The sequence below is a fragment of the Nelumbo nucifera genome, chromosome 1 (genome assembly GCF_055504915.1).
Source record: "Nelumbo nucifera cultivar China Antique chromosome 1, China Antique-T2T, whole genome shotgun sequence".
NCBI classification, from domain to species: Eukaryota; Viridiplantae; Streptophyta; class Magnoliopsida; order Proteales; family Nelumbonaceae; genus Nelumbo; species Nelumbo nucifera.
In genome coordinates, this window is record NC_142649.1 from 3,335,520 (window position 1) to 3,460,225 (window position 124,706).

General features: G+C 38.2%; 1 protein-coding gene across 5 annotated transcripts; it reads right to left on the reverse strand.

The window, feature by feature from the left end:
• Positions 1 to 1,652: 1,652 nt before the first annotated feature.
• On the reverse strand, positions 1,653 to 114,153 carry LOC104605278 (uncharacterized). Of its 5 annotated transcripts, XM_010269978.2 has the most exons (11): positions 113,789 to 114,150; positions 113,580 to 113,628; positions 97,595 to 98,110; positions 83,150 to 83,300; positions 79,330 to 79,440; positions 65,170 to 65,491; positions 31,102 to 31,353; positions 30,654 to 30,723; positions 13,133 to 13,317; positions 2,739 to 2,805; positions 1,653 to 2,128 (listed from the first exon to the last, which is right to left on the reverse strand). In XM_010269978.2, the coding sequence occupies exons 1-11, from the start codon at positions 113,924 to 113,926 to the stop codon at positions 1,980 to 1,982; spliced, it is 2,010 nt and encodes a 669-aa protein (XP_010268280.1). In that variant the 5' UTR covers positions 113,927 to 114,150; the 3' UTR covers positions 1,653 to 1,979. The 5 variants fall into 5 exon arrangements, with proteins under 5 accessions (XP_010268280.1, XP_010268282.1, XP_010268283.1 ...); XM_010269980.3 differs by lacking the exon at positions 79,330 to 79,440 and having other exon boundaries at positions 113,789 to 114,153; XM_010269981.3 differs by lacking the exon at positions 2,739 to 2,805 and having other exon boundaries at positions 113,789 to 114,153.
• Between the last annotated feature and the right edge of the window lie 10,553 nt (positions 114,154 to 124,706).

Below are 124,706 nucleotides of genomic sequence, written 5' to 3' on the forward strand. Positions count from 1 at the left end.
ATCTGCAACTATTTCTACTTTTTTTATTGGTTGAGACTTGAATTTGGGTTTTAGAAGAGGGGTGAGGGAGTTAGAACTTTTAGATGCGATTAATTTGCTGAATGTTTTTGGTGGTTTTTTTGGACCCATCATCTCTTGACTGCCATCTTTGGATTCATAACCTCTTAGGTTTCTTCTCATATACATCCTTTTGTAGGGCTGTCAATGTTGGGTCTAGGTAGAACCAGTTCCAAACCGATTATTAATAGGGAGAAAATTGTAGACCTAGAACCACCCTAGTTAATAGTTGGGTCTATTGAATCCAGACTTGATAGACCTGATTATACTAAAAACTTTATTTTTTATTTAAATAATAATTTAAAATTTAAAATTTATAATATAACCTAATTGATAAAAATACTAAATTATTCATATGTTAATAAATTAAGCATTTTAAGTAATATTATCTTATACATTTTATCTATCAAATTTATCATTTTAAAATATGATAAAATTATAAGAAAATTAAGAAAATATTATATATTTAATAAAATAATTGGTTGTGGGTCTGAATCAATTTGGGACAGGAAAGAATTGGAACTAACCAATTTATTAATTGGGACAAAATCTTGGAACCAGAACCTTTATAATCAGTTCGGTTTGTTCGGGTCCATCAGGTAGACCCAACCCATTGACAGCCCTATTCTTTTGTAGATCTTTAACTCCACTTCCTCCTTTGTTCTCTTTCCTTGTTATGGAGATTTGGCACAAACTTGTTGCTCCAAAAGTTGAGACATTTTGCTAGGAAGTTTATCATGAAAAGATTAATACTTCGGATGTTTTACAAAAATGGAGGCACCCTTGGTGTCCATCTCCTAAAAGTGTATCCTATGCCAATCTAGCATGGGACTTGCCAATATTTACTCATCACCTTGTTCATTTGTCTCTCATGTTTGGTAGAGGTTTTTCTCCTTGTTTGGGTGCAATGAGCCAACAAATAGAGTTATTGATCCTATGAAATTTAGGAGTCCAAAGAAGAGAGGGAAGATGTTGTGGAGGATGACAAGAGCAATAGTTGTTGGGACCATGAGGGGAAAGAAATGCTAGAATTTTCAAAGAGATAGAAAGGTCTTTGAGGCTGTATTAGAGTGTGTTACTGTTAAAGTGGTGCATTGTGTAAAATCACATGACGTTTTCTCCCTCTATTCTTTGGTTGATATTGTTAAGAGGTTGAGGTAAGTTGCAGGTATAAGTATGTAACAACAAAAAGATTTTTTAGTGGGATCAGATGGATGAGTGATTCATCAAATTCAACTTTGATTGAAGTAGTATGGGGAATCCAGGTTCTTCAGGAGTAGGGGGAAGTGCTCAGTTCATATTATTTGGGATTGGACCATTGCTTGGTATAATTGTAAAATCTTGGACCGACAAGCCTGAGAATGTGGTTCATTTTGAGAGCAACCACTTTGTTAATAAAATACTAAAGGTTAGGCCCATATCTAATCAACCCCTCACATGACTCCAAATAGCTGGAACTAATATTGTCTAATGACCATTATTCAAAATTGTGAATTAATGCCCAAGATTAGGCAGGTACTGGTAGGCTCATCAATTAATAAACTTAGCAAATAATTAGAGATATCTACTTATAATTACGTTAATAATGTCTAATGTCTTTAAAGAGGACCTGCATGGTTGAAGCAATTTGGGTACCTCATAGTTCTATAATCCAAAGGGTTACAGGCCATGGACTACGCTCCCAAAACTTGTGGGACAATTCATAATACATTCTATCATTTTATTTTTGTCATTTATCCTCATAGGTTATTAGTAGGTATTTGAACCGCATATGGCTTCTAGGTGTGAATGGCTGGACAAGGTAGGTTAGAGTAATAGGAGTATATTTTTTCCAGGAGTCCTTTAACATGTGATTCTCCTGGATAGTAAGTATCAGGCAACTGTGAGAAGAATAATGCAGGCTGAGTTGTTAGTTGTTCCAACTATTTGGTGTTGCATGCCATAGTTCGCAATTTGTTCAATGCTTGTGCTGCAGCTGATTCCCTAGCTTCACGAGGATCAGCGCTTACATCCCCACCACTAGAGCACTCAAAGTCCATTCCTTGTACTGTTACATTGGCACAGAATCCTCCTACAGAAGGGATCAATATATTACATCAGTTTGATTCATTCAGTCTTTTTCACTATACTGAAAATTGAACACAGTTGATCAATTAAAAAAATCAAATGGTTATCAGTTACTGCTGAGTATAGTGCAAGTGAAAAGCAAATCTCAGACTGAATGCAATACAAAAGAGATGATTTAAGGAAATCCAGGATAGAAATGCTTGGTGTTTTAGTTGCCATTGGCACATTGAACTGACTACAGAAATTTTCAGGGCAGAGAAGGCCCTCGAAAGCAGTATTTTGATTGATATGAAGGGGCAAGGGATGGTGTTTTATTAATAATTGGAAAGCCAACTTTTACCTAAAGTTCCCCTTGTCAGAATTTGGTGCATCCAATGGTGGCACATTGAGCTCAATGTGGTTAGTACCAAGGCAGATCCAAACTCCATCAAAGGAAAATAGCAACGTGAATTGCCTCATAAAATAAAATATAGCAAGTTGTTGAGCAAAAGGTCATTGAATAAATGACAAAAGTCATCCTAGAAGAGACCATCTCTCTTAATATGAACCAATAGAATCTGTCTTGGGCTACCAAATAGGCTAATTGTTACCTTCTAAGGATGAACATATCTTACCGTTTGATGGAAATATATTAAATCTTGGTAATATCCAGTTGTTCTTGCAACATATATCATCCAATTCCTGTTCAATAAGGAACTATTCCTGTATGAGCAACCATAAAGTAATGGGTAACAAGAAATTATATCAATGGAACTACCAAATGAGTGCACAAGAGAAAAGGCTGATAACAGGGATACTATCACAAATGATGCGGATTTTGGACACACTCCATCGTCGTCATCATAATCAACATCAACATCAACATCATCATCATCACCATCATCATCATTATCACCATCATCATCCATGCCTTAATAACTATATGGAGTCAGCTACATGAATCCTGTTTTGCCAATCCGTTCTATTTAAAGCCATATTCACTGTTAAATTATTAGTGCTTAAATCATTTCTTACCACTTCTACATTTTGCACATACTCCGTGGTAAATGAAATCTGGAGGACAAAGAAAATGTGATCCACTTCTTCAAAATTATTAGATTTTGATGAGAAGTTCTGCAGATTGCATTCAGTCAAACAGCTCCAATTTGTTACCAGGATAAATCCAACTATCCATGGATCCTTTTTGGGGGACACTAATTTCATGTATTGAAACATAATTCAAACTGATATATAGAGATGGCACCTTAAATTTCAAATTCCATGGATACATATACTAAACAAAGTTCTCTTTTGTTTTCTACTGGGTAGATTTTCATCTTCTATTCCTTTACAGCTTAAAGGTTACTCATTATTTAATTTATTCCTAGACAGCAATATGATAGAATATCTGTTCTTTTGTGCCATCTTTCCCATTTTTAGGTTTAACATGTTTATTATTTGGGTAAAAACATAGAACTACTTTGTACTTTGGGATAGTGACATTAAGGTCCTAAAACTTCCATTTGCAACACAGAGCTACCCTGTACTTCCAGATTCCAACACTCTGCTCCCACCATTAGCATTCCATCAGTTTTGAAATTTTATGAGACCATGTTTTTCCTCACCTTTATTGCATCTCCAAAACCCATGTTTTGAACTTTATGATGGATGCACTACTTCTTTCAACTCTTTTTCGTCTCTCAAACAAATGAAATGAAAATAAGAAAGAAGATAGGAAAGGTTCAAGACTTGGGTTTTAGAGATACAATAAAGGAGAGGGCAAAATGTTCTCATAAAAGTTTAAAATTGACAAAATGCTAATGGTAGGAGTAGAGTGTTGGAATCTGAAAGTACACGGTAGCTCTTTGTTGGGGCCCAAGTGTCATTACCCCCAAAGTACAGGGTAGGTCTATATTTTTACCCTTATTTTTTATGATTTATATTTAACAAGCATTATGTCTTATATTTTCGTGCCTGAAACATTCGGAATAGAAAAGTATAGAGGAAAATTAAATGATGAAGATAAGGAGGAAGAAGATGAAATTGAAGAGATTTTTAAAGAGATATATAGGTTGAGAGTGTCCCAGGTCTATCCTTAGTGGCTTTACCTTAGGTTCAATAGATAGTTGTAAACTCATTAATTTATGAATAAAAGGATTCAATTCTAGGAAAACATGGTATCAGAGTGGAGTCTTTGGTATAAAAGCAGTTCGATCAAGAAATCCTTGCCTTTTGTCTATTCTTTTCCAGATTAAATAGAATCAACTGGTTCTGAGGGGATGGGAAGATTTTTTTCCCTTTTCTTTCTTGTTCGTGTGCCAAGATAGAGCCTGAGAAGTTGTGACAGCATACTGCGAAGGTGTTGGAAGTGTGTTTTTACCTTCTGTGTGGATCATGTGATCCTTGTGCATTCGGGTTGGTGCTTCTGTAGGTCTGGAATGGCCTGTACCAGCAGTAACAGGTAGTATATGTATTTTTTCTGCATTAGTTGTGATCGTATGTCCCAGAGGAAAAGTGTTTGATGATTGTAGGACCTTTCCAGACCCAACCTGATTTGTTTCGTAGTATGCTTTAACTTTCCATTTACTCCAGTAGTGTTCTAGTACTTGGAGTTATTTGTGGATTGCAGGGAATACCATATTGTGTTGTTTGTGTGATTAAGAAGTTTGATGCTTGCTACCTCTTTTGTTATTGGTTCCTATGTGGCTGAATAGTAACACTATGTCATCTGAGGATTCAGCCACTTCTGGTGTGTCTGCTACTCATGGTGGAATGAGCGGGGGGTTTGATCTGAATTTTCCTATGGCTGTTATCCTGCTAGATGGACCTAACTACCTAGAATGGTCCAAAGGGATTAAACTTTACATAACCACAAGAGGGAAGTTAGGATACATTAAATGGAGAAAAATAAGGAGCCAAGGACTGGTAGTAGAAAACATGATAAGAAAACAGTATGGTAATGTCATGGCTTTTAGTTTCTATGCTGCCATAAGTGAGGAAAAAAAATTGTGGCCAGAGACAACCTATGAAATCTGGGAGCAAGCTAAACCTATGTATTCTGAGCAAAGACACTATGCAAAAATCTATTAATTGCAAGCTGAATCCTCTACTTGTAGATAGGGGGAGAGGAATCTCCCAATCTATTACTCTGATTTGACTTCTATCTGGAGGGAGTTGGATCATTATCTAAATATGGACTGGAAGTGCGATGAGGATGCAAAAGCCTACAATTCTCTTGTTTCACAACAGCAAGTATTTGCCTTTCTTTTGAGGCTGAATCCTATTTATGAGTCTATCAAGGTGCAAATTTTGGGAAGCAAAGATCTTGCTTCAGTCCAGGAGGTATATGCCTAAGTATAGTCCGAAGAGAATAGGAGGAATGTGATGAACAGTTCAGAGGGGGAGCCAATTGCTTTGGCAATTAGGGGAGGTGCAAGTGCAAGTGGTGGAAGTTCCTTTAAGAAGGGTGATCCTTAGAAAAGGGTGGATGACAAAGATAAACTTTGGTGTACTCATTGCTAGCAGTCCAGGCATACTAGGGACACTTGTTGGGATCGCCATGGAAAACCTAAGTGGGCTCAAGAGTTCAGAAATTAGCTCAAGAACAAAACAAGAAGCCTAGTCAACAAGGTTAGAAGAAGTACTACTTAGCAAACATGGTCTCAGGAACATCAGACTTTAGGTTCTACTACGAATCAAGATCGTCCTTCTGGTTCTAATCCAAAGGAAGATATCATCAACTCATTCCTTGACCACCTTGAACTGTATGGTAGGACACCTCGTCAGATGGATTTTGGCACTACTCCCTTCAGCGCTTTTGTATCTACATCAGGTAACTTTGCCATAACCTTCCATGTATCTTCTCATGCTTTAGAGTATCCTTGGGTCATTGATTCTAGAGCCTTGAATCATATGACGGGTAAGTCCCATTTATTTCAGTCCTATAACTTGCTTTTTGGGAGAGATAAGGTGAGACTAGCTGATGATTCATTCTCCACCATAGATAGTTAAGGAACAATCCCCCCGATCCTCCTCCTCCTTCTCAGGGGGAGGGTAGGGTTGAGGAGAAACACATACAAGTTCAACTACCTCCTCTTCCTGATCCTCCATTTTGTGTGTTTCTTCGTTGGCGAAAGGGCCAACCAAGTTCAAAAGCCATAAAGCAACTTGAAGTTGTACCACTGACGTCATCGGAATTTTCGGGGGCAGATCCTTCCAGGTATCATTATCCCTATTGATATGCCTGGAATTGATATAGATACTTCTATTGCTTAAAGAAAGGGTGTCAGGTCTTGTTCTACCAAGTACTGCATTTCACATTTTGTTTCCTATGAGAACATCTCACCTCCCTTCCGTGCTTTCCTTTCCATTGATAGTGTTCCCATCCCTAAGAATGTGGTAGAGGCTTTGCTGGTCCCTGAATGGACAGATGCAATGAAAGAGGAAATAAATGCTCTACATAAAAATGGTACATGGGAGTTGGTGGACCTTCCTGATGGAAAAGAACCAGTAGGGTGCAAGTGGGTATTTATGGTGAAACATAGGGCTGATGGCACAGTGGAAAGATATAAGGTCAGGTTGGTAGCAAAGGGGTTCAACAAGTGTATGGAGTAGAATATGCCAAGACCTTTGCCTCGATTGCCAAGATGAACTCTATTAGAGTCCTCCACTCCTTGGTAGCAAATTTTGACTGGGATCTTCATCAACTAGGTATCAAGAATGCCTTCTTGAATGGTGATTTAGAAGAAGTATATATGATTCAACATAATAGTTTTTGCGCTAAAAGGCAATAAGCAGAATATGTACAAACTGAAGAGATCCTTGTATGGACTAAAACAATTACTGAAGGCTTGGTTTAGCAACAATAGTGTATATTGATGACATAGTTGTCACTAGGGATTGGACAAGTGATATTTTAAAGCTCAAGAAGTTTTCTTGGATTTGAAGTTGCTTGCTCAAAAAGAGGGGTTTCCATTTCTCAAAGGAAATGCATCCTAGATCTTTTACAAGACACAAGTAAACTGGGAGCAAAGCTAGCTGATTCTCCCATACCTTAATCACAAGTGGGGTGATTGTGATGGTGAGACAATTAAGGATGTGAAGTAGTTCCAGAAACTTGTGGGGGGCTTCTGTATCTATTTATGACTAGGCCCGACATTGCATATGCTGTGGGTGTCCTCAGTCAATTCATGCACACCCCTAAGACTACCCACATGGAGTCTATTGAGAGGATTCTTAAGTATCTCAAGAAAGTATCTGGAGGCTGGTTTGTTATTCCAGAAGCATGGGCATTTAAAGGTGGAAGTATATACAAATGATGAATGGGCTGGATTTGTAGACGATAGGAAATCTACTAGTGGATATTGCACTTTTGTGGGAGGAAATCTTGTCATTTGGAAGAGCAAGAAACAAAGTGTCGTGGCTAGGTCCAGTGCTGAGGCAGAATACAGAGCTATGTCCCAATGTGTTGCTGAAGTGTTGTGGATAAAAAAAAATTGTTAAGTGAGTTGGGATTCACTATTGATAGTCTTATGTCATTGTATTTTGACAACAAGGCAGCTATCAACATTGTTTCCAATCTAGTTCTTCATGATAGGACTAAACACATTGAAGTAGACAAACACTTTATTAGAGAAAAAATGTGAAGATATCTTCACAAAGGGCTTACATCACTTGTGGCACAATGACTTATGTGACAAGTTGGGGATGATTGACATCTATGTCCCAACTTGAGGGAGAGTGTTAATAGTTCTTGTACTTAAGCCGCAAGGGCTTTTTTGTCTTTGTATCTTCTATTTTTAAGTTGTTGGGGCGCTCTAATATAAATAGAAGTGCTAGCACCACCAGCCCATTCTTTTGACCCCAAACAATTGTTTTCTCTCATCCTCTCTTCTCTCTTCTTCCATTTCTCTAGGAAAACAATATCAAAGCAAGTCCTTGATCATGTGGAAGTTTAGGCCTTTGGTAAGATAGACACAACTCTTAGGTTCCTTATTGAATGTCTCACTCAATTGGATGCCTAGGAGTGCTAATGCTTTGGCCAATTCTCTAGCTAGGGCCGATGTTGAGAAACTTCACTTGGATTGGGGCTGTCTAGGACTGGGTGGTATCTTGTAATGTTGTAATTTTGTTTTCTTGCACTTATAGATTTAGGTAGGTCTATACTATTAAAGACTTACTAAATTGTTCTATTGAGAGGCTTAAGGGTTGCCTCACTATAAATGGGGTTTACACAAATCTACGGAGTTGATTTTACTATAAATTTTTCTACTACTGCAAAAATATCTACTATTAGAGTTATAATTTTTCTTACTACTTTCCACTGACCACTTTATCAATTGAATGTAAAGAATGCCTTTTTGCATGGTCATTTGATCAAGAGGTGTATATGCAGCAACCTCTTGGGTTTTTTGCTCAAGGGAAGTGCCGATTGGTATTTCACCTTAAGAAATCCTTGTACGGGCTTAATCAATTTCCTTGTGCTTGGTTTGGAAAGTTTAGTAAGGCTGTTCTAGAGTTTGGAATGCGACAATGCCAATCAGGTTACTTTGTTATTTGTCAAAAAATTGCATTTGGATATATCATTCTTGTTGTATATGTTAGACAATGTATGCCCTCAGGGTCCAATGCATGATATAGACTATCCTTATTATGAATAAAAGTTCAGTTTATTGGTTTATTAGATGTGTTATTGGGTATGCTTGAATGTAATAGCCCTTGTTCTACATAATAGAATCATGATTAGAGACATTCATAATTAGTATGTACACTAAAAGCTCTCTGTTAGTGGATAAACTTGGGCAGTTTATTCTAATAAGAATGAACTAATAACAATAAGAAATAAACTAAAACAGGCCCACAACTAAGGCCCATTCAGCCCACCTTCTCTAAAGAAATGGAAATGTAATTTTATCTCACTAAACATCAATTAATAAGCACCAAATTTTTGTTAATATACCAAAAAGATTGAGATACACGGAAATGCCAAAGACAAGATATTTCTTCTTGATTCTAGTAGAAATCTGCTGAACTTAAAAAATATGAACAGAAAAGTGGTTTCTTGAAGAGAGGAGGAGAGAAGGAGAAGAAGAGATCCTGAAAGAAAAGAGAGCAATAATGTGGCCACCCCCTTCACTTGGGTGGCGTTTGATAAATCTGAAATCTGAAAAGTTAAAAAGATATTAAAAGTGTCTGAAATCTGAAAAGAGCCATAGTTGCTTTTTGACTTTTTAGAGGCTCTGAATAAAGAAGGTTGTTTGTGTTGGATCAAACCTTTAGTATCTGAAATTCATTGATTTTACTATTTTACCCCCAAAATAGTAAATTTTGGTAGTTTTGAGTTCAATTTGCATGATTCCATAAAAATAATTTATTAAATTCAAAATAATAATGAAAAATATGAGTAAATTATAAAAAATAAAAAAATATTAAAATGAGAATAAAATTGAAAAATACATATCAATTTGTAAATTAAAAATAAATTATTAAGAGTTAAAACAATAATGAAAATAGTAGCGAAGACCATAAAGCAATAAAAAATTAATAATTATTAAATTAATATATTTTAATAAATTCAAGCTTCCAAAACCACATAAACAACCAAAATAAGAGAAGAGAAGATATATATCCCCATACTTGTGAACGATTTCCTTGCATTTCTCCCCTTCGAGGAACTAAAGTATCAGAAACACAAGTTCTTTGCTAAGAGAAGACATCTCTGCGTCCTCTGAGATCAACCGACACCGCCAGAAAGATCGAAACTCTCACAGATCGATCCACTTTGACTAAACACAAACTTGGACAACAATCCCTACCAAACCGGAAACAATCAAAATAGGGCTTCCCCTTTGAAAAATTCAGTCCTCCGAGACCAATCAATTGGCCAACTCTGCAACAGGTAGACCAGAGGCGAAAAGAAAACCAAATTAAATAAATAAAACAAAAAAGTTGATGAGAGAAGAGAACGTGATTTATATACTTCTCTTCAATTGACTGAGAGAGAGAGAGAGAGATAGAGACCAAATCAAAATAAGATTTGGAGAGCAGCACGGCGACGACGAACGGTCTCGTTTCGTGAGTCTTTTCTTTGCACTTTCTCTCTCCTCAAGACGAAAACAGATTTGAAGGGGGAAAGATTTGACAGGGAGAAGAGATATATACTACAAAGCAAACAAACAAAACTAATGTTGAGATGGAGGTTCTATCAAAGTATCCAATGGAGGTGAATCTGTCAAAGTCAGATTTTGTTTAATTTTAATATGTGTTTTAATGAGATGAATTTTTAGTCTCTGATAACTTCAATAACCTTCAATGGCTACAAATCTTTATATACAAGGGGAGTATAGGGAGGGGGATGATCCTGTGTTTTAATGAGTGGAATTTTTGGGCCTCTAAAGTATAAAAATTCAGGGATTCCCTGTTTTGATCTACCTATTCACATGTCAATCGATCTGCCTTCCTTTTCCCATTAGTTTGCAAAACCAATCTCGCTGGAATCTGACTTTGCCGATCCGCCCTCAACAGATTCACCTCTCATTAAAACCTACAGAGCCCCCCAGTCTCAGCAGCGGTAGTAGCGAGAAGGAAGAAGAAGAAGATCTGAAGACATTCTCTTTGGACAGATCTGTAGAAGCCTGCTTCGTGCTGCCAAGTGGAGAAGAAGATGAAGAAAGACGAAGGAGATGATGAACTTCCCAACGACAAATCTCCTTTCTCGAACGAGGGGAGGAGCCGAATGACCTAATTTTGGCTTATATGAAGGGCATTACGAACCATTTTAAAATTTTTATGGAGGCTCTTTTGTCTTTCGCCCACATCTGAAATACCTCTTAGTGCATTAAGCACCTAAGGAGGCTCTTTTCTATTTAGATATGAAATTGGGTTTCAGATCTGAAAATCAAACCCAACCAAACGAAACAAGCATCTGAAAAGCAACTATTTCAGACTTCAAATGCCTTAATTGTGCAACGCCACCTTATTATTTATACTAAAAATTAGAGCAATACAAAGACAACTATGCCCTTATAGGGCGACATAACATAAAACAACCTATATAAGACCCAAAAACATAATAAAATTTGGACTCACATAACTACTTTAGTCCCCACCTCCTATTTAACAACTAGCATAAAACATTTGCTCAGAAAAACAACATAAAACTGATTAATCTTCAACACTCACCCTCAAGTTGGGAGTAAATGTCACACATTCCCAACTTGCGTAGATCATGTTCAAGCTTGTTCTTTGCCACCCCTTTACTAAGAACATCAGTCAACTGCAACTCCGAAAAGACATAAGGCAAACAGACTTCTTCGGCTGTTACCCTCTCTTATAAAGTGTCTATCAACTTCAATGTTTTTGTCCTGTCATGCTGAATTGGATTGTGGGCAATGTTGATTGCAACCTAATTGTCATAGTACAACATCATAGGTTCCTCTGCTTTCACCCCAATCTCACTCAAAAGAGATCTAACCCAAAGAAGTTTTAAGACACCATGAGCCATGGATCTATATTCAGCCTCTACACTTGACCTTGCCACAACAGCTTGCTTCTTACTCTTCTAGGAGATCAAGTTTCCATCTACAAAGGTACACACTCCTGATGTAGACCTCCTGTCATCTAAGCATCCTGCACAGTTTGCATTTGTATAGGATTCTAGCTTCAGATTCTCATGATTTGAGAAAAGAATGCCTCTACCAAGGTGCTTTTTCAGATATGCAAGTATTCTCTCAATAGCTTCCCAATGCTGAACCGAGGTGCATGCATGTACTGACTCACAACAATGACAACATAAGAAATATTTGGTCGTGTCATACACAAATATAGCAGTCGGTTCACCATTCTTTGATATCTCCCCACATCTCTTACCAACTCACCATCCACAACATTAATTCTGTGATTTTGATCAATAGGAGTGTCTGCTGGTTTGGTCCCCAGCTTCCTAGTTTCCTACAGTAGGTCAAGTACATACTTTCTCTATGAGATAAAGATCCCATGCTTGGATGTTGCAACTTCAATCCCCAAGAAGTATTTGAGCTCACCAAGATTTTTAATCTCAAATTCTTGCTGCAATGATTTTTTGAGATCATCAATCTCCTCCAGATCATTTCCTGTAACCACTATATCATCAATCTCTTCTTTACAAAGAGGGTGTGATCAGATTGGGTTTGAGTGTATCCAAAACGGATAAGTGCCCCTCTAAACTTGTCGAACCAAGCCCTAGGTGACTATTTTAGGCCATATAGAGATTTCCTGAGTTTGCACACCTTTCCTTTACCAACATTTTCATAAATGCCTACTGGAATGTCCATATATACCTCTTCCTGTAAGTCACCATTGAGGAAAGCATTTTTGACATCAAACTGAAACAAGGGCCATGAATAGGTGGTTGTTAGAGATAAAAGGATACGAACTGAACTCATCTTAGATACCGGTGCAAAGGTTTTCAGATAATCAACACCATAAGTCTGAGTATACCCTTTTGCTACCAACCTTGCCTTGTACCTCTCTATCTTGCCATCGGCCCTATACTTCACTGTGAATACCCATCTACATCTGACTGTCTCCTTGTCTGGGGGGAGATCAACTATTTCCCAAGTTTGGTTTTTAACCAAGGCTTCCATCTCTTCTTGCATGGCTATTTTCCACTCGGGTTTGGAGAGAGCTACTTGAGAAGAAGGTGGATTCAAAAAAAGTAACATCCATAGTGACAAATCGGCTCCTCGACATTGGGTCATAATAGCAATACCCCTTTTGGTTCTGAGCACCCAAGAAAAACACAATTCTTAAATAACTCCAAAGTATAATAAATGCAAATTGATAAAAAAACTATCCTGTGAAATGAACTACATGCTTAGTAAATGCTAAATGAACACAATATTGATATTTTATACAATATATATTCATATATACAAATAAAATGAAGACTAGAGCATCATAAAATTATAAATCTTTGCTTAGATCCCATGAATTTCTGAAAATGTCACCAAATGGCATATACAATGCAAAACAACATGATGATGCAACTTGCCTGGCATGGATCTTGTACGCTGAGAGTGGCCTCTGATAATTTCTTCCTCTTAATAGATCGAGGTCTGCATTGTTCCTCTGAACATAGATGTGTCCAATGGTAAGTGTGGATAGCAGCACTTGAACATGCAACATTACAAGCTTCTAATATGGATTCTATCTTTAATAGTAAATCATCTTCACCACCTACAGAAAAAGAAATTAAAAAAAAAATGGAAAGAGTGAGAATCACTTGGGATAGAAGACACCAATTCGTAAACAATACCATGTTATATTAATATCAGAGGTCATGAATGGATGTCAATAATAAAAATCTCATTTTCAGCTTTTGACTTGGTCAAAAGTCAATAAAAAATTAATGAATTACCACATTTCAAATTATAGAGATATGATCTGCTAAAAAATATGGAGATGTAAATATATGAGAAAAGTAATTGTTACAATTAATAATAGAAATGATAAACTACATTCAAAGGAAAGAAAATACTGACAAATATGTTGATTCCACTTTCCATTACTTAAAGATTTTCCAATCTCTTCCCCTAGTTCACTTTGAAAACAAACAATTCTTTCATTATTTATTTCAATTTTGCCACTAAATTGTTCCTATTAACTAGCGTATATGCTTAACTTAAGTAGTCATTGCATAATATTACATTATTGCTTAAAATTAGTCATAGTTTGTGTTTAAAATTTCACTATTGGTTACATAGTTTATGAGTTGTTGGTTTTATTTGAATTGAAACATATGGCAGTGGCAATTCTATAATTTATATTTTTCTTATACCAGTAAAATAGGTCATCCCTATAGTGTCTATAGATGTGGTTATTGATTGCAATTCTGTCATAAAGGACATGTTAAAAAAGCATACAGTTCAGCACCCTTCCAAAAGCACAGATCATCAGGCTCACCATCAAGGATCACCAACTTGGATCTTGCTAAAGGGAGGTTTATTACTATAAAGCAGATTATGCATTAGTGATAGATTAAATCAGGGTAAATGCTGAAAACCAGGAGGTCTACAAAGCCATAACTGCCTCTATAGCACATATAAATTACAGGATTTTACAAAATAAGAACCAATGATATACACCCTATCATAACATTACACAAATAAATAACAATTTAGCTTTTCCCTTCCTGTTCCCCCTCAAAATGAAGTGATGACAATGTCGGCTTGCCAACTAAAAAAAATCATGAAAATATCTATCATGGCTTCGATAAAGATATTAACAATCCGTAGAAGAGAAGCAATGCGGAATAGTGTAGTAATTCCCCTACTGAATACTGATTTCGAATGAATTATGAACATAATTTTCAAGGAGGCAAGATGAGGCTAGACCACAAGGTGGCACTCTGTTGCCTACTTGCTTAGTTGAGCACCTAGATGTCGCCTAAGCAGTGTTTTTTTTTTTTAAATAAAAAACAGGAATCCTAGGGCAATTCCATTGGTTCTATAGAAGCTACCAATCAACTTTCATTAATAACTATCTAGAATCTTCATAAAAAAGTATAAACCTCATATTAAAATATAAAATATCAACATATTCATTAAAAGAAAAAGAAAGAAAAGATAATTCAGAAAATATAGTGGCTGAGCACCTGAGCCCTTGTTTTTGTCCAAGGAAAATAAGAAAAAGAATATGTTGATTGGATAAAATTTTAAATTCTTACTTGTTTATTGCTTCAGGTTTTAAAGGCTTCGAGGGTTCAAGACAGCATACACCAAAATGTGTGTTGATTGAACCCTAACAATTAAGAAAATAGTAAAAACAAACTAGCATATGGATGTAGAAAATAAACATTTACTTAATAATGTCTATTTTATCAATATAATAAAAAAATTAAATATAAAAGTATTTCATAGCACCATGTACAAATCAGCTTGGTATTTAAGCAAGGTGGCCCTCCATGGGCACCTAGCTATCAATCACCTTGACAACTATGTTCATGAAATGACAATCCAGTCCAATGCATTTGATATGTATCTTCATGGAAACGCCACACGGATCAAACTCATATTAGCAAAGAGGTGTAATGAAGAGAAAGATATACAAAAATCATTCAAGAGTCACCATTACCAAATAATTTCGTTATGATAAGAAGACAGATCTTGATATTTAGCATCGATAGAAGATTTAGAGACAATTGTTGTGTCTTGAACATTAATGACATTGTTAATGTCGAATATGTAGGGGTATTTTCGTCTTTATGCTTATGTTTAAGCTGCTGATGTGTAATGTTATGTTAGATCTTATGTCCCTCACTTAAGTAGGGGCACATGTGTCATTGCCAGATTAATAGTAATATAAAAACAAATCTGGCCGAATGGGAGAGATGACTTTTCTCTCTTGTTCAAACCAGAACTTTCTCTCCTTCTCTTCTCTTCTCTCTCTTTCTCTCTTTCTTTTACTTCAACTGTTATCAGTCTAACAGGATTCAAGGGCAGGCCGAATCCTAATAGACATAAACATAATGTTGCATAGACTCTATTACTCTTGCTCATGCTCTCATCTTGGCACCTCGGATCTCCAACGACTCCGACTTACTTAATTGTTGGAGTCTCTACCCCTGGGACCACACCCCAAGGCCTTTGACATCTATTTGTGCTTGCAGGTGCAACTCTCAACCAATTTCAATTCAGATTTCCTGGCTTACCCTTTCTACCAATTTCAATTCAGATTTCCTCCCCTAGACAACCTCATTTATTTGCTATCCACCAGATTATTAGGTACATTCAGGTCATTCCTTGTGGACTATTTTTTTCTCATCTTCCCTCCAACATCATCTTTTGGCATATGTTGATGCCAATTGGGCAGGATGTCCTGAAATCGGGTGGTTTATTAGTGGAGGGTGTATATTCCTCGGTGATTCACTTATTTCCACGTGTAAGTCAATGGACTTGGTGGAGGAGGTGCCCATGGCTCTCTAAAGGTCAAAGGGAAATGGACAAACCTGATGGTAGTAGAAGGGAGGTGGTCAAACCCCCCAAGGGATTACACTATGTACCCTCTGGAGAGGGATCAAGCCATCGTAGTTCTAGAAGGTTGATGGCCTGAGGGAGAGACTAACAGAGGGAAAGAGGAAGAAGTGATAGATTCTAAGTGAGAGAAGATGAGGAATTGGGTCATGGATGCCCCTGTCAAAATAGATACCCCATTTATATGATTTGTGCAGATTTGTTGGTTAATTTGGTTATTATTAGTTTAGTTAGGGAGTGGCCGAGTGGGGACCACAGCACACCTGTTGGGACCCTTTATAGTGGTGTTTTTAAGTCTTTTATTGAGCATTTTAGTGTTAGCCACCCTATAAGGGCATATTGGTCTTTGTACATATTAGTCTTTCTCTACAGTTTTTGTTTCTGCAGATTTCTACTAATAGCAATTATTCTAGAATCTTCCACCTGTTAAGTGATTATTTCCTTTTCTCTACAGTTTTTGTTTCTGCAGATTTCTACTAATAGCAATTATTCTAGAATCTTCCACCTGTTAAGTGATTATTTCCTGTTAACCTGAGTAGTTAGTTATCAACTACCAGCCTCTGTATGATTTGCCTTAATTAGCGAGTTTTTGACCTGAGCGGAACAAGACCAGCTCAAGATTGACTTATGTCATCCCGGACGAGTATGTGTTGTCATATTATATCATATTCAGAACTTAGCCCTTTGAGTAACTTGAACAATCTTTCTTTCAACAAGTTTCTTGAACAGTGCAACATCTTTAGGGCTCTCCAACTCCAAGTTCTCCAATAGCATTTCATGATGGAGGAATAAACTGCTAAAGGCATCTCCCAAGCTTTAAATTACTGATTTTTCTCTGTACTTCATAAGCTCTAGCAACATTCATAGATTGAGAATAGGTTTCAGGTATGCCTTCCCGTATCTCTCTTGCTGTTTTCAACCACACAAAGTTGTGACTGATCTGTGGGTGCATTGAATTCAATATAGATATGGATAGATTGAGACCATTCCATGTAGTTGTTTCCATCTAAGCTCACTGTGGTAACTGATACCAAAGACATGCTGCCACACCAGTAGAAGTGACCTACAGTTAATTTCTAGGGCTCTACAGAATAAACCTCACCTGAATCAAGGTTGGAGAAAAAGAAAAGTAGGATCCACAATCTGCAGGCACCCCAGAAAACAAAGCAGAACACTGCAGTCTTCACGATAAGAAAAGGTCACCACTGATGATCTGAGCAAAGTAAGGTCACTACTCTCAGTCCTCACGATCAGAAAATCTCTGGCTTTCTTGGTGTTTTGGGCAGAAAACCCTAGAGAATCTTCTGGGCTTCAAATTTGAATCTAAAGTTCTCCAAGCTATAAATATCAGAAAATAACAGCCCATACACCCTGATGATCTGAGAAATGTATGTGCAAAATGCGAGAAAGAAAGAGGAGAAAAATTCTCCTCTGAAACCAACAAGAAAACCTCAATCAGATAAGAATTTTAATATAAATAAAATCTGTATTCTGTAAATAATCGATGAACACTGGCAGCAAAAGGAAAAAAGAAAGAAGAGGAAGGAAAGAAAAAAGAATGAGAAGAAAATCTTCTTAGGGATGCATGTGCAGCCCTACTTTTTATTATTTATATCAAGTTTTAATGACAAAAATGCCCCTGCCTGAGAGCACAACTCATAAAATAACAAAGAAAACATAAGAATGATGACACATCAAAGAAAAGAATTATTATGATTTGTCCTGCCCTTGAGTTCTGTTAGTCTGATAACAGCCAAGAAGAGAGAAGAAGAAAGAAGAAAGAAAGAGAGAGAGAAAAGAGGAGAAAATGAGAGAAGAAAAGTCTGGTTCGAAAGAGAGAAAATTACCTCTCCCATTCGGCCAGACATGTTCTATATTACTAACATAATGGAAAAGACACATGTGCCCTTACTTAAGTAAGGGACACTAGTTCTAATATAATATTACAGATCAACAACCTCAACATAAGTATAAAGACAGAAATACCCCTACATACTCGACACTAACACTCCCCCTCAAGCTCGTGAGTATATATCATATAATCATAGCTTGTTACATATGTAGTCCACTCTTCCCCGACTCAACCCTTTAGTAAATAAGTTTGCCCACTGGTTCCCTCTCTCAAAATGTGACAGTCAACCTCTATGTGCTTGGTTCTTTCATGAAACACCGGATTAGAAGAAATATGAACTGCAGCCTAATTGTCACAGTAGAGCTTCATTGGAGTGTTAACATTGTATTCTATCTCCTGTAGACGGTACCTTAGCCACACTAATTTACAAGTAGTATGTGCCATAGCTCTATATTCTGCCTCTGCACTGCTTCCCACCACGACTATCTGCTTCTTACTTTTCCATGTCACCAGATTACCCCCAAGAAAAGTACAATAGCCTGTGGTAGACCTCCTATCAGACATAGAACCAGCCCAGTCAGCATCAGTATATCCTTCTATTTCAAGTTTTCCACCACTTTTGTATATCAAACCATGACCAAGAGCCCCTTTTAAATACCTCACAATTCTTAGAACCACATCCCAATGAGGAACCCGAGGTTTTTGCATGAACTGACTTACCACAATAACCACAAATGAAATATCTGGCTGAGTAATGGTTAGGTAGTTCAGTTTACCTACAAGTCGCCAGTATTTGCCAGGGTCTTCAAACACTTCACCCATATCACTACTCAACTTAGTATTTGTTTCCACAGGTGTTTCGGCTGGTTTAGCACCTAACAAACCTGTTTCCTCCAGCAAATCAAGCACATATTTCCTCTGACACAAATTAATACCATGCTTAGACCTTGCTACTTCTATCCCCAAGAAAAACTTTAATTTACCAAGGTCCTTAGTTTGAAAATGTTCCTGCAGAAAAGTCTTCAACCTGTCAATCAATGCCCATTTTATCATTCCCGGTAATAACAATATCATCTACATACACCACCAATAGGATTTTTCCTGCCTGAGAGTCACGACTGAAGACTGAATGGTCAACTTGGCACTGCTTCATACTAAACTTCTTTACCACCTCACTGAACCTACCTGTTAGAATGTTAGAGTGATGTTCGGCTGATAAGAGTTCTTATTAGCCCATTCTTATGTTTAACTTATCTTGTAACTGGGCTTGTGTTAATGGGCCTAATCCTGTTTAATGATTTAAGTCATCTGGGTGTCCCATCACTAATCAGGGGCATCCCAGTAATTTCTTGTACCTTGTACTATATTCATCTATAAATAAAGAACTGGTCGACTGGCTAGTACAGTTCGACATTTTCAGCATCTCTTCTTCTTCTCCTCTTCTCTGCTACTTCGACTACAGTGGTTCAGCTTTCATGGTATCAGAGCATTGAGCACTTTCCTGGTTACTGCCGACGCCATCTCATCTTTCTTGCTGTAGTTCACCTTTTTTTTTATCTGGGTTACTGCTGTGAAACCCTAGGGTTGCAGGAGAACAACACAAGGTTCGACCTAGGGTTTCCCTTGGTTGTAGGGCGCAAGGGAGGTAAGACCCTGAAGCTGGAGTCCTACTAGTTTCTAGTAGTTAGCAGCTATTCGGCTGCTAAGAAGAGGTCTGTATAGGACAGACCTAGTTGAGGACTGATTTCAGCAGTCCTAGTGTTGTCTGTAAGGAGGGGAACTCCCTTTACAGTAGCAGTACTCGAAGTGCAAAGTGGAGTCTACATAGCACAGGTCGGTTACCAGCCCAGAACACTTTTTGCTGCTGTAACAGAGCTGCTTCAGAACTGTGACAGTCTTGGCAAGTCTGAAACTGTGTTGCGAGCTGTCAGGACCTGCTGAGGTTACTTCAGCTAATCAGAACCTGCATCAGAACTGGTTCAGAAAAACCTTTACAAGACTGTGGCGACTTCAGTTACTGATCATTTCCAGGTCGGTTACCAGCCCTACTCCAGCTCTGTGAACTGGTTCAGTTACAGAATTTTTTTCTTGCTGCTGTACCCGAACTGGTTTAGTCCAAGTGAAGCCTATCCGGTGTGCTACCAGCACTGTGAACTCTGAGGTGAAGCCTATCTGTGTGCTATCAGCACTGTGAACTCTGTGACTACTTCGGCCAGCCCTAACCAGAACCACCAACAGTACTGTAAACAACTCCTTGACCGAAGTTAGGATGTCATCACTATCCAGTGAAGTTTCTTCTAAAGATAACAGACCTCTTATAAGGTCTTCAAACCTGGAGAACCCTAATCTGCATAGCTTGCAGATTACAAGTGTGCTATTGGATGAGTATAACTTTAGAGAGTGGTCTGTCTCAGCAAGACTGTTTATTACCTCTCGTGACCTCACTGGTTATTTGGATGGAGACAAGAAACAACCAGAAATTGGCAGTCCTGAATACACCGTGTGGCGTAAGGAAAATGCCACAGTCATGTCTTGGTTGCTGGCCTCTATGACTCCTAGGGTGGCCAGAACTGTTCATCACTTCCCCACAGCTGCTAAAATTTGGGAGAAAGTATCTAAGACATATGGCCAGAAAAAGAACAATGCTAGAATCTACAGGCTGAACCAAGACATTGCAGCCCTAAGGCAAGGAGACATGTCCGTGGCAACCTACTTTGCAACACTGGAAGGCCTCTGGGAAGAGCTTGACCACCATTTGATTTTGGATTGGGAAAATGCTAATGATAAGGGGAGGCATGATAAGCAGATTGAGGAGGGCAGAGCCTTCAAGTTTCTGGCGGGTCTTGACCCTGTATATGAAGGTATAAGGTCACAGATTCTAGGGAGAGATGAATTACCTGAGCTTCACCATGTCTACTACCTAGTGAGGAATGAAGAAGTAAGGAGAAAAGAGATGCAAGTTGACTCCCAGACACAGTCAACAGAACAACCTGGAGAGCATTCAGCCTTAGTCTCCACTAAGGGGAATAGATTTTCAGACAAGAAGTCCCTCAAGTGTACACATTGTGGTGGTGAGAAACACACAAAGGAGAAATGTTGGGTCCTGTACCCTCATCTGAAGCCAGCTGCTCTGAGAAAGGACAAAAGGCAACAGAAGGGCCACACAGCAAGTGGGAATCTTGCCACCAACAACAGTAGTGACAACTCACAGAGTATTCAGACAGTGTCATCTTCCACCGCAAGGCAGGCTGCCGACTCCTCAGGACCAAGTACTTTGGGCTTCACAGCTAGTGAGGTAGAGATTCTCAGTCGGGCATTAGCCCGTCTGAAGAACAATTCTTTAGCTTCCACCTCTCTTGCCAAATCAGGTACAGCCTCTGCATTTAGTGCATCTAGTTCCATTAATTCTACCTCTTGGGTGATTGATTCCGGAGCCACTGACCATATGACACATATGTCCTCCTTATTCTCCACATATCATTTGTTGTCTGGCCAGGATAAGATGAGAGTAGCTGATGGGTCCCTCTCCACCATCTCTGGAAAGGGGGTGGTTGACCTAAGCAGGATCTCTCTCTTAAATCAGTCCTACATGTTCCTAGTCTTACCTCAAATCTGTTGTCTGTTTCAAAGCTTACAAAAAACTTGAACTGCAGTATAACTTTCTTTCCTTCTCATTGTGTCTTCCAGGACAGATTGACGAGGAGAACGATTGGGAGTGGTCATGAGTATGGGGGCCTCTACTACTTTGATGAAGATGTCAGCTCAGCCATGCAAGCTTCTGCTACTAGTCCGGAGAGTGTGGAGTCAATAGCTAGGCTGCACTTGTGGCATGCTAGGCTAGGTCATTTGTCCTTTTCTTCCTTAGCAATGTTGTTTCCCGAATTATGTAAGGGCATTTCGAGTCAAAGTTTAATTTGTGATGTGTGTCAAATGTCAAAACAATGTAGATCAATGTATCCAATTTCTAGTAATGAAATTCAAGCCCCTTTTGACTTGGTTCATTCTGATGTTTGGGGTCCTTCACCCATTGTTTCCATTGATGGCTTCCGTTACTTCATCAGTTTTATTGACCATTATTCTCGGTGCACTTGGATTTATCTATTGAAAGGACGTGAAGAAGTTCCCCGGATAACTATGATGTTTTGCAAGATGGTTGAAACACAATTTGATAAAAAGATCAAGCAATTCCGTTCAGACAATGCAGCTAAATACTTTGAAAGATCCCTGAACTCATTCATGGAAGATGCAGGCATGTTACATCAATCATCGTGTGCTTACACCCCTCAGCAAAATGGGGTCGCTGAGCGGAAGAACAGACATCTATTGGAGACAGCTCGAGCCCTTCTTTTCCAGCACAATGTGCCCAAGCAATATTGGTCTCAAGCTGTTCTCACTGCATCATACCTGATAAATCGGATGCCATCTAAGGTACTGGGTATGAAGATCCCTTTCTTTGTTTTGTGTCCCACTCTTCCAGAATTTCCTCTTCCCCCGCGGGTTTTTGGTTGTACATGCTTCATACATGTGAAAGATCCAAAGAAGACCAAGCTGGATCCTAAGGCTACAAAGGGAATATTTTTGGGGTACTCTCCTACGCAGAAGGGGTATAAGTGTTATGATCCTGTCTCCAAGAAAAAATATGTCACCAGGGATGTAGTCTTTTTTGAGTTTCAACCCTATTTCGAGTCTTCTCAGAATCCTCTTCAGGGGGAGAGTAGTGGGTTGGAAAAGGATTCTCATTCTCCCTTCCTTTTTGTTCCCATTTCAGCACCTTCCACTACTACTAGCTATAACATTCCGGGTCAACCTAGTGAGACTTCCACTGTGCCAGTTGCTTCTCCAGATTCGGCTGATACTTCTGAAGGTTCCGATAAACAAGAGAAAGAGATACTTACATACAGTAGAAGGAAGAAGGCCCCTCAACCTCATGATTGCAACCAGTTGAACTCAGATCAATCTGTCTCTGCAATCCAAGGTAATTCTGATTCACTCAATTCAGATTTGGATCTTCCTATTGCTCTCCGTAAGCCTGTTCGTTCTTGTACCACTCGGCATCCCATAGCCGATTATGTTTTTTACTCACACTTATCCCCTGCCTATCATTCCTTTGTGTCTGCTCTTTCCTCTGTATGTGTCCCTTCCAGGTATTCAGAGGCGGCATCTGATCCAAGGTGGAAAGAAGCCATGAATGAGGAGATGAAAGCCCTAATGAAAGCAAGGACATGGGAATTGGTGGACCTGCCAGAAGGGAAACGCACTGTTGGGTGCAAGTGGGTATTCACAGTAAAGCACAGGGAAGATGGGTCAGTTGAGAGGTACAAGGCCAGACTCGTGGCAAAGGGGTTTACACAAAAGGAAGGAATTGACTACAAGGAAACCTTTGCCCTAGTAGCAAAGCTCAACACAATCAGGGTTCTACTGTCACTAGCAGCAAAATTCTCTTGGGAACTTCATCAGCTGGATGTGAAGAATGCCTTCCTAAATGGTGATCTTCATGAAGAGGTATTCATGGAACCCCCACCTGGATATGATGTTGGAAAGAAGGTATGTAAACTAAGGAAAGCATTATATGGTTTGAAGCAATCTCCCCGGGCATGGTTTGAGAGACTTTGTTTGGCCATGAAGAAAGTAGGGTACACTCAGAGCAGTGCAGATCATACATTGTTTACAAGGAGACAGGATGACAAACTTACAGCACTCATTGTGTATGTGGATGATATGGTGATTACTGGAAATGATGTGAGAGAGATGAAGAGGCTGAAGGAGTTCTTAGCTTCAGAGTTTGAGATCAAAGTCCTGGGAAATCTGAGATACTTTCTTGGAATTGAAGTTGCTAGATCAAGAGAAGGAATCTACATATGTCAAAGAAAGTATGTGCTAGATCTCCTAGAGGAAACAGGCATGATGGGGTGTAGGCCAGCAGACACTCCAATAGAACCAAGCCATGGATTACAAGAATCAATGGGTGAGGAATACTGTGACAAGGAAAGGTACCAAAAGTTGGTTGGAAAACTGATATACTTATCCCTTACTCGGCCAGACATTGCCTATGCAGTGCATGTTGTCAGTCAATTCATGCACTCACCAAAGACCCCTCATATGAGAGCAGTGGAAAGAATCCTCAGATACTTGAAGACTTGCCCAGGGAAAGGAATTTTATTCAGAAAAAACAGCAGACTTGAAATTGAAGCCTACACTGATGCTGATTGGGCTGGGTCTGTTGGAGACAGAAAATCAACCTCAGGTTACTGTACATTCTTGGGAGGAAACCTAGTCACATGGCGTAGTAAGAAGCAGAATGTTGTGGCTAGATCAAGTGCAGAAGCAGAATACCGGGCTATGGCACACGGGGTTGCTGAACTCTTATGGCTCAGGACTCTCCTTAATGAGCTTGGTATCAAGATAGAGGGTCCTCTCAAGCTGTATTGTGATAATAAAGCTGCTATCAACATTGCCAACAATCCTATGCAGCATGACAGGACAAAACATATTGAAATTGATCGACACTTTATCAGAGAGAGAATTATTTCAGAAGAACTCTGTGTGCCTTATACTCCATCAGAGATGCAGATTGCAGATGTATTAACTAAAGGGCTGACATCAACGAAGTTCAGGGACATACTTGGCAAGCTAAACATGATTGATATCTATGCTTAGCTTGAGGGGGAGTGTTAGAATGTTAGAGGGATGTTTGGCTGATAAGAGTTCTTATTAGCCCATTCTTATGTTTAACTTATCTTGTAACTGGGCTTGTGTTAATGGGCCTAATCCTGTTTATTGATTTAAGTCATCTGGGTGTCCCATCACTAATCAGGGGCATCCCAGTAATTTCTTGTACCTTGTACTATATTCATCTATAAATAAAGAACTGGTCGACTGGCTAGTACAGTTCGACATTTTCAGCATCTCTTCTTCTTCTCCTCTTCTCTGCTACTTCGACTACAGTGGTTCAGCTTTCACTACCAAACCATGATCGAGGAGACTGTTTAAGCCCATAAATGGCCTTCTTTAGTCGGCACACCTTGCCACCCTCTCCCTGAGCAACAAACCCCGTGATTGCTCCATATAGACCTCCTCAAGCAGGTCACCATGCAAGAAAGCATTCTTGATATCAAGTTGATAGAGGAGCCAATCATACATAGCAGCAAGGGAAATCACAACACGAATTGAACCAATCAAGTTGATAGAGGGGACAATCATACATGGCAATCAGTCTTGCTTTCAGTTGCTCCACACTACTATCAGGTAAGTACTTAATAGTATAAACCCACTTACAACCGACCGACAGCCTGCTTACCAGGAGGAAGAGTGGTGAGGTCCCAAGTATGATTATGAGTTAGAGCTGAGAGTTCTTCTTCCATTGCACGACACCACCCTGGGGAGGCAAGGGCTTCCTAGACATCCCTAGGGACAACAACTGAGGATAACAAAGAGATAAATTGGCGATGGGAAGCGGAAAGGTGAGTGAGTGAAACATAAATAGAAATAGGATGAAGGGTACAAGTGCATTTACCTTTATGCAAGGCAATGGGAAGATCAAGATCAGATACTGGGTTTGGGGCTGGTGTGGAGACAGCTGCCGGATCTATCGACGTTCATGGAGCTGGAGGAGTAGCAACCGGTACATGTGGGCGATGTGTATACACTTGACGGATAAGTGGCCGTTCAACAGGTGGTGGCACTGGAGGCAAGGACTTGGTCACAACTGGAACAAGGGGAACAAAATCCGCAACTGGAAGTGGAAGGGGAGGAGGAAGAAGCATCAATGAACCCCAAGAAAAACGGAGTAGACTCAAAGAAGGTAACATCAACACACACAAAGGAACGTCGAGAACTAGGATGATAACACTTATACCCTTTCTGGGTCCGGGAATAGCCAAGGAAGATGCACTTAATGGATCGTGCATCTAACTTGTCCTTCCCGGGGCCCAGATTATGGACGAAGCAGACACACCCAAAAATCCGAGGAGAAAGAGGAAACGGAGACAAGGTGGGAAACAAGGTAGTGAATGGGGAATGACCATTAAGGATAGACGTGGGCATCCGATTAATCAAGAAGCAAGAAGTAAGCACCGAATCACTCCAAAAGGGTTTGGGAACATTCTTGTGATGCATGAGGGATCGAGCTGTTTCCAAAAGATGACGATTCTTTCTCTCAGCCACCTCATTTTGTTGTCGGGTGTAGATACATGAGGTCTGATGTATAATGCCATGCTGGTCCAAGTATTCTTGAAATGATGAAGAGAAACATTCACGACCATTATCAGAACGAAAAATTTTAATGTGAACACAAAATTGGTTGCGAATCTCAGCATAAAATTTTTTGAAGATGGTAAGCAATTCACTCCTTTCATTAAATAGAATCACGTCATCCTTGAGTAATCATCAACAAAAATGACAAAACATCTATATCCATTGTATGACATCACTTTATAAGGATCCCAAACATCTGAATGAACCAAAGAAAAATGACCTGACACACGGTTATCAACCCTAGGACTAAAGGGAACACGATGATGTTTCCCCAACTGACACGACTCACAATCTAAAACAGAAAGTTGACTCAACGAAGGAACCAAAGACTTCAAAACTTTCAGCGAAGGATAATCAAATCGATAGTGCCACTGGAGAGGAGAGAGAGATGACTGGAGAGTTGTTGATGTTCTTCCACCACCGTCAAGATAATACAATCCACCAGCTTCATGCCCTCCACCAATCTTCATCCCCGTCTTGAGATCCTGAAAAACAAACGAAAAAGGGTAAAAAGTAATAGATCAATTGAGTAACTTGGTCAACTTACTAACAGACATAGGGTTAAACGGAAATTTAGGGACATACAAAACTGAGGATAAAGACAAGGGGGTCATGTTAACATTGCCAACACCACAAATGGAGGATGTGGAACCATTTGCAAGGGTAATAGATTGTGATGTTGAGCAATGAGAGAGGGAAAAAAACACACCTGGAGTTCCAATCATGTGATCGAAGGCTCCAGAGTCAATAATCCAAGGATTGGGTGTGGATGCCAAACAAGTCATACCTGAGTTTGTGAAAGTAGTTGTGTTCTGCTGAGATGTGGACCGGACAAACCTCTCATACTCATCACGTGGAACACTCACCATCTCCTTCCTGGGAACATCTGTAGATGTAGGAGGCATCTGATCAGCTGAACGACTCTCGTGTCTGAAACTGGTATCACTAGTCATGGCATGATTGGCCCAAGTTGAGGGTGGACCATGCAAGTTATAGCAATAATTAAAGGTATATCCGTCCATACCACAATGAGTACATCTCCTCGGACCCGAGCCACGGGCTCCCCCTGGATCTCTACCTCCAATACGACCACCACCACGGTTATATGTAGGTCCATCACCACCACTCTGACCATATACCGGGCCATTGCTACCACTACGGCCAGACTGAGCTCCCCGAGCTCCACCTCTAACACCACGGCCCCTTTATACTACAAAGGCTGATCTATTAGAAACATTAGAGTTCTCAGTACATCCATATGGAAGTCCTCCGAAGTCGAGCACATAAAGTTGTTCTCTGTTGTTGCTGAATTTTGACATCAGAAGTGAGGGGGTGATAAACATTCAACTCATTACGAATGTTTCTCATACTAGCATAGTACTCCTCTAGACTCTAATTGCCCTGTTGCAGATTAAAGTATTCCTGATACAGCTAATATACATTGGTTGTAGTGTTTTGACTAGAATACAACTTCTTAGCATGGTCCCACACATCTTTGGTAGTGTCAAGAAACAAGAAATTTACACTAATCTTGGGTTCCATACTGTTCCATAACCACGTGATAATCTGTGCATCCTCTTGTTCCTAGTCATCATACTCATGAGAATTAGTGGAGGGTTTCTCCTCCCTTGTGTGTTTCACCTTCTTCTTTGCCTTCAGAAAAACTTCTACAGATTTAGCCCAAGGTACATAATTCTCTCCATTCAGTTTAATGGAGGTCATTTGAACATTCAAGTAGTCAGTAGGTATCATCACATTAGATATGCTATCACTGCTATCTCCCATTGCTGAATTCTGTTATTACTGAATTCGGCACACTGCACACTACTTGACCACACTGGTTTCAACACTTGTTATTGCTGAAAATTGCACTCCTTACACCACAAACCCTACCCCACGACTACCTGAAATCTCACCACACTATATGAGGACCACTCCCCCTTCGAATCACACAAAACATAAACAGCATAAACCCTAGCACACTACAGTTTGAAATCCCACCATACGATCTAAAACATACTTCCTATTTGATTCATAACAAAAATATGCATAGAAATCTCTTACCTCATCACCCGAAAAACAAACCACACAAAAAGAAATCAGACCACACAAGACACCCACTGCACCACACGAATCAGCCCTCTTCTCTTCATTGATTAGGGAAGGACTACTTAGAAACCACAGCAACCGACCATGAACAACACAACTGGAAGCATAGAGACCTCCAAGGGAAGAGGGCGACCACTCCTTTTCAACCCTTTCCCTTATCTCCAATTGATGGTAGAAAAATCAAGAGAAAACCCTAGACAGAGTGCAGAGAAAACAGAAATCTAGGCAGATCCGAGTTGCTTAGTTGTGCTCTGATACCATATTATGATTCGGCCTGCCCTTGAGTTCTGTTAGTCTGATAACAGCCAAGAAGAGAGAAAAAGAAAGAAAAAAGAAAGAGAGAGAAAAGAGGAGAAAAGGAGAGAAGAAAAGTCTGGTTCGAATGAGAGAAAATTACCTCTCCCATTCGGCCAGACATGATTTTATATTACTAACATAATGGGAAAGACACATGTGCCCTTACTTAAGAAAGGGACACTAGTTCTAATATAATATTACAGATCAGCAACCTCAACATAAGTATAAAGACAGAAATACCCCTACATACTCGACACTAACAAGAATAAACAGATACAGGACTTTCAACAATAACCTAACTTGCCCCAACCTCCAATGGCCAATGGTTAACTGTTACCATTCCAAGAAGTTCCCAAACATGGTTAACTGTTACCATTCCAAGAAGTTGTTCCCATCAAGTTTAACAATTGTTATCTGAAGATTAGAGCTCTCACCACTCCTAATATAGTTTCCAAATGTACCTTTTTGATCTATAGATGACATTGGCAGTTTGACACCACTTCTTACAGTTCAAACTTCCCAAGATCAGTGCATGCTTCCCAAGGAAATAATTGACTCTTTTTAAAATTAGATAGACCAAACACACCACTTTAGATCTGATCATAGATCATTTTAGGTCATAGAAGAATCGAATCAAACTCTCACACAGCCCAAGAAAGATTCAAACATGGATTTAAGCAAACTAAAATTTCTATAGTTCACTGAAAGTCAAGTGATCCAACCTTAAAAAACTACATTCAGACAGACCATAAGTTCATTAAACACAGCAACAAAAAAAAAAGTTTCTGTATTTTTCCCATTTTTGTTCATAGAAAATAAATCCAGAAAATACAAAACAACATCAAACGTCCATAAGAATTGCACCAAAATTCTTCTAAAATGGATCTTGATGAAAATCTGGGATTTTCATAATTGGCTGACAAGACTGACTACATGACCTTCTGACATGAGCGTTGCTAGAGATGATGTAAGCAGTCAATCATCTTCCTGACAATCAGCAGATGATCACAGCAGTTCTCTGATATCAACTTGGGTGATTCATTGCTGGTTAGGGGGATTCAAAGAGGGAAGAAAAAAAAAAGAAGAGAAAAGAGTTGTGTGCAATGAAAAGGATGTGATTTGAAAACTGATCAGATTCCTACTTCAATGATCAATATACTAATAGAGTGCAAATTACAATGAATCCCTTCAGTACACAATATAAGTGAGAAGACCATAGTAGATAGTACATCAAAATACTCAACAGGCAACAACAACAATGATTGCCATAATTCATTACATCATCCACTAGCTACAAAATGAAAATGGATTTCTCCAACTGTTTTACTTCTGAGATACGCAATGTCAGATACTAATACAGGCACATATAACTGGTTACAGTATACAAATCTTATTTCTCAAGAGCCATGGCCATAGATTTATGCACGAGTATCTAATCATAATATGCTGTGACCAATCTTTTACTTCAAGTTTTTCTTTTGTCACCAATCATTTTCATCAATATTTGTATTCCACCAGATTTAATGAAATTTCTAATATTAATTTACCTTCTTATACAAAAGAAAAATATTATACCATCCTACATTTATATTCAAAAATTAACTCAGGTAATGGCGTGGAGTTAAGAGAATAATATTTCAGAATGGAAAGTATACTCTAGCAGTGTCCAAGAATTTTTATTTGATCAGCGCAGTATCCAAGAAATATTGATCTGAATTTCTTATCATGATACTGCCAAGAAGAATGCTTAATTGATGTGCTAGTTAGATTTATATTGTTTGCAGCATTGCATTATTGGAAAGAAAAGTTTAGACCATTGAGTAGAAATTATTTTAAACAGTGGAAATCCAAAGGAACTGGAAAATCAAAAGTAAATAGGTTCAAGTGAAAAACAATATTTTTCTGGTATACCACTAAAATGGATTCACCAAATAGCGATGACTCGTGTCATTGGAAATGACATTAAAATTAAAAAAAGACAAAAAACGAATACAGAGACAAGGATATATTATCAAGGAAATGAAACATACTTGTTGAGATTGTTTGAATATTTCTCTCACATCGAGCTATCTCTTCTTCTAGGATACGCAGCTGATGAGACTACAAAACAAACAAACAAACTGATATCATAAAAGAGACAAATTACCAAAGGTTAAATTTTAGACATCCAAACGAAGAAGGATCTACATATGGTTTGATATCAAAACAGAAAATAATGCAAAAGGAATTACTGATCATCCATTAGATGTATCTCATTTAGAAGATCTTTAATTCCAGAAGTGAGTAAATAAAAATGCAGTGATCTTATTTAGAATTTCTATTATTGTCAAAAGAGTGGAATGTTCTGATTAAATAATTGGTATATCTTGGACCATTAGATGAGCATCTTCTCCTGTATTGCAATTATAGAATGCAATGACCACAAGTGTATCAACTAAAGGTTCCTTTTCAAGTTTATATAGCCAGAAAAATACATACCAGATCCTCACGTTTCTTCTTAAGTACTTTCAGAGCAGTTTGTAACAGTTCATCCCCCTTTGATGCCATTATAACTTGTACTTTGTCAGAATTATGAAAATTCAGTGTTGAAGGGACAGGAGGAGGATGTTCTCCTATGGGTGTTTCATTTTGACTTGATGATCCAGTGTTCCAGATACCATTTGCAGCAGCATCTTTTATACATTTGGTTTCATTTTCCCATTGGTTGATTGGTGAAGCAACCATCCCTTCCTGTCAACGTATTAAAGGATTTAACATCACATTCTGTGGTAAGTTTGAAAACAGCAATTCAATGTCGAATTACACAATTTTCTTACCATATAGGGTAATTTGGAAGAAAAGAAATTAGTTGTTTTTAAGAAAACATTTAATCCATTACACAGAATTTGCATGGCTACTTACATGAAATAATACTAGAATCAGGATATTCCCCAATGAAAACTACCAGCACTATGTGGAGTACAAGCGGAAGCATTATAACATAAGTTGGCGACAATGTTTCAGATATGTGGAATAGCAATGTTATAGCATGCCTAATGGACAATATTACCACTTTGCACCGGCTCGAAATAATTTTCAAATATGAAGTTCAGTCTTACTTCTTATTGTATAATAAATTATTTGCTTGATCTATTAGAGCCATTTGCACTTTCCATGAGAATAAGTTTTAATCAAACTTACTCTACCATTTAAAAGGACAACATCACACCCTATTATTTTATGTATTGCCCTTAGCTTCTTAACATTGTTTAGTGATTTGGAACAAGATAATAATTTAAAAGGGTCTACTTATGCATCTTTTATCACCACATAAAATAACATTACATATTTTTGCATATTTCACAATATAATGTTTCTCACATTTTCAACATGTTTCCTATATTTGGATGACCATATTTTCACCCACATCGACATTTTAAACCTTGTCATAGACTGGGTTCTCATGTAGAAAGGCTTTAAAGGAAAAGAGAAGAATAACTTGAAAGCAAATGAAAGGAACTAGTGCAACATGGGTACATCAATTTTACTTTTCTGTGAGCTTATATAATGATGTGTTACAATCACATAAATACTCCTGACACTCCCATGTAATTACATAAATTTGAAATAAACTCAAATTACTCTAAGATATATCTAAACTCCCAATACTCCTCAAGTTGAGCAAAGATATCATACATGCCCAGCTCACTTAGGTTGTGTTCTAAGTTGGGTACAGGGACACCTATAGTCGAGTGTCGAATAGTTGGTATTCAGATCACACAAAGGGTACGCACACATCTCCGCTGACAAACACTCTCTAATAAAATGTTTGTCTACTTCTATGTGTTTTGCTTGGAAATTTTGAACTGGATCATGAGCTATGTTAATGGCAACTTGGTTGTCACAATATATATTTGGGAGCCTATTAAACAATAATGCCTATCTTTATCAACAAGCTTTTCAGCCATAGCAGTTCAGAAACACCATGGCCATAACCTTGAATTTAGCTTCAGCACTACATTGAGTTACTATAGACTGCTTCTTACTAGTCCATGACACAATATTTCCTCCAGAAATACAGTAATTGGAAGTAGAATGTCTGTCATCTATAGATCCATCCTAGTTGGCAATGGTATATGCTTCTACCTTAAGAAGTCCTTTTCTAGGATCAATATTCACGTAACATAAGATTCATCCCACTATTTTCAATTAAGAATATCTTGGCTGATGCATATATTGTCTGACCACATTAACAACATAAAAAATATTTATCCGAGTCAAGCAGAGACAATAGCAGCCTATCCACCAACCTCTAATACTGCTCCCTATCAAGAAACAATTGGTGATTATCATTCTAAGATTATGGTTGGGATCTATAGGAGTGTCCACTGGCTTTGCTACTAGTTTTCTTATCTCCATAAGTAGATCCATGACATACTTTATTTGAAAGATAAAATCCCCTTTACTAAGTACTAACCTAGCTACCTCAACTCTAAGAAAATACTTGAGAGGTCCAAGGTCCTTAATCTCAAAATCTGAAGCCATAAAAACCTAAATATAGCAATTTTAGAAGTATTACCACCACAAACTACAATATCATGAATGTATACAATCAAAATGGGTATAAAGTGTGGTTCTCTTAATGATAAGTGTGATTAGCATGAGATAGTGTACCCAATCTTCTGAACTACTCCCCTAAACCTATCAATCCAAGCCAAAGGCAACTATTTTAATCCACAAATTCACTACTGAAGTTTGCACAATGTTTGTTGACTATTTGAAAAACACACTCTTCATGGCAATTCCATATACACTTACTCTTGTGAATCACCATTGAGAAAGGCATATTTAACATCCACTTGACAAGATGACCATGAAAAATAAGATACAAGAGAAAGAATCACCTGAATAGAGTTCATCTTACCATAGGTGCAAAGATCACCTTATAGTCAACACCATAAATTTGGGTTTAGCTCTAAGAAACTAGAACCTTGCTTTTGGGAAGTTCATCTAATTCCAACGCATAGTTTTCAAGCCACCAAGGTGAGGCTAGGTGTGACGGCGGGGGTGAGGGGGGACCTTGTTGCCAAGCCACTTAGGCAGGCACCTAGGAAATGGGTATCCTCAAAAAAAAAAAAAAAAAAAAAAAAAAACATGAATCCTAGGGCAGTTCCCTAGGTTCGACAATAAACCTCATATTAGAATATAGAGAATCAACATATTCATGAGACGAAAAAGAGGAAAGAAAACAAAATTATATATATATATATAGGGGCTAAGACCCTGTTTTTGTCCTTGGAAAAGAAAAAAAAAAAGAAAAGGTGGAAGACGAAGAAGGTGTTGTTTGGACAAAATCTAAGAACCTTCCTTGCTTATTGGTTCAAACTTCAGGTTTTGAAGTATTTGAAGGTTCAAGACAGCATACACCAACATGTGTTGATTGAATCCTAACAAATAAGAAAAATAATAAAATGAAACTAGTATAAAAACCTAAAAAATGAATATTTCAGTTTAATGATGTCTATTTTATATTTATAAATCTAAAAAAGTAGAGAATATAAAAAAGTATTTCATAGCACCATGTACAAATAATCTTGATGGTTAGGTGAGTCGACTCTCCAAGGGCTCCGAGTCACCTAGGCATCACCTTGACAACTACGCTCCAATGCTTAATTCTTGATAACTGATAAGGCAAAGAATGGTCAGAAAAGATACAGAAGAGAGAGAAAAGACATAGTAGGAAAGTGATCGAGAATAAAAGCTAAGAAAAGCAACATAAGAAAAAGGAAAAGATATCGCAAGGAAAAAGGAAGCAAATCAACAAGGTTGGACTGATTACCTAAAAATAAGGACTTCAAATTGAAGTGGTTAATCATTCACCAATGTCACCTTTCTTTTAACTAAAGTATACATGCAAATCCAACATATCAATAAGTTAAGCAGTGGAAGTAGAATTAGGAGACAAACTCTGGCCCCGTTTGGCATCACTCCCCGAGAGCGATTCTATTGATTCAGGTGATTCTCTAGATGAGAATCACATTTGGTTCAGACTAGTTGGTGATTCTCATTCGAAACGGGATGAAAAAATCCCTCCAAAAACACGATTCCGTAGAGTGAAAAAAAAGGGACTTCTAAGAAACGCGATTCTTGCCTATACCAATTCTCGCCACGTTAAAATTGAAAATAGTGAACACGTGTGGCAAAGTCAAACCTGAAAATTGGGCATTAATGTAATTCCGGTTTCTATTCTAACACCTACCCGATAAACCCTACCCCATTCCCTTTGTTCTTTCTTCTTCCCCTTGGTTCGGTTATTCCTCAACGTCTCTGTAACGGTCCAAAGTCCTCCAGAACTATCTTTTTCTAGTTCTATTTTCTAATCTCCTTTCGTCCGATGTCTCTTTCTGTCCTCACTTGCATGCTTTCTTTTTTACTCTAGTTTTTATCCTCTCTCTCTCACTCTTGCTCCATTCCTTCTTGCTTGCTCCATCCGTGTGTCTCAGGCAAATCATACCATGTATTCCCATGCATCTTTGACGAGATCTAAACATTGAATCTGTCGAGTAGCCAGAACCCAACGGTTGAACTTCCATCCATTTTTCAACCAAGCAGGAGGTTCAGCTGCTACTACTACTTAATCTTCTTCTTCTTCTGTATCAGCAAGCTTGCTTACTAAGTCAACCAATAACAGTGATAAACAAAGGGACTTTGTTCTCAGTTTGTTCTTGAGGTCACTTTCAGGTATCATTGTGGGCTGGGGTCTAGGATTTTGGTTGTGGTCTTCTGCTGATGCTGCTGTTGGAAATTCGTCAGTCTCTTTAGCTGATTTTTCACCAACAATGGCTTTGGAGGACAAGCAGCACCCAGAGACTTTCCATGATGGGGGGAAGAGAAGAACCCCAAGTTTCTTTTTGGAGGTATTTTGTTTTCTTCTAAAATTTCCATTTCCGATTGTTTTGTTTTCTTTGAAGTTAGTAACTTCTGCATTTAATCAGTTCAGTAAATTAAGTGGGAAGTTTCAAAATCATAACTGTGATGGATTATTGAAAGCAGGAGTTCAATTGTTATGCCTATACTTGAATGATGCTTCTTGAAACTGTTGGAATCCAATTTCAGATAGCATCATCACCAACCTGACGCATGTATAAAGTCATCAGCATTTACATAAAGAATTTCATGAATTAATGCTGAGCTTTTTTTAATGATCAAAATTATGTTTTTCTTGCTCTGTACAGGACGGCTTCTGCGACTAATGTTAAACCAAGATCAGTTTATTTACTCTATTGTAAACTTTTATCTTACATTGTTTTCTTCATGCATGTGTATGTGGGAAAAGGATTTAAATCATTTAGGAAAAAGGTTTTTTAACCATGTCAACTAGAGTTTTTCCCTACATAGCATCCCTCATTTTCTGTTACAAGGATGAAATATGTGACAGATCTGAACAAACCATCAAATGGTGGATCAACTAGATTGGCCAGGTGTTAAATCATTCAGTCCACATCGGCACATCACCCCTATATCCTACATTGTATTCACATTGTCCTTTATTTAACAACTTTTTTTATATTGGCCAGCTAGAGAATTGATTCCAAGAAATGGGATGATGCCAAACGCGATTTTGCTTCTGATAAACAGAAATCAGATGATAGTGCCAAACATACCTACCAATTCTCCGAATGAAAATTCTTAGAATCCATCCTTTTCTAAAAGGATTCTAAGAATGAGAATGTTCAGAATTGAGGCCAAATGGGGCCTCTGTGATTTGAACAATAAGGCAAAAAAGACTAATCATTGGAATTCTCCCCAAAAGTGAGGTATGGGGAGAAAACAAAGAGACAAGCTTAAGAAAAGTGACATCTTTAGATACAATTCCTCCTTGACCAAGGATCAAATTGCCAACATCCATTTGCTGTAGGGGTATACCCAAGTAAAACACATTGAAGAGCTTTGAGACCAAACATCATTCAATCTGAATATTGAAGCTAATATGGGGCCTTAAGATATTGATCAAGTACATAATAGTCTATGTTGGTTTGGCTGTTTTTAGTGTTTATGTTAGTCGTATTTGTCTTAAGTTCTTAGTTATTGGGCCTAAACTTGTTTAATGTTTTATTTGTTTTGTTTGTTTTATTTGTCTAGGTGTCCAATCACTAATCAGGGGCATTCTAGTTCATTCATGTAACATTAATTTATAATCATCTATATAAGAGTGTAGGGTCGGCTGAAGAGAATAGCTGCCTTTCTCAAATCTTCTTCTTCTTCTTCTTCGGCTGCTGTATTCCAGCAAACATGGTATTAGAGCACTAATCCGTCTGTCTGGTTACAGCCGCCACTTTTTCTGCTCTTCTCTATTCCCTTTTTTTTCTATCTCTCTCTCATCTTGGCCGCTGTGAAGAAACCATAGTGACCGTAGAACACAGCAAGGTCTGTACTAGGGTTTCCCTTGTAGGGCCCAAGGGGAGTTTGTTCTAGAGATCGATGCCCTACTAGACACCTTGCAGCAGGTAGTAGACATTCGGTTGCTAAGAGAATCTGTGTGGAACAGATCTAGGTGGAAGGACTGACTTCGACAGTCCTAGTACAGATCGTACGGGTGATCACAGTCTACTACAGCAGAAGTCAAAGCCCAGTCTAGTCCAGAAGAGTTCAGCACAGTACAGAGGTGAATTGTTCTTAGTTTCAGACCCGGTACAAGGGGTTCTCAGACCTGCAACAGCTTCGGTAAGTCTGAAATAGTGTTCTTTGTACTGAGTGTCTTCTAGGGATAATAGAACTGGTGGGAGGTCTCATAATCTGGAAAATCCAAATCTGCACAGCTTGCAGATAACCAGTGTACTGTTGGATGAATATAATTTCAGAGAATGGTCTGTTTCAGCCATGCTCTTTATTACTTCCCGGGAACTTACGGGTTATCTAGATGGACAGAAGAAGGAACCTGTAGTGGGTAGTGCGGAGTATGCAGTATGGCGTAAGGAAAATGCTACTATTATGTACTGGTTGCTTGCTTCGATCACTTCAAGAGTGGCCAGGACTGTTCAACACTTTCCTACTACTGCTAAGATTTGGGAGAAAGTCTCTAAAACTTATGGACAGAGAAAAGAACAATGCCAAAATTTATAGGCTGAACCAAGACATTGCTGCATTGAGACAAGGAGATATGACAGTTGCAACGTATTTTGCAACCCTACAAGGACTATGGGAAGAACTTGATCATCATCTTATTCTTGATTGGGAGAATGCAAAAGACAAGGAGAGGCATGATAAACAAATTGAAGAGGGTAGAGCCTTTAAATTCTTGGCTGGTTTAGACCCAATGTATGAGAGCATAAGGTCTCAAATTTTGGGAAGGGATGAAATGCCAGATTTACATCATGTCTATTATCTAGTAAGGAATGAAGAGGTTAGGAGGAAAGAGATGCAAGTTGACACTCTAATACAGCCAGCCGAACAGCCCTGATTTACATCATGTCTATGACAGTTGCAACTTATATGGCCTTAAGCAGTCTCCTCGGGCTTGGTTTGAAAGACTTTGTGGGGCCATGAAGAGAGTGGGATACACTCAAAGTGGTGCAGATCATACCTTGTTCATAGGGAAACAAAATAGCCAACTTACGGTACTAATCGTCTATGTGGATGATATGGTGATTATAGGGGATGATCAGGAAGAGATAAAAAGATTAAAGGAGTTCTTGGCTTTTGAGTTTGAGATCAAAGACTTGGGTCATCTGAGATACTTCCTTGGAATTGAAGTTGCTAGGTCACAAGAGGGCATCTATATATGTCAGCGGAAGTATGTCCTTGACCTTCTAGGGGAAACAAGTATGATGGGGTGTAGACCAGCAGATACTCCAATAGAACAAAACCATGGTCTACAAGAATCAGTTGGAGAGGACTACCTTGATAAAGAAAGATAGCAAAAACTGGTAGGGAAGTTAATATATCTGTCTCTCACTCAACCAGATATTGTTTATGATGTACATGTTGTCAGCCAGTTCATGCACTCTCCAAAGATTCCTCATATGAGAGCAGTGGAAAGAATTCTTAGGTACTTGAAGACTTGCACAGGAAAAGGAATTATGTTCAAAAAACACAATAAAATTGAAATTGAAGCATATACTGATGCAGATTGGCTGGCTCTGTTGGGGATATGAAGTCTACTTCTGGGTATTGCACGTTTGTTGGAGGAAATCTGGTTACATGGCGAAGTAAAAAGCATAATATGGTTGCTAGATCAAGTGCAGAGGCTGAATATCGAGCTATGGCTCATGGTGTTGTAGAACTGTTGTGGCTTAGGACCCTTCTTGGTGAACTCGGGATAAAGGTCGAGTGTCCTCTTAGGCTGTACTGTGACAACAAGGCTGCCATCAACATTGCAAATAACCCAGTGCAACATGATAGGACGAAGCACATTGAGATTGACCGACACTTCGTTAGAGAAAGAATTGTCTCAAGAGAACTCTGCATTCCTTATACTCCTTCCGAGATGCAGATTGCAGATGTGTTAACTAAAGGACTAGCTTCAACGAAGTTCTCAAACTTACTTGGCAGGCTAAACATGACTGACATCCATGCTTAGCTTGAGGGGGAGTGTTGGTTCGGTTGTTTTTAGTGTTTATGTTAGTCATATTTGTGTCTTAAGTTCTTAGTTATTGGGCCTAAACTTATTTAATGTTTTATTTGTTTTATTTGTCTAGGTGTCCCATCACTAATCAAGGGCATTCTAGTCCGTTCATGTAACATTATTTTATAATCATCTATATAAGAGTGTAGGGCCGGCTGAAGAGAATAGCTGCCTTTCTCAAATCTCTTCTTCTTCTTCTTCTTGTTCTTCGGCTGCTGTATTCCAGCAAACAGTCTAAACTACTCCCAAAAACATACAAGAAAATGCATTTGGAAAAGTCTGCACCTATCAACCTCCAATATGTGTCTATTCTTTATCTTTGCAACTTCATTCTATTGAAGAGTATGAGCACAATAGAAAATAAAAAATCAAAGAAATTCTGCTAATAGGTTGAAAAACAAGTGTTCTTGTAAAAAAAAGAAGAAAGGAGAAAAGAGGAGAAAGAATGAGAGAAAAAGTGTGGAGAGAGGCAAGAAGTTAACTAGCCACCTCCCCTCATTATATTTATATTTAATTAATCCATAAGAAACCAAGACAAAACAGCTCTTCATAGGGTGTCTACAACTAATGGGACCACTCACAACAAAAAGAAATAACAGAACAACCTAGTAACGGGCTTAGGCCAAACAACTGAACAATAAAACATATCTAATAATAAGAAAGAAAGTAAACTAGGCCCATTAACTAAACCGTCAATACCCCCCCCCACCCCCTCAAGTTGGAAAAATCATCCCAACTTGGGTAGATCATGTTCTGGCATATTCTTTGCATCCCTTTAGTGAAGAAATCTGCCATATGCAACTTTGATGTGACATAAGGCAAACAATCCTCTCCTGACTCTAGAAGACACCATCTCCTTGATAAAGTGTCTGTCAACCTTGATGTGTTTCCTATCATGCTGAACCGGATTATGTGCAACGTTAATGGCAGCCTGGCTGTCATAGTATAGCAAGGGATGCTCTGCATTGACTCCAATCTCACTTAACAAAGATCTGTGCCAAAGAAGTAGGGGTGTAAACAGTTTTCGAAAATCCAAATTCGAATTCATGATTTAACATAATCAAATCAAATTCGGATGTCAAAAGCATATTGTTTAACTAAATGAATCGAATTCGAATATAGGTTGATTCAATTTATTAATTATCCGACCAACCGATTATAAATGTATTTTAAATATAAAAATTGTATATAATATATGTGATATCAAGAAAAAGCTCTCTGCAACCGGTTGTCAGCCTTTTGGACAAAAAGAGGGGTTTTCCCTCTGGACTCCTACCATTTTCCCTCAGTCAAAGATCCCACCCCTGTCTCTTCTTTTATGCTTTCTCACTCCTTTTATGCTTTGAAGTTTGAATGGAGGAATCACCGTTGCACATACATTACCGGCCACAACTATTTTGTGGAGGAGTTGCCGCTGTGAATAACATTACTGGTTGCTGCTATTTTATGGAGGAGTTCTCGCTGCACGTAACATTACTGGCTGCTGCAATTTTTTTCCCTTTTACATTTTTCATATTCCCGCATAACATTTTCCACTTAAATTCTCTCTAGTTTTATTTAACAAAGGAAGCAAAGAGTCAACGACAATAGGTACATTCTGGTTTGAATCCCAAACCCTACTCATTTTTGTTGAATTCGAATTGAAATTGGATATTCGACGGTTGAGACAAATTCAACTTGTCAATTTTAAGCTTCGTCGGATATCGAAATGAATTCAAATAGCCATATATTTAATCGGAATTGAATTCGAATATGGCCATATCCAATTCGAATGCGCTCCGTTTACACCCCCTACAAAGAAATTATGAAGGACGATGAGCCATGGATCTGTTTTCTACTTCTGCACTAGATATGGCCACCACAAATTGTTTCTTACTCTTCCATCAACTAGATTACCACCAACAAATGTGCAAAACCCTGGTGCAAATCTCTTACCATTCAAGCATCCTGCCCAATCTGCATTTGTATATGCCTTTAATTTCACATGTTTATGATTAGCAAATAACACACCTCCGGGTCTAAGAGAAACTTGAAAAGAAGCTATCAATCTCTCCTGAATCACCGAAAAAACAGTTCTGACTCAATCTCTCTCTCTCTCTCTCTCTAAAAATCACTAACAAGTTTACAAAAAAATCAATTGCCCAGCTTCCAATGCAAAACTGCAATTTCCTATATCAGTAGGGCCTTGCTTCCCTTCTCCAATCCTTCTTGTCTTTGCTCCTGTTCCCCAAGAAGTCTCCTTGGGCAAAAGATCCACCAAAAACTCCAAGAATTGGGCAATAACAAAAGCTGATCAGCCTCTTTTAGGTCTCCATGCAGTCAGTTGATCTCATGACTGCATGGATGACACTTCAAGAGAGTTTATACCTGCTCTGATACCAAGTAGAAAATTAAAACTCAAAGGAAATTCTGCCAAAAGATTGAAATAGCAAGTGTTCTTGCGAAAAAGAAGAAAGAAAGAGAAAAGAAGAGAAAGAATGAGAGAGAAGTGTACAGAGAGGCAAAAGGTTCACTAGCCACATCCCCTCTTAGATATTTATACTTAATCCATAAGAATCAAAGACAAAACAACCCTTAATAGGTTGGCTACAACTAACGGGACCACTGACAACTAAAAGGAATAACAGAACAATCTACTAGTAGAAGATCAAGACTGTAATCAGTCTTGAATCCTAATAGGTTTTAGGTTTGCAAAACAGAAGAAAAGTGAGAGAAAGGAGAGAGAATAGAAGAGAAACAAGAGAACACAAGTTGTTGAAAGGAGGGACAGATTCTAAAACTAATCTGCCGCCGCCACTCTCTTAATATTTATAGGTTATGTTTAGTACATAATGGAAAGGACACATCTGCCCTTAGTACTTACATAATAAATAAAGTAAATAAAAGCTGAAATAAATAACAACTGAATTAACAAACTGACTCAAACTGACACTACTATAACTGAAACAAATAACTACACTGCTGTCCTACGAACACAGTGGGGACCACTGCAGTGGGGCCCACATCAGTGTTCTCTACACTACTAATGGGCTTAGGCCTAACAATTGAACAACAAACCTTAACTAATAATAAGAAAAAAGAAAAGAAACTGGGCCCATAGAGCTCTCAGCCTATAAACTATTATTAATAGTTAAAGAAATTATTAATAATCTAAGGTACTCCTTCCCTTCTCTTCATCAAACATAAACATACATATATCTCGAGTAGTCATCCACAAATAAAATGAAATACCTATAACCACCCAAACAAGCAATGGAATACGGTCCCCAAGCATCAACATGCACAAGATCGAAAGAAACAGAACTGCTGTTACTTGAAATACAAGTTATTCTACAATGCTTGGATAAATGACAAACTTCACATTGACATATTGACTAGAAAGAAGCTGAAACAAACTAGGAAATAAAGACTCCAATGACACAAAAGTAGGGAAGATACAACAATTCTATAACTTTAATTTACTCAAGTAAATATCAGAAACAGAACTTTGAGATAAAAGCTGACATGCCAAGATATGTTGAGGATGGCTGGTTTAGAAAATAGACACCATTAACTTCAAATCACTTCAATCATCTTGCCCATGTTTAGGTCCTAAGAAACACAATGCTTTGAAAAAAAAAAAAAGATAATACAACCATTAAAGTTACTTGTAAGAGAACAAACAGACAAAAAATTAGTGTGAAATTAGGGAGAATGAAGAACAAAATTGAGTGAGACATTATCACTTAGTCTTGTCGAGACTCTGTAACTTGATGTACATTATTAGTATAGTCCCAGTTGTATATTACTTTTACATCTTATTCTTTGTTTCTCTTTCAGTCCTGTATGGGCACTCTTGTAATTGTACATATCTTTTAATATATAAGAGACTCTTTGAAGTAGGGGTCAATTTATTCTTGACACCTGTTTTGGAATGGTAGAATACTGATGTGTTTCATTCTATTGCCAATGGGCATATTTATATAGAAAGCTGCTGTAATAAATAGAAAGAAAGAAAAAAATAGAAAGAAGAAAAAATAGAAAGAAGAGAAAATAGAAAGAAAGAAATAGAAAGAAAAAACTTTCTAAATCAATCCTTCCACAATCCTAGGAATATATACAATTCTATTTTCAGGTCTGAACCAGTAACCCCACGTTTTCCAACACTCCCCCTCAAGCTGGTGAATAGAGATCCTCCATTCCCAACTTGGCTATAATTCTCCGAAAGTCTGTACTATTGAGCCCTTTAGTAAGTACATCGGCCAGTTGTCCTTTTGTAGACACATAGGGACTGCAAATCAACTTGCTGTCCAGTTTCTCTTTTATAAAGTGTCGGTCAATTTCGATGTGCTTCGTCCTGTCATGTTGAACAGGATTGTGAGCAATATTGATGGCTGACTTGTTGTCACAATATAGTTTCATAGGCTCTTCTCGTGGAATCTTCAGGTCTTCTAAAATTATCTTCAACCAGAGTAATTCACACACTCCTTGTGCCATAGCCCTGAATTCTGCCTCTGCACTTGACCGAGCCACTACATTTTGCTTCTTACTCCTCCAAGTGACTAAGTTTCCTCCTAAGAAGGTACAAAAACCAGAAGTGGACCGTCTATCTACTGGAGATCCTGCATAATCGGCATTTGTATATGCTTCAAGAGTCAGTCCTCCATTTCTTCTGAATAAAATTCCTTTTCCTGGATTGGCTTTCAAATAGTGCAGAATTCGATGAGCAGCCTGCAGATGAACTTCTTTAGGATTATGCATAAGCTGACTTATTACACTTACAACATATGCAATATCCGGTCGTGTATGTGCAAGATAAATGAGTTTTCCAACTAGTCTTTGGAACATCTCCTTGTCTACACTTGCATTCTCGTAGGCTTCTCCAAGTTTATGATTGGGATCTATAGGCGTGGAAGCTGGTTTACATGCCATATTTCCTGTTTCTCTCAAAGATAAATGAGTTTTCCAACTAGTCTTTGGAACATTTCCTTGTCTACACTTGCATTCTCGTTGGCTTCTCCAAGTTTATGATTGGGATCTATAGGCGTGGAAGCTGGTTTACATGCCATATTTCCTGTTTTTCTCAAAAGATCAACAACATACTTTTGTTGAGAGATAAAGATGCCTTGTTTAGATTGTGCAACTTCAATTCCGAGAAAATACTTTAGTCTCCCCAAGTCTTCTATCTCAAATTCTCTGGCAAGGCAGTTTTTCAATGCTTCCTTCTCCTTTTTATCTTTCCCAGTAACGATTATATCATCCACATAGACTAATAGTGCAGTAACTCCCCCTGAGGCTGTGTGTTTGATAAACAATGTGTGGTCACCTTGACTTTGCTTGTAACCTGTACTCAGCATTACCTTCGTAAACCTTCCAAACCATGCTCTCGGAGATTGTTTGAGACCGTATAGTGCTTTCTTCAACCGACAAACTTTGTTCCCTTTAATGCCTTGTCCAAAACCCGGTGGAATGTCCATGTATATTTCCTCTTCTAGATCACCAAGGAGAAACGCATTTTTTACATCAAACTATTGCAAATCCCAATTATAGTTAGTAGCCAACGATAGTAACACCCTTACTGTATTCATTTTAGCTACTGGGGCAAAAGTCTCCTAATAATCTACCCCATAAGTCTGTGTATATCCCTTGGCTACCAGGCGTGCTTTGTACCTTTCTAATGACCCATCAGATTTGTACTTAATTGTGAACACCCATTTGCAACCTACCGTCTTCTTGTTTCTTGGTAGATCCACAACTTCCCATGTGTTGTTTTTTTCTAATGCCTCCATTTCCACTCTCATGGCTTTTCTCCACTCCTTATTAGAAAGTGCCTCGGCTAGAGTATTAGGAATTGGAATGGTGTTAAGGCTGGCTAGAAAACTTTTATGGGATTTAGAGAATCTTTGGAATGAAACGTATTTGGCTAAAGGGTACAATGGGCGTTTAGTACATTCTCTGGTTCCTTTTCTCAGTGCAATAGGTAGGTCATACTCATACTTAGACTGTGAAGGTGTAGGTTCAGGATCTACGCATCCCTCAGTTCTAGGATTAGGAGTTGAATCTTGGACTTGCACAGGTTGAGGATCTGGATTTTTCCTCCTAGAGTAAACCTGCATATATCTCACATTATCATGCACATCATTCGTGGGGTTAACAATGTCCGAATTTGGTTCAATGGTCGGGTTGTTTGACTCTTGTTGAGACTCGGGAATGTGGGGCTCAGAGGAATGTGACTCAGAGGGATGTGATTCTTGACGATGTGAGGAGGGTAATACATCTAGGGAGAGTAGATCCGAGGCCTTATCTTCCATTAATGAGGGCTCCCCCTGAAGATAAGGTTGAGTGAAAAAAGATTTTCCTTCCTCAAATGTGACATCGATGGAGGTGTAGAATTATCTGGTGGCTGGATGATAACATTTATAACCTTTCTGAGTTGGGGAATATCCCAAGAAGACACACCTGATTCCTCGTGGGACAAATTTTCCCTTATTTTGGACATGAACAAAGGCAGTGCAACCAAAATTTCTTGGTGTGAGATTATTTGAGGCTCGAATATCAGGCTAAAATTGAGAAAGGACATGTATTGGGCTTCGGTTGTCAAGAACTTTAGATGGTAGTCTATTTATGGTGTAGCCAGCAGTAAGGACAGCTTCCCCCCAATATTGTTTTGGCACCTGAATTTGAAAGAGAAAGGCTTGGGTGGTTTGCAAAAGATGGCAATTTTTTCTCTCAGCTACCCCATTCTGTTGGGGAGTGTTAACACAAGAGGATTCATGCACAATGCCTTCTTTCTGAAAAAATGGGGACAAATTCTGATTAAAATAATCAGTAGCATTATCAGATCGAAACCTTTTAATTCTCACACCAAACAGAGTTTTGACCATGTTATGAAAGTTGGGAAGAATCGTACCCACATCAGATTTAGACTTAAGAAGAAAAATCCATGTGACCCTAGTGCAATCATCAATAAAGGTGACGAACCATCTGGAACCAGTAATGTTGGGAATTTGAGAAGGGCCCCATATATCCGAATGAATCAAATAAAAAGGAGTTGAAGATCTTTTATTGCTGATTGGGAAAGAAACCCTTTTGTGCTTAGCAAGTTCACAAACATCACAATGAAAGGTTTCAACATCAATTCCTTTAAACAAGGAAGGAAGCATTGTTTTTAAAATAGGAAATGAAGGATGACCAAAACGGAAATGATAACGCCAAATTAAATCTTTATTGGAGGTAGATAAGAATGACTCGTGTGTGACATGCATAACAGTGTGAGATGATTTGCTGGTTGCTTCAAGGTAGTAGAGTCCATCTCTTTCCTTAGCAAGTCCAATCTTCTTCCCCGAAACCTGGTCCTGAAATACACAGAAAGAAGGGAAGAACACAACATTGCAGTTCACATCCTGGGTGAGTTTATGTATAGAGATAAGGCTAGTGGATAACTTAGGAACATGAAGCACATTTTTAAGTAATAGGGATGGAGTAATTTGAATATTCCCAATCCCTGCCACTGTGGTGAAAGAACCATCAGCAACAAAAAATTTTCTATTACTAGGACAGGGTGTATAGGTGAGAAAATGTAGTGAAGAGGGTGTCATGTGGTCAATAGCTCTAGAATTAAGAATCCATGGAAAAACACTAGCCGAGGCATGTAATCCTAGAGATAAAGACTCACCTGAGAGAGCAAGAGAGGTAGAACCACTTCCTGGTTTCAAGGATTTCAAGAAGCACCTTAGCCTTTCAATTTCTTCATCATTAAATGGTCCCTGACTTGAGTGTTCTTGCTGCGGGGTTGTGGAGACATTACGGGCCTGTAGAACTCCTTTCGAAACTCCTCGATTTCCCCATTCCTTGCTGGATGTTGGAGGTTTCCCATGAAGTTTCCAGCACCATTCAGTCTATATGTTGCCTGAATATTCTACAAATCACCAGTGTGAGGATGAGAATTTGTTGCTCCTTCATCAGTTTGGACGGGAGCACTTGTTGCAGTCATGTCGGACATTTTTAATGGAGGAAAAATAAGGCTAGCAGGAAAGGAGAATAAAGGAACACTTCTGGTTACAGATCAACACTGAAGACCAGAAGAGAAAAACACAAAAAACTGGCAAAGAAGGCCGAAAAAAATCTCAAGGTTGACAAACCTAGAGCTCTGATACCATGTTTTGGAATGGTAGAATACTGATGTGTTTCATTCTATTGCCAATGGGCATATTTATACAGTAAGCTGCTGTAATAAATAGAAAGAAAGAAAAAAATAGAAAGAAAAGAAAATAGAAAGAAGAAAAAATAGAAAGAAGAGAAAATAGAAAGTACAAAAATAGAAAGAAAGAAATAGAAAGAAAAAACTTTCTAAATCAATCCTTCCACAATCCTAAGAATATATACAATTCTAGTTTCAGGTCTGAACCAGTAACCCCATGTTTTCCAACACCTCTAAGATTATTCTTGTTCTTTTCTCTATTCGGCCAAGAGTGTTGACAAGTCTAGCTTCACCCATGCTAGATATTGGAGTATGAGATACATCAACAATGGTGATTTTGTTCCTACCAAAGCATGACCAATAAGAAAGAAGATGGGGAAGTGTTAGGGAAGGGGCTTTGGAGAAAATGGAAAAGCATGACTTGTTGGAGGATGAGAATAACTTAAACAAGGAAGGTAGAAGTGACAGAGAATTTTAAAGATTGATTTGGAAAAGGTTAATTCATTGAGGTGGCATGGAGACCAAAATCTATAGTTTTGAGGTTGAAGGAGCACAATGAGAGAACTTCTTTCTTTCATGCAATGGTGAGGGGAAGGAGCAGCTACATCATTAGATTAGAAGTGGTGGACAGAATTGTGGATGATCAGAAGGAAATTGTTGACAAGATCCGAGGCTTCTATAAAAATTTATATAAAGCCTCTGAAAGAAGGATGAGCTTGTGAGGTGATAGGGAATTTAATAAGATTGAAAATATAAGGAATGGTTGGATAGAGAATTTTAGAAGTGTGGGGGGCTAATAAAAGCATTGAAGGGAGATACACTGGGCCCAAAAGGTTTTAATTCGTAAAAGAAGATATGATGAGGATGTTTAAGGAGCTATAGGAGGATAAATTGAAAGATAAGAATGTAATGTCACTTTTATTTCACTAATTCCCAAGAAGGACGGAGCTTGCATGGTGAAGGATTTTGACCAATTAGTTTAATTTCTAGCCCATGAAAAGTCATTGTGATAATTTTACTATGAAGGAAAATCTCAGTGTTACATGAGATTTTGTGTCCTACTTATATGGTGTTGGTGAAAGGGAGATATATTCTGAACAGGATGTTTGTAGCACGCAAGTATGTGGATTCAAAATTTTGGACATCCTGTAGAGCAGGCTTTCATAGAGAAGGTGGTGTCTAGGATGGGTTTCAGTGAGAAGTGGACAAGATGGAGTTTTGCTTGCATATCTTTGATTTCCCTTTTCAATCATAGTTAATGGATTGTCAATAGAGTTTTTTTTGGTCTTCTCATGGATTGAGGCAAGAGGATCCCATTTCTCATATGTTATTTGTGTTGGTGACTGGATTTTTTTTATCGATAACAGAAACTTTTATTAAGAGGAAAAGAAGAGAGAAATATTCAACAAGAAGGGAGGGGTAAAATCTACTAACCCTCCCTAAAAGTAGAAATCAGATTACACCAATGCTGAAAAGAGATTAGCTCTTCCTACCCCTTCTTTAGCCAAAGAGTCTGCCCGAGAATTAGCACTCCCCTTGGACCACTGAATCTGAATTTCCATGTTTTGAGTCAACTGGTTAATTTTCTTTTTCTCATTTAAAAACTTCCACAATCTGAAATCTTCCTTCTGCAGCCAACTAATAGCCAACCTAGAGTCACCTTCCACCAGCAGCTTTCTAATATTCAGCTGCTGGGCTCTTTTAATCCCTTCCAAAAGTTCCAAAATTTCATCTCTTGGAGAAACCCCCCAACCTATAGGACCTAAAAAATGGCAATAATTAGACCTTCATCATCCCTGAACACTCAACCTATACCTGAAGCGCCAGGATTTCCTCCACTGGTGCCATCAAAGTTCAATTTAGTGAACCCCATAGTTGCAGGAGTCCAGACTGGAATAGAGGAAGTATTCAAGGGAGCAGACCAAGCCACTTCTTCCCAATTTCTGATGATATCTCCTGCTGAATAACCTTCAAAGAGCTTCATAGTCTTGACCCAATGAACCACCCTAACAGAAATTAATTCAATGATGGCTTCCTTCTTTCTTTCTTTTCCATGGAAGGTTATTTGATTTCTTTCCTCCCACACTGTCCAGCATACAGCTGCTATTACACATACACAAGATTTTACCTCTCCTTTTTAAAACCCTCACTGAAATAGAGTTAAACAAGCTCTGCACATTTGGACGGGAGGTCCACTTGTAACCAAAAAGAGAGAAAAATCAACACCAGATTTCTAATACAAAAGGGCAGGACACTAATAATTGATAGCAGCTCTTGCCATTCTCCTTACATAGGATGCACTAGTGCGGGGTAAACACCAATTAGGCCTTTTCTTTGAAGTAAGTCACAATTGTTACACTTTTCTAGGACAGCTTCCTAGCAGAAAGCACCTACTCTGGGCAGTGTTTTAAAAGGCGTGGGAGGTGTGCCTCAAGGCGAGGTGCCCCCAAAACGCCCTGAAGGCGTATGGCAGAGGTGCTGACACCTCTGAGGTGTATGCCTCATACGCTTTTCTCATGAGGCGTGCTATAGGCGTATGCCTCATACGCTTTTTTCATGAGGTGTGCTAGAGGCATACACCTAATGCGCGTCATGCACACCCCATGTAAAAGATAGATAAAATCAAAGAAAAAAGAAAAAAAAAAAGGAATGGAAAGGAAAGGAAAGAAAGGGAAGGGAAAGAAAAAGAAAGAAAAGGAAAGGGAAGGAAAGAAAAGATAAGGGGAAAGAAAGTGGGCTAGGGACTAAGCCACCGAACCCCTTCGGCTGGGGGGCTTCGCCCCCCTTTTAACTAGTGATATGCATCTTCATTCTTCTTAATATAAAAGACTTTTGTTAAAAATAAAGAAAAATTAGATCCTCCATCCTCTTCTCCCTCCTTCCTCCTCATCCCCCCTCCTCTTAAGTAGGCATACGCCTCTTTGTGTTTGGGAGGCCACCTCTTACGTTTTGAACTATGCCTCACGCCTCTAGGTAGTGGAACGCCTCGCGTCACGCCTCCTCCGCATTTTAAAACATTGACTCTAGGAGGAATTGGTCTACCCAAAACTTCCAAGACTGGGAAAGGGTATCCAAGGTCCGGAGGGGATTAGGGTAATTCTTTGAAAAAAGAAGAACAAAAGAAGATACCCGAGGGAGAAGGAACCCAAATCCAACTATCCAAACTAGAGGGGTCAATAACCACCTCATCCAGGATCTTAAGCAAATTAGAAATGGAGTTCAACTCAAAATCTCTAAAAGCCCTTCTAAAGCCCAAATTCCAACAAAGAGCAAAATTAGAAAAGGTTAGAAAGCTGTTGACTCATTTTTAAACCTTGAGAGAGAAAACAAGGAAGGGAACTGCTTTTTCAAAGGTGTGTCTCCCACAGAAATATGTTCCCAAATTTTCACAATATTACCAGAGCAAAGGTCATACTTGATGAGAGGAAGGAAGGATAACATGGACAAACTTCCAAGGAAAAGCTCTTGTAGACCCAAATGAGACTCCAAGCCATCTGCCCATGATTTTGGGAGAAGTAGTATTGTGGCACAAAAGCGAGATGGAATCCGAAGGTTTCTCACAAGCTAGGAAGTGGAGGAATGTCTTGACAATAGAAAGGAAAGAACTATTGTTTGAAGATATCGTCTACTAGAAAGAGTTCTTGATAAAGGTAAGAGAAGCATGGAGAGGAACGATACTGCTTGTGGGCGAAGTTGTACCGTGGTTTCAAAGCTTTCTGGATGGAGCAATCCATGTAAGCTGGTCTGAAATATGGAACAACACTTTCAGACATCTAAGGAGGGAATATTTTGCTGAGAGAAGAAGAAATTCCAAAGGTTGGATTGTAACCCTGGAAGAAAGGATTGAAAAAGAGAAAAAACAAACAATTATCATTCCTGAAGACGACAAGCTGTAGTGTTGGACTATGTGATGGCTAACGTGCACCATTGGAGACTTGTCATAAGGGAGTCTGGGACGGTAAAGGCACAGGCAAATAGAATAGATGGTGGATTGGGCAAGGAGGAAATGATGGAAAAAGGAAGAGACTGGAAAGGTTGGGTCTAGAAGAACCTGTTGAAAGCCAAGATCAACCAACGATGTCTTTAATAGTATTAGAAGATAAAATTTTATTGGCAGGAAGAAAGGAAACTAGGAGCAGGGTTAGTCCTTTCTACGGAGAAAGAGGACTTGTTGGTGAATATATTCTTAAGTAAATTTGTTGAAGATTAATTAGTTTTATGATGTTTTTCTGAGTAGATGTTTTATGTTAGTTGTTAGATAGGAGGTGGGGACCACAGTAGTTATGTGAGTCCAAATTTTATTATGTTTTTTGAGTGTTATATATGTTGTTTTATGTATTGACACCGTATAAGGGCATAGTTGTCTTTGTATTGTTCTATTATTTTAGTATAAATAATAAGTGAAGGGGGCGGCCAGATTATTGCTCTCTTTTCTTTCTCCTTCCCTCTTCTCTCTTCATGAAGCTACTTTCTTTCATATTTTTTTAATTCAGCAGATTTCTACTAAATTATTTAAAAGAGGAGCGGAAGCAAGCCTTATAGAAGGATTCAAGGTTAGAATAGAGGGTTTAAACAATTGCCCATTTGTCGTATGTTGATAATTTCATAATACATTAGTTTTCTTGGATGCTTTGGTGATTCTGTCTTGAATCCTTGAGTTATTCTTAAATCTTTTGAGGTGTTGGGAGGTCAAAAGACAAATTTGAATAAATGTGTGATGCAAAGATACTGCAACATCTTTCTATTAAAAAATGAACATAGCATGATTCAAACCCAGGTCACCTAGAACCCAATGTCAAACACATAAATATAGCCTTAAACCACCAAGCTATCTTGCTTCTTATGATACTAAGTGAAATAAAATAACTTTTATTAACTTTAGTGTCCACATATTTATGTTTAACAGCTCCAACTAAAAATTAAATAAAATAATATTCAAAATTAATATATTATAAACTAATAGAATAATAATCTATCAAATCCACATTAAGATCAAAAGGTGATTTAAATCTCAAGAAATCTATACAAATAAAATATTAATGATAGAATAATTATTTCAGTACTTAAAAAACATATAAACTTCCACATGATATGTATCTTAAAATTTTTATACATTTTATATTATTAATTAATATTTTCATTTACATTAAATAAGAAAATAGCTATTATTACAAAAAAAAAATGTTTACAAAATATTCGGGAATATAATATTAAATTGAAGCTATCAAATATACAAATATACATTAATATAAGACAATAAACTTTAATAACAAAAAAAAATTAAAGAAACAAAAACATTAATAACGGAATAATTATTTAAGTAATTAAAAATCATGAATTTGCATATGGTATATATCTTAGAAATTTTAATAGATTTGATATATTTTAAGTTGAGATTATGTATTTTTAGAAATTGTTAATTGATGTTTTCATTTACATATGAGAATTTAATATTTGGTTGAGTTTTTTGCTTATGTAAAAAAGTAAAAATAGTATTAAATAGAAAATAATTGATATAAGAATTAAAATATAATAGGTGCATGTGTTTTGTGTCTTGGACTCTTGATTGATGCATTATCAATAAAATTGTATGATAACTATGCATCCTGCAATAATAATAGTAATATATTTTTTCATATACACCATTAACGTATTTATGGAATTTGTATGTATTTCCCTAGAGTATCCAAGTGCTTTCATATTTTCATCTGTATCGATGCATTTTGAAAGTGTATTTGCATTTGTATCCAAGTTCTCCAATATGAAACCCGATACTGACACATTGATCCTTGATTGGAAGAATGTGTAGAGGTTATGCATTTTTGGTAGGTGAATTTACTTTCACATATTTGGGACTTCCGATTGGTACAAAGGCCTCAACATCTTCAACATGGCAGGATAAAATTTATTAGAGGCTGGCTGGTTGCAAAGGGAAATTCCTTGCTTTTGGAGGAAGAACCACTCTTACTAAGAGTGTTCTCTCCAATCTACCTACTTACTATCTAACTTCGATGAAAATTCCAGCTTTAGAGGCAGAGTCACTTGAAAAGATGCAAAGTGAATTCCTTTGGAACATCAAAGTAATGGAGAAGAAATTCCATTTGATTAATGGATTAGGTGTGTAGGCAAAGAAAGAAGGGTGTTAGGGATTAGTAGTCGAACAAGACTACAATCTGTTCTAGTTTTAATGAGAAAAAGACAAACAAAGATTGAAAAGATATAGAGAAGAGAACAAGAGAAGAAGAGTAGAAGAGAAGAGGAGAAGAAGAACTCGAAGGGAGAATTCAGAAAAGAGAGAGAGAGAGAGAGTGACTTGTAATAGCCGGCGCACTCTTACAATTTATATTAATATTCAAATGACTGTAAATGGGCTGATTTACCCTTATTCCTTACATGGCAAAATACTGAAAGAAATAATAACAAAAAACCTGAAATAAACTACCAACTAACAAACTGAAACAACTAGCATAACTAACTGTCAACTATTGCCATACAAACACAGTGGGGTCCACATCAGTATTCTCTACACTCCCCCTCAAGTTGGGAATAGATGTCATTCCCAACTTGCATAGGTATGCCTCTAACTTCTTCCTTGAAATAGCTTTAGTGAGAAGATTTGAAAACTGCATGTCGGAGGTGATATTCAGAAGACACTTCTTGAGATGCAACCCTTTCTCTAATAAAATATCGGCCCACTTCAATATGCTTAATTCTGTCGTGTTGCACCAGATTATGGACTATATTTATAGCAGCTAGGTTATCACAATACAGCATTAAGGAATGTCTAGTGATGTGCCTCTTGTGCCCAATGAGGTTGCACAATCAGTATTAACAAATATATTAGCATTACCCTTTTTGTTCCTGAGTTTTGCTGGAACTAGATGAGGATGCAACTTCCAACAGGTGTCTTTAGTATGCTTAGGTTACTTGCAATGTTCGCATACTAGGTCCCTCTTGTCCTCATTCATATCCCTCTCCGTATCACCCCTAGACTTAGGTTTAACTGTTGTCAAGGCTGATTCGAAGGGCTGATGTTACAATATAACCTTTCTCCTAGTCTCTTCACCGTGCACCAAAGAATAGGCTTGAGATAGGGTCACACCGTCTCTTGTTAGCAGTTGTCTCAAAATTATCATATTCAGAATTCAGACCAGCTAGTAACTCAAAAACCCTACTAGTTTCAACCTTCTTTCTATAAGTCTATGCATCCTTCGGACTTTCCCACTCAATTGTTTCCAGGTGGTCAATTTGATGCCTTAAGGACTTCAAGGTTGAGAAGTAAATTGAGACTGGTTTCTCTCCTTGCTTAAAATTATTAACCTCACATTTCAGCTCATAAGCCCTAGCAACATTAAGGGGTTGGAAGTAGGTCACTTTCATGACATCCCAAATTTCTTTAGTTGTTTTTGCTCACAAATAGTTTTGGTTGATATGTGGCAGTGTAAGATTAATTGAATCTATGAACTGGACCAGATTTCCAGTATTGCCCTGGACCTTGGAGATTGATGGGCAAAACTGGAAAGTTACACCCGACCCCTAGACTCGATTATGATACTGCACTAGGTGTCGGATTGGGCTGTTTTTGATGCACCAATCAGTGAGATCCTTAGCGGGGGTCAAAACCTGGGTATGTTGAGATAGTCTGAGAATTCATCTGAGTGGGTGATCATAGTGACAGGATCAGCCCCTTTGTCGGACAAAGGTAATGATCGGGGATGCACTCTCACTGATGGAAACCAAAACGGCCGGAAGCCGATTTCAATCGTTGAATTTGTTTTGCAAAGTATATTTTATATGAGATATAAAAGTATATATATATATTATGGTTTCTAAAATGTTTGCAAAAGGTTTTAATTCCCGGGATCCATATAAGTAGAGAGTGCAACACTGTTCCTTGCAGCCGAGGGAGAGGTCCTCTCTTGTCGGGTAGTGTATGATCATTATGGGCTGAGAGGTTAAGTGTAAGACCATTGAGAATAATACATGATGGGCTAATCTTGCATTTGCACACAGTCCCTGGGTGTTACAAGGTGGCTTGGCCCAGAAACCACTTAGGGTAAGTGTTGGGCCCATAGAGCCCATTTGATGGGTTTCAGGGGGTGCACTGTCAATAATAGTGTATTCGGCCAGGCCTTGTAACAAAAGCTGGGCCGAACCCATGTGGCTGATGTGTAGATCAATGCTTGGGTCCCACGCCATACAAGGAAGCCCAACTGGGTAGCAGTTCGGAAGGTTAAGTGAGCACATACGCTTAATAGGCCTAAAGGCCATTTCGAACTGGACTTATTTAATAAGTTAAATATGGGCGAATTCTAAGATGGATCAGCAGATAGAATAGGGTCTTAACCCTATCCACTCAGAGAGTCCAGATCTAAATATGATTCAGATCTAGAAACCTCTTAATGAGATTAGGAGAAGGCTGATCTAATCTACAGATAAGATAAGGGTTTATCCGTATCACCTAAAGAGAGGTCTGATCCAAATATGATTTGGATAAGCAGCTCCTAATTGGATTAGGAGCTGATCCTTTGGGTTTACAAAAGGAGGGGGCGACAGCCTTTAGAGGAAGAAGATAATCGCATTCTCTTTAGAGCTGAAATCAGTGAAGAAAGATTTCTGCAATCCCTACAAAAGATCTTTCTTGCCGCCTCCTTCTTGCAGCCGCCAGACATCCTGTTCGATCTCCAGTTGTGGGAGAAGTCAAGATTCAATCTTGACATCAGTTCTTTGAGAAAGAATTGATAGGAAGCACTGCTCACGTGTCATCCTGCTGTTTCTTGCGAAAAACAGAGTTCTTGGAGAATACTGTTGATTCTGCTCCATCCTGCACTGCGCCATATTCAGTGGGAGCAGTCTTTGGATCCTTCCTTGGGCGTGAACACCTTCGTTGGGAGATACTTTTTCTCCGTATCAGGTATAATCCTCTCCTACTTCTTTTGGTTCAGATCTGGTTCAGTTTATGGTTCAAGATTGATCCTTGAAAATATGATTTTCTAAATAGGGAATGTGATTCCCAGTTGAAAGGGAGAGAAAAGTTTTTGAAATTCGCCCCTTTATTCCGCAAGTTTTGGGCGTCCATACGATGGATCTCTCCAAGGCTCTACAATCTCTTTAGTAGCAGCCACACACGGATAGTAACCTCCAAGAATCAGTCGATTCACCTTTTCTGCTGAAAAACTTCCAAACCTAGGAAGTTCTCATGTAGTCGGCCTAATTAGACTAGCATAAGAACTCCTAGGTTGGCTCTAATACCAAGTAGTCGAACAAAACTACAATCTGTTCTAGTTTTAACGAGAAAAAGACAAACAAAGATTGAAAAGAAGAAGAAGAGAAGAAAAGAAGAGAAGAGGAGAAGAAGAACTCGAAGGGAGAATTCAAAAAAGAGAGTGTGTGACTTGCAATAGCCGCCCCACTCTTATAATTTATATTAATATTCGAATGACTGTAAAAGGGCTGAATTACCCTTATTGCTTACATGGCAAAATAATAAAAGAAAACTAACAACAAAAAAGCTGAAAAAAACTACCAACTGACAAACTGAAATAACTAACATAACTAACCGTCAACTACTGCCACACGAACACACCGGGGACCACATCAGTGTTCTCTACAGGATTCAAAGGGTGACGTTGTTCAATAAAGCATTGTTGGGTAAGTGATTATGGAGGCTTGGATTTAAGAGGGGGTGACAGGAATTGATCAGCACCCTTGAAGACTTGTTCTAGAAAGAAGAAGGCCTTACAACAGGTCTGGATATGGCATAGTGATGGTACTTGGGATTTGGACTGAATTGAATACCAAGGGAATTTTTGTCATTTTCTGTGTGGTCCAATGGTAGGGTTAAAATTGTCTAGTTATTGCTTGTTTATGTTTAAAATTTCAGTCATTGCATAAGTAGGATTAGAGTTATTGAGTCTTGTTTGAATTGAAATAGGATACGACAGCTTAGTTTGAATCCTACTAGGATTATTGAGTCTAACAGTTTTACTCCTAAGACTATTATGAATCTAATGGTTTTACTCGTAAGACTATTATGAGTCTAACAGTTGGACTCCTAGGATTATTATGAGTTTAGAGTCTATAAATATGTATGGACCTTTTACACAAAGGCAATGAAATATATTGAATTTTCTTCAGCTTATGCTAGCTATGGTGAGTGATTCTAGACACCCTATGAGTGATTCCAGGTATTTTCTCTCTTCTTTCTTTCCCTATTTTCTCTTTTATTCCTTCAAGAAGCCATTACAGCCATCAACAGCCATAAAACATTGATCAAGAAGACCATTCAAAATTCTCTAAGGACTAGAACTGAGCTGGTCCTACGTCAGGGGTATTTGTGAAGAGTTATCCCTTGTATGTATGGTGCTTTAAATTATAAGTTTTGGGTGGGATTTGGAGGAGGTGCAATCATCTTTTGGGGTTTGTCTTTTGAAGGGGGATTATAACCTTTCACTCAACATTCTTAAATTGTGTTCTTATTGGGTTAGGGATGGGGCAAAAATAAAATTTTGGGAGGAGGATGATTGGACAAGGAATGGGAGGTCATGTGATATTTTTCCAAGGATGTATAGGCAGAGCAAGATTAATATTTTAATCACTAGCTAATCAAGGAGTTGTTGTTTGGTGTCCTATTTTCAGACGACCACTGCTAGACAGGGAGGTGGAGGGCTTAAGGCTGTTGTCTAAGTTACAAATAGTTGATAATACAGCTGGACAGAGCTGGGGGAATGAGTGTGAACCAGTACATTTATGGTAAAATCCTATCATAAATATTGACAAACAAGGTGGAAGGACACAAATAGGTGTTTGGGGAATACAATTCATCCTAGGGTTGAGGCATTTTCTTGGCTGGTTGTGCTGGATGGTATTCTTTTTGCTCAACCCATTCCCTTCACAGAAAATAACAATATCATCAACAAACTGAAAGTGAGTTACTAGAATGCCTCTGCTCCCAATTCTCCATCCCATTATTTGGCCCTCCTCATATGCTTTGGAGATCATCCTACTAAAGACATCAGCAACAAGTGTAAAGAGGAAAGGGAGAGTGGATCCCCTTGTCTTAAGCCTCTATTGGCTGGAACAAAGTCCTTAACCACCCCATTCACCAACACTGAATAACGACAAAAGTTTAAGTATCCTCTTATCCAATTACACCATTTATCCCCAAATCCACGTCTTCTTGACATCTCTAGCAAGAAACTCCAATCCACTAAGTCATAGGCTTTCTCCAAGTCCAGTTTGCAAACAAATCCTTTCCTGCCCGATCTCCTTATCTCTTCCACACTCTCGTTAGCAATAAGGATCTTATCTGTAATTAGTTTATCCGGTAAAAAAGGCTCCTTGTGCTTGGCTAACGACAAAGGGGAGAACTGCTTTGATCCTCCTAGAGAGCACTTTTGCCAGAATCTTATAGATGCTTGTCACCAGGCTAATTGGCCGAAAATCTTTGGGGTGTCTGGCCTCATTCTTTTTGGGAATTAGGCTATAAAGGTGGCATTGATTCTAGGACTCAAAATGTTTATCCACAAATTCTCGAAATATTCCAACTAAGTCTTCTTTGACTATGTCCGAACAGTCCTGATAAAATGCCATTGTAAATCCGTCAGGACCAGATGCCTTAGCCCTATCCATAGAAAAAACCACTTGTTTAATTTCCTCTTCCTCAATCATTCTTTCCAGTCATCCCTTATTTGTTTGGTTCAAAGTTGACCAATTCTCCTCCCCTACAATTAACCGATTCTCTAAGGGTCTTTGAAAGATGGATTTGAAGTGATCCACAATCCTACTGGCAATCTTCTCTTAAGAGGTTATCTCCACACCATCAACCTCAAGCTTTAGTATCAAATTTTTCCTCCTTCTCTCATTATCCAAAGCATGAAAGAATTTGGTATTCCCATCCCCTTCCTTGATCCACTTATGTATGGATTTTTGTCTCCAAGAGATCTCCCTCAACAAAGTCTCCTCTAACTCCTTTTTCAGTTTCCGCCTCATTTCTCTATCTTGCTAATCCACCATCCCTTGGGATTCTTTTGCATCTAACTCCTCAATCTGAACCAATAATCTAGTGTTTACCTCCTCCACTCTTCCAAATTGATCCTTATTCCATTCTTTTATTTTGCCTCTCAACCTTTTTAATTTTTTGTGGAATCTAACCCTATCCCATTTCACTTCTCTCGTCTCTTCACTCCACCATTCCTTAACCTTAGGCAAAAAGTTCGGGTGTATCAGCTACATATTTTCAAACCTGAATGGTCTGGGTAGGAATTATTTGGTACTTCTATAAGGTAGTGATCAGAGGTTATCCTAGGTAGGGCCTTAACCACCAAACCTATCCAGTGGCTCTCCCAACCCTCATTAAATAGGAATCTATCAAGCTATGAGCAGGTTGGGTTTTCTTGGAAGTTGGACCAAGTGTAGGTAGCCTGTAGTAAAAGGAAGCTCCCTTAACTCACAGGAATTTATGAAGTCATTGAACTTCCTCATACTAGTTGTAATGGCCTGCCTAGGATTATTTGACTCATTTGTGAATCTTATTGCATTAAAATCCCACCCCAAACACCAAGGACCTTCCCACAAACCTTGAATTCCATGAAGCTCCTCCCATAACCCATTCCTCTCTTTGTGATAATTTGGACCATACACATTTGTTAGCACCCAAATAAATCCATCTTCCACCATTCTGAATTTTAGGGATACAGTGATGTTTCCTATTAGCTCCTCTACTGGTTCTACGAAGTCCTCCCTCCACAAAGTTACTATTCCCCTCGAGGCTCCCCACGACGGAGCTGAGCACCATCTTACCCCTCTTATTTTCCAAATCTCCCTAACCTACCTTCTATCTAGTTCAGCTAATTTTGTCTCCAGCAACATCACAACATCAGGTCTTTCTCTCCTAAGTAGCTCCTTAATCCATCTCCTTTTTCTAGCACTACCCAAACCCCTTACATTCCAGCTTATTATCTTCATTACCTTTCAAGAATTTAGCCCTCCAATATAGTGTTCATTCATTTAGAACCCTTCTTTCTTTCCCCTCTGCCATTGAACTCGATATCCCCTTCAATGCCCATCTTTCTTTTCCCTCTAATTCAAGGTTTTTTGGAGCCACCTCTATCATTTCCTCCTTCTGTTTACATTCCTCCAGCAGGGCACAAATCTGCTCCCAAATCCATTCTAACTCCTCTTGTTTCCTTTCTAACAACCCAACTCCCTTCTCCGATCGGACTCCATCATTATCAATCGCCACTTCCCTGCTACCAGTTGGTTGGGATTCCAGGACATCTGTTACAGGTAGAGAACCTAAGTTAGTATCTAAAACCAAATGGGCAGGCTTACTTGGAATTAGCATAGATGGTTGCATGTGGACTGGCAGCTGGGTATCAATTCTTGGAGTAAGGACTAGGCCCTTCCCCTTTTCCGGACTCAGCCGTGGAAGCGGACTAGGTACAACCAATACTTCCTCACCCTCTACAGTCATAGAAACTTCACTTCTCTTTCCCTCTGCATGAATCGTTAGGTAAGGCTCCAAGTCTGATTCCTGTCTCTCTGGCCTGATGTCCTGACTAGGCTGCACATATGGAATGGACTCATTTATTGGCCAGGATGCACTCTGCCTTACCTCTTTAAGGGTTCCCAACTCCACCTTTCTTTTGTATAGCATACCCAATTTGGGAAGATTTGTACGCCGCTGCTAAGGCTCACTCTTCTTTGCATTTTGATATTACCAGAATCTTGCGAATCCGTCTCCTCCTCTAGGACTAACAGTTCAGTGTTTAGGCTACCCTCTTCCAGTATATCTCTTTGTTTTTGGAGGTCGATACTTCCCAAGCTAATGGTTTCTTCCAAATCTGAATCGGAATCAGAAAGTTCTTCATTGTCTGTCAATCTTTCCGAATCAGAGTCGAAAACCTCACTGCTCTTCACACTCCTGGGGTTACGGCGTTCCTGTTCCTTATGCGGCACCTTCTTCGAGGGCCTCCACTGTAACAAGCTAGAGACCTTCGATGAACTGTTCAAACGAGAGAAAGGGCTTGAGGAAGACGATGGTATACGGATTTTACTATCTACCTGAGGAGCCAACCTTGTCACGTGCTCCTTTAAGTTGTCACACGCCCCCCTCACTCTTGGGTCTTTTAAGCATAGCCCACTTAACTTTTCGGGCCTAATGGGTCCAGAATTACAATTTAGAGATGGGCCTGCTGGTTGGACCCCCGTGCATATTCCTGAGGTTACCAATACCTCTGCTCGACCCGATGAATCACCTCCCTCCCGTATTGCACTCGGACCATTACTCTCCACTAGAGTAAATTGCTTACGTCCACAAGCAACTACCTGAGCAAAAGAAACTTTGGTTTTCCCACCATTGCCTTGTGTAACACGTCTAACACTTCTAATGGTTTCCTAATCTGAGTCTTTTGGCCTGCCTAAAGGTTGTGCTTCCATTCTTGTGAAAACTCCTTGTTTCTTTTTTACAGCCACTTTCAGACTGCCACGTAGCTGCAGCTCCTCCACCACTTTGTCTTCCTCCTGCCTTGCTTCTCTCCACAAGGTAGCATCAATGGAGGACAGCAGTAACCACACTGGGAAGAACAAACCCTCCACAGCTACATTCACCTTCCTCGGTATATCTTCTGGTTTTACACTACCAAGTACAAAGGCTGCACTTCGCAGGTCTCCCCAAAAAACACCATCAAGGCGAGCTCCACACAACAAAGCAATGGAGTTTGCTGTTTTTTGATTCCAGAGATGGAATAGCAACCCAAGCACTCGAACAATTACATTATCTTCCACTAAGAACACTTTTGAATTTGATGAAAACGACCATTTAAAAACCGAGAAGGTTCCCAAATCATCTTGGATACTTAGGGCTCTAACATTTACCTGGTTTTCAAGAGGGTCCAACACTGCCTTAGCAGGGTCGAACGGGGTCACAATAAAGGTGCTTCTTAGCTCCATCTTGCTCTTCAACATTTCTGCAACTTTCCACCAGTCTGTCACCACCCCTCCAGCTTCAACCACTAGCATTCTATCCCAATTTCCTTTTGTCCCCAATGCTACCAATGAAGGTCCCTCCTACTATTTTCCATGGCCACAAACTTTTTGTTTGTTTCCTCTTTTTTACACAAAAACTGGCTTCTGGTTTCTGGTCGTTGTCCCCTTTCATCAACTTTCATATTCTCTTTATTCTCCATTCTCCTTCTATATAGAAAATTTGTTAGTGTCCCAGCAATCCTTCTCCACCCTTGATCATTCTTCCCTTGAGGAAGACAAATAATTTCTTTCCTTCCTTTAGAGAAATATTCAGTTAAAGAAATAAATGCACCTTTTGCATTCCTCTTGTTCTCTAGCACATACCTCCTACCCAATCCTGAGAAATTTTCTTTCTGATATCTCTGCTTCCCTTTAGCAGCTGCATCAGAGACAAACTCTTTCACCCACTCAATCATTTCTGAGCCTTCCAAAAGGATCGTGGCTCTCTTTGTTCTCTTACTTTCAAACCCATTCTTCCTTTGATCCGTATCTCTTCGAAGAGAAACTCTTTGGCCTCTATCCTCAGAAAAGACCTCAATTTTACTTTCTCCACGAAACCTCCCTCCACTTTCTCCACGAAGCCTCCCATCCACTTTAGCAATAGCTTCAAGACCCTAACATATTGTGTGTGCTATGTTCAATCATTGGGAAAAGAATTTTGGAATGGGTCATGATTCTTACAGTAATTTTGGGTGTATGAAGAGATTCATATGGGATCAATTTTTGGTCATCCATAGAATTTGGATTGGAGTGATTTATGTATTGTATCTTTTTTTTTTCATTTTTCTTCCGTCTTTTCCTTTATGTTAGGTCATTTCTCATCACATTTTCTTGTACATTGGCATTGATTTTACCGAGTTTTATTTATTTTAATTTCAAAAAAGGAAAAAGAAAAAAAAATGGAAAGGCACACTAGGCATTCGGTATAAGGCAACGGAATCAATTACCCATGGTCTATAAACAGTGGCATGACATCCAAAAATATTAGGTAGCTTGGTGAATGTAGTAAGAGGAGCACTAGGGCCTGAAGAGGTGGAAACGCCAATAGTTATAGGCTGAACAAGGAGTCCCTGAAGCTTTATCAAAAAGCGAAAATTACCAGGTCCATGATGCCTATGGGTGGAATCATGAGATAATGGTTGAGCATCAGAACCAACTTCACTCTCTTGAAACGACATGGCTCCAAGTCATCAAGTGTGGATGGAGCTTCCAACAATGATCCCATGATGCCTATGGGTGAAATTATGAGATAATGGTTGAGCATCAGAACCAACCTCCCACTCCTGAAACGATATGGCTCCAAGTCATCAAGTGCGGATGGAGCTTCCAAGTTCCAACAATGATCTCAACTACACTTAGGCTTCTTGCAATAGTCACACATTACATCTTCTATCTTCCAACAATGATCTCTGAGTGGTGGAACTCTTACCAGTTTCCATATGGTTATTCCCAGTTTTCAATTCTTTCAAGGTAGTCATCATCAACAATAAATCAATAGAGAAAGCCTCCTTAAGAGAGAGAACAAAACTCACAACATAGGCATCTTCCAAAGGTATCCGGTCCATGCAGTCCAGGATAGCCAATACCCAGTCCCTAACAATCTAACATAAACAATAAATAGATCGAATACCACCACAAACAGGCTTCCACACTATTTCCAACATCATTCAAGGAATCAACACTGTTCTCGCACAACTCACAATCTCCAAGAGTTGGTATAGAAAAATTAATACCTAACTCCCCATCCTTAACCAATACAGACAAGTATCTATAGATTGTAGAGAGAAAAAACTCCAAACACACCAAAAATCCATCCACGAGTCTGGTATTTTTGTCATTTCCCAGAAATTCCTTTGAAATTTTCCAGAAAAATACTACAACTTTAAAAATTCACAACAAGCATACTAAAATTCTTCTAAAATCAAGATCTAACAGAGTCTGTGGTCATTTTCATCTGCTGTCCTAACTGTAAGGCCTGCTGACACTACCAGTCAAAAGAGATGACATTAGCAGGCAGCCATGGTTGCAGTGATCCAACTAGCCTCCTTGATCTGCTCTGTTACCAAATTATGACTTAAAAGTAATAAAATAAAAATTAAGTTTGACATTAAGAGATTAGAGAGATGAGAAGAAAACAGACCTATATAATGATGGGTTGCAATTACACAAACACCCCTATCACTGCTATGTAATTACATTAATCTGAAATAAGCTCAAATGACACTAAAATACCCCTAACCTCTCAAAAGTTTTCAGTAGAGCCATGATACAAGGACCTATTTGCAAGATATCAAGACCTTTCCTTTACCCGTTTTCTCAATCAAAATGCCAGTGTCAGCTCTTCATCATTTCTGTAAACCAATTCTAATGTGAACAAAACTTCACCACTTATATTTGTAAAAATTACCTCATTTCCTTGAACTTGTAACTGCCATAATTTCAGATAGATTTATCTATTAGATTCAGCCCCACCCATCAATGCAGATTCAAATTCTAAAGTCTCTTAACCATAATAATTTGGATTTGTTTGATGACAACTTATATCTAATAGAAACAGAAGATCCTTTTTTTCTAACAAGTAACAGTAATTTTATTACAATTATATGTATAAAAGGGGAGGGCTAGCTATGTTCCTTCAAAGGAGAGACCTTGTTCACACAAGTGTATACAACAAGAATAAAAATAACATCAGTAATAAAACAAAACTATCACAAAGGCAGTTTAGAAGTCAACTAACTTTATTAAGAAAGCTACTTCCATTGGCATTCAAATCACTATCAGTAGAGGATGACTTCTTCTCCATTAGGGCAAATGGGACCTCTGCAGCACTCTTGCTTTTCTCTACACTCGGAGTATGAACAGCAGAAGAATCTTCCTCAACTACACTGTTGGGCCTGCAGAAAGCATCTGATGAACCACTCCTGCAATACTCAACATTTTCTTTATGGTTCAAAGTTTTAGTTGATATTTTGATTGCCTTTCTGCTTGGAGCATCTGTGTTCGTATTTAGGTTCTGTGATCCCAACTGCAAAGGTTGTGAGCCATCTTGGAACACTTCCCTGCAAAGAAAAATTCAGCATATCTTAAAACAAGAGAAAATATAGATTGAAACTATCAAGTCTTACATTAGCCCTGGATCAAAAACATGGCAAAATGTATGCCTTTGTCCATCAATAAGTTCAAATTACTTGAAACTCTGATAAGATTAGATTTTCAAGGAAAATAAAAAAAAAAAATAGAGAAGAAAACTGAAGAGAATCTGTAGTACAAGAGGAAGAGAACAGAGGAAGAACAAGAGAGGAGAGAATGATTTGGAAGAGAATCCGTCTAGGGCAGTACAAGCAGCCCTATTCTTCATTATTTTCGTGATATGTAAAATTACAGGAATACCCAGCCACATACTAATGTCTATAAAACTTCAATACAAGAACCAGAAATAAAAATATGACATGTCAACACAGTAAGAAGAAAAATTAAACTTCTCAACACTCCCCCTGAAGATGAGCATAGATGTTAATTATGCCCAGCTTGCTCATATAGTGCTACAACCTGGATTTAGAGACTCCTTTGTGAATATGTTTGCTAGCTGTTCTTATGAAGCAATAAATGGAAATGCAAACTTCTCCAAAGGCTACTCTTTCTCTTAAGTTCAATTATATCATGCTAGATTCAGTCATGGGCAATAATAATAGCTGCCTCATTATCACAATACAGCATCATGGATTTATCATACTCAACTGCCAATTCACTGTGAAGAGATCTAACCCATAGAATCATTGACACACCATGAGCCATGACTCTATATTCTGCTTCTGCACAAGAATAAACAACCATCGACTGTTTCTTACACCTCTAAGAAACTAGAGTACCCCCACCAAGCATACAAAACCCAAAAGTGGACCTCCTATATCAACGCAATCAGCATCTATACAAGATTCAATCTCTCGTGTGCCCATAATTAGTAAACAGGATCCCTCAACGAGGGCAACCCTTCAAATAGAATAACATCCTCTTTGTAGCTGCTAGGTAAACATCCCTGGGAGCATACATAAACTGATTGATAACACTAATATCATTGGGATTGTCAATTGTGTCAAGCATAAACATAATAATTTTCCCAGTAATTTTTAAATACTCCCATGTCAGGAAGTAACTAATCATCAATACTGGATAGGCAGTGAGCCAATGATTATGGTCAAAAGGGGTATCAACAGGTTCCACCCCAACTTTCCCAATCTCCTAGAGTAAATCCAAGACATACTTGCATTGGGAAATGGAGATACCTTCAGATGGATCATGCTGCCTCAATACCCTGAAAATAGAGTAGCTCATTAAGATCCTTAATTTTTTTCTTTGATCAGCAACACAAAGAAGATTCATTGATTGAATAAAAAAGAAAGATGTTACAACAAGAGGTTATGAATACCCATGAAAAGAAAACATTACATTACACATGAACCCCACCACCCTATTACAATTGTGCCCAATACATTTGCTGTTTGTGAACTCCTTGTTTGGCTAGGCCATCCACCAGACAAATTGATCTTCTTACCCATCTTATTTGAATATTCATATCTTTTGGGAGCCACTTGAAGCATCTGATTTCTACCCTACTACTATATTAGACTCCCCTTCAATGATCAACCTTACAATTCCCATTTCTTTAGCTTTTTGTATCCCAAAAAATGCCACCAGAAGTTTGCCCTTATTGAATTACTTTCTTCAATTGGATCCAAAAACAAAGCACACACAATTCCACCCACAATCCCTTACCACCCCCTCCCAATTCTTGAAGGTCCAAGATTGCCCATACTACAACCATCAAAGTTCAACTTCATGCAACCACCACTTGGGGTAATATTTTTTGTTTCCAGACCATCACCGCCCATGTACACCTCCACATAATTATGCCCCTTCTTTCCGTGCTCCTCAAAAGAGACAGGAAAACAAATTATCCAAACTGATAGGGGGGTTCTACCTACAACCAAAAAGAGAAGAAAACCATTTCGAAATACATCAAACAAAAGGACAAGAGATTAAAAGATGCTAAGCAGTCTCACCAATTAACTTACACAAGAAACATTGATTAGGGGACAAGACCCAATGTGCTCTTTTCTTTTGCAACAAGTCATAAGTACTAATGCATCCGTGGAAAACTTCCCAACAAAAAGCTCTAACTTTTTGGGGGGATGGGGGAACACAACACTTCTTTCAAAGGAGATGCAGGAGCTGAAGAGTCAAAATTGGAATTTTATGAAATTTTATGCATTCCTGTATTTTTGGACAGTACGGGTATTTTTGTCATGTTGAAATTTTCTGTGGGATCCATTAATAGGATTTAATTTTTCTAGTTATAGTTTGTTTATTTTTAAAATTTCAATCATTGCATAAGTAGGATTAGATTTAGTGAGTCTTCTTTGAATTGAAATAGAATATGACAGCTTAGTTTGAGTCCTACTAAGATTATTGACTCTAACAGTTTGACTCCTAAGACTATTATGAGTCTAACGGTTTGGCTCCTAGGATTATTATGAGTTTCGAGTCTATAAATATGCATAGTTATTTATCAAAAGAAATATGTATGGACGTTTTACATAAAGGCAATAAAATATATTGATCAATAACAGCACTTTTATTAAAAGAGATATGTAAGATACAACCAGAAAGGAGGGGTAAAATGTCTTAACCCTCCCTTTCAAACCCGAAAAAACATATTACAGAATAGCCCAAAACAAGCTAGATCTTCCCACCCCTTGTTTAGCCAAGGAGTCAGCCATGGAGTTGGTACTCCTCTTAGCCCATTGAAACCTTATAGTCATGTTCTGAGTTAGTTGCTTGGTTTTCTTTCTTTCATTTGAGAACTTCCACATGCTGGACTCTTCCATCTGCAACCATCTAACAGTCAGTTGGGAGTCACCTTCCACCAGCAACTTGCTAATATTCAGCTGCTTAGCCCATTTGACTCCTTCTACAACTGCTAGGATTTCAGCTCTCAGAGAATCCCCCCAGCCAATAGGTCCTGAGAACATAGCAATAATTCGCCCTTCTTCGTTCCTGAAAATACCACCTATGCCTGAAGGGCCTGGATTTCCTTAACTACTACCATCAAAATTCAATTTGATGAAACCCAAGTCTGGTGGAATCCAAACAGGTCTGATATCACTAGAAATAAGAGCTGACCGAGCCACTTCTTCCTAGTTTCTAATGATGTCTCCTACTGAATAGGCTTCAAAAAGCTTCAAAGACTTGACCCAATGAGCCACCCTGACATATACAAGTTCTATGAATGATGCAGGAGTTGAAGAGTCAAAATTGGAATTTTATGAAATTTTATGTATCTGTATTTTTGGACAGTAGGGATATTTTTGTCATTTTGCAATTTTCTGTGAGGTCCATTGATAGGGTTAAATTTGTCTAGTCATAGTTTGTTTATGATTAAAATTTCAAAGTCATTGCATAAGTAGGATTAGAGTCATTGAGTCTTCTTTGATTGAAATAGGATATGACCACTTAGTTTGAGTCCTATTAGGATTATTGCGTCTAACAGTTTGACGCCTAAGGCTATTATGAGTCTAACAGTTTAACTCCTAGGATTATTATGAGTTAGAGTCTATAAATACGTATGGATGTTTAGTCGAAGAACTATGGTCTCGCTTCGGTCCAACTGATTGCAAAGACTTTGACGAGTCGTTATCAAAAATACGACAGACGGGGTCTTTGCGTGAGTACCATAAGGAGTTTGAGAGATTGGGACATAGAGTGCACAGATGGACCCAGAAGGCATTAGTGGGCACCTTCATGGGAGGCCTCAAAACTGAAATAGCAAATGGAATTCGGATGTTTAAACTGAAATCCTTGAAGGAAGCCATCAGTCTGGCGAGGATGAAAGATGAATAGTTGCACCGCCATGAAAAGACTTAGCGCCCAGTCACTAGGACCGCGGGCAACTTTTTCCCAACGAAAATGAAATCTTGCTCCACCACTGAAGCGACTCTCTTGGACTGAGATGCAAAGGAGGCGTGTTCAAGGTCTTTGTTTTAACTGCGACGAAAAATTTGGACTGGGGCACAAATGCAAGAGACCACAGCTGCTACTACTCGCAGGGGATTGTGACGAAGATGAACAAGATGACGAAGAAGGAAACCACACCAACCAGCGCGGAGAACCTGAAATATCACTCCACGCTCTCACAGGGTGGCCAACAGCTAGAACCATGCGAGTCTCGGCTAAGGTGGGATCCCACGAACTGATCGTTCTTATTGACAGTGGGTCAACCCATAATTTCATCAATGACAGGATAGCTGAATTGTTGCAATTACCGGTGGTGCCAACCGAACCCTTTAATGTGAAGGTGGCCAATGGTGATCCCCTTAAGTGCCAAGGGAGATATACCATTTACCTTAACACTTTATTCTTTACCGCTGATTGGGTTGGATATGGTGCTAGGAATTCATTGGCTTGAGCAATTGGGCACGATGGCTTGTGATTGGAAAAAAATGACAATGGAGTTTTCTTGGAAGAACCAGCACCGGCAGTTAAAAGGAATCGACAACCAACCGATTCAACCTGCAGCATTCAAAGCAATTTCCAAAGAAATGAAGCAAGGGAATTCCATATTTGTCGTTTGTCTCCAAGCAGCCACGGAGGAAGTGCCTCACAGACTTCATCCGGACATGCAGCAATTGTTAGCCGAGTTCGATGACATCTATCAGGAACCAACGCAGCTGCCGCCAAGGAGGGAGATCGATCACCGCATCAACCTCAAAGAAGGAACCGAGCCAATTAATGTTCGTCCATACAGGTATGCCTACTTTCAAAATGCTGAAATAGAAAAACAAGTTCAGGATATGTTAAGATTGGGGCTAATAAGGTCTAGCACAAGTCCTTTCTCTTCTCCTATCTTGCTAGTCAAAAAGAAAGATGGAACTTGGCATTTTTCTACAGATTACTGGGCTCTTAATGCTGAAACCATTAAAGATAGGTTTCCCATTCCTATCGTTGATGATATGCTAGATGAGCTATACGGAGCAACTTTCTTTACTAAGCTTGATCTACGGTCAGGTTATCATCAGGTACGGATACACCCACTTGATATTCACAAAACTGCTTTTCGCAGACACAGTGGTCATTATGAATATTTGGTTATGCCCTTTGGCTTGTGTAATGCCCCATCAACCTTTCAGGCCATCATGAATTCCATATTTCGTCCATATCTTCGAAAATTTGTGTTAGTCTTTTTTGATGATATTCTCATTTATAGCCCCAATTGGAACATGCAACTTGAACATGTTCGAACAGCTTTTGAAATATTAAGGCATCACAAATTTTTCATCAAGCTTAGCAAGTGTACCTTCGGCCAGCAAGAAGTCGAATATTTAGGCCACATTGTAACACCCCACGGTGTCAAGGTGGACCAAGGGAAGATTACGGCTATGCTTAATTGGCCTAGACCCACTAATGTGTCTGAATTGTGTGGCTTCTAAGGCCTTACAGGTTATTACAAAAAGTTTGTTCGCAATTATGGGATCAGAGCTCGGCCACTCACCGATCTCTTAAAAAAGGGGGAGTTTCAATGAACAACAGAAGCGGAGGATGCATTTACAGCCTTAAAGCACGCGATGACTACTACTCCCACACTTGCTATGCCAAATTTCAATGAACCCGTCATTGAATCCGATGCTTTGAGTGTTGGCATTGGAGCAATATTGACACAACAAGGGAGACCCATAGCATTCATGAGCCGAGCCTTGGGAATCAATAAACAATCGTGGTCTACCTATGCCAAGGAAATGCTTGCCATTGTTCAAGCTATTCGGACCTGGCGCCCCTACTTGTTGGGCCGAAAATTCTACGTCCAAACCGACCAACGTAGTCTCAAATATCTATTGGAGCAGCGCATTGTGACGCTAGAACAATAGAAGTGGGTGTCCAAATTGTTGGGATACAACTATGAGATCACTTACAAACCGGGACGGAAGAATTCTACTGCTGATGCTTTGTCACGAGTATTAGGCAGCCCTAGCCTTAACACTCTTTTTGTCCCTCAGACATCTCTGTGGAATGCAATCAAAAATGAAGCTAGCGAACATCCCTACATGATCCGAATTGGTAAGCTGGCAACTGAGAACCCGGGAGCTCCCTACACATGGCGGAATGGTTTGGTATGTTACAAAAACCGTGTAGTGATTCCCCCTAAATCCCCACTCGTCCATCGACTATTGCAGGAATTTCATGACTCACCGTATGGACATTCCGAAGTATTGAGAACATACAAGCGCTTGGCACAACAATTCTACTGGCCATCAATGTATAAAGGCATCCAACAATATGTGGCCTCTTGCACTGTTTGTCAAAAAAATAAGGCGGAGACTTTGTCCCCAACGGGTCTTCTCCAATCATTACCCATCCCGTGCCACGTATGGGATGACATCACCATGGACTTTATAGAAGGGTTACCGCCCTCTAACGGCAAAACCACTATTTTTGTGGTGGAAGATCGCCTACGTAAGTCAGCCCATTTTTTGGCCTTGCCGCATCCTTACACGGCAAAACTGGTAGCTGAAAAGTTTGTGGAAGGAATTGTCAAGCTTCATGGCATGCCACAGTCAATTGTTAGTGACAGAGATCCCATTTTCATGTCACTTTTGGCGAGAATTCTTCAAAATGTCAGGTACCAAGCTGCACATGAGCTCCGCTTATCACCCCCAGACCGATGGCCAATCCGAAGTGGTTGACTGGGGTGTTGAGCAATATCTTCGATGTTTTGTTTCTCAACAACCTCGCAAATGGAATTCTTTTCTCCCATGGGCTGAATTTTCGTACAACACTACATAACATTCCTCCATCGGGATGACACCCTTTCAAGCTCTCTATGGGAGACCCCCACCAAGTATTCCGAATTACCAAATGGGAACATCATCTGTGGAGGAAGTGGACCAGACCATGATATCTCGCAATGTCATTCTACAACAGCTCAAAATCAATTTACAGGCGGCAGTAAATCGCATGACACAATTGGCCAATTCCAAGAGACAAGATGTAGAATTCCAAGTGGGCGATTTGGTCTTCCTAAAACTCCACCCTTATCGATAGCAAACTGTCCATAAGAGAGCATACCAAAAGCTGGCCAGTCGCTTCTATGGCCCGTACCAAATTGAAGATCGAGTTGGAAAAGTAGCTTACAAACTTAAATTGCCCACAGGATCCCGAATTCACCTTGTTTTTCATGTTTCTCTGCTTAAAAAGCAAGTAAGGGAGAATACGGCCACTAGCACTGAGTTGCCACCCATAACTGATGATGGCGAACTCATTATGGAACCTGCCGCCATTTTGGATACTCACTGGGTTAAGAAAGGGACCGGTTTTATTGAAAAAAGCCTTGTCCAATGGAAGCAACTTCCAAAAGAAGATGCTACGTGGGAAAATTCGCAAGAGTTGCGACAAAAGTATATCAATTTGAACCTTGGGGACAAAATTCCACTCAACGAGGGGAGCAATGACAAGCCAAGACGATCGGGTCGGGTGCCGATCAGAAATCCAAGGTACATGCAATGAATCACCTCGCATGAGACATGCAAGGTATCACGTAGCCTGAACCTTCAGCGTATGGTTGGAAGATCTACATCAGCAGTTAAAGATCTACACCAGCAGTTAGTTGGTTGCATAGGATTCGGTCAAAAGGAGAATGATCTTGTAATTCGGTTAAGTTGTTTAGTCAGTTCCTTTTGTTAGGCTATTGCATAAGAATCGATCAGTCTGTTAAGGGAATTAGTTTATTAGTCTGTTGCATAAGAATAGGTCAGTCCAAGAGTTATCTTGTTAGACTATGGCATAGGGATCAGTCAGTTAGTTAGAGGGGATAATCCCACAATTAGAGGCTATTTTATGGTAATTAGTTAAGAGCTTCTTGTATTTAAGCACCAGCAGCCAGCTTAAGTAGGCAATTGGAAATTCAATAAAAGTTACAAGGTTCATTCTCACCTAAAGCAGAATACCAATTTACGACTCTAGCTTTGACTGGGACCTATCACCAAGCTTCTCATTTCCAAAGGGAAATGCCAATGCTACTTAACCAAGATAGACATGTTCTTGATGACATTGCCAATTTCCAACCCACCCTCCTTCCTCTTAGTCATCTTGTCCCATCTCACAGTTGTTATCTGATGAATCCTAAACACAAACATGTAATAGACAGGAAGATTAGCAAAAGTGGCTTTAATTAATGTTAACCTTCAACCAAGGGAGATATAGTTCCTTTTCCAACCAACTAGTCTCCTCTCTATTCTTTCCATCATTGGAGCGCTAAAACTAACAGATCTAGGGTTGTCACCTAGAGGTAACCCTAAGTATCTCATAGGCCATCCCCCACATTCATACCCTATAGATTCTGCCATAGACCTTACATCTTTCAAATAGCACACCACCAATTTCAGATTTTCAAACCCAAGTCTACTCTCCTTATCAAAAAAATCAAGATGTATTCTACAGACTGAAGATGAGTTATTATCACCCTCTCTCTCCCCATAGTCCAAACCTTTGAAAAGTTGCAGTCGATTAACTCTAGAGATCAATCTACTCTACACATCAGCCACCAAAGTGAAAAGAAAGGGTGAGGTTGAATCATCATGCCTAAGGCCTCTAATAGCCCCAACCACCACCACCACCCCCTCAAAAAAAAAAATTAATTCCAAATCCATTAGCAATAATTGGGTAGAGGGAAGTTTGTAAATATCCTTTGATCCATTTACACCACAAGACTCCAAACCCACAACTTCCCAAACTGTTGATCAAGATCCATTAGCAATAATTTAGTGGTAAGTTTGTAAGCATCCTTACATCCATTTACACCACAAGACTCCAAACCCACAACTTCTCAAAATTCTGATCAAGAACTCCAATTCCACAAGATCATCAGCTTCCTCCAAGTCTAGCATAACTGCCACTTCCTTTTTCCTTCACCTTTTTTCACAATTTGTCCATCCCCAATCAACGCCCCTTAGTATTGGGAAATGATTGAAGGGAGTACCTTTTTTATCCTCAACGACAACACCATTGCAATTCATTTATAAATGATAGTACAAGACAAATTGGCTTGAAATCTTTCAAGTGAATAGCATTAGTCTTTTTTGGCACCAATGCGATAAGCATGGATTAAAACATCAACACGATACACCTGATATTAGGCGTACCATATCAATATTGAACCGCACCGATACAGGATATGCTATAACTGCAGGTGTATCCTGTCAGTCATGCGTATCAGTCCAATACGTCACCGTATTGGCGCGTATCACATAGTAGCGGCCAATACGCATTGATACAGAAAAATATTGACCATGGTTTCGACGAATAACGCAGCGTTTCTCAATAAAAAAAAACAGAAGGAGCGTGACTCAAACCCAAGTTGGCCAATGCTCGAGCGCACATGTACATTAACCACAAAGCCAATTGTTATTTCATATTAACAAAAGTAATAAAATAACTTTTATTAAACTTAATGTTTACATGCAAACAAAACACAACATTCTTTTATTTTCAAAAACTTCAACTATAAATTACAAAGAACAATATTCAAAATTAGTATTTTATAAATCAATGGAATAAATAATTTATAAAATCCACACATATATATGCATATATATATATATATCAAAATGAATTTTAATTTCAAAAGTTTATACAAATAAAATATTCATAATAAAATAATTATTTTAATACTTAAATTTTGTAAATTTGCATATGGTATATATCTCAAATTTTTAAAAATTATTAATTAACATTTTAATTTGCATTAAATAACAATGTATTTATTATTTACAAAAATAAAAGTATTGTTTACAAAGTATTTGAAAATATAATATAAATTGAATCCATCAATCCGCTAATCTACATTTTATATAAAAATAATTTTTAAATTCGAAATTTTATAAAATAAAATATTAATAGTGGAATAATTATTTTAGTAATTAAAATTTCTGAATTTTCATATGATATGCATTTTCAAAATTTTAATAGATTTCATATATTTTACGTTAAGATTATACATTTTTATAAATTATTAATTGATATTTTAATTTAAATTTTATAATAAAACATTTATTGTTTACAAAATATAAATACTATTTATCAAACATTTAAGAATTAAATTTTTAGTTGAACTTTTTGTTAATGTTAAAAAACAAAAATAGAAAAATTGATATAATAATTCAAATATAATAGTTGCATATGCTTTATGCCTTACACTTTAATAGATAATAAAATAAATTTGTCTTCTTGCATGTATTAATTTGTAAAAATCAATATAATATTGGCCTTGGACTCTTGATTGATGTATTATTAATAAAATTGTTTAATATCTACATGTCCTGCTATATTAATTATAATATATTTCTTCATATGTATGTATGTATATATATATCATTTAAATATACAATTCCTATATATTTATATATTATTTATAGTTGTTTTGACATTAAACTTAATGCTATTAATATATTTATGGAATTTGTGTGCATTTTCTTAGCGTTTCCATATTCCCAAGTTTAATGCTATTAAATATTAGTCAAAGCCCATTCAAAGCCATCATGAGCATCTTTCAACTTCACAATGTAAAATGCCCTACTAGTTCTTCAAAGCATTGTATTGTATCCTACTTCCACAATGTTATCACTCCCCCTAAAGCTCCCCAAGAAGGAGAAAACTCCAATTAATGCCTCTCTCATTTGAGAAGCTTCTAACCCATCTCATGTCAATATCATAAACTTTGGATTCCTGAATCAACAAAATATCACATGTTTCCTTTCTAAGTATTTCCTTTATTGCTCTCCTCTCCGTTGCACTACCTAATCCCAATACATTATAACTCATAAATTTCACGCCAATCACTGAATTACAACCCAAACTTCCCTCTTCCTTACAAACCTCTTCATCTACCTCCACTAGCACTAAATTCTTCATTCCCTTTAACATCATTTAGAAGCCCCTCAACCTCACTTAGTCTTCTCTTCTTCTTTCCTCCTATCACCTTCCCTTTTTTAGCATAAGATTTCAATTCCTTTAGTGGAACCACTTTCAGTCCCATTCTATCAGCTCTACCCTCCACCAAATCCTTTTAAAGGGTAGCTTTCGTCCCAATATCTAAGTCTTCCTCCAGACCAACACATCAATACTCTTCTTTCCACTACTCACGTTTTCTCCTTCTTCTTCATTTGTATCACTTCCAAGGATTAAAGTATCGGTATCGGGTATCGTATCGGACAACTTGCATATGGATATGAATACGCTTGGGAAACGCATGGATATGGACGAAAAAATATGGAAACGCTTGGATACGTTAAGAAAATGCACACAAATTCCATCAATATATCAAAGGCATTAAGTTTAATGCCAAAACAACTATCAATAATATATAAATACAAAGGAATTGTATATTTAAATGATATATATAAATAATATATATACAAATAAGGAAATATATTATAATTAATATAGCAGGACATGTAGGTATTGTAAAATTTTATAAATAATGCATCAATCAAGAGTCCAAGGCAAATATTATAAAGATTTTTATAAATTAATATACGCAAAAAGCCAATATTATTTTATTATCTATTAAAGTGCAAGGCATAAAGCATTTGTAACTATTATATTATTTTTCCTATTTTTCAATTTTTATTTTTTAAAATTAACAAAAAATTCAATTAAAAAATTAATTCTTAAAAGTTAGGTAAATAATATTTATATTTTTGTAAACAATTAACATGTTATTATAAAATTTAAATTAAAATATTATTTAATAATTTATAAAAATATATAATCTTAACTTAAAATATATCAAATCTATTAAAATTTTGAAAATGCATATCAAATGAAAACTCATAAATTTTAAATACTAAAATAATTATTCTATTATTAATATTTTATTTTTATAAAGTTTCAAAGTTTAAAATTATTTTTAATATAAAATACTTTGTAAACAATACTTTTATTTTAGTATTGTAAACAAAACTTTGTATTGTTCTTTTTAATTTATATTATATTATATTTTATATTTTCAATACTTGTAAACAATACTTTGTAAAGTTATGAATCTTCCTTTTCCGTTGCTCATTGTTTCCACAACATACTTTCATTGTCCTTCCACCAGCATTGTTTTCAGATCTTTCTCCCCACTTGAAGAAACCACTTCTTCTACAAAACTTCCAAATTTGGTGCCAACCAGCATCACCATCAATAGCTTTGCTTCCCTGACCTTCAAGACCAATTACCCATTGACTCTTAGTTCTTCAAACAGAAAGTTCTTTGTTTCAACTTTCACCGACACTTAGTTCTTCCTTACCCTTATATTTAATTCATCCACTTAGGTAGTCAGTGAGTCACATCTGATGCTGTTTCCAACTCTTACCATCTTTTTATTCCAGAACTGGCCAAGTACTATATAATCTACAAGTAACCTATTCATGGTGCAAGCAAGAACACCACCACATATCAATCCCATAGTCCTTCTCATCCATTTGGGAAGCACCCTCACATAAGTCCCATAAAGATCCAGTGTCCTCGGATTTCCTTTCCTCAACACCCCCTATAGCATGAGACAAGCCATCCACAAGACCAATGGTTCCCATCATCCTTGAGATATTAGGTCCCCCCTCAGAAACGAGGAAAACAAGTGAGGCCACCAAGAAAGCCAACCTATGTTACATCCTAAAATGGCCTTCTGTAAACTTTTATGAAGGACCACCTCATAGGACCAAGAAATTCTGAAGGCCGCAAGTCATTCCCACATAGTCTAATAGAAATCTTACTTGTATGATCAAGTTTCTGCTTAACCAGAAGGATAGAAATTAATTAGAAGTCTTTACATGTACCAAATAGGATTGCTTTTCACACACAAGAAACATTTTCACAAGAACAAAATAGATATGCATGTTATAAATATTCTTCAAGATATAGAGTTCCAATATATATCAAATATGCATGAAAACGGGATAACTGCCAGATACAATTTGGCTATTTTTTTGATATATTCTGAAGGGCTACACAACGGGGGGTAGCCCATCCCCCAACCCAGGTGCAGGTGGGATTCGATTCCAAGTCTCTGCTACGACCAGCAGCAGACCTTACCAACCAGCTGGTTCGCACCTTGCAACATAATTTGGCTATTGTTAAATATTTACCGTTTTAATTGGTGTTTAATGTACAAAAGGAAGGAGGAACTGATGAATTACTTGTTTCTCCAACATCCCCTGACATCCCTGCTTTGGAAATTCTGCTTTCTATAGGGTTTCTCCTGGTCTTCCTCCCACTTAGAGAAGTTCTCTTCTTGTAGCCTACAGTGGATTTTGGATCTAGAGGCCCATCTTGCAGGCTATGGTTCCAAGTCCATTTATTGGTGAAAAGAAAGGAATTATCTTTTTGCCAGGAAAGACGAAGTCTCCTTAGACTTTGTTCGGCAATTGGCAGTACTCTATGGATTGGACCTTAACACTTGACCTTTTTCTCTTTAAAGGTAAAGATTTTTATTTACGTGATCTGTTATTCTGAATGTAGATGATAGACTATTGCAAAAAATTGGTTGGCTACACTGTAGAAGGAAGTTTTGCACTTCTTCACTCTTTTATATTAATATTTTTGTTTACTTACCAATAAAAAGTGAGAAAAAATTATATTAGAGGACATAAAATAGCACAAAGTATTCTAAACTGAACCAGAAAATAATATATAAACAACAGAATGATAATTCTAATATTAATTACTCACAAGTTTGTTTGAAAGTAAGACAACCTGAAGCACCAATATCCAACGTCCAACACAGACTCCAAGAGCAGGTATATACATAGATTAAAAAAAAAAAGGCATAGGCTCTGAATCATACTTGACATTATCAATGAGTTATTACCTGGAAATCCAGTCTGATACAAATGCAGCAGAGGGTAGTAAATGGAAATATTCAACAGATGGAGTTATTGAACAATTACCAAAACTCCACTTTACCAAGGGACCTTGCAAGCTTCCAAAATAGTAAGAAAATGCTCAGTCAGCACTTAATATTATGCATTGCATTAAAATTTATTGAAGCTAACACAGAGAATATCTAGTTCTGTAGGTAAAGTATGAGATTGTTATCTGAACAGATGTATGTAGCAGAAATTCCATTTCCAAGGTCTGGACCTCTGAGTCCCTATCACAAAAAATTAAAAAAAAAAAAAAAAATCTCACACTAGAGCAGATCAAACTGGATGCTTACTGACCATTCACTTAACATTTTCTGAACCACCAAGGTTTTAAAAAGGCTGAAACATAGTTGAGGCACAATGCCCCAAAAAGGTGAGGCATAAGCCTCAATGCATAGCAAGGTGTAAGCCTCAAAAATTAAGAAAAGAGTTGATTAAAGTTTATAAATGATAAAAAAACATAGGATATAAAAGTTAGAGTGATAGAAGGTACAAGTATCCAAAAAATATAAGTTTACAAGTAATAAGTTCTAGGTTTCAAGCATTCAACAAAATAAAAACTAATCAACTAACAAGCATAGACCTTTTACATTCCAGGTTTCAAAATCCAAAGTTCTCAAAATATTCAAACTACCAATCATAATGTTTAAAACTCCATCAATGTGAGCTTTATTTACACTGCCAATCCAAACCCAAATAGAGGGTTTGCAACTTTGCATCAGGTTAGCAGCTGAGACCAAAACTTTTACCAAAATTTCATGGTCATGGATCATGATGATGATGTTTTAGATTATCAAAAATCTCCATCATAAAAATTGTTTCAATGAATCATCCATATAATTGATATTCGATTTCGGGATACCCAACAATTTAGAAGAAAGAAAACAGAAAAGTTGATTTGATCTATATAAAACAAATCAGCAAAAAGAAAATAAATACACTAGGAAGACTGGAAGATAAATGAGAAAAGTAACAAACTTAAGAAATATAGCGAGGTCTTGTTCTGTTTGTCTGAAGTTTGATATCTGAAAAGCAAAAAAGCTCTAAAAGAAAGTACTTTGAAAATTGGTGCTTGTTTGTTTTATCTAAAATCTGAATGTATAGAATATTGTTCTAAAATCTGAATGTTGAACTTTGAAAATAGTAACTTTACCATTTTGCCCTTGTAGTTGATTATGAGAATGGATATTTATGTTAATGACGATTAACGTTATCAATAATAAAATATTAATAAAAAATCATGAATTTTATATAAAATAATAACAAAATAATAAAATATTTATTAAATATTAGACTTAGAAAATCATTGTATGGACTTAGGCAATCTCCTAAAGGTTAGTTTAACAGATTCTGCAGCGCAATGGTCAGGGATGGATTCTTACAAGCCAAGCCAGAACACACTCTATTTATTAGAATAAATGGATTATTGCTTACTACCCTTATTGTATAATGTTGATAACATTGTAGTAAAATGATGTTGGGATCAAGCAAGTGAAGCAATTTCATAGCAAGGAGTTCTAAGTTAAAGTCGTAAGGGAGTTAAGATACTTCCTAGGCATAGAGGTGGCAAGGTCTAAGCATGATACCATTATTTGTCAAAGGAAAAACAAAATAGAGACCTACTAAAGAGGACAGAAAAGCTAATAGTTAGGCCTGTAAATACTCCTATAGACACTAACATGTTAGCCATGTTAGCCACTGATAGGCAGCTTCTTGAAGGCAAGGCAAGGTTTCAACATCTTGTTGGTAGATTGATGTAATTATGCATGACACATCCAAATATTCCTTACGAAGTGAGTGTCATAATTTAATATAAGCACTCACCTAAGGATGCTCACCTTGGTGCTTGAAAGAGAGTCCTTGCCTACTTGAAGGGACAACCAAGTAGAGGAATCCTCTTCTCTAATCATGGACACACAAAGATAAAGGGATTTACTAATGCAGGCTGTGCAGGATACCTTGATGACAAGAGGTAAACTTCAAGCCATTGTACTCTCGTATGACAATCTCATTTCTAGGAGAAAAGAGAAGCAGTTTTTTGTTGCACTCTCCAGTGCAGAAGCTGAGTACAAAGCTGGCACATGGTGTTTCAAAGATGCTATAGGTTAGATATATGCTGGATCAGATTGAAATTGCTTATGATGAACTGGTGCGTTCATATTTTGACAATTAAGCATCCATCAACATTGCACATAACCCTGCTAAACATGATAAAACTAAACACACTGAGCTTAACAAACAATATTAGAGAGTGGGTGACATCAAGGTTTGTATGCCTTTCCCTATTTGAGTAGATATGACAGACAGAAAATACATTCATTAAAGGTGTCAAGCGGATGGGGCTAGACCTATGAAAGGCAAGCTAGGCATAATTAACTTGTATGCACAGCTTGAGGGGGAGTATTCAGAGATCAAATATGAACTCCTAAGGAGTTAAATATGAAGTATAGTAAGGGTGATAGTGAGCTTATCCTAGACCTCGTGCTTTACCTGCAACTAGTTGGGAGTTTTATTCTTAACCCAAAAAAAAGTGGAAGTTTTATTTACCTTATTATGACTAGACATGGCATCTCAGAAACACCATGTCTAAAGGAATATTCTTCTCATCTTCCTTCCCTATTGAGCTACATGCTATTGCTTATGCAGATGATAATGGGGCAGGATTCTCAGAAACTGTAAATCAACCACAAGCGGTTGTGCATCTTTGGTGATTCTCTCATTTCCTGGACATGCAACAAACTACCTACAGATTCCAAGGCATCGACTAAGTTGAGTATAAAGCTATGTCCTCTACATGCAGTGAACTTATCTTGCTAAGAGGTTTCTTCTAGGACTTCTCTAATGACTTGGTTACTCCAACACTATTGCATGCTGACAACACTAGTGTTATAAGGATAGCATCTAATCCAATTTTTCATAAGCAGACCAAGCACATCAAGGTTGACTGTCACTTTATTCAAGGCAGTACTTGTCCAATCATATTACACTTACACTCCCTCACATAGCTTCTCAACATCAATTAGCAAATCTCTTAATTAAATCTATGAAGCAGACACTATGATCATCTAGTAGGCAAACTGATGTTGGTTTCACAGCTTCAGTTTGAGGGGGAGTGTAGAGAGGAGAAAACGTGAAGGCATAATGTACTATTTTATTTTCTTCACCTTCTTTCTTTGTTTCTGTACAGCACTTTTGTATTCTATTTCTTTATTCTTTACCCCTTGAAGGGTCACTTGTAATTTTAAATATGTGGCCCTATATAATATAATCTGACTTTGGGAGTTGGTTAGACAAAGTGACTCTCTTATTTGCCCCGGAAACCATTGTTCTTCCTCTTCTACTGTTGTCAACTGTTCTCAAACCTTATATTCAAAAAAATAAAAAACCTTCACACACCGTTGACTGACCAAATCAGTAATAGTTTTCAAAGATCACACAATCAATATATCTTTTGCCTATAAAGCTATGCCACACCACTCCAGTGACCTGAGAACTGAATGGGCAGATTGATGGTACTGGATGAACATGAACATTAATGCTACTGACTCCATCATATCCTATCTAGTAAAGCATCTTTCCTTTATACAGCACCATCTTTGAATTTGTGTATATAATACATTAACCTACCATATTAAGCATAGGTCAAGATAGTCTAGCACCATTGTTGGGATAACAAGCCCAACAACATAGAGGTACACCAAACAACAAATTATGTCTCCATCCATCTACAAGTTATAGACTAATCTATCAAGACTAGGGCCAAACCTGTCAATAGCATCTTTTATAGGAACTTTAATGACATCCTCATTAACCAACTTAGTACACTGCATTAAATAAAACCGAGTAGCTGTCTTCTTTTTGCTTAAGGAATACACATCACAACTTCCCAAAATTGCAAGATCTTCCCTGTTAATTCCTGTACCAAATACACAAATCAGATCCCAGAAAAAATGTAATCTCCTCCAACAACAAAACAGAATAAATAATACAGGTTTCCAACTCTCCATTCTAAAATTGCCATCCACAAAGCTTATGGCATATATCAAGCAGGGTTAAGATTCTATCTTCTAGGACACAAGTGGGGATATAAATTCCACAACCATCACTAGGTACCTTTTCTGACATTAGAATAAAAAGAAATTTTGTTAAAAATGAAAAAGGTTACAGAAAGACACAGGAGTGTGAACAGAACACCACCATCATTGAATGCAATCTTCAAAATCCTTTGTTACAGTCAAAATGATGACTAAATCACAAACATACACACACAAATAAAGGAAAAATAAAAAAAAACAAAGAAAAAAACATTAACTGAAAGAACCAAGCACAACTTCTCACAGCAGATTGAACCTCTTTCCCCAAATCTACTCTGGCAGGTGTTGTCCTTTATCCCCAACTCTCCAAATTCTGCTGATAACATATAAACAAAGTTTCCCGGCTTAGCTCAAAAATTCAATGATTTTTTTTTTAATTTTTCAAAAAAGATAATATAAATTTCGTCTATCAGCTCGTCCCTCCTCCCAGTCATGTGCTTACTTAAGGTACCCCTCGGCCCATCTATCTTGTAATGGGCCTTGGGCTGAAGCCTATGGGAGCCCACCTTTACAGCCTTTATTTGAGATGCCTTCTCCGGCCCTTCATCAAGTGGATCCACTCGATTGGGCCCTTCATTTTGTCCCACGTGACCACTTAAAAGGCCATGCCCCCGTGATTTAATGGTCGAACCAGCAACCTTCCCTGTCTGAGGTTGCTTGTTCAGCCCTCTCCCTTTCGAAACCAGTGAATTTTTGTTTGTTTCCCCTGACACCACCTGCGCAAATGATCTGCCATTTGTCATAATTTTTTCTTGCTTTCTCCAGGTTTGACCTTCCAACTGCCCCATAACTTTTTGGCTTCCCAGAATTTGTTGGCCCTTTTTAGTGAAACATCCCTTCCCATTTGAATTAACCACTCTCACAAGTCCACGTAGTGCTTCTTCTTCCTCCTTCTCCCCTCCAACCATACGAGCCTCCTTCCACAGCACTGCTTCAATGGAGGAAGCTAACCATACAGAGACAAAGCTCCCCTCTGTTCGTACCTCTACCTTTCGTGGAATGTGTTCTGGCTTCACACCACTTAGCAGGATTGCTACTAAGTAAAGATCTCCCCAGAAAACACCTTTCAAGATTCCTCCACACAACACAGCTATAGATTCTGCTATTTCTTGTTTCCATAGATGGAATGGCAAGCCTATTACATGCACCACCACACCATCTTCGACAAAAAAATCCGTGGAGTTAGATGTTGGATTCCATTTGAAGACTGTGAATGATTCGAACTCAGCCGGAACATTGATAGCTAATATTTCCAAATCATTCTTTAATGGATCTAGGATGGCTTTACAGTTATCGAAGGGGATTACTATGAAGACACTCTTCAGCTTCAACCTGGTTGCCAGTAAGTCAGCTACCCTCCTCCAATCATTAACCTTTTCCTTGGCTTGTATCACAAGCTTACTATCCCACTCCTCTCTCTCTAGACCTCCCACCATTCTGCAATGGCCTTTTGTTTTTGCCATGACCACTGGCCCTTGTTCTACCCTGTTGTTGCTGAGATATACCTTCTCCTCCCTTATGGAGGCTTTTTTCTCATTTGCTACTCTTTGAGCTAAGAATTCTTTGAGCAACCAGTCAACTTCCCCCCAACCTTGGTTCTGTTTTCCTGCTGGTAGACACAACAGTTGCCTTTGTCCCTTACCAAAGAATTCAGCCAAAGCTATCAAGAACCCCTTTCTATTCCTCTTACATTCAACAACATATCTTCTCCCTTCTAATGTACTAAAATCCTGCCAGTTTATCTGCTTACCTTTTGAACAGGCTCCAGCTATGAACTCTCTTAGCCACTCGATCACTTCTAATCCTTCCAGCAGTATTGTACCCTTTTTCGCTTCCCTTACCTTCAGGCTTACCTTCCCCTTAATTCTCATCTCTTCGAACAGGAGATTTTTTGCTTCTATCTTCAAGGATCTCCTCCACTGACCTGCCTGCACGAACTCCATTCCCTCCCATCTTAGTTCCTCCTTGGTCACGTCTCCTTAACGCCAAATTATTCCTATTTTTTTTTTCTGGTGCCTCGGTTTGATAGTTCATAACAAGGGAGATGTTGAGGAGGATGCCATCATAGAATTAGAGCAAGATGGGTAAAATGGAAGGGCATCTGGAGTTTCATGTGATAGGTGCATAGCTGAATACCACTTCAGGTTAAAAGGAAAATCTCGTTCGAACCCCTCCTCTCGTTCGAACAGTTCAGGCGCAAAAAAATCTCCAGATTCGCAGTCGCGAGGCTCTCTACAGTGGGTCCCATCCAACCTGGCGAACCGTCTCTCACCAGATAGGCGCAACCCGAGATACCTCAAGCCTAGTGATGAGAACAGAAAAGGGATTGAAGACTGGTCGAGTGAACAAAACAGCAATGACGATTCTGATAGAGACGAAACGCTAAGTCTGGGAAGTCTGTCTCTGAAAAGCAACAATGATTTTTTTGAAACAAAAAGTTTGCATACAGAGCTGTTGTTTCTAGAGGAAGAGACTGAAGAGGCAGGTGGCGAGAAGGCTAGAAATGGTGAAGAAAATGGTTCTAAAGCTGTGAAAACTCCTCCTCCCTTCGTCGAGGGAGCTGACCCTGAGTCTAATGAACTACAGGATGTTGGTGGAGAGGGACAAGAATCGGCTGTGAGGATGGATGCGGGTATTCCAGTGTCGGAAACACAGAAAAAGGACTTCCAAGTGGGTAGGTCGTCAGGAAGTGATTCTTTCACCATGTCTACTTCACAACCTTGTCCAAAAAGGGGAAAGGCTTTAAAACCAGTTGCCGCCTGTCAGCAAGTCATTTCCAGTGATTCTAGTCCTACCCCCGTTCTATCAGATATGGGTGTCAATTCTGTTTTAGGTATTGACTTGTTTGCTCTACCTGTAACAGATATCCCAACTTCCCATCCTGGAGGTTCTGATGTAAGAAAGAGGGTGATAGTGGAAGGAGGAGAGAGGGTGTTGGAAGGAAGTAGTAAGGGGGAGGCGGACAGAATTTGGGAGTTGATCAGTACAATGATGGAGGAACAAAATAAAAAGGAAGGACTTGGAGAAAGATGTTGTAGCCAAATTAAGTGTGAGCAGGGTAAAATTCTTCCTTACACATTGGCTGGAAAGGATGGAGAAAAAAAAGAGGATGATTGTTGTATTAGGATGGGGGGGGGGAAGGAACAAATAAGAAAAAAAGATCTGAAGTGGAAAGACTAATTTTAGACATTGAGGGGGATTTAGAATTCAATGGTAGAGGGGAAGGAGGAAGGGCCTAAAATAAGGAGAATATGGCCTCTTATTGGGTTCTTTTGCTACTTTGTCTCGATGAAAATTATTAGCTGGAATGTAAGAGGGTTAGGGAGTGCAAAGCAGAGAAGGATGATCAAAGACCTACTCCGAAAGGTAAAACCCGATATTGTGCTGTTACAAGAATCCAAATTGATGGAATTAGATGGGAGATGGGTGAGGAGTTTTTTGAGGTCTAGAGGTTTAGGTTAGAGCTCGGCTCCTTCTTGGGGAGCCTCGGGGGGGATTGTAACACTGTGGAAGGAGGATGTGGTGGAAGTAGTGGAAGAATAGATAGGCAGATTCTCAGTTTCCATTAAGTGCAAGAATGTAGAGAATGGGTGTGTATGGGTTTTAACCAATGTTTATAGCCCTAATTCCTATAGAGAGAGGAATGAGATGTGGGAGGAACTATATGCAATCAAGGGGCTATGGGATGGTCCTTGGTGTCTGGACGGGGATTTTAATGTCATTAGATTCTCTGATGAAACCAGTAATCCCCAACAGGTAATCTCAACAAGCATAAGGAAATTTAATGGTTTTATTGAGGATTGTGATCTGAAAGAAATACCTCTGCTGCAAGCCAGTAACACTTGGTCCAACCTTCAGGAAACCCCTTTGTGCTCGAAATTGGATAGATTCCTTTCTAACCTTGCCTGGGAGAATAGTTTGGAAAACTTGGTTGCTAAGGCGTTACCTAGGGTCACCTCCGATCACTGTCCTATCCAAATAGGTACTGAGTCTTTTCCTATAGGACCCAAACCTTTTAGATTTGAAAATATGTGGCTTACCCATCCAGATTTTGTGAAAAAAGTGAAGGAGTGGTGGGGTGAGGAGGAGAGAGGGGTAAGATGGAAGGGGATCAAGTTCCACAAGAAATTAAAAAGGTTGAGAGCCAAAAGAAAAGAGTGGAATAGAGATCAGTTTGTTAGAATTGAGGAGCAAAAATTGGGTCTAATCTCTCGAATAGAGAACTTGGATGTAAAGGAATCTCACAATGGGCTGACCGAGGAGGACAGAGTGTTAAGGAGACAATTAAAAAAGGATTTGGAAGAGGTGTTATTGAGGGAAGAAATCAGTTGGAGACAAAAATCTAGACACAAGTGGATTAAGGAAGGCGATGGGAACACTAGATTCTTCCATGATTTGGCAAATGGGAGACGAAGAAAGAATTTTGTGACCAAGCTAGAGATAGGAGAGGAGGTGTTTACCAACCAGGATGACATAGCCAGAAAATTTGTGGACCACTTCAAATCGATTTATAGAAGGCCTTTGAGAGAGAGGACAGTCATGAAAAGAGTGGATTGGCCAAGAATTGATGAAGGAGTGGCAAGGTGGCTGGAAAGCGATTTCGAGGAAGAAGAGATTAAGAAAGTTGTCTTTAAAATGGATAGATCCAAGGCTCCGGGTCCAGATGGCTTTACAATGGGTTTTTATCAAGACTGTTGAGAGGTGTTGAAAGAGGATCTAGCTGAAGTCTTTAAGGAATTTGCAGACAATCACACTATAAGCCTTGGAATTAATGCCACCTTTTTGGCCTTGATACCTAAGAAGAATGATGCCAACCACCCAAAAGATTATAGGCCTATTAGTCTGGTGACAAGCATCTATAAAATTCTGGCTAAAGTGCTCTCATTGAGAATCAAATGAGTCCTCCCTACCATCATTAGTGAAACCCAAGGGGCTTTCATTCAAGGGCGACAAATAACAGATCAGATCTTGATTGCGAATGAGTGTGTGGAGGAAATGAAAAGGTCTAGTAAGAGAGGATTCATTTGTAAATTGGATCTTGAAAAGGCCTATGATTTGGTGGACTGGAAGTTTCCATTGGAGGTTATGCAAAACTGTGGACTTGGGGACAAGTGGTGTAGTTGGATCTTTGGGTGTATCAGTACTTGTCACTACTCTATTCTGGTAAATGGTACGGTGAGAGACTTTTTTCCAGCTTGCAGGGGTGTCAGGCAAGGGGATCCACTTTCACCCTTCCTTTTTACCTTAGTAGCTGATGTGATTAGTAGGATCATTACTAAGGCTGACAGCGAAGATGCCATTAGGGGTTGGAGAATAGGGAGACACCAAGTCCCCGTCACCCACCTTCAGTTTGCAGATGACCTAATGATTTTTTGTGAAGGAGGTATTAGTGAAAAGGTAGCAAATCTAAAGGAGATAATAAAAGGATTTGAAAGTGTCTCTAATTTGAGAATAAATCTGGAAAAGAGCTGCATAGCGGGTATAAATTTGGAGGTAGGGGAGGTCGAGGCTATTGCGGAGTGTCTTGAGTGTTCCACCTCTGCTTGGCCTATGTCATATTTAGGGCTTCCTTTAGGGGCAAATCCTTTAGGAGGGAGAAGTTTGAGAAGAGATTAGACTCATGGAAGAGGAACTATATCTCTTTAGGAGGGAGAATTACCCTAAAAAGAGCTACCTTGGCTAACTTACCTACCTATTATTTGTCTGTCTTTAGGATACCAGTTAGGGAAGCCAGGAAACTGGAGAAGTTGATGAGAGACTTCTTATGGGAGCCGGGACAAGAAAAAAAGGATCACTTGGTTAATTGGGAAATTGTGTGCAGAAGTAAAGAAGAGAGGGGCTTGGGAATTGGGAGGGTAATTAGAAAGAATCAAGCTCTGTTAGGGAAATGGTTGTGGAGATGGCCTTTGGAAAGAGAGAGATTGTGGCATGAGGTGGTGGGAAGCATTCATGGGAGGTCAGAGAACGAATGGGATGCTGGTGTATCGAGGCAAGCTAACCTAGCAGCACCGTGGAAGGCTATTCACAAACCCTTCCTCAATTCCTCAATTTTATCAGGTATGAAGTTTGTTCTGGCAACTCTGTTCTTTTTTGGGAGGATATTTGGGTAGAAGACTCACCGTTAAAGGACTTGTTCCCTTCGCTTTTTTCTATTTCTTTGTACAAAAAAGAGGTGGTCTCAAAATTTGTTTCACCTTTGTGAACACCCTTAGATCCTACTTGGGATTTTGGGTTTCGTAGAGGACTTAGGGATGCTAAAATTGAGTCTCTTTCTATTTTGCTTGGTTGTCTTAATCAGGTTTGTTTGGATCCTTCCAAGCCAGATAAGAGAGTTTGGACTCCTAGACCCATTGGAACCTTCTCTTGTGCTTCTTTCTTCAAGTCCATCTCTCAACTTTCTTCTCACCAACCCTTTCCGTCTAAAGAAATTTGGTGCAGGCCAGTCCCCCCAAAAATTATGGCTTTTTGTTGGGAAGTATTCCATGAGAAAGTAAACACTTTAGACAACCTACAAAAGAGAAGACCTTTTCTCTGTATTTCTCCTAATTGGTGTATCCTCTGTAGAGCTCACGGTGAGGATTGTTACCATCTACTAGTATCTTGTCCCTTTTCTGCAAACCTTTGGGCTTGGCTACTTTCGTTGTTTGGGGGTAGTTGGAGTCTACCAGCAAAAGTTCACATGTCTTCAACCATTCTACCTTTTATTGGCCTACAAAAATAAGGAGAATTATGTGGAGATGTGCTCGTGCTGCTTTGACTTGGACTCTTTGGGAAGAAAGGAATCTCAAAATTTTTCAAGACAAGGAAAGGAACAACCAAGATTTGAAAGGCTGTGTGTTAAACAAGGCAATACATTGGCTGAAGACCTTGGAAATCTTCCATCAATTCTCCTTTAATGACCTTTGGAGAAATTGGTCAGCAGTAGCAAGGTGCTCATCTTTAAAGGACAAATCAATTACAAGCTGGTCTCCTCCACCCGAAGGCTCAATAAAGTTGAACTTTGATGGAAGCAACATGGGTAATCCGGGATTATCCGGAGTGGGGGGTGCTTTGAGAAATGAGAAGGGAGAGATTTTGTTGCTCTACTCAGGTCCCTTGGGAATTGGGAACTCCATCAGGGCAGAACTCTTAGTTGCTGTACAAGGGGTGCAATTTGCAAACCAGCTGTGGGTACAACACCTAATAATCGAGGGGGATTCCAAAGTGGTGGTGGGTTGGTTAAAAAATTCTGAAGAGGCTATGTGGCGATACAAGAATGAAATGAAGAAATTTAGTTGGTTGACAAGGAATATGTTGGTCACTGTACAGTGGGTGGGGAGATCAACAAATACTTTGTCAGATGTGTTAGCCAAGCAAGAGGTAAATAGGGAAGAATTATGTTGGGCTCAGTTGTGATTATTGTTTTTCTTTCCTAGTTTACTTGTAAGACTCAAGGAGGGGCTGCAGCTCGTGCCTCTCGTTGGGATGATGTATGAACTCACTCTAAAGTTGCTTCTGAATCAATAAACTTATTATTATTCATCAAAAAAAAATAATAATAATATAAATGTGACATCTATCCTCTCCACTATTACCGCTTGTTGCACCCAATAAGGGAACTGAATCAAGTTAATCTCCCTAAACAAGGTTTCTTATTAAGGAATACCAAAGGAGTGAGATAAAAAATTCAACCAACCATCGTTGCCATTTCTAGGTTTACTCAATTCTGTACGGGCCCTCAATTGCCTGGCTAAGCTTGGCCCTGAAAATTACTAGAACTGGTTAGAAGATTTTCCTCCAGACACGGCCCAACCCAGCAAATCCCAAACCTGCTCAGCCCAGCCTGGCCCAGAAGTTATAGCATATATATGGTACATTTAAACATATATAGACTATATATGTGTATATACCAATTACCAAATATATACCATATGTAGGTTGGGCATGGTTGGTCATACGCAGTCATAATGGCCAAACCCTGGCCCAAGCCCAACCCCACCCACAATCTTCCCTATCCATCATTACCCAATGTTGGTCCCATCTATTTGGATCTTGGGAGGGGTAGACTGGATAAAGTCCTAACCTTAGGCATTTTTTTAAAGAAAGTAGTTCTCAAACTCAAACCCATGTTCTCATGCTTGTTAGCCCAAGATTTTACCATTAAACCAAGTAATGACACCTTATTTCCATTATGTATAATGTATAGTACAATCTAATACATGGTGATAGACCAAAATACTGCCAAAATGGGTGAATGTGATGCAAGGGGGGAGAGGTAGAAAGAGAACAGTAGAAGTTTTAACATTTTTTCAAAATTACGAGATGAAGGAATGACCTTAATCAAGTATTAAGGCCATCCACTTCCAACCATTTAATACATAGAACTAAATTTCACAAGTCCCCATAAATCCATAACATCAAGTTCATCTCAAGAAACATCAAAGTGGTGAGATCAAAACTCCAACCAAACTTTGTTGCCATATTGTATAGTACAACATAATACATAAAACCAGGCCTAACTTCCCAAATCCCAACATTGCCAAAACCAGTGAATGTGGTACATGGGGGGAGAGAGAGAGAGAGAGAGAGAACAACAGAAATTTTGGCATTGTTTCAAGAGGTTGAGTTGAAGGAATGACCTTAATCAGTTATTAACATCCACACCTTCAAACCTTTACCTATACTGAAAAAGCCAAAATAGTCATGGTTGGATTGCTGAGTCATGATCAAAACTTTGTAAATATAGTTATTATGTGCTGTTTACTAGAGAAAATAGATGGGAAAGAATAGAATGATCTCTCCACCAATTGGCTGCCACCTATTTATAGGTTTTAGATTACAAGGGAAAGGACTGTATTGCCCTTCGTGAATGGGACAAAACTGAAGTTGTAAGCTGGTAGGACAAGGATAATCTGGAAGCTCTGAGGTTGGGATCAAAACACCAAGGATAGAAGAGAGAAAGAGAAGTGAGAATGGGGAAAATGCTAAGGATCAGAGGGAAATGAAAGGGAAAAGGACTAAGAGAATGGATCCCCTTATCAGGGACCTTAATCCTATTTATAGAGCAAGGGTGCCGTGCAATACATGGCTTCTAGTATTCCAGAAACTTCTTCCCTTTAATGAATATGCAAGGGAGAAAATCCCACTTTTGACTCTCTTGTGAACATGTGTCCCAAGGACCACGAGGTTGTTAGTCCACATTCTTGAGATCCACTCAAGATGCCACATGTGTTCATAAAGACATCAAGTACACTCGAGCATGATTCCCCTGGCATTGGTCATGTGTCTTGCCTTAGGTGCACTCTCAGATGCTAATTACTAAATGTGGTCTCACGCAAGACCCTTTACCCCAAGACTGCAGCAAGACTTCATTTGGTAGAACACTAAATTTCACTTGGTCCAGCAAGGTCATGTTAGTCATATCTTGTATGATCACTTTTTCCTTAAATTAAGTCCCTTCTAACTAGGCACAAAAACTATTAGGCATGCCAAGCTTGCACAAATTGTCCTCTACTCCCCCATTTTAGCCTTAAGTGCACCATTAGTTAAACAATCAGCCAAGTGATAGATTCCACCACAAAAGGAAAACATATTTCACCATCAGCCACTAACCCTCAAATAAATTGTCTATCAACTTCTGTGTTATCAATATTAATGGTCGCACGATTGTCAGAAAGTAGCTTCATGGGTCCTTCAAAAGCAACTCACACCTCTAACATGAGAACTCTCAGCCATAATAATTCTAAAACTCCATGGACCATTGCTCCTCAAATAAATAATATTACCACCAATAAATGTGCCATACCTAGAACTAGATCGTCTACCATCCATAGATCCAGCTCAATCAGCATCAATATAAGCTTCAAACTTCAGGTAACCATAATGAGAGTACAACAACCCCAACTAGGTGTGCCCTACAAATAACAAAAGTATCCCCTCTACTGCAATTAAATGAGGCAATCATGGCTAATGCATGGATTGACTTAATATAGGAGATATTAGGTCGAAACAAGCCAAGACAGAGAGCCTTTCCTACTAGACATTTGCACATTCCTATGTTTGTTAACACATCACCTTCATTCCTATAAAAGCTCATGATGGAGAAATATGGGACTATAAAATCATCAAGAAGAAAAACAAGTAAAACGAATCATATAATCCCCATATGTTATTATGAGGAACAAGTAACTTTTATTAATAATCAAAAAAGCATATTACAACATGATCAAATAACCCAAAGAGGACAGTTTTCCAATCTAACCTCCTCAAGAGTTCAAAGAATCACCTGTTATGTAACCTGTCCCCAATACATTTGCTCCCATGGAGCCCCTTCCTTTGCCAAACCTTAGCTCTTTTTTTTTTAAGGATAAAAATAAAATTTCATTAAAAAGGAAAAAGGAATACAACAGAAAGGTGATAAGACATCACCCAAAGGGAAAGCACACCCAGAAAAACCATCAAATAGACCTCAATAACCCCATAATAGAATCCGATAACTGCCCAGCTGACAAAACTTTAAGAATCACCCAAACAACCCCAAGCAAAGACCAAGGAAAAAACCCAAGAGAAATCCCCAGGAAGCAAAGACAGCCAACCCGACATCTGATCAGAAACGCAAGCCCTCCTTCCACATCGACCAAGACCTTAAACTTCATCTATGAGCTCATCCTCCTGGCTTAAATCATCTTCATCCCAAACCTTGCCTTCCCCCGATTAGTTTTTTTGTTCTCTTTCTCTTGCCATCTCCTCCTTTCAAACTCCTCAAAAGCCCTTCTAGCAAACACCTCACCACCCTAGAAAAACAGGCCTACGCTCTTACCAACTGTGACCACTCTATCCACTACATTATGGACAATCGCATACCCCGAGCTACCGACATTACCATCATTATTTTGCACCATCCAACTTGCACCAGAATCAGAGTCAATGCCACTCATTTTGTTATCATGTTGCTCCTTCCCCGAATGGAATACCGATGACTGAACTTGTGTCATTGCCCCTCTATGATCAATACCTACCACTCCATTGTCTCTAGCTCTTTTCCTCCTGTAAACCCATTTGTAGTTTTTTATAGGTCCTGGCCCTGCCAGACCAAGTTTTGGCCCGGAGAAGATCTTTGTCATGTGCACTACATTATGACTTCTTGAACTACACAATTTCTTACTAATCACCCCGTTAATCTGTTCCACCTCCTCTTCTTCAGACTTGCTCCTTCAGCCCAAATCAACACCCACCCTTCTAGCCTTCACCTCCTTGAACTGAAAATAATCCTTGACGTAACTCTCAACCTAATCCCTAGTGGCTCCGTCATCACCTGTAACCCCCTTTCCTCCAGTCTCACCGTCAATCTCAGCATCAGCACCATTAATGGCACTTCTTTCCAGAATCTCTAAACCAATAGAGGAATCTGTTTCTGAGATCAACAGAGCCAGTCCCCAAGAATCATGCCTGATCTCAAGAGGTACATCAACTGAAACCCCAGGTTCAGCGGTGGCGCAAATCACCTCAGACCCTCTGCCAACCTGAGAACTTTGTCAAGAATCACCAACCGCTAAAGAAATTGGGCACTCAACAAGATTCATACCTGTTCCACCAAAAATCCTCTTGTTACCATTCTTATCATACTTGGCGATCACCCACAACCACTTTTCCCCCTTTCTCTTTCTGCTTCCAGATGAGACACTTCTACATGACGTCCCCCCCCCCCCTTTTAAAATTTGGTCTGTTAAGACCTACCAACTTATTTTTGACAACTCTATCCTTCCTTCTTGCTCTGGTTTTTATTCCTGCCCTTGAACACATCAACGTTGCTAGCTTGACCTTCATTTGAAACTCCATTTGGATGAGACGAAATCTTCAGGCGAGTACACCATTCTGAGATAGGTGATGATAGGCATGAATTGCATAGAAGAGGCAAATCAACTCCAGTCGAGTCGCTAAAAGACCTTTATACTTGAGTCATGTGACAAAAATAAATCACTTGTCCTACTATTGCTAACCTGACCCATACCTAAAACCGGATCCATCTCTTGGACATGAACCAGATCAGACCAACTCTGATTAGACTTTAAACATCTTGTGATCCAACTTCTTTGGCTGACGTGGCTCCGCTCATAATGGCCTCCACATGACTTTTTGCACCTATCCCTGGTTTTTCTTTTTCAAGAAATTTTGAAATGAAGACTTTATTAGGCCTATCCTTTCCTTCTGACCCGTGTGGGGCCTCTTCGGCATCCTTCAACGAATGGCCAATGACCTTCGATCCTTTGTCAGTCCTCTTCTATGGGAATCACCACCTCTTTGTCAACTCCATATAAGGGCTTAATATCCACCAGACCCTTTAACTTAAATCTCTCCACTACCGCCTTCAAAATCCTTCCCCAGCCAGTATTTTTTTCTGATGAAAGAATCGCATTCTTCTCCCAAGCTCCTTTCTCCTCTTCTAAGAACAAACTTTGGCTTCTAGAAACACTACAGACAATAGCTTTTGGGTTTCCATAGTTTGGCTTTTCCTCCTTCAGTTTCTCCCTAGAACTCAGTTCGTCAAAATCTTTGGGCTAAAACAAATTTTTGAAACTTGTCTTTCTTCCACATTCAGCATAAACTCCTGTAATAAGTCTGCAAAACGTTCTCCACCTAGTTCTCTTTCTCCCCTCTTGACACACACAGCATCTGTCTTCTGCTATCACCAAATATTTCCAAGATTACCATAAACCATCCTTTAACAATCCTCCCCATTTCAACTTTGAACCTTTTCCAGCTACTTCCACTACACTCTTCCAACCTTGTTTTTTAATGGAGAATATCATTCCAGCCAAAAAGCCCTTCAGTCACCCAATCACCTCCTCAACTACTACAACGGTGGCTCTTTTTTCTTCCCTGATTTTTAAAATCCACCTCCCATTGTTTCTCCCTTCCTCAAAGCAGAACTTTTTTCACTTCGATGTCCACTTCTCTCCTCCATCTCCATCCTTGTCAATCAGCTTGTGAATCCATGGGTTCAAACAGCGCTCTCAAAGGTCACATTAGATCCTCCCTGAATTCAAATCATAAAAACACAGTAATGAGGAAAGAAGTATCCAAGATGTCACCTTAGCTCACTTGCACCCTTATATCTTCCATTAGTCTTCAAAGTTCTGTCAAAACATATTAGTATTTCTATGGTGCCTCTTTGTTATTACCACTCAACCAACTAACCACAACTTGTGAATCACCTTCAACTTCCAAGTTTCTTAAGTGCCTTTGCCCTTCTAAGACAAATAAGAGCTGCCCACACTTCAGCCTTGGTGAATCTCCAACCCCTGAAGGACCAGAGAAGAGTTCAATTATGTAATCTTCATGTTACAACATTCAGTGTCACTTTTTGCACCAGAGTCCTTAACGACTTCAAGCCATGCATCCAAAGTGTTTTTTTTTTATAGGAAATAGTAACTTTCATTAGATAATTGAAAAGATTACAGGCTTACCACCCACAAAATGGATGGAAAAAGAAAATCAAGCCATGCATCCAAAGTGTTTTCCAAATATTTTTTTAAAGTTTTTTTAAGAGAAGAACTTAAAATATCATAACAGCTTTAAAACAAGATCAAACCTCTACCAAAATGTGTCTAAAATCAAGCTTGATTAGATTCAAGGGTTTCCATGTTCTGGGGTTATGGCCAACTGTATAGCTACCAATGTCAGCAGTCGGCAGTCAGACAAATGTGCAATAACCAGTTCTTGATCAAAATATTGCACTGGGACCAACTTGTGAGTGTAGATGATGATAAACAATGTTTAGAGAGAATAAGAAGAAAAAGAAGAATAGTTTTGTTAGAAGCCCACTATTAGTATAAACTATAAAAATGCCCATACACAGGTGCCACCAACAAATTATAAAATTTTTATAACCCCGAAAGACAAAAAAAGAAACAGAAGATATCAGCAAGGACTGCATAAAAGGTTAAGAACATAATAAAGCAGGTTACTGTTATAAGGTATCCTAGAAGCTGTAGTAGGTAATTGTCACGCATGTGATAGGCATAGTATTTTTTTCCAACTACTATAAAGATAGAAAAATCTTCGTATTTGTATCAAAAGAGGGGGGAGAGAGAGAGAGAAACTGAGCAAGAATGAAGGGGGATTAGAAAATGCAAACCTGTGATTTCCTTAACCGCTAAGAATGCAACTTGCTGAAAGCTAGCTTCATCAAAGCCCTTAGTGACTGTCTTATGTTTGTTTGTACTTTTTCCACCAAGCATACCTTCAGATTTAGGATTTGTATTGTCATATTCTTTCTCTATCAGTGACCAGGTCCCCTGAGTTTTGGAACTAAACATCAGTGAACAGTTCTTCTTTGCAGAATCAATAAGTAAAACAGAGACCTCAGTGATTGGCCATCCCTCTATGCTTGGAACATCTTTGGATGCATCTAACCATAGACAAATATTACATGCATCCATAATCGCTTTCTCAGTGATTGAAAGGTGTTCATCAAGGTTAGCTGTGTCAGCATTGCCTCCTTGCATGAATTTCATATGTGCCAACAAATTTGGTTTGGCATTTACAGCCACTTTGCAGAAAGATGCAAAATCTAGAAACTCAAGCTGTGGAAATTGTTTCCTGTGGTAGTAGTTGTAAAGCAATACCACTGCATGCATCTGAAGCAACTCATCTGGTTAAAAACAAAATAGCAGTAAAAGTGCTAGAGAAATAGTGTTTATGTAAATATATTAAAATAAACTTCTACCTACTAGGGCTACACACATGTGTACATGCACATATATACATACGAGGATTTTAATGGATTATGAACAATGCACCCCACCATCCTGGAAGAAAAGAAACAAACAGATGCTCGGCAAATGAAGTTTCAGATCATTAAGTCAGTAGAACATCTGTACAAGAATGGGGTCAGATTGATCAACACAGTGAAATATGGACATCATACTTTTCATTGTATGTACTGTAATTGATTCCTCAGATAGGTCTCACTATGGTAAAATCATGTGCTAACAAATGTTAGAAAATGGGTTGGAGTAATGCAAGAAATGCCATAATTAGGTTTGTATCCAGTCCACCCCTCCCATGACCTGGATAGGTAGGGCCAACATGGGTAATGGCCCTTACATATTGATTCTAGAGAGAGAATAAAAGATGAAGTCAAAAATCAGAAATGTTTGTACAAAGAAGCATAATAAGAAATGAAACAACTTGAGAAGCTGATGAAATTTTCAGCAAAAATAACAGGACGGAGAACAAGTTAAGCTTTCCAAAGTACACTCTTTCACCAAAACAAAACCAAAAAAGCATAAAGATAAAATAAAAAAATACATACTTCCACATATTATATATGGAATAACCAACAAGCTTCATTTTCCTTGTATAATTTTCTTGATGTTTTACTAATGGTTATTTGTGTATAAACAAGGTGTATGGGCAATATTATCTTGTATCTTGTAACCTACTTATATAATAAAACTAAGTTAGGCAAAATTAGCCAACTCCTTCTTTCCTCTCAACTTCTCTCCATTGGCAATGACTATTTGTCTTTCACCAGAGTATAGTTCATAAGAAGACTAAACAAAATATGCCCCTGCCATGTGATTTCAGAAGTTTTTTTTCATCTTGTCATCTAAGATCTTATGCCCAAACTCTTTATACTCATAGTATTGCACCAGAAACAATACAATACACTTTTAGAGGTTTTCCCTTTGAACCTACTTGCAAGGAAGACAGTCTCAGCTTCTTTCTTCCCTTCCAATGATGCTTTGGTGGTAATTCTTGTCCCCTCATACAGCTGGGTGAAGAGAAGCGCTAGCTCAATGGCTGATGGGTTAGCCAAGCAAGGGGCACTTAAGGAATCTATGTTTTGGGCTAATTTTTAGCTTTCTTCTTTGTTCCTTTGTTGTGGGGGAGTTAAGATAGTTTACCTCCCCTTTCTTGAAATTAAAGTTTCACCAATCATATTATTTAACAAACCATTTTGTTACTGATAAAAAAATTGCATCCATGTCACGTAAGGAGCCTCCATTAAGTATTCTAGCTCTCCAGCTCTAAGCACTTCAAACTCCAGATACAACTTCATGAGAAACTGCATAATGTTGCACTTATCTAGTAGTTTTGTCATAGTCCAGATACAATAATGAGAAATAACATCACCTTCTGACCAGACCATCATGAAACCAGCATATACTCTTAGGCTGATTTCACTCAATGGGTGTATGAAAGAATACTCAACTCGATCTGAAACCTTTATTCCAAGTTCGTTTCCTGGTGAACTAGTTCCAGATATAAACATCTCCCTTGCAGTTTTCAGCCATTTCATAGCAATTCTTATACTGGTTTCCACAAATCCTAAGATCCAAGACACAATTCCCACATACTCCATTATCAAAGTTCCTTAGCCCAATCTTCATTAGGTTTAGTCACAGAACCATCAAGATGGCACCGTAAGCCTACCAACAAATCAATCTCCACTGAGCAACTTCCCTTCAATTAGACCTATATTGGGTGACCAGGTATCTTGTGGTATCACTCCAAAAGGTCTATTAAAAGGGATGATCAATGCTGTGGATTAAAATCCATCACCTATAATTTCCAGATTCTGTCAACTACAGAAAAGCACAAAACAGGTCCATCTCCTTTCTAAAAAATCTAAGATGTTTTGGAGCATGAGAATAATATTCCAGTCCAAAAAAAAAAAAAAAAACTAGAGTTTAGACCCATTCTTGATATCCTATTTGAGAAACCCGATTTTCCCAAAGTTCTGAATGGCATATGGTTTCCTTTTGCTTGCTCACTTACAAAGCTTGAATCTGGTATCCAGAGTAATTCAGGAACATGGCTCTTATACCATGTAAACCTGGGCAAAAGGATCTGCATATGTTTTACCCAAAGAGATGAACTGTGTGCAGGAGAAAAGAAGAGAGAAACAGTATATGGAGTGTTCAGAAGGATTGACCCCAACCACCAAAGTAATCATTTAATATTGGATTAAGTATTTACAAACAAAGAGGTCCCTTTAAGGACTAAAAGGTAAATATGGAAAAAATAAAGAAATGCAAATGGATAATGTTCATCCAGAGTATAGTATTATGATACATCAAGCTATTAAAATTCTTCTTCTCTACAAGATGTGGAAAGCTCAACAAGAGCCTACTTGCTAGCTGTTTTAGAAAATGGGCACTTTGACCATGCTACTCTTCATTTCTTAGGAAGTACTTTAGTTATCCCAAGTCTTTGGTTAGGAATTTCTACAGCAGAAACTACATCATTTCACTAGTTCCTTGTATATCTACATCACTTCCTGTAAAAACTATGACATCAACATAGACTAGCAAAATAATCTTCTCTGAAGAAGTATCTCTACTAAATGCAGAATGATCAACACTACACTAATATAGGCCAAACTCCTGTACCACACTACTAAACCAACTAAATGAAGCTTGTGGGAATTGCTGCAAACTATAAACCACTTTTCTCAGTCTACACACCTTGCCAACCTCCTTCCGAAAAACATACCTAGGAGTTTGCTCCCTATAGACCTCCTATTGAAGCTCACCATGGAGAAAGGAATTTTTAACATCAAGTTAGAAAAGGGCCAATTAAAGTGTGACAAAGAAATAATTACCCCGCATTGAACCCAGATTGGCAACTAGTGCGGTATGAAAATAATCAACACCATAAGTCCGTGGTGTATGCTTTAGCAACCAACCATGCATTATTTCTCTCCACACTACCATCTGGCTGTTTTTCTTTTTTTTTTTTTTTTTTTGATCAATAACAGGTGAGTTTCATTAATAGAGAAGAAAGATACAAAGGGAGAGGTAAATTTTATTAACTCTCCCAAAACAAGGCCAAAAAAAAGCAAACCAGAAAAAAATTGCAAATGAGTCCTATTGACCCCTTGTTTAGCTAACCCATCAGCAAAGGAGTTAGCACTTCTTTTGACCCAAAAGCTTTGCGCTTGATGGACTGATCGAGAGAGTTGGCTACATGGTGGTTATTTCAGAGTTTGACAAGCAATGTATCACTTTGTTTGATTCAGGCCACGAGATTCAGAGCCATTATGCAGCCTTAGACAAGCAGGCAGAAAAGTTGAAGAAAGAGCTAACAGAGATCTCCTCAGAGAGAGCAAGGTTGACAACAGAGGTCAACAACATCCTTGTGGCTGCACACAAGATTTTCTCAAAGTGAGATGCTGTTAAACAATTTTAAAGGCATCAACCGTTATCAGGAGAAAAATGAAACCCTTCTCGCCGTGATGGTGTATTTCTTCTCAATGTACTTTCTCTCTGAGACAATGTACTATAATCTCTCCTTCTTAATGTATTCTATGTTTTGTCTATATAAACTCTTTCAATCAAAATATTTCCAAGTACAGTTTCTGTGCAATATGTGTAGAGTTATCTTTGATGAATTGTGTTAGCGTAGGGGTATTTCTGTCTTTATACCTTGATTGATGTTGCTGATCTGTAATGTTGTGTTGAAACATGTGCTCTTAACTTAAGTAAGGGCACATAGGTCTTTTCAGTTATGTTTTAATAATAATATAAATACTTACTAGCCGATTGGGAGAAGTCATGTTGACTCTTTCAGTTCGAACCAGAATTCTCTCTTCTCTCTTTCTCTCTTTCTCTCTTTCTTTATCACTTTTTCTTCTTCTACATAACTGAACTCAGTCAGGCCGAACTCTAAGGCAGACCTGAATTATAACATGGTATCAGAGCTAGGTTAAATCTGCCTAGATTTCTGCTTGCCTAGGGTTCATTCTCTGCGCACCCTATCTAGGGTTTTCCTCCTTTTTTTCTGTGTTCGATTGGAAATAAGGGAAAGGGCTGAAAAGGAGTGATCGCCCTCTTCCCTTGGGGGTCTCTATGCCTCCAGTCAAGTCGTATGTGGTCGGTTGCTGTGATTTCTGAGATCGCCCTCTCCTAGTAGAGGAAGAATAGAGGGCCGAACTGTGTGTGGCTGTTGTGTGTGGACTGCTCTCCTGCTCGCATGGATGTTACTTCAGCGATAAGGTAAGAGATTTCAGTGCATGATATCTGTTATGGGTTAAATAGGAGGTGTGTTTCAGACCATTTGCTAGAGTTTCGGCCAGTAAATGCTAGGGTTTATGCTGGTTTCTTTGTGCATTTTGAAAGAAGAGATATGATCATATAGTGGTGAAATTTCAGGTAGTTCTAGGAGTAGGGTTTGTGGTGTGAACACACTTTTCAGCAACAACAAGTGCTGAAATCAGTGTGACAGGTGTGATTTAGGGTTTGTGGTGTAAAGAGCACACATTCCAGCAACAATTAGTGCTGCAATCAGTGTGATAGGTGTGACCTAGTGGTGTGTAGTGTGCAGATCTCAGTGATAACAGAATTCAGCAAGTGTGCAGAATTGGTGATAACATAATGGGAGACAATAATGATTATAAACCTAGTGTGATGGTGCCTACAGACTACCTGAATGTTTCGATGACCTCCATTAAGTTAAATGGAGAGAATTATGTGCCTTGGGCTAAATCCGTTGAAGTCTTTCTGAAGGCAAAGAAGAAGGTAAAACACATCAGAGAGGAGAAACCCTCCTCTGACTCTCACGAGTATGAAGACTGGGAGCAAGAGGACGCTCAGATCATCACATGGTTGTGGAACAGTATGGAACCCAGGATTAGTGTGAACTTCATGTTCCTTGATACTGCCAAAGATGTGTGGGACCATGCGAAGAAATTGTCTTCGGGGCAGGACAATACAACCAGAGTTTATCAGCTTTATCAAGAGTACTTTAATCTGCAACAGGGCAATCAGAGTCTTGAGGAGTACTATGCCAACATGAGGAACATACGTAATGAGTTGAATGTCTATCATCCTCTCACTTCTGATGTCAAGATTCAGCAACAACAGAGAGAGCAGCTTGATGTGACTAGATTTTTGGTGGGACTAAAGTCTGAATATGAACCAGTACGGGCTCAGATATTAGGGGGACCAGCTCTTCCGTCCCTAGAGAGGTATTTGCTCGACTTCGGAGGATTTCTATCGGATCTACTGAGAACTCTAATATCTCAGATAGATCTGCCTTTGCTGCATCGAGAGGCCGTGGTGGTAGAGGTGGAGCTCGGGGAGATCAGTCTGGTCGTGGTGTTGGTAGTGGTTCTGCATATGGCCGAAGAGGCAATGGTGGGTCTACTTATAATCGTGGTGGTGGTCGTACTGGGAGCAGAGATTCAGGGGGAGCCCGTGGTAGAGGACGTAGCTCAGGCCCGAGGAAGTGCACTCATTGTGGTATGGATGGACATACCATCAACTATTGTTATGATTTACATGGTCCTCCCTCAACCTGGGCCAATCATGCCGCGACCGGTATTATCTCGACGGTGGTGGTGGTAAAACTTCAACAGCTCTCCAGTCATCTCTTTCTCCTCTCCAGTGGCACTGCCGATTTGGTCATCCGTCGCTCAAAGTCTTGAAGTCCTTGGTTCCGTCCTTGAGTCAGCTTTCTGTTTTGGATTGTGAGTCGTGTCAATTTGGGAAACACCGTGTTCCCTTTAGTTCTACGGTTGATAACCGTGTGTCAAGTCCTTTTTCTTTAGTTCATTCAGATGTTTGGGGTCCTTATAAAGTAATGTCATATAATGGATACAGATATTTTGTCATTTTTGTGGATAATTTTTCAAGGATGACGTGGCTCTATTTAATGAAAGAAAGAAGTGAATTGTTTACCATTTTTTAAAAATTTTATGCTGAAATTCGTAACCAATTTGGTACCCACATCAAAGTTTTTCGTTCTGATAATGGCCGCGAATATTTATCCTCATCATTTCAGGAATACCTGGACCAACACGGCATTATACATCAAACCTCGTGTGCCTACACCCCACAACAAAACGGGGTGGCTGAGAGAAAGAATCGCCATCTCCTTGAAACAGCAAGATCCCTAATGCATCACATGCATGTTCCCAAACCTTTTTGGAGTGATGCAGTGCTTACCTCTTGTTTTCTGATTAATCGGATGCCCACGTTCATCCTTGATGGTCAGTCTCCGTTTCAGGTCTTGTTTCCCACTTTGTCTCCATTTCCTCTTACGCCGAGAGTTTTTGGGTGTGTCTGTTTTGTCCATAATCTGGGTCCCGAGAACAACAAGTTTGATGCCCGTTCTCTCAAGTGCATCTTCCTTGGCTATTCTCGGACCCAGAAAGGGTATAGGTGTTACCATCCTGGTTCTCGACGGTCCTTTGTGTGTGCTGATGTCAGTTTCTTTGAGTCTACTCCGTTCTTTTTGGGGTCTGGTGATGCTTCTTCCTTTTCATCACCTCCTCCTCTTCCACTTCCCGTTGTCGATCCTCCTCCCTTTGTTCCAATCGTGACCAAATCCTTGCCTCCGGTGCCACCACCTGTTGAATGCCCACCTATCCATCATGTGTATACACATCGCCCACGTGCACCAGCAACTACTCCTCCGGCTACATCTCCGTCAACGGATCTGGCACCAGACCCCCACTTAGCATCTGAGATTGATCTACCCATTGCTTTGCGGAAAGGTAAACGTACTTGCACCCTTCATCCCATTTCTAATTATGTTTCTCTCACTCACCTTTCTGCTTCCCATCGCCAGTTTGTTACCTTGTTATCATCAGTTATTGTTCCTAAAGATGTCCAGGAAGCCCTTGCCTCTCCAGGGTGGTGCCGTGCCATGGAAGAATAACTCTCAGCCCTTCATCATAATCATACTTGGGACCTCACTGCTCTTCCTCCTGGGAAGCAAGCTGTTGGTTGTAAGTGGGTTTATACGGTTAAGTATCTGCCTAATGGTAGTGTTGAACGCCTGAAAGCGCGATTAGTTGCAAAAGGGTACTCCCAAACCTATGGCATTGACTACACAGAGACCTTCTCATCGGTTGCTAAGATAGGGTCAGTTCGTGTTGTGATCTCTCTTGCAGCCATGTATGAGTGGCCACTATATCAGCTTGATATCAAGAATGCCTTTTTGCATGGTGACTTACTCGAGGAGGTCTACATGGAGCAACCTCCAGGGTTTGTTGCTCAGGGGGAGAATGATAAGGTGTGCAGACTAAGGAAGGCTATATATGGGCTTAAACAGTCTCCTCGAGCATGGTTTGGTAGGTTTAGTGAGGTGGTAAAGAAGTTTGGCATGAAACAGTGCAAAATTGACCATTCTGTATTTAGTCATGACTCTCCGGGAGGAAAAATACTGTTGGTGGTGTATGTAGATGATATTGTTATTACTGGGAATGATAACATTGGTATTGATAGGCTGAAGACTTATTTGCAAGATCACTTTCAGACAAAGGATCTGGGTAAACTGAAATACTTCTTGGGGATAGAGGTAGCGAGATCCAAGTATGGGATTAACCTGTGCCAGAGGAAGTATGTGCTTGATTTGCTGGAAGAAACAGGCTTGTTGGGTGCCAAACCAGCTGAAACACCCATGGACACAAATACCAAGCTAAGCAGTGATATGGGTGAAGTGTTTGAAGACCCTGGCAGATAGGCGGTCTACTACAGGCTATTGCACGTTTCTTGGAGGTAACCTGGTGACATGGAAAAGTAAGAAGCAGACGGTTGTGGCAAGAAGCAGTGCAGAAGCAGAATATAGGGCTATGGCGCATACCGCTTGTGAATTAGTAGGGCCAAGGAACCTTCTACAGGAAGTAGGGTACAACATTAACACTCCAATGAAGCTTTATTGTGATAATCAGGCTGCAGTTCATATCTCCTCTAATCCAGTGTTTCATGAAAGAACCAAGCACATTGAGGTTGACTGTCATTTTGTGAGGGAGAAGGTGCTGAATGGAGAGATAGACACTACACATGTTAATACAAGAAATCAGTGGGCTGACTTATTTACAAAAGGCTTGAGTCGAGGAAGAGTGGACTACATATGTAACAAGCTGGGAGTATATGATATATACTCACCAGCTTGAGGGGGAGTGTTAGCGTAGGGGTATTTCTATCTTTATACCTTGATTGATGTTGTTGATCTGTAATGTTGTGTTGAAACATGTGCTCTTAACTTAAGTAAGGGCACATAGGTCTTTTCAGTTATGTTTTAATAATAATATAAATACTTACTGGCCGACTGGGAGAAGTCATGTTGACTCTTTCAGTTCGAACCAGAATTCTCTCTTCTCTCTTTCTCTCTTTCTCTCTTTCTTTATCACTTTTTCTTCTTCTACATAACTGAACTAAGTCAGGCCGAACTCTAAGGCAGACCTGAATTATAACAAATTGCAATATGTATAGAAATTAATAATTGTAAGCCCTATCTTGCATTTACAAGGTTTCAATAAGGTATGGTATACACAGTGATTTAAAAAGGTGCGGCTAGGCACACAAGCGAGGCGCATTTTAGGGTAGGTGCCTCGCCCAGGTCCTAGGCGCAGTTTAGGGTAGGCGCTTCAAGAATCCCCTATTTTGTAATGTTGTCCGTTCATTCATCCTAATAAAATATCTTCTTAAAAAGCAATTAAAACTATATTATCATTATTTTTATGTGAAAACTAAGAATTTAAAACCCTAACATGGACTTGTGTGGGTTTGCCTCAAGGGGCATGGCACAAAGGCGGCTCGTAGAATTAGGAATGTAATATGTCACATGAGCTACTTGAAGTAATGTAATTGAGGAAAAAAAGAGATTGTGGGTTTTATATGCTTGAAAATGTTTTATATATTTGATTTCATTTTTAAATTCTCATTTGAATATGCTTTACATGTTATGTTTATGTATTTTAATTTTAGATAATAGGTTTTTTAAAACATTTATTTTAAAATTTAAGTTTATATTTTTATTAATATTATGTTTTATAATTTTTTATTTTTTTGCATTTGTTTTTAATTTTTCGCTCTCAGGCACAAATTGACCCCTGCACCTTGCACTTTTAAAACACTAGGTATACAATATGAAAAATATTTATCGTTAGTGTAGTTAAAGAAAACATGTAATAGATCTGCCAAGTCCAAAAAGAAAGTTCATGAGATTTCCATAGATCTGTGTAGGTCCTCTGTGACAAGGTTCCTACTACGAGGTCACAATAGTGATGTGGGAATATTTCATAATAAAGCCACATTTACTTTTTTTCGAAGATAAATAAAATTAAATTAAAACAGAAAAAGGATACAAGAAAAGGTGATAAGCAACCACCCGAATGAAAAAGTAAAAACACCAAAAGACTTCCGACTAAAGCTAAAGACACCCAGATATGCCAAACCAGACCCACAAAATCAGATCCCATACAATGCGGAAAGAAACGACACGTAACAACAAACAAGCACAAACCAACACCCAAACAATACCCAAAGCAAAACAATAAAGCCACATTTTCTTGCAAATTATACTATGAGATTTCATCTCATATGTAATCAATGAAGACTTGTAAGTAAGGCCCTGTATGTGAGCACTGATCTTTGTAGTGAACATTCTGCTACAATAATTTCTACCATTGGCTCTGGAGCAAGCAAAATCATTGTTTTGTCACATATGTGAAAAGATGATCATGGAACTTTGGGCTCTTTTAATGATGATGCTTGTTGTAGCAAGGGACAAACTGTAAAAATGTGTCTTTGCAATACAAAAACTAATTCTGCGAGGCACATAGCCTTTTTATGTCAGAAGGCGCAGGCCCATTGCATTTGCAAGTCACAAGGCCTCTTTATAGTAGCAAGGCACAGAGCTTGTTGTAATTACTAAGTATAGAGCTTGTTATAATTGCAAGGCACGGAACCTTGGTGGAAGTGGAGGAGGTTTCTAGTATTCCAAATACGATGGAGCTAATTTTCAGGGCAAAATTACAAGAATAGTTCTAGAGGGAGAGGATCCAACCTTTTTGAGGATGGAAGAGGAAGCCAAGGGTGAGACGGTTGGAGTGGAGAAATAGGGAAAAGAAAATAGTAAGGGGAACCAGAACAATGTAGCAATTGAAGGGAATCGAAGAGGTGGACGGAGGTTGAAGATGATGGGGTGGAAGGAGAAAGGGCAAAAAAAGAAATGTGGAAGGGGAAATAAAAAGGAGGGCCCAAGTTGATGAACATGTGGTTGACAACTAGAATATAAGGAAGAAGATGAAGGGGTGGTTAGAATTTATTTGAGGAAGGGGAACAGACATCAGCAGATAATAGAGAGGAAATCAAGTGGGGACCGCTTTAGGGTGAAAGAGATGAAAAAATTAAGGGTCTCTGCGAGGCAAGTTGAAGTAGTATAGGAAAGACAAAAGAGGGTCCTAAGAAGAGAGGGGTTTCAATCAGAGGGTGGAAAGGAGCTAAGGAGAAGAGGAAGGAGAGTGAGGAGTGGGTTTGGGTTATAACAAGGTATCAAAAAATGGTGGGCAAAAAAATTTGTTGAGAAGAGAGTAGAGACTGGAGATGTAGAAATAGGGTGCACATTCGGTCGGTTTAGTTCAAACCGATGACCTAACCAACTATTTGGTTTGGTCATATCCCTCAACCAAACCGAACTGGATTGGGGTTTAAAATCGAACCGAACCAAACTGAATTTGGTTCAGTTTTTTGACAATTTAAAAAACAAAAGAACCCAGTTTTTTAAAGAGGGGAGAAAAGGGAAAAAATCAACTAAAAGTCTAGTTGTAGCTAGCTATAGTTGGTTTTTGAGTTTCCCAAATCGGCAACTCCACTTTCCACCCTTTGACAGTTTGAATCCTAACCCAACACGGCAACTCCAGTCAAGTTGTAGCTGTCTTTGAGTTTCCCAAATCGGCAAATCCTAGTATGTACTATGTAGTATCCCACACCTATAGTCCCACTAGCAGTTAAGTAGTTATATTAATTACTAATTAATTTAAAGTAGTGCTTTTATTTATTACTGATACTAATTTCGATTGGGCCCAAAGCCCAAAGGTGGCTCACTGGCTCTATAGTTCGGCTGTATTAAACTCTTATATATATACAATTATATATAGTATAGTAGTTCGGTTTTCGGTTCAGATCAGTTAACTTTTGTAGACAGACTGAACCGAAACCGAAAACCAATTTTTTAACACATCAAAAACCAAGCTGAACTGAATTAGCATATTCAGTTTGGTTCGGCTCAGTTTTCGGTTTCTTATCCAAATTTGAACACCCCTACGTAGAAAGCAATGAGCATCCAACAACTATCTACAAATCAATAAGTAATTTAAAGAAGATTGAAGGGAACAATTCGAGTAAAGTTTCAAAGGACTATCAAGAGTTGGTGTCAAGCGAAGCATTTTTGGTGGTGAACTTGAATAAATCGGGCCTTGCCTACCTTACATGGTAAGGGTGATGTAGCTTGTTCTGACACTAGAAACATAAGCAGGGCACTTGAGGCTACGCTAGGAAGAGTTGCAGTGTTGGATTCACAATCTGGGCCGAAAGACATAAACAACCTAAAGGAAGTCCTAGTCCTAGCTGCAGTAACAAAAGCCATAGTGGGAGCAAATGTCTCTCACTTAGAGTACACTTTGTGAACTAGTGGCCATGTAGGCTCCATTGGAACATCCACATACTCAACAAGAGCAAGAAGAGGGAGAGAATTGAAGACTTCAAAACATGACTCTTTTACAGCCTCCAAAATCCTAAAATGAGACTGAGCAATTGAGAGTCTTAGTCAATTTATTTATAGACATAAGGCTAAAAGGAAATATAGAGAAATATAAAAAAGAAAACAGTTAGGTCTGAATTAAGTAGGGGTGTAATTCAGCCAAGCCAAGCTGAGCCGAGCCGAACATCAATATGTTTTGGCTCGGCTCGACTAAAATACTATTGGGTTCAAGTTCGATTTGAACTCTATTTTCCAATTTGAGCTTGGCTCAATTAAATATTCAATGAGCACGAGCTGGGCTCAAAAGCTTGAAAATGAGGTATATTCTCATATTATGCATAGAATATAAAAATATATTTTACATAAATATATTTTCATAATATATATTATAAAATATATCTTTACATTCTATAATATATATGGAGCAAAGCTCGCAAGCTTTTGGGCCAAAGTTTTTATTGGTTGAGATCGAGTTCGAATAACTAATCAATCTTACTTCAATATTCAAATTCAATTAAACTCGAATCAGCCAAATCGAACTTGAGCCCAAACTATTCAATTAGAGCTCAATTTGATCGAACCCCTAAAATTAAGGGAACATTGTCAATACCTGAAATGGGATGAGTAGTACCATCAACCAAGGTAACAATATAAGATGTAGAAAGTAGGGACAAGGACACAAACATATTTGGACATCCAATCATATGATTTACCCAAGAATTAGATTTAGAATGAGAAGAAAGGCAAGGTATACCTACTTTGGCAAGGGTGGTGGTATTACTAGAAGAAGAGTGACAAAGTTTTTCATACTCTTCTCAAGTGATGGATATCACAACTCCACTTTCCCAACTTTTAAAAATGGATGCCTCATTAGTAGTGGTCACATGACTAGTAGTAAGATCATCTCCAACTGAAGCATGGTCAGCCCATATTAATGGTGGGCCATGCTAATCGTAGTTGAAGTTAATAGTATGTCCTTCATACCCACAACAATTGTATTCACATAAGCTCCATGTCCACTACCACCCTAGGCACTTCCTCCTCTACTACCTCCACAACCACCTCTAGAGGTCCACAACATGCACCTCTACCACATACAAAAAACAAACAACCCCATTCCCTCCAACTTAAAGACAAACTACCAACCAACCCTTCATCAAAACATCAAATGCCTGACAACTGACACAAGCCCTACATTATATAGACCCTAGCCTTCAACTTAACACCACATAAAACTTTGCTCAATTGCCCAACTTCTCTAGTGGCTTCATCAGGAATCTCCTTACTTCTTTCACTACCTTTTTTTGTCTTCTTCACATTCTTGATTGGTTGCTGACTCCAAATAACCCCCCTTTCAATCTAGCTAAAACTTTTGAAACTTGAATAGTGCAATAATGTTTCTAACCCCTAAACATCTTACTATGTTAGGAACCTTCTCAAGAACCTTTAACTCCTTAGAGCTAGTATTGATCCTCTCTAACTCTAAGACCGCATTCTTCTCGAAGATTTAATCCGCCACCCAATGTTTTAAAAGCGCAAGGCGCAAGGGCCACTTTGCACCTAAGGCGCAAGGCGCAAGGCACAAGGCAAGGCACACGACTAAAAAAAAAAGCTAAAAATTCAAAAAATTATAAAACATAATATTATTAAAAATATAAACTCAAGTTTTAAAATAAATGTTTTAAAAAACCTATTATCTAAAATTAAAATACATAAACATAATATGTAAAGCATATTCAAATGAGAATTTAAAAATGAAACCAAACATATAAAACATTTTCAAGCATATAAAACCCACAATCTCTTTTTTTCTCAATTGCATCAAGTAGCTAATGTGACATATTACATTCCTAATTCTACGATCCGCCTTTGTGCCACGCCCCTCGAGGCAAGCCCAAACAAGTCCATCGCTCACCGGAGCTTCGAGAATCCCCTATTTGGTAATGTTGTCCATTCATTCATATTAATAAAATATCTTCTTAAAAGCAATTAAAACTATAAAATTATTATTTTTTGTGTGAAAACTAAGATTTTAAGACCCTAACATGGACTTGTTTGGGCTGGCCTCAAGGAGTGTGGCACGGAGGTCCGGGGGCAAAGCCCCCGGCCCAGCGGCCAGACTCAAAAAAAAAGGAATAAGCAGCAAATTTTCAAAAGGTGCAAGGCGCACCTGGCGTGCACCTTTTGAATGGGTTGCGCCTAGGACCTGGGCAAGGCGCCAAACCTAAAATGCGCCTCGCCTTGGCGCCTAGGCGCACTTGAGGCATGCCTTTTAAATCCACAAACCTCATATTCTTTTTTTATCAATAACAATTAGCTTTCATTAAAAAAATAAAGAATTTAAGTACAAGAAAATGGGGGGAGATAAACTTTCTTAACTCTCCCACCAAGACAATAAAAAAAAAGTTACACACAAACCCAGAACAAAGTATCCCTATTTACCCCTTGCTTAGCTAACCCATTAGCAAATGGGTTAGCACTTCTATTTACCCAACTCAGCTTGGCTTCAATATCCTTTGTCAACCACTTAAATTTCCTCTTTTCATTATTGTAATTCCAGAATCTAGTAAACTCTTCCTTCAACCAGACCACCAACTTGGAATCTCCTTCTATACTCAGTTTGTTGATGTCCAAATCCTTAGCCCTTTGTACACCAAGCCGCCATGATCTCAGCCCAAAGAGAATCACCCTCTCCTATTGGACCGGAAAAAAGAGCAATTACATTTACCTCCTCGTTCCTTAGTACTCCCCCAATGCTTGAGGGCCCTAGGTTCCCCGTACTACTCCCATCAAAGTTCAATTTAATAAAACCACTGGGGAAAGGGCCCAAGCATGTAGAAAAGGCACTATAGTTGGAGTTGACCCCGTGACTTCCTTCCAATTCCTTATCAGATTATCAGTTGAGAAATCATTAAACAATTCCAAATACTTGAGCCATTGCACCACTCCGATGTGAATTGCCTCCAAGATAGATTGTATCCCTCTTTCCTTATCTGTAAAGATTCTTAAATTCCTTTCTTCCCATATAGTCCAATAAGCCACAGACCTTGCACTTCACATAATACATAATTCTCGCTCTTTTCATTGGACAACTGACTTTGCACATCTGGCAGGGGAGTCCACCTACACCCAAACAAAGAAAAGATCCATTCCCAAAAACAATTGGCAAAATGGCAAGAGATTAATAAGTGATCCAATTACTTGCAGCCCTACTCACGGCTTGAGGGAAGGTGTCAAGGCTAAAGATGCATAAGGAACAATGCCACCTTAGCATGCAGAAAAACACATCATGACAAGCCCATACATAACCGATAATAACATGAAAAAGCACTACTGAAGATAAACTCCCATTATCATCATCACCTAAGCCTTGTCCCAACTAAAAGAAGACAGGGAGAGAAAATCTAATGTCAACACGAATGAATTCCTACAATGTAGAATCAGAGAGAGATAGAGATAGAGATAGATAGAGTGTGAGTGGTAGGAACAGGAATTGAGACAAAGAGAGACGAAGACATAGTATCTAATGTCAATACTAAAGGGTACTTCCAAGCAAAGAGAATTAGAGAAATAGAGATAGATTGGAGAGAGAGAAAGAGAGGGAGAGAGAGAGAGAGACCTACATGATTCATGAACTACAGTCAAAGCATTCTTCTGCATTTGAAGATGAAACTGGAAATAAAATAGAAAATCAATCATCCCAACCATTAACGTTCAACAAAAACTCTAAGTTTATTCAACATAAGGGCAAAAAAGGAAGAACAAACAAATGAGGAAAAAATGAATTAACAAAAAATCGAAAAACAAATGGAAAAAGGAAGAGAAAAGATACCTGTTTTGCGACTTGCTCTTGCAGAGCGATAGATGGAGGATGACGACCAGATGACTTTACTGGTAAAACAGGTTCAACCAGATAATCCATTAACGCTTGCACAGCGTCCTCTGTATGAACCAACTCGTATGAATCCATGGTATTCGAAGCCTTTTCGAGGCCCGAGTTGATCACGGCCTCCACCTCCGGGCGCAGGAAAACAGAGTATCGAAGTTAGGGTTTTAGCGATTATTGGAAGAAATGCGAGGAGTGGAAGTTGAACCTTCATTGTTCGTATAAAAACGCTCTTTTCAAGTTTGCATTTCTGATAAAGGCGCGAAATGAGTGACTAAGCACAAGAAGACAAATGATCATGAGGAATATTTGCTTGCCTTGACCTTGGTTGAATTTTCGCGTGGAACTGTGGATTACCGAAGCAAAAATAAAATAAACGGTAAATTTAGACCTGGCAATTTGGTTGGGTGGATCGGGTTCGGGTTGGGTTATCAAATGCTAAACCCTAAGCTTAAATGTACAGGTTAGGGTTGATCCAATTCGGATCACTTAAAAAATAACTGAAATTTAAAAAAGTAACAAAAAATTATATGAAAAATATCAAAATTAAAAGAATTAACCTTAAAATTCCATATTGTCTTTGATAAAATTGCCTTTCCCAAAGTAATTTCTTTACAATATGTTATATTAACCTTTTGATAAAATAATTAACGTTCCAATTAGGCTTGACCCAATTTCTTTACAATATATTATATTATCAAATTGCCTTTCAATAAAATTGTCTACTAAAGCAATGATTAACAATGACCAAGAGAATTTTTATCTTCTCATTCCTAATGTTTTTTCCTTCTTACTATATAAACTTTTTTCACAAGGACATTCTAGTGCCTTCTAGTTGGCAATTCTATCCAATTTTTTGAACATGGGTATGAAATTAAGACTGCATATTCAATCCACATAGTTAGGTCCTTTGAGCTTGTTATTATCTATTAGTTTAGCAAATGGTATGTGTGTCATTATTTATAAACTGCACGAATAAGTGATTAATTAATGACCTAATTATTATTTTATGTCACTAACCGCATATTGATTTTTATTTAAGTTGCATTTTTATTTGTTCATTTTTAAGACTTCCCTTAATTTCAAGGATTGTTCATATTTCTATAGATGTGAAGAATCACATAAGTGCATATATAGGGTCAATTGTTTCAACTACATAATCATATCACTTTTTATTAAAAATCATAAATCAACTCATGCCTCATGAGTTTCCCCTTTGGCTTCAGACAAGTTTTATAACCATTTTATAGTTAAACATTTCTAATTGGTAGGTACTGACCTCACATATTGAGAGCCCCAAGGTATTGTGAGAAAGTTTTCTATTTTAGGAAATGCCCACCCACTACTAAATGGCACCCATAATATCACATGAGACAATCTAGTTGACTGTATCAACAAAGCATATAGCCCAATTAATGGTGCATTCCTGCCTACCAATTAAACTTGTTTTCATGCCAACAATGAAAAGCCTTTAAAAATGTCATTTTATGATAATCCCTATCACTATGCACTTATGTTGTTTATGAGGAAACAATAATAACAGTCCATATGTTGGTTTACGTCATACCAAAGTGTCACCCATAGACTTTCACAAGTCAAGTTTAAATGGGCTCAAATGGGATAAGGCTTTTAATTGTAGGATTCCTGTCATGGGAGATGAAACAAGAAAATGGCCCATAATGTGGGACATTATTCAATGATCTATAAAACAACATGGCAATGACGTGCATTCGTCCATGATGGGTGTAAGGAACCACAAAGTCTTGACATGGGCCAAGCACTTATGGCCCATGTGCGAATCACATTCACATAACACAAATCATCACATGTACTCGATTAAAATCAACTTAAAATTTGTAAAACCAAAACCCATTTATATTAATACACTATCAACCCATTACTACACCCACTTATCAAATAAATATGTGTTGGTATATGAGACCATCTTCAAAAAGCAGTTTCAGCTCACATAGCAGTCCAAATTGGATGGGCTTATCTTGCTTTAATTTGAACATAACTTTGCAAGCATGGGCCAAATTGATCCATATAATCACCCATTAATCCCTTGGCTTATGTCTATAAATGATCCCTTAAGCAATGACCTAAAGGGTTGTTATTAGTCTCCAAAGAACCCTATGTTTGGTCCATAAATATTGGACCAAAAATAGGTAAAATCAGCCTATGTTTGGTGTCCAAGACACGCACCAAATTCAAGGTTTAAGATCTTAATACTTTTAGCTATGATTCATAATCAATATAGAAGAAACAAACACCAATAATAAATTCAAAATAAAACTAATATGGCTGGGAGTGTAGTAGTTCAAAACCAATCCGGATAAATTGCAAATTGCATTGAACTTGTTTGTGCAATGAAAATCAACTAAGAAACCCTGATTCTCTATTATGTACATAAAAAAAAGTCCTAGTACATTTTGTCTAAGAAAAAAAAAAAAAAAAAGTAATTGCAACTTATGTATGAATATTGAAATCGCATGGTGTGCATCAATCATGCAACCAATAAAGAATTTGATCTCCACCACACTCCAGTCCACAAAATTCAAGATTCACATAGAATTATTCCAAAAAATATACATATGAATATTCAGATCATTGTCCCAAATTGATAACGAGTTATCAGTTTACACAATCACCAGGTCAAATTGGCTATACTTGTTTTGGCTGATTTGATCATTGCTTCAAATTTCATGAAGTTCAACGTAAGAACTGAACCTAGTGCTCCAGTACCATTATTGGATGGTCTAGAAGTTTAATTAAACATGACCAAAGTTGTTACAATTGCTAGCCAAATTTTATAGAAATTTTCAACTAACCCAACCCAATAATTAGTTTATTGGTATTTTGAAATATGAATTTGCAAATCGATTTTGCACTAAATTCAGCGAGACTTGAAACCCAAAATTAAAACACATCATACATGATACGGAGTCCACATTCTGCAATTCATGGACTGGTGATTCACTCTCAATTTTAGGACCCAAATTGGACTCCAATTGAATATGACACAGTTGAATGTGCAAAGCCGATTCAACAAATCCGATTCCCAACTTGCTTGGATCAATGTAGCATGAGAACTTGGTATCCTCTAATATTTTCTTCAAAAAACACAATAGATGACTAATGAATATTAACTCCACCATAGCTGGTTCAAACTAGGGTTTTTGGGTGAAAAGGGAAAAGAGAAAGAAAGCAAGAGAGTGGATTCAAATCAGATTTGGATCAGAACTTTATCTTTAATTGATAATCGTTATCTTCGTAAGAGAATAGGTGTTTCGTACCCTTATTTGATCCATGTCATATAACAACTTAAGTTGTCATATGACTTCTTAAACTAATCTTATTAGTAATGGGCTTAAGGGCCATTTTCTTTACTAACTCATTATCTAGGCATTGCATGGACACTTAGGCCTGAATATTGCGTGGTGTGGGACCTACAAAAGTCTCACACAAGTCCACATAGGTTCAGCCTTATCCTGAACAGGAATAGGACGAATTCACTACCTAAGTCAATGAACCCCAAAGCCAGACAAGTTGGGCTCAGTCTAGGCCCAACACTTAAATATAAGTGATGCTTGGATTCAATGACCGTATGAAAACTAAAGGAAAATGGACTAATGTAAAATAAAGCCCATCAAGTTATTAGGCCTCTAATGGTCTCTTGCCCTTAACCTCTCAACTCTGAATTGCCAAAACATTACTTACAACAAATTAAAGACATATTCTCTAACTACAAAATGTAGTATCACACTCTCTACTCAGATGGATCCCGAGATTAAAACTTTTTGTAAACTTTTACAAATAAGATTTCAAATACAATTGAAATCTACTACCGGTAGTTTTAGGTTTCCATTAGAGAATGTGTAAACCCTAATATTCACTTTTTCTGACAAATGGACTGATCTTATCACTATAATCACTCACTTAAGTAAATTTTTAAACTATTCCAAAATGCTTAGATATTTGACCATTTATGCATTTCACTAGTTGGTATATTAAAAGCAACTCAATCTGAGATCTAGTGTAGTCTCATAATCAACTATAGGATTGAGTGCAACTTTCCAATTTCACCATCTATCTTCAATGTGCAGGGCATAACTGGAAATTGGTCAAGTTCAATGCTTATTTTAAACACCCATTGACTGTACATAGGGTCTAACCCTAACAGTTGAGACAAATTATTCTTTTAATTCGACATCACATTAGTGTCAACTTTGTCAGCATAAACCCTCAAAGTCTATCTAATGGATGACAATATTAAAAACTAATACAAATTTCATAAGTTATAGTTTAAAGAGTAATTCACAAAAAACACAACAAATATAGACATAAAATGATAGTGTACTTATATTTATCATATCGAAATGTTAATGTACATCAATCTAATTGGAGCTAGAGGCATATATTATCTAATACCATTTTATAGTCATTTGATAGATTTTTCCTTTCTTAGAAGTGAATTATATTTTCTCTAACATGATAAAAGACTTTCTGAAGATGACAATTGTAGTTTAAGACTTCAAATTTTTGGTAATTAGCTACAATACAAATGAAGGAATCTCTTTTCTTCCAATTGGCTGATTCCTTTAATCTCTCACATACATGGCATTTCTAAGCCTAAGGTTGCATAAACCGAGTTTAGTCTTGTTGATCATTATAGAGAGTCCATCTTAAACAATTGATTACATTAATATCATAAAAGAATGACACATTTTAAATACAACTTAATGTTATATTCCTCCATAATGAGTTGTTTGTACTAGATAACCATTTGAGCAATACCAAATCATTCAGTTGTTGTAGAGCCTTATCATGTTTGATATTTCTAGGAGCACATTCACTAAAGAGATTTGATGATGGTGATGATATCATGAAGATTAGGCATTTGATTAGGAAGAACTTCCACTTGTTCATATTTGGTAGTAGTATTGCTTTGGGGTCAAAAATCTCCCCCATTTTTGATGATGACAAACATTTGAGGATACCCTTCTAATTCTCCTGCTACATAAACAATTTGAGAGTTACCAATGTTACTTGTCCCACTTAAGTAGGAGTTTTGAATTTAAAAATCCTTATAAAGAATAAAGCCGAAAAACAACCTCGCTCCACACCCATAAAGGCTCTCATTAAAAATATAATGACAAGCAATAGCCGCGCTTCACAAATAACACTTGCTCCCATTAATAGCCTTATAGTAACAATTTTGGTGGGTTAATATTTTAAATAAATTTCGCTAGAATTTTGGGGGCTAATCTTTTAAAAATCTCTTCCTTTCACCATTTTCCTCAAATGCCTGGGGGCTAACCTATCAAATAGATTATCGTCCAAAAAAAATCGTTTCAAAATTATGGGGGCTAATCTTAAAAAAAAAAAAATTCTTTAACAAGCATATTAATTTTGGGAGTTGCAATCCATCGAATTTGACCCCCAAAATTGGTGGCTAATGACAAGTAACAAGGATTAAATTGCTTGACCCATTTTCCACTTAATAAACAAATTCGTTTGTTGTTAAGTAGGGGGCTAATGTTAGAAAGTGAATATATATCCGTGGATAAAGGAGTAAAACTCACTAATATACATTGCAACACCCAAAGAAAATAACGAAATAAAGGCCTAATAGCATAACAGTGTAGCACAAAAGCAATCTGAGTTGACTTAGCTTATATAACCATGGGCAAGTTCACAATGTTACGTTGTGGGTTGCTTTGTGAAGCTACAATAGCTAAACCTCATGAGTTGCCTCACTCGATTAATGCACCTCAAGAAACTATCATACTACAACATCACAAGGTCATAACAGTTTTGCCTTACAAGAGTAAGCAATCTCGCAATATATATATATATATTGTGAGGTAAGATAAAATATAAAATACTGCCTAAGTACGATGAAGGTCCTACGAGGAGTGTTAAATGCATGGTCAATACCTTAGGGAAACCATGACTGGCTATACCTGGGTGTTGCATTGACACATGTCACATCCTATGAAGACCCAAAATCTCACTCTAATAACCTTATGGTCCTTATCCAAAATACATGTCACAAGAGGAGAAATCAACGGGATTTGTTTATAGGCACCATTCAAATTAAGTAATATTCTAGAATTCTTGCATCATGCATGTATCATTGTTCCCATACTCTTATAAATAGAGAAATCACTGTTTTTGAAGGGGGTCTGATTTTCATTCCTCTCAAAGTTAAGTTCCGCATTTTAGTAACATCTTCCTCCCCTATTCCAAGACTCTAAGTTCATCCTTATCCCTATTGGCTTATAGTTATTGTTGCACCCATCCCTGTTAATTCTAGGGGTGCTCAGGGTCCGGTTAATTGAATCGTGGGCCTTCTTTTTGTAATTGAACCGGTACTACTAGTTTTTAGAAAATTGCTAACCAAAATCGAGTTGAAGCCAATCGGTTAACTGGTTTGGTTAACCATCAGAACGATTCATCGGTTTTTTGTTTTTTTTTTAATTTTTACAATATATATTATAAAAATATATAATAAAAATTATATATATAATATTATATTTTAAATAATAAATAATATATCATATATTATAAATATATTTATATAATGCATAATTATTAATTTATAATATATAAAAATATAATATACATAATATAGATATATATATGTATATTGGTCGATTCGTTAATTGCCGGTTTTTTGTATTGGTTAACTGAAACCGAACCGGTACCTTTTATTTTTTAAAAACACCGTACCGAAATAGAATTGACCAATTTAGTTAACCAATTTTTTGGTTTGGTTTTAGTCAGTTTGGTTTTTTAGTTTTTTTTTCTCACCCTAATTAATTCTAATAAGGGGAAGGAGGTAATTTTAGGTACATCAGTTACATGTTTAAAAATAAAGTGGCATGTGAGTGTATTTACCAACAAGGTTGAGCCTATTGATCATATGTGTTTTGATGATAATAAACTCATTTGAACTTAAGAAGGATGAAGAAATTATTCACACAAAGCAAGGAAAGACGAATGACAATATTCATTTGTTAGCCGAGGCAAGTGTAGTTGATTCTTATGATGTAATGAAAATGCTTCAAGATTCTCCAAGAAGATAATGCTTAAAATGATAAATTCAAGACATCTAACACCATCCACAAATAGGGGTGACCAAGAAAAATCGAACCGACGAAACCGAACTAAAAATTCCAGTTAATCGAACCAATCAGTTCAATTGATAGTTAATTGAACCGATCGGGATACATATATTTCTATTATATTATATATATTTTATATTATCCATATATTATAAATTAGCATATAATTTATTATCTATTATGTAAAATATAATATACATATATTTAGTTTTTATTATATATTTATATATTTAATTATAATATATAGTATAAATATAAAAAACCAATGAACTGAACTAGTCGATTAGTTAACAAATCGACTTCGGTTTAGTTTCGTTTACCAGTTTTCCAAAAATCGGATGTGGTTCAGTTTAAAAAATAAGCCCACCGTTCAGTTATATCTACAAATGAAGATTTGCTACTAATAAAAAAATGGAAATAGAATGACATCAAGGTGTAAAAGACTTTATTTATTTTCATCTTTTTTAGGAGTTGTTGTAACTAGGTGCATGATATATTACATAGGCTTGAATGAAATAATACTCGGTTAACTAACCTTAGAAACCAATGTCTAAAGCTGAATTTGGTTCTTAGGCTTCCCTAGAGTTAAATTGAATTAAGAATGAAAAATAATCATGTTTGGAAGCAAAAGAGATTGATTTCAAGCCTTTGGGATGAAAATCTCTAATTGTTCTAAGGTTGGAACTATCAAAGTTGTAAACTGTTTTAAGAAATTAGTTGACTACCCAAAATCTATAGTCAATTACCCTTGATAATAGACAATCAAACCGCTGTGTAGTTGATTAACCATGCTATAGTTGACTATCCTTGACAATAGTTATTTGGGAGAGTTTTAGTCGATTGATTGACAGCTCGTATCAGTTGTTTGTAACATGAAGAAAAAACTTCTCATGTGATTTCTAAATATTTGAATTCCAATGACTCTGTCCTCCTTGGGAGATGGTTTAAACAAGTTGCAAAATATTTTTAAATTGTACAACAAAGGATTAATGAGATCGTATGTTGAAATAATGGTAAAAAAATGGCTACATTCTTGAGCCAATAAAAATGTGTAAGAAGAAGATGAACGTTGTGGCAACCATGTGAATATTAAGGGGTTCTTTGCAATAAAACAAAAGGGATTTGTGTGCCATCAACAATATTGATCTTTTATATTTCCCTTGGATTGAAGGTGGAAACCCTAAATTCTTTGAGAGAGGTTTGTCTCATTTGAGCATTAGTTCGTTAAAGTATCATCTTGCATTTTGGCTAGTTTTGAATCGCATTTGTTCTATTGGATTATTGAGAGCAATATCTATTTATCTGAGATTACAATGTAATATCTAAGATTATAATGTATATTTAAGGTTTGATTGGCACCCAAAAGTCCTAATAACGTTTGGTAGACAACAATAATCTCTACGAGTTTGGTCTTGCTGGCATTCATGAGTACAACTTTTTAGGTATTGTAGTCAACTATAAATCTTGCTATTTGTAGAGATTTGTTGGTGCGCGTGAAATCAATCTTCTTGATTTAGTGGAATCTTTAGAGAGTGTTTGAGGTAGAGGATGTAGGTAGGGTTGCCTAAACCTCTATAACATTCTGTATGCCTTGTCTTTTTCTTCTTTCTTTGTACTCTACTTTATTTTTGCTTTCAAGTTCCTACAATTATTTTTTCTTGAATTTCACTAACTACATTACACTTGCACATGGAATTTGTTTTCAACTATTATTTTGATACCTTGTTCATTTACCTTTGTTAGCTGCAATATATTGTTACTTGCACCTACCTGTTGAAGTTATCAGAGTTTTTGTTCATTCAATGTGCATTCTTATATCTGAGGCAACAGATACCACACTAAGTGACGTAGTTGACTACTTATGATAGTTGAGGCAATAAATGCCAATTTGTGTAATGTAGTTGACTACCCCAAAATGAATAGGTAACTACCTATGTCAGCTAAGGTATACACATGCACAAATTAAGCCATCATTCTACTTCACTTAGTTTCAACCACTCAACAAGGCTTATAGATTTCTAAGATCTGGGTAAAGATTTAGGCTATACCTAATTCACCCCCTCATAGATCTAAGAAATTGGGCAACAGAGCCTAACTCGAAGAGATAGAGTAGTGAGACTTCATCTCGACCTAAGTTATATGTCTTTGTGCTTGTATAGATTTATTGTTTATTTTAGTACTCTTGAAAGAGGTCTGATTGTATTTCCATTCTATGCATTGTAGGTCATGGAGGAAGAGTCTTTGTATGCAAACCTGGAGGATAAATTATCCTTTTTCATGGGTTTCCTATTTGAAAACCCAACAGAAGTTGTACAAAAGGCGATATAAGAAGTGTAGATATTGAATTTATTTCTATATACTAATTTAATGATGTATTGACTTTGTTTTATTTTTGTCTTTGTTATTGTTAGAGTGAGGAAAAGATAAAGGATCTTAGTGGCCAGTTTAATAACCTCGTCTCTATTGGTGGTGTGGCATCCCTAGTCTCTATGGAATTGCACATTAATGATGATGTTGCAGATGATTATGTAGTGTGGCATCCTTAGTCTCTAATGAGATTTTGAATGTTGTGTTGGCTAATATGAAGCAAGCCAATGAGGCCGTAGAGCAAGTTTTGAACGTTAATAATGTTAACACTTTACCACCTCCTATGAACAAGACTATACCTAGTGATAGCGACGAGGTTATAAAGAAGGTCCCTATTGAAGTTGCTCAAACTCTTCAAGTAATTGGTGTAGATTCATTTGTTTTTTTTTTTTTTTCTGTTACGATGCAGCATTGAGATATGTTGAGGAGTTTATGAAAAGTTTGTTCCATGGTGGTGTTGTTGATGTTGAGGAAGAAGATAAGGAGGTTGCTGATAGAGTTAGGTTTTCTAAGGTAACAATTGTTTATCTTATGCGGTTAAAGAGTTACAAGCTGGGTCATGGGTTGGGTAAACATTTTTGGGGTACAAATGAGCCTCTTACTATTAAGGGGAAAGGTTATAAGGATATGACGGACCTTGTTTGCCCAACTACAAGTGAATTAGTTAGAAATTTAGAGTCTCTTGGGGCAGATTTGGATAAAATTGGCACTGCGGTTCAAGTTATAGAGTATTGCTAAAGTTTTTCTCTTCATTACTTTTGGTTGGACACAAATTATATAGCACTCAATTTTCCAAAATTGGTGGTTTGTCAAGAAATACGTTATGGGGTCACTCTTTACTACTAGCACTACACTATGCCCCATGAGGTAATGTTTGAACTTTTGAGTGACAAAGACTAAGGAGAGGCACTATTTCTCCCTAGGCAAATAATTTTTTTCTACCACTTCAATATTCTACTAGTATAGTAGAATGGTCTTTCCTACAAACTTTTGTAGACTAATAGACAACCTAGAACTTTTGGGCACATTGTTATGTACAACTTGAACTCCTTGCCTTTTATTGGTGGTGCCATTGTAGTTGCATTAGCTAAAGATTTTTAATTTCTTAAAAGACGATGTTTTGTTATATATTCCACTTGAATGGAGTGTTTTTCTTAGTTAACTTCAATAAGGGAATTTTGGCTACTGCGAAGCTAGGTATGAACCTTTCTAAGTAGGACACTTTGCCTAAAAATGTTTCCAACTATTTCTCATTTACTGGGATGGGCCTCTCCAAACTACTTAACATTTTCCTCATTTTGGTGGATTTTCTTGACATCTACTCCATACCCTAAAAACTTTCTTACTTTGACTCCAAAATCACATTT

What these genes read in the sequence shown, in the direction of transcription:
- LOC104605278 (XM_010269978.2), bottom strand. Translation starts at nt 113,926, where the DNA reads ATGGATTCATACGAGTTGGTTCATACAGAGGACGCTGTGCAAGCGTTA. An exon ending in AGCGGTTAAGGAAATCACAG is followed by an intron (nt 83,301 to 97,594) that starts GTTTGCATTTTC and finishes TATTTGGTACAG; the next exon opens with GAATTAACAGGGAAGATCTT. An exon ending in GTATCAGACTGGATTTCCAG is followed by an intron (nt 65,492 to 79,329) that starts GTAATAACTCAT and finishes TTTTCTTTGCAG; the next exon opens with GGAAGTGTTCCAAGATGGCT.